The 115,094-nt window shown below is 31.8% G+C and overlaps 5 protein-coding genes across 8 annotated transcripts; 3 read left to right on the top strand and 2 right to left on the bottom strand.

Moving 5' to 3' along the window:
* The first annotated feature begins 482 nt into the window (after positions 1–482).
* On the top strand, positions 483–39,443 carry LOC126737373 (H2.0-like homeobox protein). Of its 3 annotated transcripts, none has more exons than XM_050442252.1 (5): positions 483–633; positions 17,552–17,762; positions 17,827–17,963; positions 39,023–39,208; positions 39,263–39,443. In XM_050442252.1, exons 2-5 carry the CDS (start codon positions 17,554–17,556, stop codon positions 39,415–39,417), a joined length of 687 nt encoding a protein of 228 aa, XP_050298209.1. In that variant the 5' UTR covers positions 483–633; positions 17,552–17,553; the 3' UTR covers positions 39,418–39,443. The 3 variants fall into 3 exon arrangements, with proteins under 3 accessions (XP_050298209.1, XP_050298211.1, XP_050298210.1); XM_050442254.1 differs by having other exon boundaries at positions 497–605; XM_050442253.1 differs by lacking the exon at positions 483–633 and adding an exon at positions 15,455–15,935.
* Positions 39,444–39,527: 84 nt separating this feature from the next.
* LOC126737908 (voltage-dependent calcium channel subunit alpha-2/delta-3-like) lies at positions 39,528–60,471 on the bottom strand. 2 transcript variants are annotated; one of them, XM_050442995.1, is made up of 25 exons: positions 60,293–60,471; positions 55,042–55,123; positions 54,868–54,978; positions 54,647–54,808; positions 54,334–54,598; positions 54,148–54,279; positions 49,846–50,108; positions 49,666–49,795; positions 49,437–49,616; positions 49,090–49,379; positions 48,959–49,042; positions 48,830–48,901; positions 48,703–48,777; positions 48,550–48,648; positions 48,420–48,491; positions 48,181–48,365; positions 48,047–48,123; positions 47,664–47,742; positions 46,035–46,252; positions 45,844–45,983; positions 45,618–45,793; positions 45,426–45,561; positions 45,129–45,370; positions 44,854–45,073; positions 39,528–39,687 (listed from the first exon to the last, which is right to left on the bottom strand). In XM_050442995.1, exons 1-25 carry the CDS (start codon positions 60,412–60,414, stop codon positions 39,631–39,633), a joined length of 3,669 nt encoding a protein of 1,222 aa, XP_050298952.1. In that variant the 5' UTR covers positions 60,415–60,471; the 3' UTR covers positions 39,528–39,630. The 2 variants fall into 2 exon arrangements, with proteins under 2 accessions (XP_050298952.1, XP_050298951.1); XM_050442994.1 differs by having other exon boundaries at positions 39,529–39,687; positions 48,544–48,648.
* Positions 60,472–66,825: 6,354 nt separating this feature from the next.
* On the top strand, positions 66,826–71,406 carry LOC126737905 (proteasome subunit alpha type-3). The gene is made up of 5 exons (XM_050442992.1): positions 66,826–66,986; positions 67,124–67,330; positions 69,493–69,738; positions 70,862–70,974; positions 71,027–71,406. Exons 1-5 carry the CDS (start codon positions 66,966–66,968, stop codon positions 71,202–71,204), a joined length of 765 nt encoding a protein of 254 aa, XP_050298949.1. The 5' UTR covers positions 66,826–66,965; the 3' UTR covers positions 71,205–71,406.
* A 12,089-nt stretch (positions 71,407–83,495) lies between these two features.
* On the bottom strand, positions 83,496–113,714 carry LOC126737283 (cleavage and polyadenylation specificity factor subunit 6). Its single transcript, XM_050442111.1, has 8 exons — positions 113,556–113,714; positions 113,183–113,368; positions 104,591–104,987; positions 104,077–104,261; positions 100,756–101,217; positions 96,991–97,286; positions 91,233–91,418; positions 83,496–84,089 (listed from the first exon to the last, which is right to left on the bottom strand). Exons 1-8 carry the CDS (start codon positions 113,667–113,669, stop codon positions 83,876–83,878), a joined length of 2,040 nt encoding a protein of 679 aa, XP_050298068.1. The 5' UTR covers positions 113,670–113,714; the 3' UTR covers positions 83,496–83,875.
* Positions 106,732–109,428, top strand: LOC126737284 (uncharacterized). Its single transcript, XM_050442112.1, has 2 exons — positions 106,732–107,196; positions 107,290–109,428. The coding sequence occupies exons 1-2, from the start codon at positions 107,185–107,187 to the stop codon at positions 108,289–108,291; spliced, it is 1,014 nt and encodes a 337-aa protein (XP_050298069.1). The 5' UTR covers positions 106,732–107,184; the 3' UTR covers positions 108,292–109,428.
* Positions 113,715–115,094: the final 1,380 nt, after the last annotated feature.

Here is a 115,094-nt window from a genome sequence, read left to right as displayed (position 1 = left end):
CGAAGGCCTATATAAGGTTAATAAATATGTCTTGTATTTGACAATATGCACACAACATAGTTCAATTTCACCCTGAAGGTAATTGCATTAAGACACCGTTTAAAAGAAATATTTTTATTTATTCAAATGAAAAAATGGAGTCATTATAGTGTTACAGTTTTTTCGGCGCAAGGCAAATGCTGGCAGAAAATTGAAGATTCTTAAAGACCGGTACCGTTGATTGAATAATACTATTATTCAATCAACGCCGGTACTCTTGACTAGCTAGACAAAGTACATCTCTATAGAGCTTTCATGACTCTATTCCAGTCACGAAAACCTACAGCTCGTTAATTTAATTTGTTATTGACAAAACATTCATAAATAAAAGGTTAAAAGTATGACTTTTTGTCTTGAACATAACCTATTCGGTTAGCCTTCATACTCCCACTCAAAGTTTTAGTAGATTGAGGCGCTGCAGGTTCAACGTCAACTGTCAACGAGCAGTTTTACGTAAAGATGACATCCATCGTAAACGTCAAACTTTAAACCATTTTTTAAGGTACAAAATGTAAGAAAACACATATTTTACATGGCAAATTCTAAAGTTTGAAACCTTAATAATGGTATGTTAGCCAGTCTATACCCATCTAAGTAAGTTTTGTGCTTTTTTATAATGTAAATGTAAATCAATGTCGAAACAAATATGACCGTCTTTATAGACAAAAGAGGATACTTTCCACCCACGTTTTGGAAACTGTCGTGTCAACCCAACAAAAGTTTTATTTTTTAAAATATTGTGTAATTATTAATATACATACATATTTCTTTATCTGGAACCGCCTATGAAACGGCCCGACGACGTGTGCTAGGGTACGTAGTGAAAGGTAGCAAACTCGGGGACGGTGCTGCGCTGATTAATATCCCAACATAACAGTCACATGCTAATGCGATCATGTTATTAGTATGTAATAAAGTATATAGTTATTCATTTGGGCAGTAATTCTCGCCGCGGGGAAGCTCGGATCGCCCGCTGTTAAACCTCACCTTTAATGGTAATATTTATTCCGTGGTCAGGGTCTCCCAGCCAGATGCCCATATATTGTTGTCTTCTGCTCTTGCGTGAGCAACTTATGGGTACGCATCCATTTGCCACGATGAAAACAGATTTTATCCCTTTTTTTCCTTCTTATTTAATTCTTAGATATATATCGTTTCTCACGTTGATTTAATTGATTTTCTGCTCAACTGGTAACAGAAATATGAATTTTTATTATTTATGGTTTATTTAATATGCTTTGGTAAATGGTATAATAAGAAGGAGATGAGAAATATTTAAACTTTCTACATGCCAATTGAATCAAAATATATACGGATAAGAGATATGAAAGAAGAAATAATAAATCAGGAGGAGTAAACAAGACAAGAAAAACTACAGAAAACGTGAAAAGAGTATCGCACTATAAATAGATAAGAGCTAAAAGGAGCGATAGTATAGCGGGAACAAAATCCAATAGCCCAAGTTAAATAAAGACTATTAATAGGAGACTATTGAGGAAATTCTGGGAAGGGGGATCAGACGAGCAGAAACTGGTTTATTTAATATTAGTCGGAAGCATTTGGCTACTTAATTTTTTTTATTTGAGTTTTTTATTATCCTGTCTGAAAATCAAGAAAGATATACCATTAAGGATGGCCAAATTGTTAATTTCATTTAACACTCCCCTGTACTGAGAAAAATCCAAGCAGAGAGTTCTTTCTTAGACTGTTTGGCTAAGGTAAAAAAAAATCTAATAACTTTAATAAGAAAAGTTATTAGTGTGGTAATGAAACTACTTTCCAGTGTCCGTAAAATTTACTTTCTATAAGCTCTTTGCAAAAATTATAAGATTCTTTCTTATGATAGAAAGCATTTTTTCTATAACAGAAATTTGTTGTTTTGTTAAACATTAATTTTTTAACCCATAAGCAAATTTCTGTGGCATAAATAACTTCCTTCCTATGACTGCTAAAATTTTAATGAAATTTTTGCTACAAGAATAGCAAAGTTTTTTCTGAAATAGAGCAGATACATCTTGGCTTAAAAGATGTTTATATTATCGGCTGTTTATATAACGGCTTTAGTTTGACCAATAAGGTATCACCAATTTGAAAAGGAATGATGTAATTGGATGAATGCAAGGACAAAAATAGTAAGTTGTAAGTATGTACATACGTAGTAAGTCGTATTACACGGTGATTCTTATTTCGCAATGGACAGTGCGGTTACTATAATTACAAATTACTAATAACTAATTTATATTATTAGCGGTTTGCACGGTATCTATTGTACGGAATAAGGATAGTGCGTTGGTGGTAAAAGTTCACCACCAGTGTATACCAGAAAGGCAATTTTAAAAAACAGTTAGCAACTTGAAGAAGCTTGCCTAGAAAAGTATATCGAAAAAACGATTAAAAAGTTGTATTGGTTTTGAAGATTTAATAAGTTCTTTAATCAATAGTTTAATGCATTTAAATTTGCTTAAATTTCAACAAATTAATCTGAAACATGAGCTACGTTAACATTTTTAAAATGATGCCTCCTTTATTAAATATTTATAGCAAATGATTCCATATGCATTATACTTTAAGAGACAATAACTTTCATTATTACTTAAAAATAAAATTTTCAATATCTTAAGATAATTCCAAGAAATAGTCCATCCAAGTCATAGGTCTCAAATTTATTAAAATAAAAGTCAAAGGATTACATCAAATCCACTTGTCTATTCTCTAATAAAAAGAAAAAAAGAAGCAGAGGACAATACTACATGATACTAGTCAAGGGTAGAAATTTAGTTAAAATTGGCAAAGTCGGACGGAGACTAGTTACTACATATTAAAATTATATAAACTTAAGATAATGTTTTGTGACATTTTTAGATCTATTAGCATAAGCAATACTTTGGCTATACTATGTTTTAAATGCAGTTACAAATTAAAAAGCAAGAAAAGGAAATTTACGGAGGCCTAGCAGAGTAGAGGTGCAAACAACTTTTTTTTAACGTAAATAACTTAACGAATTAATGTTGTATTTGCTAGTTTCATCTATTTTGTTTTTATAGAATGCACGCGAATTAGAGACCGGATTAGCCAGAAGAAGGGAGAAGCTGGAAAGTTATAGAGAATCATTTTGGGAAATTTGAAAGATCCTAAATACCTTTTGTTGTTAAAGAGACTCTGTTATAAGAGAATTGGAACTCTTATTTAAACTTTTTCATGCATTGCATATCGCATACCCTTTGGAATCCCAGCATTTCTGGTACTTTGTAGAGGAGCTGTTATTTAATATACATACATATAATACTGTTAACTGCAATAACTTTGTTGATATGTTTCAGTGATTTTCACAAATCTTTTTCAGTAGTTTCACAAATTAGACATCTTGGCCAATTTGTTTTTAGGTTTTTACAACATTTTTTATGTATAATAACCCTTACATCAATATAAATAAAGTTAATATTTATCATAATATATTGTGTTATTTATATTTTCCTCTTCTTATTTTATAATCAGAACTTATGTCGTTTCAGCAACTATTGTTTAGAGTATTAGGTATTTTGACGAAACACCTAACTATCGACTATTGACTATCCACATATTAGTATCTTAAGTTTTCGTAGGAACTTTTTTTAAATAATTAATATATACCGCGTGGACTGGTTGAGATATGTATATAGGGTGTAATTTTAGTAAGTAATTATTTAAGCTGGTTATTTTTATTGTAAGCAAGTATAAATATTGTCTGTTTTTGAAGTTATAAATATTGTATTATACTATTACACACAAACTTCATATGCATACTCATTAATATTACACCCAGTATGTTTAGAAGTAAAATCACAATCAGTATAAAAAAATCGTTTTTGAAAAAGCAGTAGTATTAATATTAGTTATATTGGTCCAAATTGCTTTAAGAAAAAATTTATTTTTCCCCATTTAATAAAGCTCTTTTAAATATCATAATCTTTTCTATATAACTTGTAGAAAAAAAATATTGTAAATTAGTAATCTACATTGTAGTTGAAGAATAAAGGCATGCCAAACATTGAGTCCACTAGTTTGAAAAAGTAATTATTTAAAAGAGCTGGTTTGGCTTCCTAAAAGAAAAAAATAACGTTTCAATACCACTAAAGTACTTTGCCGTATCTGCTAATTTTGTTGCTAAGTTTGTAAGCTACTCTTCTAGTTTAGTGAAGATACTTTATAAAAAGAAACTACTATACTACTACAGTTAAGAGATATTAGTAAATTGAACCTTACTGCCATAGTAAAGATCTCTTTTAGCCTCTAGAATATAATAGATGTTTTATTATGCTGAAATAGCCAAAAACTTGCAGGGAGGATAAAAAATTTTGATCAGTGTATCTTCTTTGTAGCAAATTTTGATCAAAAAGTGACTCCAGTGACTAACCTTAGAGCCTTGTATTATATTCGGTAAAGCGCACTCAATTGACTATTTGTCCCGGAACCATAACTGATTGATCCGAAATCTAGTATAGATCTAGTGTAGTCTTTATAAAAGTTAAGAGCGATCTTAGGGTCGGACCCCAGGGACGGATCTTGTGGCTTTTGTCGGATTTTCTCACTACTGAATGTATATGATCATTCCAGGTTAATTTCTAATATACAAAAATGCCTAAACGGAAATAAACGGTGTCTCGTATAAAGAATTATTTTGAATCTTTTAATTTTGCCCCGATTAAATAGAAACAGAAATCATCTGCAGTTGGAGTATGTTATGCATGTATGGCAAACTATGTATATCCAGGATATTTATTACAAATTTTAAATAATAGAGGACTTAAAACAGATACCTGCGGCAGACCTAAGTCGAGGGTCCTAGAGCCAATTAACAAATTTTTAAGGTTAATAAAAACTTTCCTATCCAACTACAATTTAACTAAGTTTGTTGCAAATTCCTATGGAATGTTGATTTTTACCATTTTATTTACTAATAGTTGAAGCACCACGTTGTCATAGGCTTTGGAAATATCTAGATACACTGCAGTTAAATAGCTTTTATCACAAAAAGTATAATATATATCAGTGACACAGTCGATTACGCCAACACCTCTTCGGAAGCCAAATGAGCTTTAAGGGATTATGTTCTAGCTATCATTCAAGGCAATTTTTAAGAATCCTCTCCAAAGTTTTAAAATTGCAAGATACCTAATAGTGAGATTGGGCGGAATTTATTCGGTTCACGAGCAGAAAATGATAATAAACAAATTATAAAAAGATCCCGAATAGAATAAAAAAAATAAGTTTTATTGCTAGTTCTAAGTTAAGTCAATTCAGTTCTTATTGAATTTTCCTGAATCCACGTCTATTGCTATCGGCCGAAGACCAGAAGTAAGTTTGTAAGCTACTCTTCTAGTTTAGTGAAGATACTTTATAAAAAGAAACTACTATACTACTACAGTTAAGAGATATTAGTAAATTGAACCTTACTGCCATAGTAAAGATCTCTTTTAGCCTCTAGAATATAATAGATGTTTTATTATGCTGAAATAGCCAAAAACTTGCAGGGAGGATAAAAAATTTTGATCAGTGTATCTTCTTTGTAGCAAATTTTGATCAAAAAGTGACTCCAGTGACTAACCTTAGAGCCTTGTATTATATTCGGTAAAGCGCACTCAATTGACTATTTGTCCCGGAACCATAACTGATTGATCCGAAATCTAGTATAGATCTAGTGTAGTCTTTATAAAAGTTAAGAGCGATCTTAGGGTCGGACCCCAGGGACGGATCTTGTGGCTTTTGTCGGATTTTCTCACTACTGAATGTATATGATCATTCCAGGTTAATTTCTAATATACAAAAATGCCTAAACGGAAATAAACGGTGTCTCGTATAAAGAATTATTTTGAATCTTTTAATTTTGCCCCGATTAAATAGAAACAGAAATCATCTGCAGTTGGAGTATGTTATGCATGTATGGCAAACTATGTATATCCAGGATATTTATTACAAATTTTAAATAATAGAGGACTTAAAACAGATACCTGCGGCAGACCTAAGTCGAGGGTCCTAGAGCCAATTAACAAATTTTTAAGGTTAATAAAAACTTTCCTATCCAACTACAATTTAACTAAGTTTGTTGCAAATTCCTATGGAATGTTGATTTTTACCATTTTATTTACTAATAGTTGAAGCACCACGTTGTCATAGGCTTTGGAAATATCTAGATACACTGCAGTTAAATAGCTTTTATCACAAAAAGTATAATATATATCAGTGACACAGTCGATTACGCCAACACCTCTTCGGAAGCCAAATGAGCTTTAAGGGATTATGTTCTAGCTATCATTCAAGGCAATTTTTAAGAATCCTCTCCAAAGTTTTAAAATTGCAAGATACCTAATAGTGAGATTGGGCGGAATTTATTCGGTTCACGAGCAGAAAATGATAATAAACAAATTATAAAAAGATCCCGAATAGAATAAAAAAAATAAGTTTTATTGCTAGTTCTAAGTTAAGTCAATTCAGTTCTTATTGAATTTTCCTGAATCCACGTCTATTGCTATCGGCCGAAGACCAGAAGGAAATCCAATAAGAAAAGTCCCTTGAACGGTTGATCGTAAAATCGATTGCAAGGGAATTAGCAGCCATAATGAAACCGGTAATAAAGCGTAAAGTGATATTTTTCATTGTTTATGACGGTGCGCCTCACGTGGGCCGTTCATATAAGGACCGTATGTCACATTTTAAGATTGTTATCGATTGGCAGGAGGCCTATCGAGTACGCATATTAACGATTAAGTATTTATGGGTTTTTTAACTTTATCGCCTGGCTTTATGAATATTTTTAAAAAATCTGTCGAAAGCAAGAAATCGTGTGCTGCTTTTGAGGCGGTCGAGGCAATGGTATGAATTGCACTCAAAAAATTAATAGACTATGGAAATTATGTATTTCTAGGCAATTTTTAAATAAGACAAAAAATTAATTTAATTTCGCGTTCACTTAAAATATTTGCTTAGGAAACGTTATTAATAAACAAATTTGAAATTGTGACAATTTCTTTATTATTTACAATTTGTGACTTTTCCTTTCCTTAAAGTCATCTTTAAAAAATCCTTTTTGAAATACTACAAATATTTTTCTCAAAAATCACAAAAAAAAACATCTAAATTATTTAAAGTGAAGATTTATAATTTAAATTAGAATGTCTTAAGATTCACAATTATTATAGCACTTTTTTAAATTTTCCTCATGACTTTTCTTCATATTTATTATTTTTGAACTTTTCCTTGGTTTGGATATTTTCTTTATTTAAAAATACCCAACACATCTAAAATTGACTTTTTTAAATTATATTAATTACTGGATTTTAAAGTATTCTTTTAATATATTTTTTTAACTTTTTATTCTTGTAGAATTTTTCTTTTATTTCAAATAAAATAAAAAAAAGAGTGCCATAAAATAACTGTTCAACAAGCTTTAGACAATCTTCTTTCAAACAACTTTCACCACTTAGCAACAATTTGCGATATTAGGGTTAGTGATAGGATTGAAAGGTTGGATTATAGTACAACTTATTTTGATTTTAAAAATGCTGATTTTGTAAGTTTGAATGATTATTTTTCTTTAGTGGACTGGATTAGTATTTTTGATGATTCAGACATCGATATTATAATTCAGTGAATAACTTTTATGAAGTAGTTTTATATGCAATCTCACTCTATGTACCAAAAAAATATATATAAACCTTCCAGGTTTCCTCGTTGGTTTTCCCCAGAATTAAGGAATCTTATTCTATCAAAAAAGACTGCTCATGCTAAATTCGAAAGTACTAACTTAGCTATAGATTATATCCTGTTTGCTAACCTATACGTACTCAATGTAAAGTTCATACTGAGCAATGCTATAGATCTTACATTGCTACCTTAAATGAGTCAATTCAATCTGATACCACACAATTTTGGAATCATATTAACTCCCTTAATAAAAGTCATGGTATCCCAAATGCTATGTATTTAAATGATATTTCAGCAGATTCGGGGGAGGATATTGCAAACTTATTTTCTACCTATTTTCTAGCGTTTATCACCCTGATGAGGTTGATCTCAGTAACTTAAATTTTCCAGTAGCAAATGTCGACATGCCTTTTATCCATTTCACCCTGTCTGAGATTTTTGAATCTATATTTGGTCTTAAGGACAAACTGAGTTATGGTCCTGATAATGTTCCTACCTATTTCCTAAAAAGATGTGTTTATAGTTTGTCTAGACATTTGTGTACATTATTTAATTTGTCTTTAAAATTACAAACTTTCTGTGAGAAATGGCGTGACAGCTTTATAACTCCTGTATTCAAAAATGGGGACAGGGATGATATAAAAAATTACAGGCTTATTGTTATATTATCTGCTATCCCTAAGCTTTTTGAACTTGTCCTGAACAAATACCTTACTTGGCATTGTAGAGGTCTCTTGATCAACGAGCAACATGGGTTTAGGCAGGGTAAATCTACTTCTATAAACCTTGTATTATATCATGAGTTCATTGTCAGGGCTTTCGAGAAGGGTCATCAGGTCGACTCCATCTATACTGATTTCTCAAAGGCCTTTGACACAGTCATCCACTCATTGCTTATTTTTAAATTAAGATGCTATGGTTTCCCTAAATCGTTTCTTTCTTGGCTAAATAGTTACCTACATAAAATGATACAATTTGTTAATGTAAGGGGTTCACTATAATTGGTCTGTCTCTAATGGCTTACATCTTAATAAGGATAAGTGTTTTATCATTTCTTTTACTAAATCTAGAAAAGTTGTCCTATTTGACTACCACATAAATGATAATATACTTTCAAAAGTATCGCTAATTAAAGATTTGGGGGTGTTGTTTGACAGTTCCCTGACTTGCATACCCCATATAGATAGTTTGTCTAGTAAAGCCCTTCGTACTCTTAGTTTTATAACTAGAAATACTCAAGACTTTTCAGTAGCTGCCTTCGGAGTTTTATATCTTACACTTATTCGTAGTGTCAGGTCTTATTCTTCCATAATCCATAGTCTGAACCCCTTATTATGCTAACCATATTTACAGTCTTGATAAGGTCCAAAATAAATTTCTCAGCACTTGTGCCTGGCGATTAAATGTACGAGATGAGTCTTTATTGGAACTTAAGTCAAGGCTAAATATAACTTCTTTTGAGGACTATCGAACTAGGTGTGATATGATATTTCTTCACAAGTTGCTTAATAATGCTATTGATTGCCCTGAATTGTTATCGCGGATAAACTTTAGATGCAATACCAGAGTCCTTAGAGAGACGTCCCTTTTTCTGGTTGAGTATCACCATACAAACTATGGTAAATTTTCTCCAATTAATCGACTCCACATGTTGGGAAATAGATTTAATCAGGCTTTTGACTTAGTGGATTTAAAGCCTTCAAAACTTAAAAGGTGTCTGAGTGAGTTTACTCGTTGAGTACGTGTGTTAAGTATAATAAATTTGATTGCTTTTACTTTTCTTATTTTGATTATTTTAATGGTATGTTTTTAGTTGCTTTATATTTTTTTTGGAAGTTTTTGGTTAAGTTATTGGAAGTTTTATCTTATTTGTATATCTTGGGCTGCTACATATTTATATACATTTAGATAGATATTATAGAATATTTGGTTACTTAATAGATTAAGTTCATTATACAATATCTTATTAATATATTTGTTGATGGCCGAATAATTATATACATTTAGGGTTAGGATATAATTTATTTTGTAATTTTGTTAGAATGGGGACATCCCGTAAATAAATATTAAAAAATTAATTTATAATTTAAATGAAAATTTCTAAAAATCCTCATTTTTAATTATTTTTTTGATTTTTACATATTTTACTTCATTACGCAATTTTAATTAAGATCTTTTCGTTAAAATATTTTAATTATTTGATTTTAAAATATTTCAATTTAATCTTTTGATTTTTGATTACTTTGGCATTTTTCAAAACTGTTTAATAATTTTTCTAATCAAATGTCAATAACAAAATATTAAAAGATAAAATAACACAAAAAAAAATTACTCTAAAAATTAAAATTGCTAAAAAAGCTTGGAATTGCATTAAGATTATTTCAGATTTATATTTTTAAATAGTTTCTCCTTTTGACTTGTGACAATAATTTTTTTAATTTAATATTTTAATTCTTATTATTTTTTCTTTTCATTTTATTATATAAAATTCTATTTTATTAAAGGTTTTTTTTTAATAAAACTCAAAATAATCTTAAATAAGAAATAATATAAACGCGACGTTTTATTCGTGTTTGTAAAAAGTAAATTAAACCTTTATTATATCTTTATTGATTAAATATTTTGTGTGTCACGTTCTATTGATTCTGTTGTGGGGATTTTCTTTTTTTAACTGGTAAAGCTGAACGAAATAATATGGGTGATGGTGCAAGCAAAATGATAATATTTTAAGCTGTATAATTTGTAGTCACGAAGATAATTTTTCAACAAAAGTATGTTTGACCATAAAAATGTACATTATTGTTCCAAAAAAAAATTTTCCTTACTGATCCCAGAAACACTGAAAATCTATTTAGTATAAATTTAATGTTTGTTGCAGCTTAATAGGAAGCCAAATAATAGTGTATTTTATGATGGTACTTTGACCGGAAGGAGATATGTTGACATATTATCTGGAGCGCTGAAAAATTATTTGGATAATGTTAACTTGGAGAAATGGCAACAAATTTATTTAATTATATAATAATAATTTAGAATATAAAGACTGTGTAAGGAATAATGGATTGCGATACATAGCCCGTTTCGCTGGCCACCTAGCTCACCAGACTTAACCCCTCTTGACTTTAATTTTTGAGTTACATACAATATTAAGTGTATAAGAAATACAGAACAGTTGATGAACTTCAAACACATATTAGGCAAATAATTGAAAGACCTGAGATTGCTGGAAGACCAATCTTAAAAGATACAAGACGCGTGCTGAAGTATGCTTCAAAATGTATTGAACAAGATGGCGATACTTTTGCTCATTTATGTAAGTTAGGTAGGTTAACTTGATGTTATTTTTATATTCCAAAGCCAGCATGCCTACATTTTAAAATTATTAATATCGCTATAACATATTGTTATTTTAAAGTTAAGGCTATTAGTGTAGATAAACTTTTTTATTAAGAAAATTATTACCTTCTGATTTCATTTAACAACAGTACAATTATCACATTTTCTCGAAAACGCAATGTTTAATTTTTTTCTGTTTTTACTATTTTAATCAGCAGACAAAATCCTTCTCAAATTATTAAATATTGATAAAGATAACGTCTTAATCAGAGGCACCAAGTTGCAATTCGACTTAAATATTGCACTAGTTCTGTTAATACCTTGGGATATCTGAACAACAAAAATAACATTGTGTGATTAGCAACTAATTCGAAAGCTAAGTTTTTACTATTGAGTCAAACTCACGTAACGCCTGAAATTGAATCATCCATTTAACTTACTTATCTTAAAATTAACGACCATTATATCAATTACTACATAAAAGAGAACAGACCTTAAGATATCAAAGATGTTTTAAAAATTATAATTGTGATAACCATTAAGAGGACTGCTTATAATGAATTGGAATAAAAATTGTACATACAACTTACTAGCTAATAGTTTCGTTGCGGATATTCAAAAAAATTTTTGCAGTATAATATGCCCAATTATTTTTAAATTAATTGAAAATTGCTCCAAAGCAAAAATGCGTAATTAAGTAATGGATAATACCTGATATAAGGATACAAATGTAACAAAGGGATCCACTTTACAAAAAGGCTGTCATGGAAAAAAGTGTGAAATCATGTAACGAATATAAAAATCTAAGAAATAATATTTTAAACAAAATGAGAGTGGAGAAGGAAAGGTCTTAGGTGCAATGCATAGGTTCAAATAAAACTAGTAAAAAGAACTCTGCAGAAATGTGAAGACTCTTTTCTCGAAAAGAACCAAAATATGCCAAATGAAATAATTTTAGTTGGTATTACTTGCACACAGGAAGCTAACATTGTACAGAGAGATTCACTAAATATTTTGTGAATAGTATTGAACGTATTCCTCAAGCGGCTAATAAGCCAACTGATTTCACAAGAAAACCTCTGGGTTAAATAGTTTAATGACTAAATTTAATAAAATTTCCATTGCAAGAATGAAAAAATTGAAGACTGGTTCTGGTATCTTAGTAGAGTCCTGGACATTGTCTGTACTATTGTTCCTGTTCACAAAATACAAAACACCAAATGTAGTAATGAATTCCGATCTATTAATACCGTTCCAGTCTATGAGAATAAGTATAATAAGATATTCTTTAGATGCAGCAGGCCATAAACATTAAATTGAATAATTTATTCTCTAAGCTCTGCGACAATAAATTAAGTTTAAATTTAAAGAAATAAAAATTTAATATTTTTGGCAAAAAGTCTAGAGTAGATTTGGTAAATTTTGGCGATTGGATTACTATAAATGGGGAAAGCATTTCGTATGAAAGCGAATAATTAAATACTTGGGCACAATTTTAGATGCCAACTTAGACTTTCATGCGAATGCAGATTATATAAAAACTGTAAAAGTTTCAAGAAGAAGTTAAGGCTTTTTGACAAGAATCGGTAAAAGTTTGTCGCTGCGCACAACATTTTTACTGTATAATGCCAACGCTTTTCCCCACCTACAGTACCGCTCTACTTTGGTGATAACTCGTCAGTATACAGGACTGATCGACTTGAAAAAATACAGAATAGACTAATGAGACCGGTCTTAAGTTGTAATCATTTTACACTTGTTTTATCTATGATAGGCGTCCTAGGTATGATGTCTGTAAGCGAAAAAATGAAAGTATAATGTCTTAATATAATTTGTTTATTTTTAAACTGAAACATGAAATGCTGCGTGATGTATTATACAAAAAATCGTATAGATTTTATCCTGGCCAGCAAATGTAATAGGGCCAAAATGCATATCTCAATTCTTAACACTGTGATAATATTAACCAATTTAAAAGGGTCTGAAAGAATTGATTTTAAATTAATGAGTGTTCTACTATATTGTTAATGTAAAGTATGGTGTGTCGCAGGGAACGGTCTTGGGCCCCTTGCTATTTTTATTGTATGTCAACGATCTGGTGGAGGTAGTGGGGAGGTGTAATGTGGTGTTGTTTGCGGACGATACAATGTTATATGTAAAAAAAAAATTGTGATATGAATTTGATGAGACCGTGACTTTGTGTTTTTACCTTTGTTTTGTTTTCGTTTGGTCTCTTAGAGAAAAAATGGATGATACGTTTCTACTCAATGTTATATGTGGTGGATAAGACATTCATCACCTGCAACAGGTCATGAACGTTGAGCTTTGTAGAAATAAACTAAGTTTAAATGCAAGTAAATCAAAGTTTTGTATATTTGGCAAGAAATCTAGATTAAGTTCTATAGACATGGGCAATATACAGATTTCTGTGAATGGGGAAATTATTTTGTATGCCAAAGAAATTAAACATTTGGGAACAATTTTTGATACCAATCTGAATCTCCATGCTCATGCAGATTATGTAATGAGAAAATTTTCAAAAAAAGTTGGATTTATCACAAGAATAGAAAAAAATTTGTCAATGTACATCAAATTAAAACTTTACAACGCCATTGCTCTTGCTCATTTACAGTTCTGTTCAACATTATTGTTTAACTTGCCACAGTATAGAATTGAGACTGATTCTAAATTGTAATCGTTACACGCCTGTTGTCTCTATGTTGGGTGTCCTAGATATGTTGTCTGTACATCAAAGAATTTTGTATAACGTTTATTTGTTTATTTTTAAATTAAAACATCAGATGCTCCCCGATTATATTTGTAATAAATTAAGAGTTTTTGGAGATATACATAACTATAATACGAGAAATCGTATAGACTTCATACTAGTCGACAGATGTAACACAACCCAAATGCATAATTCAGTTCTATACAAAGGTTTAATTCTATTTAACAACTTGCCTGCGAACATCAAAAATTGTATTACTTTGAATCAATTCAGAGGGCTCTTGAGAAAATTTATTATGAATAAGTAAAATTGTGTTTGTTATTTCATTATGTTATTTTAATTATGTAGTTTATTAAGTTTTATAGTATGCATTGTTTCCGCTCCAATCATCATCTCGATTTTGAATTTATCTGTTGACTGGGTATTTTTGGGCCAACCGGGATACTGGTTATAGCTTCTTGGAACTACCGAAGCATTTCTAAGTGTTACACGGAGGGACCAATGTCTCTGGTCAGCAAGGTCAACCAAGTTCCAAATGTGTGTCATCGGCTGCTTGCAACCGAACCGACTCGATCAACCAGAGTCGACATTATTTTTATTATTATAAGGCAAACAACAATTAACTGTGCTTTTAATAAGTGGGGCAAGGAAATAATGTTTAGGTTAAGTCCAGTTTTAATTTATGGTCTACCTCTGACAGGATATTTCTGGAACCGAGATGCTGTTTCTGGATTACCGAAACCATCCATGGACAAACCGGAGTGTCCTGATACAGTTATAGCCAACTTACACTTTTAGTTTATTTTTCATTTATGTTTTTATTGAATGTAGCTTCTTGCTAAATAAAGATATTATTTATTTATTTATTTACTTAAGTAGTTGTTGGGTAATATTTTGAATTATAATTTTTTGTTACTAGTCTTGCTCCACATTTGGATAGCGACCTAACTCCTTCACGAAGTATTTCTGAAAAACTGAAGGCTGAGATTGTTCATACAATATTGGAATGGTATCTTATGTCTTCCTGGAAACTAACAGGAATTCCTTGTTTAGCCTGTGTCAACATAGACGGGCTAAAAAGTATGTGTAGAATGCTCGAAAAATTAACACGAGCCGACCAGGCGATACAACCTCAGCAGTACCATCGATTGTTGGTATTTAGCAAATAAAGTGGAACACAACGTTTAAAAATTTAATTGTGTTGTGTATATTTAATTAATTTTATATATTTATTTAATATACATTTTTACTAAATAAATATACATTATTATACTATTATTAAAAATTTCGATAGGTAAAACTTAAAACTGATAATAAAATATGATTAAGTAAAAAATCTTAAGAAATTAGCAATTGTATTTATTATTAGATTTTTGTTTTAAAATTCTATTTTATAAATAACATTTATAATTTTTTAACGTATTATCTTATTTATTTTACAAGAATCTTCCAAAAAAAAAGTTCAAAAATTCAATTTTTTTTTAATTTATTCCCTGACGTAAAAGATCATTTTTTATTAAACTTATCATATTTCATTTTTTTTAACAATGTTTTCTTTTTTACACTAAGAAGTCTTTCGAATATTTGTAATTTTTAATTATCTTAATTCTGTGTTAAGAAATTTCAAATATAAAATAATATACTCTATATGTTAATTGTAATTAGGGTGAATTTACAAAAAATAAGAAAAATAAACTCATTCCAGTACAGCTCAGCTAATAGCCCCAATAATTCAATTAAATGTATCAAAACACCAGATTTAAAAACGTAAAGCAATCGAAATAAATCCTGCAATCATTAGGGTCTCCTTCTTGTTAAAAATAAATCAATTTGGCGCGGACATAAGCGCGGTCGCCGCCTTAAACTTTATCCGTTTTCCGACCAATCACGCGTCAACTAAACGGTAGCTAAGTACGCCTCCCAGCATCCGAGACTTTCGAGATCATCCTATGGACCTCCTATCAAGATACGGCACGGTACTTTTATAATTAGTATCACTTTAGTTAGCGGCGGCCCTTGGTGTGAAAATATCTTTTTAGAATGTGCCCAAGTGCTTTAAAAGTGATTTGTGCATGTGTGATTTATTAAGTGAGGAACCTTAAACTGGTTTAGTACCATCTGGGTGTAGTTTTTTAAAGGATATTTTGCATATGTAGGTACCACTTTTAAGATTATTTTGTAGTTTAGTAAAGATGTATTTTTTTTATTTTAAGTATGGATACATTTTCTGATCAAGGGGCTCCAGAACTAGTTTAAGCATTTGAGGATTTTTTTATAATTCTTAGTAACTAAGTTTATTTCTCCTTCCTTCCAAGTAGTTCTGGTTTATTTTTTCCCAATTCCAGGCAATTAAAACTGAGTCTTTTATTTAGCTCAGGCCATTGGAGTAATTTCTAATGGGTTTCATGCATTTAAAGTCGTTTCCAGGCATTTGAAGATGTTTTTGATTTTTGTGAAGAGTTTGACTTTTTTTACGATGATTTAGTACTATTTATTTATATTTTAAATATTTGATTAATCTCCACAACTCATAATCAAAATCCTATGCTCCTAGGATGATTAAATATACTATTTATTAATATACGAACCAAACTTGGAAGAAATTATCAGCCCCGATGTACTTCTTTGAATCAATCTCTATCATTTCTCAATTTCTCTCATTTCTCAATTGAATCATATGAATCTCTATCATGAATTCATCAAACATTTACTAAATTAAAAATATTTGTTTGAGAATTGAACCTAAGGACATCATAGTTATTTAGCTCATATTTATCCCTGATCCAGGACGTAAAAGGGATGGATTAATGTCTGGAAAAATGTTCTATATTTGGTTTATGCACACAAAAATATTATTGCTTCTTCTTAGCAGTCGAAATCGTTTTCCTTTTCTTTTAAATTATTATTTTGGCCTATTTTTAAAAGCAGTTAACGTCGTTTAATTTCTTTTTCCAGGCGTATTTAAGTCAATTGAAGATCGGTGCTATTCTTAAAATCTTCCAGTCACCAAAAGCTTCTAGTCCAATTAAAGAAATGTCAATTTAACCTTAATTCACTTTGTTTTATTTAATTTCCAAAAGCTTATCTTTAAAACCAGAAACTAGGTCTGCAATTACCTGCTTATGTAGTAAGCAATGATATTCTTTAGATTTCCTGAACACATCAAGAATGTCTTTGGAGAGGATTCAACATAATAATGTCTGCTTTTGTCAATATAGATCGTCAATCATTCCTAGTATGGTATCTGAAGAAAATTCAGCTTGATGCTGTTATTGCAGGCTTCAGTCGTTAGTTTTAATGCAATTAAATAATGTCCATTTTAATACAATTTTAGATTTTGGTCAACCATTGTTGATATCTGAAGAGTAATTAGAATCTTCGATTTATTGGTTTTAGTTTTATTTTGATGTTTTTTTAGATATTTCACATCGTTTGTTATTAATCTAGTGTATCTTCTCTAGACAGTTAGTTTTAGCAATTAGTCGATGTTTTAGTTCGTTTCTCTTATCTGCCGCGTAGCTATTGATATCCTGCAGTTCATTGGAGACGGTTCTAATTTTTTTAAAGTATTTTAAGATGTTTTTTCTTTATTACTTTTAATTTTTTTTTCTGGTCCTGATATACATTAGACAATTAAATAAATTTTCAATGTCTTCCAAAGGTTTCAAGATTTGTCTTCAGTTTTAAAATCATTTTCTTAGTTCTTATCAATTTAGTTTACTTCTCTTTTCTTCACTCCAAGTTATTATTTATCCATTTACTGTACAGAAATGTTCATAACGATGGAAATCCGTCCAGCATCCACCACCACGAGATTAGAAAAAGACAAGCCCAAATTAAAATTCGGTATGGACAGACTGCTTTCCAGTGAGGAAAATAACACGTCAACCCATATAGCAAATGGCTCCATTGCCAAACCTTTACCACAGATAGCAGTTCCATGTTCTGATTGTGTTTCTTCCTTATTCAGATGCTGCAGGTAAGACCTTGAAACTAGACAATTGAATTTTTTTTTTAAATTATCGTTTTCATTCTTTTTAAAGGCTCAGCCCTTCCGGAGAGTGTCAATCAGAGCTTTTACCTGGACTATCTGGTTTATTTAATGGTCACACCTACACGATTCCTCGCAGTGAAATGGTTTATAGTGGACAACCTATTAAACCGTTTGCCACAAGACCAGGTAAGGAGTTTTAGTTTTAAATTGAACAGTATGAGAGGAGCGTGGTTGGTGTTTTAGTTTTTCTTCAATATTTTTGAAAGTAGAAATTTTAAGTTTTGTTGTACCAAAAATGTGATTAAGTGGCAGTTTTATGAGGATATTAAAAGATTTTTTTCTTTTTTCCTTGACTTTCAGAAACCATTTCTTTTTATAGTAAAATCTTTTCATAACACACATTAATTTTCTTAAGAAGTATAGCATATATTTAAAACAACAAACAATTAAAAATAAAGATATTGTCATCTCATATAAAAAAGTGACAAGGAGAACAAATTTAATTTTATTTAATATTTATTTCTATTTACCAACATTTTAGTTGAATGAAATTGGAATTAAAATGGCACTTTGCGGCTAATTTTTACGGCACAGTGTATTTGACAGAGACCAACATACATACGGCAAAAGTCGTATATCAAACGGAGATGTGTATAGAATGGTGACAAATGTGTCATTGTCATATATTATATTATTTAATAGAATGTCATAAAAACCCAGGGACGTATTTTAAAATACAAAGTTAATCTTCTAGAAATATTAAAAATTGTGGGATGCTAAGGAAACTTATCAGAATATATTTATTACATGGGAGATATTGAGTAGTGAAAAACTATTCAATATCCCCACAATATTATGTTTATTTATGCTTGTATTTACAAGGAACCTTGTAAATACCTTCAAGCCGAAAAAACTCATTAGCTTTCATATGAGACTAAGATAAACAAAAATGTTGTATGATTTTTTAGAAATATTTAGATTTTTGTGAAGCATCTCAGAGTATCATTTTTTTTTCATTTAATTGAAAAATGACCAGAAACTCATTAGCTTTCACATGAAACTAAAGTCAAAAAAATCATTTCGTGAGTTTTAAAATATATAGATTCTTGTTAAGCCTTCAGAATCAAGATTTTTTTTAGTTCATTGAAAGTCTACTGATTATCTTCACAACGACTGTATTTATAAGTATACTTGTAATGGCCTTGATGGTAAAGAAACTTATTAGATTTCATGTTAATGTTATTATTATCTCTCTCAATAACCTACCCCTTAATAAAGCTGAAATAAAGGAATATAATTTTAGAAAGGCTAACTTTCCGCTTTTGTATCAGCTGCTACTAGATACTGATTGGTCGCCTGTCATGGTGCAGCAGGACGTCAACTCTGCATGTGATGTTTTTTATGGTATACTGAACAACACTTTCGCTAGAGCGGTACCCTTCAAGGTAAAACGTAAAAGACGTTTCCCTCCCTGGTTTTCGGGGGACATAATTCGTAATATATATAAAAAGGAAAGAGCATTTCGTGATTTTAAGATTTCCAAGTCTAATCATCATCTAGAGATATTTAGATCTCTGCGCAAGACAATTAAAGCTCTAACTGCACAAGCCTACAAAATGTACATCCATAGTATTGAGAACAAAATAACCTCCGATCCGAGTGAATTTTGGTCTTTTATTCGAAGCAAACGTAATCAGTCTCAAATCCCCGGCTCATTGAAGCTTTCTAACCAATCATACAATACGCTTGACAGCATTGTGTCCGCTTTTGGAGATTACTTCAGGAGTGTATACACGAACTCACTTCCCAGCGATCATCCTGTCGTCTCTGAACCTCCCTTAACTTGCATAGACGTCGTCGCGCTCGCGGCTACCGACATTATAATGGCGAGCAAGTGTCTGAAAAGCAAAATGACCTCTGGCCTAGATCTAATTCCTAGTTTTTTAGCTAAGGACTGCTCTGTTGCACTGACAGACCCTCTGCTCCATATTTTTAATCTGATCCTTAACATAGGTATTTTTCCCAATATCTGGAAGCAAGCCAAAGTTTGCCCTATCTTTAAAAAGGGCGATGCTGGAACAATTGAGAATTACCGCCCTATATCCATTCTGTGCAATTTCTCAAAGTTATTCGAGTTGGCTCTTTATAAAATAATTTTTCCCAAGGTTAAGTCCATGCTGGCCAACGATCAACATGGCTTTGTTTCTGGCCGCTCATGTACTACAAACCTAGCATTCTTCTCTCAGTTTGTGTGCGAAGCACTTAATGATAGAGGTCAAATCGATGTTATCTACACAGACTGTCACAAACTTTCAAAAGGCTTTTGACCAGATTGACCACTTCATCCTATTAAATTAGCTTGAACGCCAGTTTGGATTCTCCGATCGCTTGATAAAGCTCCTTAACTCCTATTTAGTTGACCGCTCTTAGTTTGTAGTGGTCGAAGGCTTTAGATCTGCTTGTTTTTCACCCACCTCTGGAGTTCCTTAGGGCTATAACTTGGGCCCCCTTCTCTTTAACGTTTTCGCTAATGATTTAATTTCCACCCTTAATTGCTCTCGGTTAGCATATGCTGATGACCTAAAGCTTTTCCATAGGATTGATTCTATAGCAGATTGTGGTCAACTGCAAGAGAACATCAATACTGTACACCATTGGTGCACTTTGAACCGGCTTAACCTTAATGTTTCCAAGTGTAATGTGGCCAGCTACTTTCGAATCAAAAGTTCACTTGTCTTTAATTACTCAGTTAATGGAGAGTCTCTGGCAAGGTCTACCTGTTTTAAGGATCTTGGAGTCACCTTTGACCAAACATTTTCTTTTATCACTCTGTTTCTAGAGCTACTTACATGCTGGGCTATATTATCAGAAATTGCAAACTTTTTTCGAATACTGCCACTGCCAAAACTCTCTACTATGCATTTGTTAGATCCAGGCTGGACTACAGCTCCCTCATTTGGTCTCCCATTTACAACCAGCACATTCACCTATTAGAATCAGTCCAACGGCGATTCCTTAAATGTTTGGCATTTAAGGATGGTGGAGTCTATCCTCCAAGGGGTTTTGACCATAACCTAGAGAGCAGCCTAGATATACTGACCGGTCACTTGCGAAGAGGAGAGAAATGCATTCGGTGAAATTCTTGTTTAATTTACTTAAACATAAAATTGACTGCCCATCCCTTTTGCAAAAGATTTGCTTTCATATACCACGCCCAGGATCTGGACAGTGTCCAGCTTTTAACTTGGACACAGCCAGGTCCAACATTCTGTACCAGAGTCCTATTCACTTTATGTGTCAAAACTTTAACACTATTGCTGATTCTTGTGACATTCACCATGACAATTTGGCACTTATTTTGAGTCACCTGCGTATGGTCGGTGGGGAAGGCTAGGTTATTTAGTTTTTAGTTATTTAGTTTTTAGTTTGAATACATTTGTATACTCATTTTTTTTCTGCTCTTTTGATTTAAATTAATTCTTGATTCTTATCCTAATTTAGTGTTCATTTTTTATTATTTATTTTCTCAAACTCACTACTTTTTTTTTATTATATAGCAATTCTTTTATAATTTAGTCGCATGAATCTAATACAGTTCATGCATTCGTACTTGTACATTTACATATTTAATTGATTTTCCTATAACTGGGTATATGTAACCTGTTGGAAATAAAGCTTATTATTATTATTATTATTATTATGTTAAACTAAAATCAATAAAATCGTTACATGATTTCTTAAAATATATAGATTTTTGTTATGCCTTTGACAATATCAAGCTTTTTTTCAATCTATTCAAAAACTACTTTATTGCTTAAAAAACTTCTCAGTTTTAATAAAAAACTAAAACTAATAAAAAAGTTAAATTTTTTTAAATATTTAGATTTTTGTAAAGCATTTGATACTATAATTTTTTATCATTTAGTTGAAACACTACTTAGTAATTCTATAACGGCTCTATTTAAAAGAGAACTTGTTGTGGTCTTAATGATTAAGAAACTCATTAGTTTTGATATGCGACTCAAATTAATGAAATCGTTACATGAGTGTTTAAAATATATAGAATTTGGAAAACTTTTGACAGAATTAAGATTTTTTTAAATTAACTGAAAAACTATTCATCATTGTCATACCGGCTGTGTTTATAAGTATACTTGTAATGGCTTTAATGGTAAAGATATTCATTAGCCTTCATATGAAAATAAAATCACTAAAATCGTTTTATGATTTTTTTTTTAATATTTAGATTTTTGTAATGCCTTTGATCTTTGACAATATCAAGATTTTATTGAATCCATTAAAAAACTAGTCAATAGCTCCAAGACGGTTGTATTCACAAGAAAACTTCTAACGACTTTATTAGTCAAGAAACTTATCAGCTATATGAAAATTAGATGAACAAAACCGTTACATAATTTTTTTGAAATATTTGAATTTATGTAAAGACTCTGACAAAATCAAGATTTTTTAAAAAACTAGTCATTAACTGCACAACAGCTGTATTTACAAGTATACTACTTGTAAGTTGTGAAGAAATTCATTGGTTTTCTTTTGAAAGTAAAACTACTAAAACCGTTAGATATTTTTTTTAAATATTTGGATTTTTGTAAGGTGTTTGGCAGTATCAAGTCTTTCAAATTAATTGAAAAACGATTTAATAACTGTACAATGGCTATATTTACAAGGAAATTTGTGATGACTTTATTGGTACAACAACTTATCAAGTTTAATATTGAATTTAAGTCAACATAATCGTTACATGATTTTCGTTAATGGTGAGAAAATTCATAAGCTTTCATATGAAAGTAAAATAAATAAAATAGTTATATGATTCTTTTAAATATTTAGATTTTCGTAATGCTTTTGACAGTATAAAGAAAATTTCAATGCAGTGAAAAACTGGTCATATCACAACGGCTTTTTTTACACGTATGCTTGAAATGGCTTTAATAGTAAAAAAAATTGTTAGCTTTCATATGAAAGTAAAACCGTTATATAATTTTTAAAAATATTAAGATTTTTGTAATTTGGGTTTAACGATATCAAGATTTTTTTAATCCATTGAAAAACTACTCAATAAATCGACTACAGCTGTATTTACAACAAAATTTCTAATCACTTTTTTAGTAAAGAAACTCATCAGCTTTTATAGGAAATTAAAATCGGTGCCTGACTTTTTAAAATACTTTGATTTTTGTGAAGCATTTGACAGTATCAAACGTTTTCCAATTAAATTAAAAACAACTTAGTAATTTTACAATGGCTGTATTTACAGAGAGTAACAGAGAGGCTGTAATTACAAGTTTATTATTAAATTTAAGTCAACAATATTCGTCGTTACGTGATTTTCGTTATTGTTGAAAAACTTATTAGCTTTCATAGGAAAGTAAAATAAGTAAAATAGCTATATGATTCTTTTAAGTATTTAGATTTTTGTAAAGATTTTGACACTATAAAGAAAATTTTAATACAATAATTCGACTACAGCTGTATTTACAACAAATTTTATAATCAGTTTTTTAGTAAAGAAACTCATAAGCTTTTATATAAAATTAAAATCAAATAAATCGAAGCATGACTTTTTAAAATACTTTGTGAAGTATTTGATAGTATCAAACGTTTTCCAATTAAATTAAAAACAACCTTAGAGCCATGATACAGCCATTGTAAATAACTTTACAGTCACTTTACAATGGCTGTATTTACAAGATAAGATAAGATAGAAAAGATAAGAAACCACTAATAAAAATAAACTTAATCGTAAAGAAACTTATTAGCTTACTCATGAAACTATAATTAATGAATCTAGATTTTTATGAAGCATTTGATACTGTCAAATGTTTTCCATTATTTTAAAAACAACTTAGTAACTTTGCAATGGGTGTATTTACAAAGATACCATTAATGAAATTAATTGGTGAAAAAACTCATTAGCTCTCATATGAAACTTTAATTAATGAAATCATTTCATCAGTTTCTAAAATCTTTTGATTTTTGTAAGGCCTTTCATCAAGATCACTCTACAACTGCTCTATTTACAAAGATGCTTGTAATATCATTAATGGTAAAGACATTTATTAGCTTTTATGTTAAGTTAAAAATGAATAAAATTATTACATGACTTTTTATTATATTTAGGTTTTTGTAAAGCATTTTTTCAAACATTGAAAAATAAATAACAGCTAATGAAAAACTACTAAATAACACCATTACGGCTATAGTTACAATAAAAACTGGATTTACCTTTTTGGTAAAAAAATCATCATATTTTATATGAAACTAAAATCCATAATATCGTTGCATGACATAATAATACAGTAGAGCGCCTATTATCCGAAACAATTGGTGCAGCGGGTGTTCGGTTAATCGATATTTCGGATAAACGAACATTTGCGAAATTCCAGTTCTTTGTTAAGGGTAGGGTAATAAAACACGTCATTGGATTAGGAATAAATATTATGTATGTAATGCTTTTTAATGATACACTAGAGTACAGTACATATTATGAATAGACACATACACATTAAAGTAGGGATTGCACACATAAATACATATGTCTAAACATTTTTTAGTTAAGTGACTTTGATGTGATAATAGTACAAAACTAATCTAAAAAAAAGTCGAAAGTATTTGTTTGTTTAAGTTTTGGGACTCGTATTTTTGCCGCCAAATCTTTTAGGCGTTTTAAAGACAGCAACTGCACAGAATCGCATTCGTATTGGTGTTCTAACCATTTAATAGCAGTCTCAGTGCATTTAAAGGCTTCTTCATTGGACGGACATTTTTGAGCTGAGACGATGTCATCACTAATTTCGTCTTCATCGTCGTCATCTTCAGGAACTTGAACCTGTGTTATTATATCGTCGTCTGTCAACAATTCGAAGCCAGGATCATCCTCGTCAAATTCTAGCTATTCATGCACGTTTTCTTGGTCAAATTCTTCAAATCCTGAAGCCTCTTTCATCAGCTGAACCAATTGTGAAACAAAGTTTTCATTTGTTGGTTCTTCAGATGTAGGGCTAGCTTCGGATTCAACTGCTGGACAAAGCTTATTCCAGGATTTCTTTAGAGTAGTTGCTTTGACATTAGCCCATGCTTCTACTGGTATATAAAGAGCATCCTTCAACTTAATACCTTTCTAGATTTCAAGAATTATTTTATCCTCCTGGCCGTTTCGGATACTACGAAGCAACGCTTTTCTGTAGTAACGTTTGAAAGCTTCGATCACCCCCTGGTCCATAGGTTGAGGGACTGAGATTGGGTGGCAAGAAAATCACCCTAAATTTTCCATCTTCTCTCGCAAGTGAAAGGTTTTAGCAATGACTTCGAGCATTAACAATCACACTCTGGAATGAATCCAGCATCATACCACTCGATAAATACTTGAGTGTCCATCCAAGAGTTTTTTTGGTTTTCTAAATAAGCGGCAGTTTTTTTATTCCTTTGAAGCATCTTGGATTCTTAGATTTTCCTATGATCAGCAAAGGTAGTCTATTTGTGCCCGTATTGTTTCCACATACCGTGGCTGTTATGCGGGATTTGCTTGCTTTAAATCCAGGCGCTGCCATTTCTTTTTTAGAGACAAGGGATTTGGTCGGCATTCTCTTCCAGTATAACTCACTTTCGTCTGCATTATAGACGTTACTGTCCTTATAACACTGCTTTACAAGCAAACTCTTAAAACTTTCTTTGAACTTTTCAGCAGCTTCAATGTCAGCTGACAGCTTTTCCCCTTGAATATCTAGCTCTCTAATTCCGTGCCTAGACATGAATCTTTTGAGCCAACCAGTAGATGCTTTAAAATCATTATTACCCCCAAGCTTTCTGTTCATTTCTAATGCCTTTTCGCAAATCAAAGGACCATCTTTTGGTTGACCTTAAGCACGTATCGGCATGAACCATGAATAAACTGCAGTGTCTAGGTTTTTTCTGCCATTTTCATTGTTTTTCTATGCAAGCTTCCATCGTCACTGTCCGGCACGCAAGCAAACTTTGTGATAGATTCACTGTTTTTTTAATGTCAGTTATCGTTGAATTCCCAACACCAAACTCTCGAGCTAAACTTGATCCACTTGCACCTTTTTTTAATCCTTCCAAAATTTTAAGTATGTCAGAAAGACTAAGCACAACTCGATTACGTTTCGGCATTGCTAGGAGTCACACAGCACAAAAAAACAGCACGGACCGTTAAAACAACACTGAAGTCAACGTCAATAGAGAAACAAACTGATTAGACGGATCCGTCATGTTTCCTTTCGGTTAACCGACGTTTCGGATGACCGGCTTTCAGATAATCAACGCTCTACTGTATTTAGATTTTTGTAACGTTTTACACAGTATCAAGTTATTTTCAATTTTATTGAACAACTGCTTAATAACTCCAAAATGGCTATATTTACAAAAAAAACTTCTAAAAATTCTTCTTTTTATTCGTTGTATTGTTTTTCAAACTAATTACGGTTTTGAAAAGTATTGGTCTATGGTTTTGTAAACTCTATCAAAATATTTTTTTTAATGCATTAATAAACCGCTCAAATTTGGGACACTCTGTACATGAAATAGTGTTTTTAAGTGAAAGACATACATATACGAATGTTTGGTTTAAAAGCCGATCTACTTACTAATGTTCTATGAAAAGTGTGTTACTTTTGCCTCTAACGTGGCGAACCAATTGGTATGTTTACACGAGCCAGAAGCTGTTAAATGTCAGTCTCAATCTAAAGGCATATACAAACATCTTGAGCTTCTTCTCGTTGATTTTTATGGTTTGTTTATTAACTTTACAACGGGGAAAAATATCCCGTTGAAAACATTATTAGATGTTTCGATTTAAACGGTTCTCGGCTTCTAATACACAAATTTTCGCGTATATGTGCTGTCATTTATTACGCGGCATGATTTCAACAAATCGCCTGAATATATAAACGTCCGTGGGCCGAGGAGCGATTTTTCTTCAAATAAACACCACCGGGACCCCAGTTGAATTTTCTAATTAATTTTCAAATGGAAATTAAATATTTAAAAACAGTTTCGGGCGTTGATGGTTATTAGCCAGATTTAATGCCGTACGGTTATCAACAAGTTTTTCGAGTCGTTTTTATCGACATATTTTATGAGTTATTACAGAGGGATTTTAAGTGAATTATATCCTTTATAACCGGCTGGGTATAATTAGGTTTTTTTAAAAAGCTTTTTGATGATTTATTAATATTTTGGTTATTTTAGAGCTGATATTTGAGAGTCTTTTATTTATTTATTTATTTATTTACATTGTAAAGACTCACATCGGTGGAAGCTCGGTAGAACTTAAATGGTCACATCTCATAAACGCTTCTTATATCTTCCGATATCTTCATTTGTGTTCGGTTTAGAGCTTATATAATTTTTGCTAACATTTTAGATCAAACAATTCTTAAACAAATTAAGTTTATTTTACGATACTAGCTTACGTAGATCAAAAGTTACCAATGAAAAACTTCGAGGTAGACTCAGCAAGGACATGTAACAAAATTTAAATAGTTATATTTTTTAAATGGTTGATCCAATAGAAACAATTATGAAACGTAATGACAAACATTAATTTTGTAACTTTCATTATCGAGCTGTTACAAAAAAGTTATAATTGCCAACATCCGACACGGATAGGTACCTAAAAAAAGCGGCAGGTATTTTTTTAAACACTTGTCTGTTCTTAGAATGTCCATGGTTTTTTATCATTATCTAAAACTTTCTACATGAAACTCGTTATTTAATTATTAAAATGTATATAATCTTATCTCGTCTAATCTACCAAAAACATTTTTAATGAATCTACGACACTAAATCTTCGATTTTTTTAATTCGATAAATTAGGAAGAAAACATTCGCTATCTCTTCTGTAGAACTTCTATGGTTTCCGTTGTATGTCTAATATTTACTTTTAATGTTTAAAATCCAGTAGGCCTTCAAAAATCGCTGTTTATATGTATATTAGAACGAGATTAGTACAGAAATAGTTCATACTTGCAGTGGAGTCGTAGGTTAAGGTTAAATGAAAATACTGCAGTCTCCCTCCACTTATTTATTAAACATTTAGTTATTCTAATAAAATTCTCTACATGTTTCGGACACAGTGGTGTCCATTATCGAGGGATACTAAAAGGAAATAGTTCCGAACAAAAGACAAACAGACACAGAAAAAAACATTTAAAATTGGTATTGGATATACATATACTTATATTTACACTCACTTTAATGCACATCAACCAAAGTTGTTTGTTAGAATATTGATGGTATCCCATTGTTAAAAAAAAACAAATGTTTTAACTGTGACCTCTTGGTTTTCTAATTTTAATATGATCATTTACAAACTTGTTTATTTGTTAGAAGGTCGATGGTTGCCTTATAATCTTGTGACGTTGTTTTACATCGACATACTAAATCTTGGCTATTTTAAATGTCTAAAAATTAAAATAAAAAATCGGTGCTCATTTGCTAGAACGAAATAAAAACATATCTGTCTTCATTTTAGAAGATTCACAGTTTTTTACTATTTATATTGACTTTTCTATCACTTACGCCCTAATAAACCCTTAAAGCTTTCCAATAGTATTCTTACATGGCATTTTCTTTCTCCTATCGACTTACTGACCATACGATAGTTCCACTCACTTTTATGAACATCAACCAAAATTGATTATTTATTAGAATATTGATTAAAGGTTTTGGTCATATATTATATATTAATGGTTCGCTCTTAACTGTAGAACAAGTAACGGAGGTATAGGCGATTTTTATATCGTATAACTCCATCTTATGTTCTTTAACTATTTGTGTAAAAGTGTATAGGTTTGATTGATACTAACTTAGTCTTTAACTTTGATTATGATGTTCATAACCATAGATCAATAAGCAAAGAAGTACACTACCGTTCAAAAGTATTTGTCCACATAATATGACTGTTTTAAAGTTATAACTAAAAATAATAAACCCATCAGTTATTCTTATGAAACGGTTTATTTATAACAAAATGAATATAAGCAATACATTTTTCAGTTAATTAAATTTAAGAAAATCAAATTTTGGATTCATCTACATATCCGCCTCGATATTTAATAACAGCTTCACAGAGTTTCGGTAGTCTTCTAATTAATTTGTTCAAAGTTTCCTGAGGTATCTTGTGCCACTCTTCTTGGATGATCTTCCACAAGTCTTGTTTTGATGTCGGGCATGATTTTCGCACTTGTCTATCCAGTTCATCCCACAGTAATTCGATAGGACTGAGGTCCGGTGATTGTGGGGGCCATACCATAACTTTCAGAAGATGTTGCCTTTGTAATTGACCTAAATATTGCTTGCACAATTTCGGCGTGTGCTTGGGGCCATTGTCATGTTGAAAGATAAAGTTTTCCCCAATTATTCGAGTACCAGAAGGAAGTACATTGTCACTTAAAATTGTTTTGTAACCCTTTTTTCGAAGAATTCCCTCTATTCTAATTAGATCGCCCACTGCAGATCCTTCGAAACAACCCCACACCATCACCGAACCACCAGCGTGTTTAATTGAGGCCACCGTACAGTTCTCAGCGACGCTTTCATTGGCATAACGGCGAACAAAAACTTGCCTCTTGGTTCCAAAAACCTGGAATTTCGACCCGTCACTCCAGAGAACTTTCTTCCAGTCATCAATGGTCCATTCTTTGTGTGATTGGGCCCACTCAAGTCTCTTCATTTTATTAACATCCTTCAGTAGCAGTTTTGATACAGCTAAACGTCCTTTAAGACCAGTATTATAAAGTCGCCGTTTTACTGACCGCTTTTTTACGCTCCTTGTTGATTTTTGCTATGATTTCAGGGGCGGTAAGGCGTCTATTGCGTTTGTTTGTAATTATAATATTTAAATCCTCCTTTAAACTTGTTGCCTTTGGCCTTCCCGATCGAGGTTTGTTGCTAATATCCCTTCTCTGGTGAATTTCCTAACATTATAATCAACAGTCCGCCTTGGAATTCCCAAATCCGTCGAAATTTGACGGTTAGTCTTTCCAGCCTTATGAAGTCCAATGATAATACCTTTTGTTTCTACCGATAACCCTTTTGCTTTAGCCATTTTAAAGAATATTGAAAAACCAGCAAAGAAACGGTGACAATCGTCAATAAGCAAGCGAAATTATTTACCAATGTTACACAAAATCAATTCTTGAAGACTAAACACTTTTAAATGTTTCAAATTTTATCGGGAACGAGCTGTAAACAGATTAGTTTTTTAGAAAAAGTGCATATTTTCACTACATTATTTGTTATTTGCAAGACTATTTTTAAATACTCAGTGTTTTTCAACGAACCATAGTCGAGAGGTATGCTGTTTAATTATATATGCAATTTTCAAAAGAGATACAATCTCAATATAGGTATATAGCGATAAGATTTTTGTATCTAATTTAAAATATTAAAAAAAATACATTGTGTGCAAATACTTTTGAGCGGTAGTATATTTGTATTGGGTTTAAAGCTTTCTTAGTTATTATTAACATTTTATATCAGACAATTTTTATTCAAATTAAGTTTATTTGATGAGTCTAGCTTACGTAGATGAAAAGTAATCAACCAAAAACTATAAACTAGACCTAGCGAGGGTCTACTGACGTGTAGCAAAACACATATTATTAAATATATATAATTATGATATCTAATTGATAACTACTTACTCTTTAACTAGCATTATTTCGTTCTTAACTGTGGAACAACAAGCAAAAGAGATATAGGGACTTTTGCCTATCCTTTTTCCGAAAAAAAATCCTGAGTTCCCAAAAAAAAAAGGGTCCATGGTCTAAGATATACAAGTGAAAAGGCTGGTAAGATCATATTCAGTATAATTTTTATCATATTTTTATAAAAAAATCGGTCGATTTGTGAAAAGAGAGGTCGTCCGCCAAAATCAATTTGGACCCAAATAGTATTATCTAGTTTAGTACACATCAAATACACTAATAAACTATCCTATTTATCTATTGGTTCTCCTAGAAATTTTAATGCCCTTAAGTGTTTATGCATATTATCTAATAATTCCCTTAAAGCTATATAGGACTTCCTATTTATAGGCATAATTTTAAAAAAGAGACTTAACGTGGTTATATATAATTAACCTTTTGTTATTAAGCCTATTCTGCAATCATTTCCCAGCTACATAATAATTGCTGAGGTAGTCTCTAAACAAGATATCACCTGCCCAGCATCGCCCTTAAGTGAATTTCTTAAATAATGAAAGCGTTCAATGTTTGATAGACAGGGGCCCTTCAGTCACGGTATAGGGAGATAAGGGAAATAACGTGGGTAATTTGCACCCAAAGTAGTTCAATTAGCAGGATTTCTTCAGGGCCTTAGAGTGAACCTAATTTGGACACATTTCTATCAAAAGTAGCTTCAGAAAAAAAAATATATTTAGCTACTGGCTAAAGATATTTTCTATATATTTATAATAAAATATTAAGAGAACATTGAACTATGCTACTTCTGTAAAATTTGAACATTATAGTTTAATTAATACAATTTTTCCAGGACCCTGGAGCAAATTAGACCTAATTTAAACACTGTCCTATCAAAAGTAGCTTTGGAAAAATATTATTATCTGCCCACTGACTAAAGATATCTTGGATCCCTTTGCTTTATACTATTAAAAGAGCATTGAGCTACTTTACAATAAAATTTGAACATTGTAGTTTTATTAACAAACATTTCCCAGGCTTTTAAATTGAGCTTAATTTGAACACTTTCCTTTCTAAAGTGGTTGAGCAAAAACATTAATAATTGGCCACTGACTAAAGATATATTAGGTGTGATTGTTTTATAGTATTAAGATAACATTAAGCTATTTTACAATAAAATTTAAATATTGTAGCTTAATTAATAGAGCTTTTACAGGTTTCTAAAGCGAACCTAATTTGCACACTTTCCTGTCAAAAGTGGCAGTGGAAAAACTGTAATATTTGGCCTTTGACTTAGGATATTTTAAACGTGTTTATCTTAAAGTATTCTGGCAAAAGTCATTTTTAATTTTAAACTATCTGATATCCAAAATTTAATGAGAAAGGGCAAGAACAAGGGTATCATCGAGTTTAGGACTCCAGAAGCAGCCAACCAATTTGTCAGCAGGAATTTAGAGGAGAACAAAATAATATAAATAACAAATTCGCCTGCACCAATATATAAAATTAAGAGATTTAATAAAAGGGCTAATGAAGACATTGGTGTAAAATATGTCAAAACTGGAACATGCCTTCTCACCTTTAAGGGTAAGATCCTTTCAAAGTTAGTGAGCATATATGGATCAGAAGTCTATGTGAAATCATGTATATTACCGGTGAGCCAATGTTATTGTTTGTACTATGGGCATACAAAAGTGTAATGCAGGGGCAAAAAATGATGCCAAAAATGCACAAGGCAAATTCACTTAGAGGATGAATGTAGAGAAGACATCAAATGTCTAAACTGTGATAGCACATATCACAAATCAACAAACAAGAGCTGCTCTGAGTATACCAGACAACAACAGATTCGATCAGATATGGAGCTCCAGTGAACCTCTTCCGAGACCCAGGAAACTGAATAGTAGCAATGTGGGCAACTACGGTGCTCTGAAAGATTTCCCAGCTCTTAAAAAAAAAAAAGGCCAAGACTAAGTTTTCCGGTAATGAACACAGAAGAAATAAAAAGAGGTCAAATTTCAGAATCTTCAAGACCAAGTCCTTCGAGCCACTGCTCAAATTTAGTCGCACCCAGGTAATAAGCCCGGCCACGATAATTATAGCAGGCTCTAATGAGACGGAGCCATCCATGCAGCTAGATATGACTCTGGACCCACTTAGACCAACAAACTTGAAAGATATAATTAAAAGATGTGCAAACATCAATATAGAAGATTTAGCATCCCTTAAATTATATGTGCTAATAAGAACTCTCTTTGTACATATAAATGATATATAGGTATATATAATACATCGTTTTAATTTGGCACTCTCATCATTGTAGAAGAAAAAATCAAGAAATCTTAAAGGCTCTCATCGCAGAGGAAAAGCCAGAGAAAATAATGTTAAAGGAGACATGGTAACAGTTTATGGAAACATTTTAGTAACAGCATAATATTAAACTTCATCAATATCAGACATTGGGAAAAGACAGAATGAACGAAAAATGGGAAATAGCATTCTTTGTCGAGGAAAACCTTTAATATGTAGCTGTCCCTTTCCACATAATGTACAAGCTCAAGCAATAAGAATAATTCAACCCAATTTGACAGTTTTGAAAATTTATATCCCTTTAGAAGTAAGAGTGAATACACCGGACATAACAAGTCTTCTAATTCAACTACCTGATAGCGGGGGTTTTAAATGCCCAACACCCGAAATGGGAAAGTAACAAAGCTTATAGGAATGACAGATTGACTGTAGATATCCTAAGTGACACAGATCTCATAGTTTTAAGTAATGGAAAACCTACAAGACTGACTCCACCGAATCAGAATATATTAGCCTTCACCTCAAGTAGCCAATTGGAGGATACATGTGATAGCGGCCATTTTCCCATTAGCACAGATATAAATGAAAGATATCAGATACAAATAACAAAATATAGACAAGCACGAAACTTCAAGAAAGCCAAGTGGGATATCTATCAGGGCAAAATCATTCTAATGAATAAAACACACTATTTGTATTCAGCATACGTTTAGTACATTCAGTACTACGTACTCTGTACTTAAGAAACCATAGGCAATAAGTTGGAATCCGTTTTTTTTCGAATAGTGTCTTTGCTTTGATAATGTCTTAAGCCCTGATGATGGCCTACGGCCGAAAGCGCTAGGCAGCAATTTTTATTTTATTATATACGCTGAATACAAATAGTGCGTTTTATTTATTAATCAAACGTAAATTTATTTAAAAAAAGCGTACAACTGATACACTGCTCATTAAAATCATTCTAAGCTACATGGAGAACAGGATTACAAACTATGAGGAACTGGAAGGGAAAATCATGGATGCTGCAAGCTCTGCAATACCTATTAAGAAACCATATAAAGGGAAAAGGATAAACCCATTGCTCTATGGTGAAACGAAGAGTGTTCCTTATTGATAAATGAACGAAAATAGGGCATAAATGATTTGAAGACGGATTTTATGCAGTTAAAAAGTTATTATTTAATTTTTAACTTGTCAATTTTTAACATTGTCCTATTTACCTCAAAGTAATTCATTTTCGAAGAACCAAAAATTGTTGAGGAAAAGCCAATCGGACAAATACAAATGAAACATGCTCCAAGTGAATGAAAAAATTAGCACCAGGTATCGACAATATACATTATCAAATGATTAAAAAACTTGCCCGTATGGTAAAGGAATCCCTATTGGACATATACATTTAACCAAATTTAAGCGCAGAACTAATTACTAACCACAGACCTATTGCACTACTGCATGGGAAAGAAATAATCAAACATTGTTTGGCATATGAGATATAAAAATAAAAAAATGCTACCTAATACTCCAATTATCTTTAGAAAGGCACAAGGATGCACGGAGGCATTAGCATGGGTAACTATGAGAGTCCAACAACACTGACTGATTTTTTCTGCTTTTAACAACAGGATGGAAGTGTTTCTGGACATCAAATCTGCATATGACTTTGTAAATATTTTTAAATTACCTAAAATACTAGACTAAACCCGCGGCCTCATCTGCGTGGTACTTGATTATAGTGGCATGTCAGTCTTGGAAGGAATAGGAGAAGCTGAGTAAACTTAATCGTATGCTCACATTCAACTATAGCTAGTCTCCCGGGAGTTAAAACAAATTCCCATGCAAATATTTACGTCAATCCTTGCCGCGGGTGAAATGAACCCAAACGAATGGACATTTTTATATATATATAGATTAAGACAATTGGGGGTTAGTATAGAAATATCTAATCTTATTTTTAACTCCTTTTGCTCCTGAATATGGAAGTATATGTTATAGACAGTAAGGACAACATAATAGGACCAATAAATCTAACAACCGGATTATCTACACAGCACAACAAACTCCCTAAAGATACTTAATTAACTTATACAATTTGCTGATTATTTCTACCTAAACGTGGACGGGATAGGAATAGGCGAATGCCTTCGAACATTAAATAGAGAGCACTAATGATTTTAGAAATCCGATTTAGGGAGCTGAACTTAACAATATCACCTGGTAAGTCGGCTGCTATGATATTGATGTATAGTGGGCACAAAATTGAATGGGTCTCCTTTTATGAATACCTAGAAATAATTCTAACAGATATACTAAGTTGGAAACAGGTGCATAATATGTCAAATACAGTCCTGAAAGGAATAAATACAATTAAAGCGGTCGCTAAGGTGTGGTGAGGAGGAAACCCCCAAATTCTTATGAATATGTATAGGGGCGCATTTGGATTATTGAGCTATCTGTTAAGCCCTGCAACCATAGAAATAAAAAACAAACTTGATAGAACCCAATTTCAAGATCTAAAGATAGTATTGGGCTGCATGATGTCCACCCCGACAAATCTTCCTCTAACAGAAAGTAGGGAAATGTCTCTTGAATTTAGGAGAGAATGCCTCGCAGAAAAACTGGTAGTAAAGAAGTATAAGAATACATAACAACCCCTAAATATTCAAATAATTAAAAGAGTAGGGAGTCATCCTACTTCGTAAAAGCATATCACAAAATAAAACCATCTGAGGATAATATTGAGAAGCATAAGTTGGTCAGATGCTTTCAATATGATCGCATTGATAGAAAAACAGGAAGGGTAGGTTTTAGTGTATATTGCCCGCGTAAAGACCACAGATGTCGTCTAGACTACTAGACAATACCCAGATTTGTACTGCCGAAGTAGTAGCCTTCCATAGTGCAACGATATACTGCCTTGAAAATGGTATCCCTGCAGCCATAATATTCAGCGACTCATAAAATGATCTAAAAAAAATAGCATCGAATAAGTCAAAAGCAGTACAAATAACCTACTTGACAAAAAAAATTATATTGGCAGCTAAGGATAACAATTTTGACATTAAAATAGCCTGGATACCTAAACATGCCAAAATAGAGGGAAATGACGTGGCTGACTCATTAGCCAGTATAGGAAGAGGACTAAGAGTACCATACCCAATACACATAGACATAAAAAATATACTGCCATCTATGAGAAACTTAAAATTTATAAAATGGAATGAGAGTTGGACCAAATCCTTAGAAACAAATAGCAGACATTACATAAATGCCGATGTAGAATTAAGAAAAAATTCTAGTTCTTAAGATAAGAGAACATTCCAAGGGATTAACAGCATTTACAAGACTTAGGACGAGATACTGTCTAAGCCCCTCAACAGTGATATAAAATGAAAATTCAAGATAATTAATTGTGCTCGTGTAGTAAGTTTGGTAGCATTGGTAGCATAGAACAAGTATTGTTTGAATGTATTAATGATACCTCTTCTCTTTATGATACATTGATCGATTAAAATGTGGCAACTCCCATTTCTTTGACAGCAATCCTACATAATCCTACTTCTAAACTCCTGTCAATAGTGATAAAATTTCCCAATAAAAACAACATAAAGTTGTAAATAATAATATCTTTTCGAAATCCTTCTAGTTCTGTCTCTCCAAAATGTATTAACTCTTAACTCGATCAAACTTTCAAACCCGTAAAAAATACATAAACCCAAAGTCAAATAACCAAAATCAAATGCAGGATATAAACACAATTAATATCTGGATCAACACTAATAACTGGGTATATTGCCCCGTTGCAAAGCCCAATATCGAAAGGAGAGAGAGAAAGAGTGACTTACTCTTTAACTTTTATTATTTTGCTCTGGACTGTAGATCAAGAAAAAGTAATAAAAAAATTTTTCGGTCAAAAACTATTTGTATGATTAGTGCCAATTTTTAGCCAATTAAGTTTATTTTATGGTACTAACTTACCTAGATCAAAAGTTATTAATAAAAAATCCGAGCTACAGCCAGCGAGATTCGGCTGACCTGTAGCAAAATTTACATTATATCTCTTAAAAAGTTGCCCCAAGAAAAACAATTTAATTGAAATCTAACTGACAATTACTCACTCTTCAATTTTCATTATTTCGCTCTTAACTGTAGAACAACAAAGAAATGAGATATAGGCAATTTTTAGGTGATCACTTGTGAAAATAGCTATTTGTGTAATAGTAAGTATGTACATCTCTACTTGTATTAGAGGAGCTTTTTTGTCAACCTTTTGATCCTGCATTATTCAGTTAAATAGAGTTTATTTTATCGTTTATATTCACTGTTAAATCCAGCAAAAGCCTTCTAACCTGAAGCCAAATAAAAACGATCATATCTCGTCAACTAATTATATAATTATTCTAATTTTAATAACATGGTAGGCAATTTCTTAGTATTCAATTTTGCGTATGACACTCGTGGCAGTAGCTTAATAACCAAAGAAGTTATAAATGGTTTTTTCGTATCGTAACTACTTGAAATATCTCCCTTTAATTATAAATTATTTTTTTGTTTTATTAGGACGTTTCTTGTATTATTTTTGTAATCGTTTCTATTATTTCATTAAAATATTGATTGAGGATGCTGCTAAATTAATTTTTAGGCAACTTTTTGTTAGTTTTTCAATAATTTCTTTTTGAAATTTGTAACTTTTTAAATATTTTGAAAAAAATTAATTTCTTTATTTCGGTTCCTCGAAACCATCATCATACCCAGTATCTTAAACGATATAAAACTGATTTCCAGGTTAGGTATACATACATACACATTCAGAAAATCCAATCCAGAATAAATCTTCCGGCTCTCCGAGAAATAATAAACGCACTTACGTACTTTCCAATAATCGTTAAAATCACCTAAATAAACAACAGGGGGCTTACGTCTCTACCCAAATCGTAATTATTTATACCGGCCGTTTCACGATAGTTTGTTATTTCAGGTAAATGTTTTATCACTTGTGTAACAATAAAATCTATTAATTTACGCAAATGGGTAAACATATGCCACTTTTGCCTAATTCTGTTCTCGATTACCGAAATTCCACGATGGCCAATATGTATCCAGAGCCAAAAGAACAACCAGAGGCTAATGAGGATGATCAACTAGGAAGCCTTCGTAATTTATCTTAAGCTGATAGTGGCGATGAACTAACTAGCATTACATAATAACATAGCATAAACATAATAGCATAAACAATAATTTTTTCTGGATATATCATAAGAGTTCTTAAATAAGTAGCTTAAGCGGGCAGGAATATATTCGTTGAGATGGACAATAGGAACCAAAAGCAATCTGAAAGATAATGAACTGAATAAAATCATCTTTATTCAACAAGAAGTATACCACTACAAATATACCTATCAGAAGAAACTGAAAAAATTCATATTAGTTTAATCAAAGATCTCTTCTAGATGAGTTTAACTACTATAGAATCTTGTGACAATAGAATTTAATAAAAGTGACTAAATTAATATAAGCCTATACCCACCTAAATTCTTACTGATTATCCCCAAGCAATGTCACAAGAGCGGAAGTGTCTATTCACATACCGACGGTATTAGAAGAGTTTAATTAGTAAGGACTCATAAAACTTAAAACAGACTATAATGGTTTACAAATATACATGTTAAAAACCGTTGATGGGTTCCAAATTTCAAACTCAACATAAACAGATCCGGCTCTATTACTATTATCACGTAAACAAGTCAGACGGGTACGTTTACAATTTAGTTTTAAGTATTTTCACATTCGTGTAAACAGATTCAGCGCGTTATACGAGTTTATATAGAGAATCTTCAGTTATGAACGAGTGTTTTAAGTGCCTTCGGCCACATTTGGTGCAATAAACGCATTATGTGGCTGATTTAACGACTCTCATTATAGATCGGGTTTATTTTCATTTATTAAACTTTTTTTTATTGAATCTTATATGAAAGTATTCCAAATAAACACGTATTACATCGTTTATCTGCTTCCTATTGTTTTTCTTCCTGTTTATTTTGTTCTTTTGTCATAACTTTTTCTTGATTGATTTTACCAGTTCCACTACTAAATGTTTCATTCTTTATATGGTTCTCATTATTGTTCTTCCATGTTTCTTTTGATCTCTTGTCTGAACTTTCTCTTCATCTATTTTACCGCAACTAAATTGTTGTGCTTCGCTTTGTTTATCTTTCAATTTATTTTTAAATTCCTCTTGATCTGTTTCTTTTTCAGCTCCACGGCTAAATATTCCAGCAGGATCCACGTCTCCCCCATCAACAATGGGCACGAATACTAAGAGAAAACGATCGTGGTCTCGTGCGGTGTTCAGTAATTTGCAAAGAAAAGGACTGGAAAGACGGTTTCAGCTTCAAAAGTACATCACTAAACCCGATAGGAGGCAACTGGCTGCCACATTGGGTAAGTTTCTTTAAGAAATTAATGTTAAGTATATTTTTTTATTGCCTTTTGTAGGTTTAACGGATGCTCAAGTAAAAGTTTGGTTTCAAAACCGAAGGATGAAGTGGCGACATTCAAAAGAGATTTCTAAACTAGGAGACAGCGCGGTAGATTCGACGCAAGAAGAAATTCATATTGATGTTGATACTATTGATGAAGATGTTGACTGATTTATTAAATGTTGTTTTTTTGTTTTTCTGTGTGTTTTAGTAAGTAATATGAAAGGGGCTAAAGAAAGACGAAAATTTACTGTTTTGGTAAATTTTTGATTGTTCATCACAAACAAATAAATTATTCATAAAAGGCACCAATTTAACGCTCAATAAATTACATATTTAGCAATATAATACTAATTAGAATTGAGTTATTTAGATGACAGCCATTTAGTTCCAGACGTGTCCGCAGTAGCTTCGATTATCTGCTGTAATTAGTCGATCTTCCTGGAAAATTTAAACAAAATAAGTCTATTATAAAATAAAGTTAATTTTATGAGTCTACCCTATTCAGTTTAAAAGTTATCAGTTAACAATTCGGAGACTAACCTAATAACTTTCTGCTTATGTAAGGTACATTTTAAACGATTATATCTTATAAAAGGTTAATTCAATAATTATAATCTTGACAGAATCTGCTAGATATTAGCTTATTTTCAAATTTAATAATAATGCTTATGACTGCAAAATAATGACCAAAGCAGTAATAAGAGATTTTTGATTTATGATACCTGTGAAACTGACCATGAATCTAATATCTTCAATCGCATAAGGTTCAGAGCTTTAATAGTTATCAATCCTCTCGAATTGACTATTACTTATCCTTAAAGCTTGTTTTCTAATTCTAGCTTAAGTAAAACAAAAGTAATCGACCAAAAAAAAATGGATTTGCACTAGTAAGGCTTTGCTAACGTAAAGTAAATTTTAAATGGCCATATCTTGTAAAAATTCATTCCAATAGTAATAATTTTGATGCAATCTTCTAGATAATGTCGTATATTGCAAGTTTGCTAGAAATCTAATATCGTCGATATGTTCAATAACATTAGGTGCACAGCCTTAATAATCATAGCCGATTTTCAGCGTGGAATGATGCTTACGCTTAGTATTTACGTTGATTAAATATTTGCCCATATTCTCAATCAACGGTATTCACCAATGCATTTCTGCTACTCTGGTTTTAACCAAAGTAGGGGAAAACGTGACGTCACGAATCAGCTGATTGGCATTTGGTATTTACCAGTTATTACTATTGTAGCCTGTCCAAGCGTTAGTCTGGTAAGAACCAACGGTTACTGTCAAATGACGTCACGGTTAAGGCTATCGCTTAGATGGGGATGTTTTAATATTGCGGTCGATCGGTTATTTGTTTACATGTATATTCTGTGGCGCTGTATTGTGTATATGAACGTTGTTCTTAAAACTTCATTATTCTTTTGGATAGAGTTTGAACAAAACCCACTTGTGGTTTTACAGTTCTTAAAAAATATTGGGTCTAATACATTTTTGTATATTTTGGCAAATATATATAATATTATAGTAGTTTTTGTTTGTTTATACAATCCGTTTTCGATTTTTTTCGATTTGTCAGCTGTCAACCGCTATAACTTTCCTCCTAAGGCCCGCTTGTACAAGCAGTGGTTCAACTTAAGTTCTAGTAAACTACAGTTTTTCGTTGAACGTAGTTCAGAGGTTCGTGTGTTGTTCCAGTACAAGTTTAGTTAAACTAGGTTCTATTTAAAGTCTGCAGTGGCCACATAAAAAAGAAGTTTCCTATTCATTAAAATTAATTTATTTGTTTTTTGTCTGTTGCCGATTATAAGTATTTTTTGAACACAAAAAATACCGTAAATTTCGAAGTGTTGTTTGTTTAAAAGTGTTTTATGCTGCCTTGCTGTTTGCCAAACCGTTTGTAACCGTATATCAATAACTGCAAGCGAGAGTGATATCTATGAAATATTAAGGGGCCAACTTACAGGACTAACATCATCGTGACATTGATGCTACTGCAGGTTTTTTTAACTTGTTTTAAATCATTTATAATCTTAAATATTGTAAAATTTTTAGAATCAATTGTCATTCAGATTGAAAGCAAAAATGCTGACGATATTCTATCTAAAAGTATTTTTAAAGTCTATAAATAGTGTAATTGAACTAATACAAATCATCATACTTGTCCGTAACAGATGAAATTTGTTCAGAAATTCTATCAGCTTGCTTTTCCAACCTAAATTTAGCCTTAAATTCTTTATCATCCCCAATGTTCAAATGATCCGGTCTATCCCTGTACACCTGTGATGACCTAGGGTGTACAATTTTATTTACTAATTCCAGAAAATTTGCGTCATCCGTAATATCTTCCCAAATAGGATCCATTTTTATATTTATGGTTTGTAAACTAAACCTAGGGTACCTAATAACTAATAAATTAGCACCTCACCAAACATAATAATTATTGAAAGGCGGCTGTATTTACATAAATAAAAAATATCAAAATGATATACTAAATATTAATTTAATCTCAAAAATTTGCTTTGAATGCTCCAAATTGGACGTTCCGGGCCTTAGCAGAGTTACTGGCGGTTAAACCGATGACGTCATTTGATGTCTCTCGGTAAATACCAAATAGCGCTTGTATGAGGCGGTATTTACTTTTGGTTTTAACCACCACTCGCTTAGACAGGCTAATTGCCTCTCTAACAAAAACTACTATAATATTTAGCCTGTCCAAGCGTTATTCTGGTAAGAGCCAACGGTTACTGTCAAAAATGTCAAATGACGTCACGGTTAAGGCTATCGCTTAGATGGGACGTTTTTATATTGCGGTGGATCGGTTATTTGTTTACATACAGTGACCGCCTAAAGTTCCGCATAAATTCGATAAAAATTAGAGACATGATTTTTTGAGAAAACACTTGGACCCGTCGATTTTCGTTTTAAGTTGCGCATTATTTCACATAAATTTTTGTATACAGGGTGGAACAAAAAAAAAAGATATGACGTCATCGGTAATTTTTTTAAATAGAATGCTTTATCTTTTATTGCATTATTGAAATATAGGCGAAATTCCAAGTAAGTTTGGTATAACACACCTTATCTCAAAACTCAACTGTTTCAGAAATATTTATAAAAATATTTCTTAATAATAATAATAGATAAAATGGAGGATAAAATGTTATAAACTGTGAAAACTCTTATTAATGTATCAAGTGTTCAAACTGATCCCCTTTTACTTCTTGGCAGAAAGCAAGACGGTTTACAAACTCAGTTAAAACATTATCAATTATTTCGGGTGATATACGTTAAATTTCATACCTAATTCTATTTTTCAAATCTTCTACGGTGTTTGGCTTCTCAATATAAACTTTACTTTTCAGGTACCCCCATAGAAAATAGTCGCAGAGATTTAGGTCTGGCGACCTGGCCGGCCACTCTATTGGCCCTCTTCGCCCTATCCAACTTCCTGGGAATACTGTATCCAAGTAATTACGGACATCTCGAAAGAAATGTGGCGGTGCGCCGTCTTGCTGAAACCACAAATTATCTGTCGGGACAGCAGGGTCTTGTTCGTCTGGGTATAGGGCAGCCAAAGCAGGGATAAGATCTTCTTGAAGAAAATTCAAATAGCGTTGTCCTGTTAAGTTTTCTTCGAAAAAGTATGGCCCTATTACTTTATTTTCCACGATACCAGCCCAAACATTAATAGATTTACGGTACTGTGTATGAGCCTCAGTTGCCCAGTGTGGATTTGACACTGACCAGTACCGACAATTTTGCCGATTTACGACACCGTTTAAACAAAAAGTTGATTCATCCGAAAACAAAACTCGTAACACAAACTGACGGTTATTATTGCAAATATTCATCATTTGCTCGCAAAATTGGTTTCTTCGATCAGGATCATCCTCATTTAATTCGTGTATTACTTTAATTTTATAAGGGTGGTATTCATTAACTTTTAAGATGCGTCTTACTGACGTTCCGGCTATATTATTATCAACTGAAATTTGTGAAGTTGCATTGTTTGGATTTTTTTCGACGGAGAGCAAAACTAAACGTTTAATTTTGTTTCTTCAGAAATTTTCGATTCGACGACCTGATCTTGGCAAATCCCTAACATGATCTGAAGTTATGAATTTGTGCTCTATTCTACCAACTGTTGACTGAGAAATAGGATGATTTGGGTAATTGGCATTAAACAGTTCACAGTGTTTATAACATTATTTTTATCCTCGATTTTACCTTAATTTGTAAATAGACGTAGTTATTTGTTTTCTTGTTATTTAAATGTAAATATTTCGGAAACAGTTGAGTTTTGAGATAAGGTGTGTTATACGAAACTTGCTTGGAATTTCGCCTATATTTCATAAATGCAATAAAAAATATAGCATTCCATTTAAAAAATGACCGATGACGTCATATCTTTTTTTTGTTCCACCCTGTCTACAAAAATTTATGTGAAATAATGCGCAACTTAAAATAAAAATCGACGGGTCCAAGTGTTATAACTTTCGTCCTAAGCAGGGTTACTGGCGGTTAAACACCAAATGTCGCTTGTATGAAGCGGTATTTACTTTTAGTTTTAACCACCCTTCACTTGGACAGGCTAATTATATATATTTGCGAAAATATACAAAAATGTATTAGGCCCAATATTTTTGTAAAACCGTAAAACCGCAAGTGGGTTTTGTTCAAACTCCATCCAAAAGAATAATGAAGTTTTAAGAACAACATCCATGTACACAAGACAGCGCCACAGAATATACTTTTACCAAACTAACGCTTGGACAGGCTATATATTGGGTTATTCTTTCGGTTATACAGAATTCCAGACGGTTATGTTTAGATTGTTAAAAATTTATTGAGGATTGTGGTGTGGTTTGCGACTTTTATAAATTGAAAAGATAAAATACCAATTAGCCTAAAAATTATTACGGCGAAGAGGTATTAGTTGAGCTTAAGGACATTAAAATGACTAAGATAATAAAGTAAAGAAAAGTTTATTATTGTTATCTTTATCTATTTTTTTAATTCTGACAATAAGGAGTTTATTAGTTCACCCAAATTTACGTATAGCATTATTTAGTTTGCATCCAATAAAAGCACAATAGTTCCTTAGGTGAAAAAGGGTAGCTCAAGCTCTGGAGGATGAAAAAATTCGACTTAATTTTTTCGTCAAGTAGAAAAGAGAAAAAACAAACATCAACTCTTTAATTGCTAATAACGAATTCATTTCAGCGACTGTTTGCTTAGATCATAATTTTGAAGTGATGAGAAAACAATATGTCACACTTTCATGTCAAAGTTGTCAACCAAAAGACTAACCGTGGTTCTTACCAATTCTGGGCTGAAAACCGGCTTATTATTAATCCTTTTGAGTTGACTATGACTTATATAATAAAGTTTATTTTATGATCTTTTAACTTAATTAGATCAAAAGTTCTCTTAAGAACCTCCAGCAAGGATCTGATGCTGAAGATTGAAGCGATTGTATCTCATAAAGAAACAATTTGAATCTTGTAGGCATTCAATAACTCTACCAATTTTATAATACATGTGACTGTAAATTATCTACCAAAGAAGATGTAGAGGATGTTTTTCTTCGATTCTTACCCTTCTATCCCTTTTATAGCATTTCATATAAGCCTCCCTAGTATAGTTGTTCATAGTAGCGATATAACAAGGCAAAGAAACAGTTTTGTTCCTTTGATAATATAAAATCGGGGTCGGTTCTGGTGAATTCAAGTATGAGTTCGAGGTGGTCATCGGACATTTTACAAAAAGTGCCAGAAATAACAAATTTGTTTTCGGTATTTTCTTAACCACGTAGGGCCTTAAAAAATATGTACTCTATATCAACGCTTACAAATTACTCGGATATGACTTACCAATTACAATCAAATTTAGTTTCAGTATTTTCATAAAAAGTGGATCTGAATTGATCTTTAAGTGTGAATAGCCACATTTCCCGATCACATGGAGTAGGTACGGTTTTGTTCACCTTAAGTCTTGCAAATGTTATAGTTTCTTCTTTGACTATTTGATCAGGTGATAGTGATAAAGCGTAATCATAGCTTAGATATATAAGATTCATTAGCCATCTAACTAGCTTAAGAATATTTTGCAATATCTAGAAATAGTTAAAATATATACACTATAGGCAAAACTATTAAAACAAAAACTACCAGTTTATAGAAATTGGGATGTCTTGGAGAACCAGATCGAAACTTTTCAGCGGTTTTATTGACAAAGCATCTCATATCTGTTGGATCTGGAGCTTCTGGTGGCTCAAACTGGCAAGTCGCTTGGTAATCAAACATTCTAACCCAATAAACTTAATATTAATTTATGATAATAAAAAATAATAACTGACTGACCGTGTTGGCTCAAATACCTTCTCCTTGACCAAATAATACATAATATCTGGACGTATAGCACCAATGAACCGACCAGTATATTCAATTTCGTCACTAAGTAATATGTATGCATTATTATCCAATATGAAGCAATTCAAGTAATCCGATTCACAAGTGATCTTGTTTTTCCCCATTGACTAAAACAGCATTTATCACATTAAAGCTCAATTTAAAAAAAAAAACTTACTTTAGTAGTAATTTGGTTGTACAACCTGTACATAGCTTGATGATTAAACTCTAAACCAACAACTGCCACAGGAAACTTCATATTGTCCCTTTCAACAAAGATCGCTCTCGTTCCTCTTATCATTGTATTATTTTCATATACTAAAACAATTATTTCAATACATGATTAAACCATTTTAAAGTCATTTATACCAGATATCTCAAACGGAACTGAATATATGAACATATCTTCATTTTTTAAATTTTCCTCTACAGCCCTTTGATACCAGTCTTCATCGATTGATCGGTTGCTCGCAAACTCAGGTTGGCCATTGGGACTTTGGAACATTCCATTATTGAATGTTTTCCATCTAGTCAAACCAGAGCTGGTAGAAAGGAACACTTGATGTACCAAGTATTTACTTATTAAGCTGGGAAATGGAAGAATATTAGTTTCAAGTAAAAATTTGACTGTAATAATTATGGTATTTATATAAAATAAATAAATGTTAAAGAGAAGTATGGAGTAGGATCTGTATCTGTATCTTTAGCTGCAACGAGGGCGATAATGTCACCAAGATATGAATGGTATTAATTAGAGAGCAGGTCAGTCGGAAAGTTTGCACTCTTTAGTATTCATGGTTGCATGCCCTACATAATAAACTCCTGCTTAGTTTCCCCGCTCTCCTGTTTAGTGGTGACCACTAAAAAATGCCTGTTTTAAGACGTAGTTTCCCCTTAATCAGCGACAATTTGCGGATTTCCTCCAGTTTGTATAGGCAAGTAAGAAAGTGTTAAAATTTTTGATTGTAGTTGTTGAAGAGGGATACAGAAAGGAAAACTCCTTCTTGGAGAACATTTCTTGGTCCTTATTATAAAGTAGCCAAAAAAGATTTTGATGGAGAAGGAGTAAACTACTATGAATTAATTAGCTCGGTAAACTTTTTGTCTTCATTCTTCTGCATTTTCTTCGAGTTTAAACTCGTTGGTCATCCGACAAGAGCTTTTAACTTCATGGATCATGAATATGTAAATGTTATAAAAAAGGAGTATATAGAGGGATATTCCCTAAAAAAGTTTTTTCAGAAGATAACGGGAGGGATGGAAGGTAAAAAGAAGGAGTTTTTAGCTAAAAAATTAAGTTAATCTAATCTGAGACAAAGGAATCTAAATAATATCTCTCAGAGATGTCAGGGAACTAAATTTCAAGAATTTAACGAAAAAATTATTACGACTATTTGACTAATACAGTCAACTAGTCGTAACAAAAACAAATGTGATAAGCTGTTGAAAGCATTTTACTATATTAATTAATATATTCATATAGAATATACAAATTTAAAGAAAAACTTTTTCGTTTTATTAGAGGAGTAAGCCACCGATGAAAGCTGGCTTGATGTAGTAATTTATTTAATTGCTTGTGCTGCGCATCCTGTAGAAAATGTCCCGAAAGACTCCTTTCCGATGGGTTCCTTGAAGAGCCATGGAATTTTCCTTCGTAAATCCAAATTGACCTAGTGGAATAACTGAGACTCTTTTAAAGATTTCAGATTCTTTAAAAAACCAAAGTGCTTGGATCTTTTTGGCTTCATTATTTTTGAAATGTGCTTAATATTGTTATTGAAATCCCGGCGGAAAAAATTAAAACCGTGGTTAAAAGTGGCTTTTATGCATGTTGAAGTTGAAGTTCTAAGATCATACATAGCATTAGTCGAAATGAACTATTCTTTATGTAGTGTATATTATTGCGGGTTGCTTGGACTCCTTTATGTTAGCTTTATTATTGCCTTTCGTTACATATGAATAAATATTTGTACGTATATGGGGCTTTTAAAATTTTACCTTTGACTGATATCAGAAGTATCATCGAACCATGCAGTTTTTTCTAAGTCATGAAGAAGATCATCGTAGAGCGGTGTCCCTAAAAATTATTTAATTAGCTTTATTTCTACAATTCTACTTCAAAAAAGACAAAAACGGCTACAATCTCTTTTAATTTTTAGATATTTTCTTAAGCTCGGGTAACCTTCGTTCTACATCGTCTGCCTTTCGACTTCGAGGGGACGTCACTACGAGGAAACCCAAGTAACTTCGGGACTGTTAAGTTTTTTTGGAGGTTATGTTTTGAAACTTATTCTTATTATACAGTTTTAAATTAGCAAGATACTACTGATAGGTCGTTCTAAATTAAATATACTTAAATGCGATTTTTGTTTACTACTTACGAAGTTTTTCATTGTAATACGCATGCGCTAATTTGTCCAGAGGCTCTTTTTTGTTCTTACACTTCTTGCAATAAATCCTAAGAAAATGGACCTTTCAGAATATAGGGCATAAAAAGTAAGGAACAATGATTTACCAATCAGGATGAATAGTCCAATCCTTAGGTTCCACTATATAATCAGTTTCCAGATCCTTTTGGGATGCTTTTGTGGCCGACCTATTCACTTTTACGTGCCCATAAACATCAGGTAGAACGATACATAGAGTAAAAGGGCCAATTTCCGTAAAATAATAATGACGAGTGGTTCGGATTATTCTTTTCTGGTAATTAACCATTTATATTATGCTTACCATATCATGTCATACTTAACTTACCATATCATCTAACGTATATTTCATTTTTAAGGTAACCTTCTTCTCAGTTTTCTTCAGCATGTGGTCTCTTAGCTAAAAACTCACTCTTAAAATCTAAAAATTTCAAAATATCTCTTCACCCTACACTAACAATATCGTCTCCAAATATTCTCGGTTCATTATTGTCGTCCAGTATTTCCGTTTCCAGAATATCCACCCGGTTGAATGTCGGTTTTAAAATATACTCAAACTTCATGAAATGATTAAAAATGGTCCTTATAAACTACGTCCAAGTGGGGCTTACCTCAGTGATATGCTCCGGATGCATTAAAATATATCCATTATTAGTTATTATAAAGGCATAACCATTTACTCCAATCTAAAAGAGTTTTTATCTCAATAAGTTGAAAAATTATAAGTGAGGAGCTTACTTTATCATGAGGAATTCTTGCTCTAAATAGTTTTATCGGCACGTCAATACCGGCTACACCAGTCAAGTTATACTATAAAAAAAGCACAACTTAATGAGTCAATTTAGAAAAAATTGCATGACTAATCACCTCATTCTGCCTTCTGCCATATACCGGTAAAGAGACAGTAGTCATATAATCATACACTTTATTTATTTCATAGTCTTCATATTCCTTAGAAAAGAATGTTATAAAGATACTTTTTGTATTTTTCTACTTACGTGGTGCTCTTGGAGGAGCATATGATTCAAACTGGTGTATTTTTGCTGTAACCTCTCGATTCTACGTTTCACGTGGTCAAGAAAAACGTCTCTTTGCCTAATTCCTTCATCTTTCGTCCACAACCAATTGGACAATCTACGGTCAGCCAAGTCAACATATAAGTAACTCCATATGGGAGATTGCCTTTCTTGTCTTTGATAGTTGTAGTTAATAGGGCGTGACATTACTCTGAGATATTGCAAGATTTTTTCCCTTATGTCACCTTGCTGAGTGATATTTACGTAATAACCTGAAAAGAGATTTAAATCTTGAAAGCTTAAACCATCAAATTCATTACCAACATTACCCATATTTGTACAAGCAATAAACTCCAAATGCTTTTCATCCTCTTTTTCATTACTTAAGGAATAAGTGAAAATCCTGACTGGAAAATCCTTGGACCTATTAGTGTCATTAAACAATTCTAAGCTATACGGATAATCCAATCCTTCTGTTATAAGCATTATAGCCTGATTACAATTGGCACCTAAAAAAGATCTAAAAAACAAATTCCACAAAAATCCAAGAAATCTTACTGAGCTTTTTTTGCCTAAAAAAGTACAATATTTGAAAAGCTTTTTCGAGTCCGGCAGTTATATTGGCAGCATATTCTATATCATATACAGGCAAATATTCCCGAAACAGTCTCAAGTTTTCTTCGTTAGCCTACAAATTTAATTTTTTGGAAAACATATACGAAAAAATCAAAAAAGTACCTGAACAAGGGTGTCGTTGAAACAATCAACCAGCGGTGACGTAACGTTGTTAAAAGTGTAAATATTAACAAAATCGTTATCGTTTAGTGTGTCAAGTATATCGTTAACAATGTGGTGCGTGAGTTTCTTTTTCATTCCTTTCATGGAACCAGATCTGTCTATTAAGATAATGATATCCTTTGGGGATGTCATCGCTTCAGTGTACCAGGATCTGGTTCTGAAGTCATAAGTTTGGTCATACTGTTCGTGGGACCATTTTACAGCTAAAACAGTTTAAAGTTTTGGAATTCATCATCCATCGGGCGTATTTGTCAGTAGTTAAGCCTTAAATGCCTTATATTAATACCCTAACTGTTAAATATACAATTTTCTCTAGTCCAAGAAATTATTTGGAGGTCAGGGATACATTAAAAAAATAACAACTCCACAGGATGGGTCTTTAAGGATCCTTTTAGTAATTGCCAAAAAATACACTAAAGGCTTTCGCAGATGTTATAAATGATTCTTTGAGAACAAATATATTTCCTGGCTGTCTTAAAAGAGCAGCACTTAAGGTGTTGTGCTTAATACCTTTTCACAAAGGTATTAAAAACGACCAATGATCTTTCTGTCTAAAATAGGATCTCGTAATCTCTTGATATCAAACAAATATAAAATTTTAATATTTTGTTTGTTATATATCTTACAGAATGCAGGATTTATATTAAAAAAATTATAAAAACAAAATTATAAGAGACAATCTTTTTGGTACTAGGCTCACTTATAGTTCCAGATTGCGCATACCACACAGTGAGCAAATAAAAAATCATTTATTTATATGGGTAAGAAAATCTTTAACCACCTTCTTTTTGAAATTAGATCAATAGACTGTCCTGTTAGATTTAAGAAAGCTTTAAAGAAAATGTTGGTTTCAAAATCTTGTTACACCCTGGACTAGCATTTGAATGTATCTATCTGGAATGTATAGCCTAGATCTCTTTTATATAATAATTTTGTGTCTAATAATTGATAAATTAAATTTTTTATGTCTTTAAAGTCTCAAGAACGACTTTCTTTACTCTGTGATACTTGTATTTCATCAGGATTATTTTAGCTCATAGCAAAGTTTTGTTAACAACTGTAGTAATAAAGCTACTTTTTTAAATGTTACTTTCAATGTTAACATTAATGTCTCTGGATATCCCATATATGTTCCATAAATATTTATTATATGATTCAGATATTTTTTGATAATTCTTGCATATATATTTTTTTAAGTTTCTTACATCCAGTATTAAAAAAAAGTAAAATAAAGCCATTCAAAGAACTTAAAAGAATTGTCAACAAAACATTAAATTTAATTTGAGGTATTTATTTAAATATCAATTGTTTTTGAATTAAAAGAAAAAAAGTAAGATGAAGCCAATTTAAATAATTCAAAAATATGTATTTATTTTAACTATTCCGCTCTTAATTATGAATATTTTAATAATAATAATTTTAATTTTAGTAATTAGGTGATTTTACTGGAAATTAAATCTTCATCTTTCCGGACCATCTTCAATGAAGGTTGCCGATCATATTAGCACATAGGTGTCTATCTTGTGCGATTCTAAGGACTTGCTTGAAGTTAAGGCCTTTCCAGTTTTTGGATTTTTGGATCCAGGACAGTCCCTTTTTCCAAACTGCTTTTTCCTTTCAACTTTCCCTCAATGATTAGTTGGAGTAACTTGTATTTTTCATGCTTAGATAGGTAGGCTAATTATGCTGTTTTCCTTACTTTTATGATATGCAGTAGCTTTCGTTCACCACCTATTCTCTGAAGTACTTCATCGTTCGTAATTCTCTCCGTCCAAGAAATCCTTATCATACGTCTACGTAGCACCAGAGCTAAAACGCCTTCAGTCTATTCCTCATGCCCGCTTTCAACCTCATACAACATGATTGACCAGACGTTACCAGACAAACACCTCACCAGTCTCAGACGCAGGCTCTTACTGAATTATGAATTGGAGAAAGGGGTCGTTTATATCGTATAAATCCTTGGCGTGTTTAATTCTAGTTCTTATTTCTTGTTTCTTCTTGTTATGTTCTTTTCTTGTTTCTAATTCTTTATTCTAGTTCTTATTTCATTATCGGGGTTTATGTCTCTTTCAATCCAGAATTTTTAAAATGATTTACCATTTCTAGGACTTCGCCGTCAATTTCAATAATCCGGAGTTTCTGCTAATTGCCACTGTCTTCCTTTTCTTCATTCTATCAGTTCTTTATTCTATCTTGATCTTCATTCTATGGTGTGGGCATAATTTTTAGACGCTCTAAATAATATTCCAAGGCCGAACGTCTGAGTCGCCGATTAGTACCGTATCATCAGCATATATTATGCTTTTGACGGTTTCTCCATTTACTTTGATTTTATCTGAAATGTTCTCTAATACGGACTTAAAATACTTTTCCGAGAAAAGATTAAAAAGGACCGATGACGATATGCATCCCTGTCGCACTCCTTTACAAATCTCTATTTCCGATGTAGTATTGTCTGTTCTTATTTTTGCTATTTGATGCTAATAAAGATTTCTTATTAATTGGATATCCCTTCCATCGATTCCCACGCAGACAAGGGAGTTTAGGGGTACGTGAAACTCTGTCAAATGCTTTTTCGAAGTCAGCAAAGCATATGTACTCTTTTGCTAGTTCATGCATTTCTGAGCCAGAATTTGTAGGCTAAATAGTGCTTCACGAGTGCTCACGCCTCTCCTGAATTCAAACTGTACTCTCGAGATCACATATTTGCATCTCTCTCGGATTCGATTGTGGATAATTGTGAGAAGCTTCTTTAGAGCGTTGCTCATCAGAATAACGATTGACGAAGATTCGGCTTTTTGAGAATTTCTAGGTTTAATATGGACTTTAGGCATTCTATAATTTTACTAGAGTTATATATTTGGTTTAGTGGCTTTAGTAAAAAAGTCAAGTTTTCGTCATCAATTAACTTAATAACTTCTGGATAAATATTGTCTGGTCCTGGGTTCTTATTGTTCTTCAGTCAGTTAATAGCACTTTTAAGTTCATATTTAATTATGGTGGTTATTATTGCTAGTAGATGGCACTTGTCGTTGTAAATTGGTAAATAAATCTGGGATGCAATTTTCCCATATTACTATTTCCTTGAAGATGTCTTTTGCTTGTTGGTGATTATCATCAAACAGTCTATATGGTGCCTATCGCATATTTGTTTTATCATGTTTTTCCAGTTCCTCACACCTTTCCCTCATCCATTCCTCTTTTTCTTAGCTCCAGAGCTGATAGACCTCCAGAATTTATCTGGTCATTTATTATTTCTTTTTCTTAATCTCTAATTTAAGGTATTTAGTTGTCACTACTAGTTATTTCAGTTAAGCTCTCAGTTGTCAAAATATAATAAAGACTAAAATAATTAATTAAAAGAACACTTAACAAAATAGTGATCACTGCTTGATACTGAGTAGAACAGAGATAAACTTATTATGTTAATAATGTGATAGATAGAGATGGGTACAACATTATTTTAAATGAATAATTATTGCTATAGGCACCTATTTTTATTTAATAATTAAAAAAAAAACTCAAACGCCTAAAATAATAAAATAATTGAACTGCCCGAGAATGAGTAGGACAAAGACAAACTTATCATATTAATTGAGTGTGTAAGATAGAGACATAATTATTTTAATTATGTCTGGTTATTCCAATTAAAAAAATAGATATTTTAACTGCTTGGAATAAGAAAATTGAAATCACTCAACTGCCTACTAATAAGTAGGACAGAGCCGAACTTATGTTATCAATAATGTATTAAAAAGAAATAAGTATGGCATTATTTTACTTGAGTAACTTTTATAGGGTATATAAAAATTAAAATAAGAATAATAAAGTCACTAAACTGCCTGGTAATGAGTAGGAGAGAAATAATGATGTGTCCAACATAGATGGACATACAATTATTTTAATTGTTTTTTATAGAAATATTTTCCGAATTATTTTTAATAAATGTTAACTGTTTCGAATAAGCTAAATCAAATCACTCAACTGTTTCACAATGACTAGAACAGAGGCAAGCTGTATGAGTTTTTCATTTTAATAATTTAATTTTTTTCAATTATTTTAAATTAAAATAAGAAAAATGTTAACTAAGTACTCAAACATTACAAGAATATGGCTTTTGACCACAATAGTTTTTTTCAAAAGACAGAAATGTCCTAGAACATCAAAAGACATTAAATAATAATAATTAGTGTCTAATATTGAAATATTCCTGATATATTATTTTATGAAGAACTTTACCGGGATAATGCCTCATAAACCCATTAGGGCTGGCAAAATATTGCCAAGTGAGCTCAGAATCGTTTATAAGATTTTTCTTAAAAACCAGATCCAATGGTTCAGACCAGCGGATGCCTTCCAGAACAGACATATCTGAAAATATCACAATTTAAGCAAAAATACTAAATTAAGCTCTTCCAAGGTTACCTCTCTCCCATATATTAGTAGCAACTTTAACCACGCTCGTATTAAAATTAACTTTTACATTAAAATGTGGATCGTCTGCCAAAGGCAATTCCAAATAGCTATCGTTTGTGCGCAAGGCATCCTTGAGATTATCACAGTCACAAGACATTTCTTCATTTTCGTAAGTTTCGCGTTTATGAAATAATTCCTTAAGCTTATCTGGAGTAAAAATATTATCACTTAGGGCTGGTAAGTGTTTTTGGGTACACCACCAATGGCATTCCAACTAAAAAAAAAAATTTTTTTTGTGAAAATTACACAATTTGTTACTTACAGTAAACACATCCTCTGAAATTTCCATTGATCTTGCAATGTTCTCGTCAGTGTATTGCAAATTATCCGTGTCAAAGTAAAAATATTTATATCGCGTCTCGTTTTTGTACTCTGCATCATCTATTCGATGATAGGACAAAAATTCTGCGTATTCTGCTATTCTCTTAAAATAAATATTCTTATGCAAAAGGCTGTTTATTAGCTGACTAATTTAGATCTTACTTGTACTGCTTCCACTTTCAGTTGCATGAAACTTGTAATGTCTCTGGCAATGTCTTCTACCATCAAACTCCCATCTATTTTGTAAAGGTGCTTGTGCAAATGTCTAAAACTCTTCAGAAAAAAAATGGTTTATAAGACAGGTTTCATGGTTGTATAAAAGTTTATTATTTTCACCTCTTTAACTCTGTCTGGTCTAGTCATTGTCATGCTTAATTCAGTGAGTTTCTCGCCTATTTCGTTAGACCACATGTCGACTCTAAAAAAAGTAACTTTTTATAATGACAGGGATCGACTTTAAAATGGTTAAATTATCGTATGCAAGTCGAGGACTAATGACTGAACAAAAAGAACATTTTGAAAAAGTTTAAATTTAAAGAGTTAAAAATTTCAAATCATTTAGTATTGTAATTTACTATTTTAGACTAAATAAATTAAATAAATGTTTAATACAAACTTATTATTTTATAAGTTATTAAGCTAAAGAAAATTTGAGCAGTTATAATGCTTAAGGAATTTGATTTAAACTTAATAAAGATTAACTTTTATAAGACGGACCAAATCAACCTGGGTAGATTACCATCCAGAGAAGAAGCAGCTCGGGCCATCAAAAACCTAGAGAATAATAAAGCAGCAGAAAGAGTTAGTTTATTTATATAATTGTGGGATGACTTTTCCACAGAATAACTAAAGAAGAATATCTAAGGAGGGTAGGCAGAGACTAGCAGATACCATAAAATCGGGTCAGATAGAAACGGGAATAGGAAACGATTTCAAGTAACTTGAGAGAAGAAAGTTATTATATCAATACATAAGGAGGGAAATAGAATGTTATGCAACAACTATAGAAGTATCACACTCTTTAACACGCCATATAAAGTTCTGACCAACATTATTGGGAACTGAATAACACCGTATGCAGAAGAAATAATTGGAGAATACTAAAGTGGATTTAGAAGGAAACAATCAACAACAGATGAGTCATTTACGTTAAGACATTTGCTAGAAAACGCAAAAAATCGGGTAGAGATTAATATAATCTATTTTAAGATTTAAACAGGCTTATCTTCAGAGCAAGATATGGTCAGCACTTGGAGACCTCATTAAACACATAAGAATGATTACAATTAAACTAGAAGGTTAAATATAACAACTGGACTTGAACAAGGAAATGCACTGTCACCAGCTTTATTTCACCTAGTCTTAGAGAAGGTGATAAGACGAATCCAGTAGCGTTGAGCATCTTCGTCAATAGCGGATCCAGAATGATTCTAGCATAGGTATGCAGATCTAGATGTTATGGGAAAAAGCAACCTATAGCAATTATTTTGATCAAGAATCCTGACCAGTTGTAATTTATGCGAGCAAAACATGCACCATGGCCGTCCAATACACGTTACTACTGAATCGTTTTGAAAGGAAGATTCTTAAAAAAATATTTGGAGCAGACTGGGATCAACAAACATTCCGGTATAGGATGCGCATGATCGACGAGGTATACAGTGTGCCCAAATTGGGTCTACATGTATGGGTATCTTCGAAACTATAAGAATGGAAAGTTGGTTAAATGGGGGAACGTTGCAGGGCATTTAGTTACCAATTATGTGCCGATTTCAGAACGATTTTATCTTTTTCCGATTTTGAAATATTTGAAAAAAATCAAAAAGTTGCATTTTTGAAAAAGGGCTGTATTTTTTTTATTTCAATGTATTTTTAAAAGTTCATTTTTCGCGGAGTTGGCCATGAATGCGGAGGCCGTTACTATGGAGGCAATTTGTCGTATAAACAGTTATTATGGTTAAATGACTTAGGGTCATTTACTGACAATTCTGCAAAATATTATTTATTTGATTTAACTTTTTATCTTGTTCATTTCTTGTTCTTGTTAGTGTTAAATAGTTTTTTCATATCTAGTTGTTTTCGTTTGTATTTAGTGAGTTTTGTTTAAAATTGTATTTTCCAAAAATCGCCATGATATACCAGTGAAGAAAAATTTGACATATTGGAATGTTATATTACATGTAATAGGAATGGAAATCTTGCAAGACCAATCTTTTAGACCATTTTAGTGCAAACCCGAAAATATCGACTTGAAAAGCTGCAACTGATATAAAAACCTATACTAAGGACTACCATTCAAAGAGTCCTTAAAAAAATATCGTCCATAAAAGCCTACTTTTGTTCAAGGACACAGACTACCCAAGACGATTAGAATTTTTAAACTGGTTTATAAGGCAATGTCAAGAAATACCTAATTTCAGAAGGAAAATTATTTGGACCAACGAGACGTTTTTAAGCAAATGCGGAGTATTCAACAAACATAATCATTATTTTTGGGCTACTGAGAATCCTCATGAAGTGGCTGAACGTAGGTTACAAGTAAGATTTGGATTTAATGTATGGTGTGGTATGTACGGTAAGTTAATTCCCACTCCACAAAATTATTTTGAAGTAAAATGCTATAATTGTTTTTAGATAATCACCTTATTGGACCCTTTATTTATAACCAAACACTGATAAGTCAAAGATATTTAAATCTTTTGGAAGAGCAGATATTACCTACCGTGAGAGCTATAATAACTGAAGAACAAATACGGAGTGATGTATGGTTTCAACAGGATGGGGTGTTCTCATCAAGTAGATCACGAAAATACCGGGTTATAAGAGAATCCGAGCAGAACTAAGAAATCGAGTATTTTTTCGACCTCGTTTTTGAGGCCAAAAATGGGTATCAAAAATGCCATATCTCGGCTATCATAAAAGCTACGACCTTGCAGATGGTCTCGTTGGTTTCAGATAGACGAAACTAAGACCAAACCGTTGGAATTTTCCCGATAGCTCCCATAGAAGCCGAGATATCGGCCTTCAAAATTTGGGTTTTTTCATTTTTCGGGTATACCCCCCGTTTGGATTTTTTTCAGAAATTTTTTTTTTTCGAATTCGAACTAACTATACCAGCGGATTGTTCTCATTAAGTAGATCACGAAAATACCGGGTTATAAGGAAATCCGAGCAGAACTAAGAAATCGAGTATTTTTTCGACCTCGTTTTTGAGGCCAAAAATGGGTATCAAAAATGCCATATCTCGGCTATTATTAAAGCTACGACCTTGCAGATGGTCTCATAGAAGCCAAGATATCGGCCTTCAAAGTTTGGGTTTTTTCATTTTTCGGGTATACCCCGCCGTTTGGATTTTTTTCAGTAAATTTTTTTTTTCGAATTCGAACTAACTATACCAGCAAAGCCTTTCAATGTTCTAAGGTTTTAACAATAAACTTGTCGCGAACCACGGTGCTGTAAATTGGCCAGCTTGGTCTCCAGATATTACACCCCTGGAATCTTTGGGGATATGTTAAAAATAAAGTTTACGAGTTTAAACCTCCTGCGGCTCTCGAACAACTAGAGGACAGGATTCAGAATGTCTTAAGTAATATAAATAAAAACACCCTGCGCAAGGTTACTAGAATTGTTTTAAAGAAATGTGAAAAATGTTTTAACAAAAATGGCTGTCAAAGGGGACAAAAAAGATCTTTTTAATTTAGCAAAAAAACAAAATGGCCGTCATATGAAAAAAAGAAGTTGAGAATAAAATCTCAGAACCGAAACGTCGAAAACAGAAACTGAATTCAGATATGCGTTTTCCTTAAAAAGTTGTCCTAATAATGTTTTTACAGATTTTATTTTATTTTATTGCGTTGAAATAAAAAAAATACAGCCCTTTTTCAAAAATGCAACTTTTTGATTTTTCCCAAATATTTCAAAATCGGAAAAAGATAAAATAAAAAACAACTTTCCCCATTTAACCAATTTTCTATCTCTTATAGTTTCCAAGATACATGTACACCCAAGTTGGGCCACACTGTATAAACTGTATGTATAATAGCCCAAGTATAGTACAAGAAATCAAGTAAAACAGTATATCCAGAGGAATCCCAATAGCTCAAGGTTAATTAAAACGGCCTGAGAAGATACTTGGGCGTCCAAAACTTCGATGGCAGGATAATATCAGCAAGGACCTTCAAACCCTGAGGGTGCTCAACTGGGAAGAAGATGGACATTTTCGGAGTACTCTTTTATACTTTCTGGGTATTTGACTTTTTTTCGACACAAGAATCTTTCACAATAAATTTTAAGACATTTTTATAGTAGTGCCCGAAAGAAACTGAAAAATTTACATTTACTGATAAAAATTTAGAAAAACTCATCCTTAAAGGAGTGAAATAGTAATGTTTACTGTGAGTGCCTGAATATTTTAAAAAGTATATTTATTAATTTTAAAAATTCCAGAAATTTTAAGAAATAGCTTCACTTTTAACATAAATTCATGACTTTACAGCAATAATGAATAGCTTCCTTAGCAATAAAATTTAAAAGTAATTTACAAGTAGGAAAATAAAGCAAACAACACTTTTGTTTTTTTAACAAACGTTGGAAACAATTATCTATTAAAAGACGTCAATTTTAAAAAGTGTCTTTGAACTATTAAAATGAAATATTTAATTAAAAGATATATAAAAAATAAATTCTTAAAACATTAGTAATTAGAAATAAAATATTTAAGGGATAAAATTTAATTAAAAACAGTTTTAAATTCAAAAAAATTAAACAATAATACAATAACTTATTTATTATTGTTAGAAACATTAATTAATTTTTTAAGTTATGGTGCGATAATGATCAAAACTTATATTTTAATGAGTTTATTTTTTCTAATAATTTTTTTACCAAAATACCTAAAATTTAAAAAAAGATGCCTTTAATAGAATATAAGAAGGATAAAGTTGATGATAGTCGCTCCCAAGAACAAAACGTCCCATTTTAGGCATTTTAAAAATGAATTAGAAAAAGTTACAAATGAGTAACATAAAAAAAAATATTTTTTTAAGGTTTTCTATTGTATGAATCGATCAGTCTTTATGTAATATATAAATATTAAACTAAAAGAATGTTAAAGCAACTAGCAAGAGTAATTTCTTCTTAATTCTCCCTAATTTTCCTAGATACATAAAGTTGCCCTAAATAAAATTATCTCGCTGGGATGTAACAACGAAAATCAATAGGTTTGAGACGATCTGGCGCCGTCTTCTCCTTCCAGCAGCCAAAATTTTTGGGCACATTTCGAGTAAACAAAAAAAAGTTCGGATTTTACGAAGTAATTTCGTATATTTATTTGATAAACATGCTTAATTCAATAGGTATTATAAAATATATGATTTTTTGATAATAAAAGTCAAAAACGAATTCGAAAAAATCGATTAAAATATCGCAGAAAGATAGTTCTTAGACAATTTAGCAAAAAAAGAAAAATAATAAAGATTTTACTTATGTGTCATATTGTGGTGTGAATCATATAAAAACTTAAAAAGAAAACTATAAGTAAATCTCCTTTTTATTTTTTAAAAACAAAAATTTCTTATTTGGTACTTACAGCTCAACAGTTTCGCCATGCAAACTTCTAATAGTGTTATCAATTTTTTTCGGATCCGCACCAAAACCATCAACACGATTAATTACAAAAATTAACGCTAAAACTAAAAATTTCTTCATCATTCCATTTAAAGTCGGATAATCGAGATGCGAATTAGGAGCGTTTCTAAAGATGCGAACTATGGGAAACGGCAACGAATTTTGTGAGCGAAGTCACGCAGGTCCAAAAATTGTGTTTATGCATGTCCATTGGTTTTTGGCAGAGGAACAAATTTTATATTTTATTTGATATCAGGGTTTAAAGGGAATTAAACTATTTTTTCTGATTATGGTTTTTTTTATTAAAAATATACATTTTTTTTGCTTAAAATAAAGTTATAATGTAATATATAGGATACAGGGTATTTTCAAAATTGAGTAATTTATATTAACACCTTGTAGAACTCGTCAAAAGAAGTTAATATACCAAATATTACCTTAATAAAAGTTTCATAATAAGAGACTCACTTTACCTTACTGAAAATATCAATCAATCAATCAAAAAATGCTTTATTGTATATAGATCTAAACGCTCTTATTTACAAAGCTTAAAAAAAAAGTAAAAAGTATATATAAAGTAATGTGTAATAATAATAAGCATTTATTTCCAACAGGCAACCTGCCCAATAACAGGAAACAGTTGCAAAACAATAAAAAATATAGTTTAAAAAAACACAAAACAAACCTAAAAGAATGAAAAGAAAAGAAAAAAAGTAAACTCACAATCTCAAAAGTTATCCAAAAAATTAGAACAAATAACTATTAATATGATATAAAAACCCAATTATAAAAGTTTAACAAGATAATCACATATTCAACAAAATTAAATTAAATTAACTGCAATATACCTATTAACTATAACTCAAACATATGGGTCTTAATCCCAAGAGTAATGATCCACCAAGATATCGACAACCACATGAACTAGAGAGAAATTTATATCGCACATGTGACAGATCCGATTAAATATAGCGCATATTGTATATAGTGGCGATTTCAACAGGATGTTAGTATGAGGCCTTGGCAGAAAGAATGTTAGGGAGTGTCTAGCATTAAGCCTAGGCACCATGAAACGTACACCAGAAAGAAGTACAGGACGATCAATTAATCCATTCAGTAACCCATACAGGAATTTTACAGAGAAGATCATGCTTCTGAGATGTAATGGATATAGAATGAAGCGTTCCAGTAGTTACCGATGATCAAATCCTCTAACTGGATATATTCCATCCTGCCTGAAGGCCAAAAACTTAGCAAACCTACGCTGAACAGATTCAAGGAGACCAACATGATAGAGCGGGTTCCATACAATGCAGCCAAACTCCAGGTTTGATCTCACAAAGCAACAGAAAAGCAGTCTTAATGTAGATTCCAAAGTAAAACTCTGAGAACTTCTAATTATGAACCCAAGTCTTCTCAGGGCTGAAATGACTATGTTGTTGAAGTGTAGAACGAATGTAAATTCAGAGTCAAAGGTGATACCAAGATCAGTAACTTGCTCTAATCTACTCAAAATAGTATCATTAATAAAGTAATCAAAATTTAAGGATGTTTTTGATCTAGAGTAACTACACTACATTTAGCCGCATTCAAGCCTAACGTGTTAACAGCGCACCATACCTCTAATGTATTTAGGCAGTTCTGAAGAACAACACAGTCCTCCAAACCATATACATTTAAATATAGCCTCAAATCATCGGCAAAAGCCAGCCTATGACAAGTGAGTGACTCAGTCAAGTCATATATAAAAAAACTAAACAGGAGCGGACCCAGGTTCGAGCCCTGTGGCACACCCGACGTTACGTTAAAAAGTTTCGATTTAAAGCCCTCATATTCAACACATTATTTATATTGAGATCTACCAATCAAGTAGCAATGTAATTAAATAAATAATCTCCCTGAAAAACCATACTGAGTTAATTTATGCATCAAAATATAGTGATCTATCCGATCAAAGGCTTTTTGGAAGTCGGTATAAATAACATCGACTTGAGTATTAACATCAAGTGATTCACAGATGTGACTAGACAGGCAGGATAAGTTAGTAACACAAGATCGCCCGCTAAAAAATCCATGCTGGTCTACAGAGATGAGTTCTTTTGCGTGACTAAATAGCTACCGATTCAGGATAATTTCGAAAATTTTTGAGAAGTTACAGAGTAATGAGATTGGCCTGTAGTTCACGATTTGATCAGAGTCCCCAGCTTATAAAATAGATATTATTTTAGCAGTCTTCCAAATTTCAGGAATCTGTTCTGTTGACAGTATTAAGTTGAAAATGTAGGTCAGCGGATCAGCCAGGATACCAATGCAATCTTTAACCAAGAAGCTAGGTACACCGTCTACACCAGATGTTAACTTATTTTTGAGTTTTTTACTAGCCAAAATAATCTGGGAAGCATCAACGTTGAAAAGGTCAAAGTGGGGCACATTATCAGACGTCGACGAATGGTTAATGAAATTTGTTTGTATAAATGCCTCACCAAAGAACAGTGCAAAAGTATCAACCTTGTCTTGTGGGTCTTTAATTACCACGTCATCGGGTAGCCTCATCATACCAGGAATCCTGGTGCCAGCCTTCTTAGAACCAATAAAATTCCAAAAGCTAGATGGGTCCAAAGAAATATTCCTTTCAGTGTTTGATATAAACAACTTATATTCATTGCGTATTTGTAGTTTGATAAGGCGTCTAAGAGAATGGAATTTATTTTGAAAGAATGGAGAATTGAAAAAGTCCTTGAAAGCCTTTTCTTTCCTATAAATGTTCTTAATCAATTCTCGAGAATAATAATTTGGAAATTTTCTTTTACGTTGCTGCTTAAAAGGAATCTGTGCGGCAAATATGCTGTTCAATATATCATATAGGGCTCCACATGCATCATTAACGTTAGAGGATAAATACACAGTAGACCAGAAAATCAGCTTCAAGGATCAAGTCATAAAGGAGATGGAAGTTATATGATGGAAGTGTAATAGTGTAAATAAAGAAAACAAAAACATTGTTCCAAACAGGTTACAAACATCCAAAATGTAAATAATCCTTAATAACTTGCAACATTGTAGATATTAAAATACTCATCATAGATACATTACACAATACTAAAAGTGCTTACAGATTAAATAAAACCAGATGAAAAGACGAAAACTCTAAACTTAAAAGAAATTAAAAATAATAGGTACATTCGTGGGAGTCTTAACTAGAAGACATCATTCTCAGTATAAAATTCATCTAAGCACTAGAATGCTTTGGTCAATAAATTTTTTTTAACACTACGTGTAAATTACGTATTGTTCTCTATACTTTCGCATTCAAGAGGCAAGCAATTATATATTTTTTACTCTCAAATATTATAGAATATTTTGTAAGAGATGATTTTGGAATGCATAGACCCAAATTCTCACTATTGAACCAGTCTGGTCCTATAAGCATTGTGACTATGGTCATAAGATCCCTTGTATTTCTTGTGGACCAACTCGACTGTCATCAAAATAAATAGGTAAACAAGCCAAAGTGAGAATCCTCTCCCCGACAAACAGAGGCCGACAATGATTCCTCAAGCCTGCGCCACACAAATATGTCACCGCTTTCTTCGGCAGTACAAAAAGGGATTGTAGGAGCTGAAGGCTTGCATAACTCCAAAATTGAATTCCGTAGCGTAGTTGAAACTCCACCAGGGCAAAATAAATATTTTTTGCTGTCTTTTTGTCGAGTTCACAGTGGATCAACTTAATAGCATAGCAGGCGGCCAATCTCCTTCACAACATGCAAACACGTATTTCAAATTTCAGTTTTGAATCAATAAAAATGCCTAAAAACTTAGAGCAGTCTATTTTACTTATGGATTCTCCACTTAGTGACAGGTTTGGAGTATCTCCCTTGAATGTTATGAGATTGGTTTTGCTTATATTAAAAGTAAGCTTGTTGGCATCACGCCATTTTTTTACTGTTTGAATATCTGTAATTATTGACTTATTGTCTGTTCCAGATCTGGGTTGCTTCTTCTCAGCCCAAGTATTGTGGTGTAATCCGCAAATATCGTGAAAGATCTGTTAATGCCGATGGAAACAAGATCATTAATGTAGATAAGAAAGAGTAGTGGGTCAAGTACCAATCCTTGGAATTCAACACTCTATGGTTTGAGCTGATGATACAGCACCATCCATACTAACCACCTGCCTCCTATTTGCCAGGTACGACTCAAGCCAAGTCAAAGCACAACCTTTGAACCTATAGCAAGACAGCTTTTGCAGCAGTATTCTAATAATTTAAAAAAAAAATTATTTCACTCTGTCAAATAATAATACATGATATAACTCTTTCAAATAGTGTCCTATCCATCTATTCAAACTCATTATTTAGATGCTCATGAGCTTCTCGTCTATAATATAGTGGAGCTCCATCTGTTAATAATTGTGGCAGATTGTGTCGAGAAAATGTAAATAAATTAATTTTACCGGTCCGTTGAGGTGGAAAAAAGTAAGGTCCAATAAGCATGCTAATTACCATGCTAGCCTAAACATTTCATGAAAATATATGTTAAAAATTAACTGCTCAAACATGATTTTTAAGGAAATTTTGCAATTTATCTCGTGTGTACCGAACTGTTCTTTCTGTCGAACTGTTCTAAATACCACTGGCAAAATACAACTGTTCTAGGATGATCTTCAGATTGTACCGCTTGTCCGTGTTGATAATGATAATACTATTCTTGTCGTATAGTCTTCCACATTTTACTATGAGAAACCTTAATTTGAGCTGGTTTTAATACTCAAAGATGGGTCGTTTTCGACCATTTCTAAAATGGCTCTCTCAATTTCAGATTGAGCAGCTCTTCCAGCATGCCATCCTCGTTATTCTATTAAATATCTTATAAATCACGAAGACTAATAACTAAAATTCTAAACATACGTGGGGCCGGATGATTTTTGAAAGGAAACGTTGCCGCATACAACTCTTCATGGATCCATTAGTTCATTGCTTTTATAAACATTTGTACCAAATAATCAGACAAATGAAATATGCACTATTAAGAGACTGATACAACTTATCAAACAAAAAATTCGTACTGAAAACCATACAATAGCACAAATTTTGATAAACAAAAAACGGTACGAATTTACACGGCGTTCACTAAAAATATCAAACAAATCTGTTTATTATGATTATAATTTTTTCAAATTTAATATTTTATTCTCTTTTTTAATACGCAACTTTTACATAGGTGATTTTAGTATATCAACTCCATTTGACGAATCACAAGCAGTTAAAATAAATGACTCAACTTTGAAATTACCCTGTAAATTTCTTTAGAAAATGTTTGGGTCGAATTTATATGGTAATTGAAAAATGGACACATTTGAACCTCTAATATCCAAAAAAAATTTCATAGGGACCAATACAATTATTACAATATTGTTAATAATATTTTTGTAAATCTTTCCAAAATTTAGTTTTTCAAATTTTCTACAATTTTTTCATTGAAAAGAGTGGCGCTTGTAGTACTGGGCCTCTGTTTTCAAATACTCATTAGGAGTCAATCTTTTTTTTTATTTTTCTTTTATATCGAGATTTTTTATCCTAAAAATTGCGAAAATTAGAGTTTCCTCGTAATAAATGTGTGTCGCTTTATAAAAGAAAAATTCCTATCTTGGCAGAATACAGCCTTCCAAATACGAGTTTAGTGTAGTGGTCTAGTTAAAGAATGCCTAATAAGTGCATCTCCCAATATTAAACTTTGAAATCTAGAGGCTTATTAAATATTAATGCTGATTTCAAAAAAATCCCGTTTTTATTAATTTTCTTGCTGCAAAAGTATAAATATCAACGAACAACACAGTAAACTGCAACCGGAAAACGCCGAAATTGCATGTAACCACGCTTTTAAAATGAATTAATTCGAGCTTTTATTCCGCTGCGCCAATTGTTCATTTATAAACTGTATTCTCAGTATTATTAGCTGATTTTAATAAAATGTAATTTCTGTAGTTATTCATTTTCTTCCTAAAAAAAAGTATAGTTATTTATAAAAAAAAAACAGTAAACTGTAAGAATAACAACATTGTAACTGCATATAAAAGCCCCTTTAAAATAAGTTAACCCGTGCTCTTATTCCGCTACGAAAATTATTAGCTTACTTATGAACGGCATTTTCATAATTAGGGTTGATTACAATAAAATTATAAAAGTGTTTTTCTACATTTAGAAAAATTATATTTATGTTTTTATTTATTTCTGGCTAAAAAAGTGATACAGTAAACGTCATAATCGCATGTAAAGGCCCCTTTAATGTAAGTTAACCAGAGCTTTTATTCCGTTGCATATATTTTGGATTCATTTATAAACGCTGATTTTGAATTTTTTTTAATATAATGCACAACTAGTTTTTGTATAATTAGCCAAACTTCTTAATTGGTTATGCTACAGTCCGTTTAGAAAAAAATTCCGCATTGTTGCAGTAGTTCAGTCTTTACTTCAGTATAAACGCAGCTTACCCTGAAAACTGACAACTAATCTCTGACGTTTGTGTAAATACCTATAACCTCAAAACTTACGGCAAACAAGCTTTGTCATCTTTACTTTGAAATTTTCGAATTAACTTTTTGTTGGAGGCAACTCAGAGTATTTTTTAACAAAAATGAGTTCGATTGGTACAGGCGTAAGTATTTTATTACCAAATAAGTAATTATAATTTAAGAGAAAGTATATCTTATCCTTCAACATAACAAGGATCAACCAACCCTCCTGAATATTACAGAATAACTTCCTTTATCACTTTATAATATTTTATTTTAGTATGATTTATCGGCTTCTCAATTCTCACCGGATGGAAGAGTATTCCAGGTCGAATATGCTATGAAAGCTGTAGAGAACAGTGGAACTATTATTGGCCTAAAAGGGAAAGATGGCATTGTTCTGGCTGCAGAGAAACTGGTTCTATCCAAACTGCATGAACCAGGCACCAATCAACGAATTTTCAATATTGATAAACATATTGGCATGGTAGGTAATTTACTCATTTAGGTCCAAATTACGGACCAGCTGGTAAAGATCCTGAGTGTTATCAGGCAGATAAATTCTATCCTCTCGGTAAACCTACCAATAGTTGTAGGAGGAATTATGAACGAAATTTTAACCTGTTGTTAACTAGCAGAAGGTTTACAGTTTGGCAACAACATAATTGTTGTGGCCGGTATAATAATCTTAAGAAAAAAAGAAAGATTAGGGTTATGAATATCCGGTCCTGAGAAAATAAACAAAAATAATGGAAGTGTTTGGTTTTTAATATGTGATAATAGTTATAGGTACTTGTATACTTGTTTTGTGCCAAATCTGATATTCTTTCTGTTAGTACTAGCATTAATACCTATTTGCCTTTTTGGCTAATTGTTTGTGAGTATCCCACCAGACATTTGCCAGTGAATCACAGTACACAGCTTTTTAGAAACTGTATACTGTGCAGTGAATTTGGTAGAATTTTAATCAATTCTTTTTACATTATTTCTGTAGAGGATGTCTCAATAATCTGATAAAAAAAGAGGTCGGTAAACTTTTCTGAAAAAAAAGTTATTTTGCTCTGTAATTTAGTAAGTCAATATGCGGGTACAATTGAATAAAAAAAAACTGATGCAAAAAGATCAGGCCTGGGAAAAATTTACAGGAGAGTTTAATGTAAAAAACCCTATGTCAGGGGTGCTTCGAACCCTAAATAATCTTTAAACAAACTATGAGGGTATAAAAAAAGATCTATGAAAAAAAGTAGCCAAAAACAAACAAGAAATATTTAAAACTGGTGGCGGTAGTGCAACCATAACACCTCTTACTACCTATGAGGAAATAATTTATAATGTAATAATACTGAGTGTTGAGGGGCTGCCTTTAAGATACAAGGATCATAGTAAGTGACAGAATATTGTGGATCAAATTTGATGTTCGTATATGGGATTTCTTAGATGTATGTTTTCTTTTCATTTCTCAGTCACACAACAGTGGCATAGCCAGCAAAGAGGGGCAGGTGAGGGAAGGGTGTAACCTTAAGTTGGGCATTATCATGTTAAATAAACAGACATTTAGCCAGATGAAAAATAACAAAATACTCAGATTAAGAACAAAATTTAGAATATTATACACAAACTTGTTGCAAAATTATGCAAGCTCCAACTCTTTAAAAAAAATTGAGGTTATAAATTTCCTGGTAAACCTTTTATATGCTGCTTTTGCTTGTTGTTAACTTATTCTACTGGTAAGCAAGAATTATCCTGCTGGTAAGACAAACAAGAAGTTCATAATTCAATTTTTAATGTTACCAGCAGGATAACTTTTCCAGACACTTTACCAGCCAGTCAATAATTTGGCCCTTATAGTAGGAAAGTAAAATTAAATGTTAAGGTCACTCTTGTGGCAGTTTTTTATGTGTTTAATTAAATATTCATATATTTTCATATAGGGGTGCACTCAAGCAATCCTCTTTTTAATATTAATTCCAATTAATTGGTATAAAATCATAAATATTGTAAATGTTATTTCCTAGTTTCTAAGTGGTTTTTCTGCATTTTAATGTTGCAAGTATTGCAAGAGATTAAGTTAAAAAAAAAGTACAATTTCATTGGAATATGTCTGATATTCATCAACAAATATTATAAAGTTACAGTTTTTTTTGATATTATCTGTTGTGTCCAAGATTATACTAGTGAACCCAAGATTTGTTCCTTAATATCCTGTTATATGGGTGACCAACCATTGTAATCTTTCTTAAGGACCTCACTTAATAAAAAAATACATTTTAATAATATCTCTGAGGTAAAAGTGTCACCTATAGTAAAAAAATGTATTTGTTTGCCAACAAAAGCACCTACCACTTGATATATTATCATTACAAAAGATGGATCTGGTTGTTTCCAGTGGATATTGCCATTTTGGACATTTTGGAAAATCATAAACATACCATAATTGAAATATATAATACAATAACTATTGAAATGGTAAATGCACTAACTACTAATCCTCTCATAAAAAAATCCTTTTTAAACCTAAGTAGTTAAGTTAAAAATCCATCAGAAAAAATATTACTGCTCAAAGGGCTAATCATCAAGATACAAATGAAAATGAAATGCAATTAAATAGTGAAGAACTAGCCAGATTCAAGAATGTAATTTATTTTTTAGGCTTTCTCAGGTCTTATAGCAGATGCCAGACAAATTGTCCAAATTGCCAGAAGGGAAGCAGCTGAATACAGGCAACAATATGGAGTAAGCATTCCTTTAAAATACCTTAACGACAGAGTTAGTATGTATATGCATGCTTACACATTGTACAGTGCCATCAGACCTTATGGCTGCAGTGTTATATTGGCCAGTTATGAAAATGGTGAACCTGTAATGTATACTATTGATCCATCAGGAATCAGTTATGTAAGTATTATATTTATTTATTTAATTGAACATTTTACAAACAATAATTAACTTGCACATTAATTTACAAAATTTTTGGAGAGTACCAACTTCATGGAATATTAAACTTATATGGTTTATTAATATACAGTGTTTATACTGAAGAATATTGTAAAATATATAAGTGATGGTATGCATTATTCTTTCAAATATAAAGATATTATAAAGATTCTTTTTTTTAACTTTCTGCATTTGATTAATATGCACATGTCCATATTTGTACAAATTTAAATATTAAATATAAGATCTGATTTAAAAGTACATACATTATTCATGCAAGCAAGAACAGGACTCTTTTCAGCTCTTGTTATTTCCATTTTCTCCAAGAGGTCAATCTTTTTTACCCTTAGGGAAAGCATGGAGTATTTGGATATCAACATTTGACAAAAAATAATGAGAGGCAGATAGCAAGTGATTTACAAAAGCTGCACTAGTTTCTGTGATATTACTGTTTTTGTACTTATCAACAAAGGCCATGTATGCTTTTATTCTTGTTTTTTCCCTGATTAGCCAATATATTACCAAAAGATTACATTGATCTAAAAAATTATGTACTGCTTTATTGATATAACAAGGAATGAGATTATTTGTTAGTTTGTATTTATTTAAAATATAAATTGTTAATAAGAAACGAGGAAGACAATTGTTGAAGGCAATGTGCTTGATAATACTAAGTTCCATAAAACTGGTTTTATTGAAAAGAGAAATGTTTAATAATCTATAGAAAAGAGAATTAAAAGAAGTAAATTTTGAATTTTCCTTTTTTATGGCATACCTCAGATAAGGCCTTACTACTTACTTACTTACTTACTTACTATGATTGATCTTCTCATTCAATAGAGTAGTCTATAATTACATTCACCTTGTATGTCAAAACTGAACACTTAGCATTTATGGATATTTTGTATGAGTCAACTTTTGAAAATATAACTTATTTATTTGTAAAAAAAATAAACTGCAAGGGATCCAAGACCCTGTGTAAAAGAGGGAAAGAATATTGGGAGAGTAACATAACATTGCTCAATTTTAACTATTTTCCTTAGTCACATAATTAAGGGTTTTTGTTATAATAATAAATATTTAGGGCAACCTTGGCTGCGCCAGTGGGAAAGCGAAGCAGTCAGCAAAAACTGAAATAGAAAAATTGAAATTGGGCAACTTGTCTTGCAAAGATTTGACCAAAGAAGCTGCCAAGATGTAAGAATTTGGATAAAATTGAAAAACCATTTGAAAATATTGTATTTTATAGCATTTACTTGGTACATGACGAACTGAAAGACAAAAACTTCGAGCTTGAATTGTCTTGGGTGTGCAAGGAAAGCGACGGGTGCCACAAACGCGTTCCCGAAGATGTTTTCCAGGACGCAGAGCGGGCCGCCAAACAAGCCATGGAAGCAGATTCCGAATCCGATACAGAAGATATGTAGATTTAGATTAAAAGTTTTTATTCTTGTATTCGTTTTGTAATTAATAAATATCTTTCTATTGGATAATTTGACAGGTAAATTAACTCACATATTCAGAAAGTTCTTTACTTACCTTAAAAATTGCTCCGACTATTACGGAAATAACATAAAAACCAACTTTCTTTACTATTTGTTTTTGAATAAAATAAATTATTAAAAAAGATACATCAAGTTATTTCTGGTTTAATAATAAATCAACTATTACATCCATTAGCATACTCGGTCTTATTAATTCATTTTACAAAGTTTTGTGAATCGAAATAATTAAAGTTTTATTTGAATTGGGTCCTTTAAAAAGTAAAAGTTTAAAGTAACAAGTATAAATCATGCTGACAAATGAAATAATGCCTTGCATAAGGAAATGATTAAATAGATGGAAAAATCTTCTATGGTAATCTTCTAACAACTTAAATAAAGGCTATAAAACTAAAAAAATAGGAGGTATCTAAATATAAAACTGTTATAAAAAGCACAGATGCTCTTAAAACATAATAAAATTAAGGTCTTTTCCGATATAACTCAGGGCTCCCATACAAAGCCTATTTTATTCGTTTTATTAATGACCTTTGTTGTGTTATTCGTCACTCAGAATTTTAATTACTTGCAGAAGACCTAAAATTGTACAAGGTGATAAGATCCGCAACTTTTATATCTTGATAGCGTTTTCTCATGGTCAGTAAAAAATGGTTTGGTGCGTAATATTAAAAAATGCTTGAGCATATCATTTGGTCGTTCTGTGAGATTAACTGCAAATCATTACACAATATATGGCTTAGTTCTCGGATCTGTGAGAGACTTGGGTGTTTTATTGGACAGCAAATTAACATTTGTGCCTCAATAAAGTTTTCAATAAGGATATGTGTAATCCCATCGAGGTTTTGTTGCACGTAACTCTGGTCAATTGACTCTTTTGTTTCAAGATGCTCTACTTTTTAATTGTTCGTTCCAGGCTTGAATATATAAGGCGCCTGTATTGTCTTTTTTATTCTAACCATGTGGAAGCAATTCAAGCTTTTTTCCCTAGTTTTAAGCAAAAGGCATTTTTCCCTAGCTTTCTGGAAAATTACCAGAATTTTCATATTAATTATAAGATAATAAAAGTTATATTTAATACCGGTAATCTTAAAATGAGGAGGACTAGTTCGGATTTATTAATATTTTATAAAATATTAAATAGAATTTATTATTGCACTGATATTTTGGAAAATGTACCTGTAAATATCAAAAATAGATGTCAGAAACCTGCAGTTTTTCTTTTTATCATGCGAATTATGTGCCAGTAAGTTCTTTAATTTTTTTAAAGTGCTTTCTGGTACTAATGGTTCTTTGAGCGCATTGAGAATTTGTTGTATGCAAAAAAAGGCTGTACGAATTATCATGCACTTGTGGCCATTAGACTCATGTCGTAACTCTTTCACCTATTGGGAGCAATGGGATTACCTTCAGTATTAATTTTTTATAAATTCTTAGAGATTCTTGCAAATCAGCCAAATTACACGACTAGTTCATCACTCAACTCATATTATTTATATAGCGTTAACATATTTATTATGTCACCTGTTTGTATATTATATGTCGTATAAGGTTTTATATTTATATTTTTTTGTTTTTACTTTTGACATGCTACAAATAGTTTTCGTACCGTAGTTAAATAAATAAACCTATGCCCTTATATAGTCTTTTTGGGAACTCCTATATTTTGATAGGAAATCCATCATATTTTTTTAGCAACATCTATATATAATCGTATATAAGAACAACAATAGAGTACATTAACCTTCATTATAGGCCACTTGCGCTTTGATAGACTACAGTATTATTTAATCGTATTATGTATACAATTTTATCTAAATACAACTAATAATACATATCGCACTATAAGCTAAATCTTTGGAATCAAATATTCAACAATAAAATCAAATATCTAACATCCTTTATAGATAATTATCACCTTGAAAAACTGCTCAGATTTCTTTTTTTTTTATTGTTCAGCCTTATCTAACTTATTAGCATTCTTTACAGGTAACTAGCATTATAAAAAAACCGGTGAGATTGGTAGAGCAGATTTAGGTAAAATAATAAAATAATATAGTAGGCTCGCGTTAATGTGAACTCAAAAAATTTCGACTTAGTTCGCATTACTGAAATGTTCACATTATGGAGATTATATTAAAAATAGCTAAAATTAAAATAAAAAGGAACTACATTGTACTTTATTTATGTTCGTATTTATTTATAAATTTATTTATTACAGTTTTAAGCATTATACAAAAGTTTTATTAAAAAAAAAGAGGTCATTTTTGTTTGCACTTTTTTTGCGACAGGTTTAAGGCTACAGCCTTTTCTTCTAAACCTTTTAGTGTATTGATGTCCTTTATGTCGACATAGTTTTGTTTGGCCCATTGTGTGACAATTTTCAAGGCTGCAAGAGCTCCACTGCGTCTGTATTCCATTCCTCAATGTCTTTGGGATTATAATCAATCTAAAAACATATCATATCTCAATGAAATTCTAAAACTATTACAGACTTTCTTCTTTTAATTTCGAAAAATCGAAAATTAAAAGGATTAACTAAATAATACCTGTTCAATTGTTTGAAGCAATGTAATGGTTTCATTAACTGCAGCTGCTCTAACATCATTTTCCCACATCTCTTTGAGTCGAGCTAAAGGTAGGTCATCCTCCTCCAAATTTTTTCCCAAAATATTATTCCAACATTTTGAAATTACTGAAAGCTCTGTTTTTTTGCCAGTCCATATGCAATTGCATCTCTTAAAGTTATAACTTTTAGGGCCTCAGCTACTCCTTGACCCTTTGATACAATTGCACTTAATAGGCCTTTTCTGTAAAATAGTTTGGTTATTCGCAAAACATTTTGGTCTAATGGTGTAACATTTGGGGGCATGTAGACAACAAAAATGTGTCCACCAGGTTTTTAATTCTTCTGCCGGTGGATGCGAAGGGGCATTGTCTAAGAGGAGAACGGCTTTTAAAGGAAGGTTTTTGCTTTGTAAAAATGATTTAACCTAAACTAAAAGGTTTTATCTGGCAATAACTTCTAATATAAACTCGTCTCATCTGCATTATAAATTTGATCTTCACTAAGATTAAGCTGCTTCATCTTTTTTCTTAAGCCTTCAATAAAGGGATTTACAAGGTAAGGCTGCGAGGACAACTTTTCACCTGCAATTTTAAGCAGCCTTATACCATATCGCCATTTAAATTTTTGAACCCATCCATCGCTTGCATTAAATTTATCGTTGAGTTTTAATTTTCTATGTAAATCTAGAGCCTTTTCTTTAAGCATACCACCCGTAACTGGCAAATTTCGTTCACGCTGTTTGGTAAATCATTTATACAGCAAAGTTTCTATCTTGGGGTTTTCTGCTTTTTAAAGTGCATTTTTTTATTTTATTAGGTCTTAAACTCTCTCCAACAACTTTTAGAATTTTTTCTTCTTTATTTTTAATTGCACAAATAGTTGATTTTGCTTTTTGATATTTCTTTGCTAGTGCAGTAACACTCATACCATTTTGTGCTCTTCCAAATTTTTTTATTTCTCATAAAGAGTTAAACACTTCTTATTAATTTTAACCATTTTAAAAGGCCACTGCGCAAGATGCGACACTCTCTCTTATCTAATAAACATCAACTAAATGACCAAACAACGTTTCAAATGCGTAAACCCAATATCCACTAACAAGCCTAGACAAGTACACAGGATTACTAAAGATTTCTTAAAATTCACATTATCGAAATATGGGTTTGTTCACACTATAGAATTAACATGGAAAAATATTGGTGTTCACATTAATGAGTTGTTCATAAAATCGTAAGTTCACGTTACCGCGAGTATACTGTATTTCAATAACAATAGTTTTACAATAAATTGGCTGCATAATTGATTTTAAAACTCAGTGTGTGCAAACCAGAAAATAAATACAGTTAAAACTAAATAATAAGGCATCTATAATAAAATATTTGTTTTATATTACAATTATATACTCAACTCAACAAACTATTAATTCAACTCAGACATGCACCATTCATACATAACTTTACAAATTTTCCAGATTTATGTTGTTATCTATAATCCATTTATTTTTTAGTCTTTTTATTATTATGTAGGGTTTTAATTTAAACGTTAGAGGCAACCTATTGTTAAGCTTAGGACCCAAAAAACATATATGTCGTAATAAAATTGTTAGTTTCACCTGTGCTAAGGTTATATTTTGATTAGTAACATTTCTGGTTCCAAACTTGTGTTGGGTATTACATCTGAAATGCTTAGATTTAAACATATATAATAGATTTCAAAAATAACTGTTCTACAGTAAGAAATTAAGATTCATTAAAAAGATTACTAGGATACATTCTTGCTTTGAAATATTTTATTTTAATGGTATATTTTTGGGATTAATAATAAAAGTTCATAGCAGACTAAAATATTGGATTCCATGTTGACATTCCTTACAAGAGACCAGCACTTTAGAAGATCAACTTATTAGGAAGTCCTACATATTTTGCCAGAATAAGCCCCTATATATTTAGTTAACTGCATATAAATATGAAATAGCTATGGGACTAGAAGCAGCTTATTAACATTCTTTACGAGTCTCCAGCACAATGAGACACCAGGGAGTTGAATCGTAATGCTTTTAATTAGCCAATTAAAGTATTCAATGTACTATAGATAACAAATTGACGTCACTTACATATAACCAGCACTAGTTTTTTAAACCAAAATTAGAAAAAAAATTGTCTCTCTAGAAATTTTTTTCTGCATCTGCAATAAAATCCAACTAACATTGTTTACAGAAATCTTTTCGCCAATCATCAGAGTGATGAGAGCATTTAATGAACTTAATCTTGACACCCGCATATATCTTTGTTAATCGGTCTGCGAATATGCAGCTGTAATTGGTGGTGAAATTGCGGGAGACGATAATATTATAAGCAGATGCTTTTAATTCCTATTTCAGCACAATTGGAAAAATTATGGCGGGTAAAATTAAAAATCCAAGACAGGCCAGCTTAAACCCAAAAAATAATCCAAAAAATAACTATAACGGAAAATAAATTAATTCAATTAATAAGCACTTTTAGGACTGATGTAGCATCCGGGGCTAACGAAATACCTGCACTATTTTTGAAAAAGTATCATAAATACCTTATTAAACCAATTCTACATCTTGTAAATTTAATATATGAGACTGGTATTTTTCCCTGAATTTTCAAAAATGCCACTATAACCCCGTTACATAAATCGGGAGATAAAAAAATTATTAGTAATTATAGACCCATAGCTTTAACCAGTAATCTTTCAAAAATCATAGAGAAATGCCTGAAACTTAGACTTAACCAGTTTTTAGAAAAAAATGATTTTTTGTCAAAATTTCAATTTGGATTTAAACAAAATAAAAGTACAGAAGATGCGGTGAATTGTATTACAGAACAGATAGGAAAGTGTTTCGAATGTGACGAGAGGTGCATGGCCATATTTCTGGACCTCAGCAAAGCATTCGACACTGTGATACATGATATTCCGCTAAAACTGGACACATGATATTCTGCAAAAAAACTGGAAAATATTATGATTCGAGGGATCCCTTACAGCCTGTTTGAAAGTTACATTAACCAAAGAACCCAAAGCACTAAAATAAATGGATGTATCAGTTTGCCTAGGTTGGTAGAATATGGTGTGCCACAGGGAACTGTCCTTGGACCGGTATTGTACTCTATATATGTTAATGAGTTGTTGCAGTTGGCATGGTGTGTTTTGCAGATGATACCGCAATAATGATTAAGGAAAAGTCTTGGAAGGATGTAAAGACTGTTGCGGAGTCTTCCATGAAAAAAATCAAAACTTGGCTTGGTTTAAATTATTTAGCACTAAACTCAGAAAAGTCAAGCTTTCTATGCTTTTCTGTAGATTCAAGAACATCTAGCACATTAAAAGAGATCACATTACACGAAAAGGACTGTGGCAACTTAATGTTCTTGCACCCAGCAAATAAAAAGGTAGACCAAGGTTAAATATTTAGGTGTTTATTTGGAGGAAAATCTAAAGTGACACCACCATGTTGAGTATATTTTCACTCGAGTTCAAAAACTTATTTATAAATTTCGTAAGACAATTTATGCAAACAAAGACCCTTACGACCATTTATCAAGCTCTGGTTGAATCAATTATAAACTATTGCATAACAGCATGGGGCGGAACAAGTAAGACTATCCTGAAACCTCTTATGATTACCCAAAAATATGTTCTGAAGGTAATGTTTAACAAACCAAAATTGTATTCCTCGGAAATTTTATTTAGAGAAGCTAGATTGTTGCAAGTAAATCAAATTTACTTGAAAGCAGTGGTTAGGCTTCTGTGTAAGAATCCACACTACTAAATTTCATATCTCACAATCAGAACACTAGACAAGCTTTAAATAAGAATGTAACTATCCCAAAGAGCACAAAAACTTAATGTAAAAAAACTTTAACATATACCTCAGCAAAAATCTATAATCAACTTCCCGTAGAACGCAGAAATAAACCCTATAACAAAATTAAAAGTCGAATCCACGACTGGATATTAGATGATAACGTCATTTGATTAGTATGATACACATAGTACTGTTTATTTTTCTTCCTGTTTTTTCCCTTTCTTTCCCCTAATTTAATTTTATTTTAAATTTAATTCTTTTTTATTTTTTGAATTACTTTTGTTTATATATTATTTTCTTAAAAATTGTTTTTATTTTAATTAATTAATTTGGATAGACAGGAAATGTACGCACAGTATTTTTAAAATACCATTGGGTATTCTTAGCGGTTAAGCGCTTGTTATTTTGTAATGTATGAATGTATTATCTGCTGAATATATATTATTATTATAATTGTAAACTACTGTTAAAGTAAATTCCGTAAGTTAAAACTCACGTTACGAACTAAAATATTGAAATTGTCTGTAAAGTTGTGTTTTTGTATTTTTGCTATAATTTTGTTTACTTCCATATCATTGATTATTTAATATATTCTTTATAGTTGCTCATTATTCTATAGGGTGTCCGGAAGCTAGATGCAATCCTTTAAGGGGGTGATAGCTGACTTAATTTCAAACATTTTAAGCTAAATATGTGTAGGTCGAAATTTGTTTATACATTTTTATGGCAATTTTTGCATTTTTCTCAAGAAATACCAAAATTTCACACTTAAACGGTAATAGAGCGCAAGTTACAATTAGTATCGGAGTTTCAAAGTTTATTTTGTTTTGTCTAATGTGTATTAATAAAAATACGATCAATTCCAAGCTTCTGTGTAAACTTATAGAAAAAATAGAGACATTGAAACGCCCTTTATTTTTAGATATCACTCATGCCGATGCCTAGCCAATTCTCAGAATTATGGCCTCTTTTGTGCGGCAGGTCATGTAAACAAAAATTATTAGACTGAGACCTCTCATAAGCCTACTAAGCATTAGAGCCCCGATTGTGGGGTTATTTTAGGTTTTAATGTTAAATAAAACACAATTTTGATTAAACTATTTATTGTTCATGTTCAAAATGCGATCCATTATTTCTAATACAGGTACGAGCCCTTTTTGTTACTTCGGTGGTGGTTACTCTTATGGTCATATTATGTCTTCTTTCATCCTGTCAAATGCTTCATTTATTTTGCGAATCAACTCTTCTCTTGTTCTTATTTCGGTGGTGTATACAAGCTCCTTTGCCCGTCCCCATATGAAAAAATCCAACGGAGTTAGGTCAGGCGATCGAGGAGGCCAAGGAAAGGTTCCGCCTCTACCGATCCAACAGTCGTCTAAGTAATTCCTGACAGCCAAGGACCAATGCGCTGGACAACCATCTTGCTGAAAGATTACTGATCTTTCTCGTTCCAATAATCCAGCTTCGTCTAGAAGAACGGGGATATCATTTTGTAGAAAATCTAAATAGTTGGCACCATTTAAATTCTCTGGTAGAAAATGTGGCCCAATAATAGTCCTGTCTATTACTCCGGCCCAGACATTGACCGAAAATCTGTTCTGAAATAATATTTGTATTTTCCAGTGCGGATTTGCATCTTTGGCAGCCCATTCGTGGAGGTTGTGAAAGTTGGTAATACCCTCCCTGGAAAAATTGGACTCGTCTGTCCACAAGATACTTCTTAAGAATAGCGGGTCCTCGATGTCCATGTTCAATAAAAAGCGGCAGAACTGAATTCGTCTTACAGGGTCTTCTTCTTGTAAGCCCTGCACCCCCGTAAGATGAAAGGGATACTGTCCATCTTTCTTCATGGTCGTCCACACCTTCCATCTAGACTAGAAAGGCCAAGGTATTCAGCTACTTTTCTGACGCTTGCAGTAGGGTTTGCGGTAAAAGCTTCCAGTATTTGCTCCTCAATCTCTACATTATTATGGCCAGGGTTGACTCCACGTGCCGGATTATTCTCAATGCCAACTTCAGTAAGGCGGCGAAAGGTGTTTTGAAACACCCTGAAGTTTGGCAACCTCCGATCTGGATAAGGTTCCTGGTACAAGCGTCGTGCTAAAGCTTCATTACCGTTAGCGCGTCCATATGTGAAGACAATGTCAGCGTACTCTTGGTTGGTAAATTCTTTAGAACATTGAAAGGCCTTTCAATGTTCTAAGGTAAATTCCATTTTACAATACTGTTTAATAAAACGGGCAGAAACTCGATTTAAAAAACAGTGGATGCAGTCAGTACGAAGTTGATAATCTTACAAAATTAGAGGCGAGAGTGAAACTAAACAACAAGAGGCTAAAATCACACGTTTTTATTTATTAAGCGAGTACCTAACTTGTAACCCCACCCCAAAGTACCTACTAGCGTTGATTGAAAAGGGAATCGCCTCTTCAATCAACGCTACTAGGGACCCCTTACCCTACAGTATCTACGATTAGGTACCTCTGCTTAATTTTGTTTTTATTACTTTTTATTTACCTGAACTGTTCCATAATAGAAAACCAATCCAGTAAGGTTTGTTTACATGACCTGCCGCACAAAAGAGGCCATAATTCTGAGAATTGGCCAGGCATCGGCATGAGTGATATCTTAAAATAAAGGGCAGAAGCTAGGCATATTTTAGGCTTGAACGACGAAAGCATTTTCATAACAATTATTTAAACATAAAACAAAGCATTTTTATTTTAACTCCATATTTATTTTTTACGTTTCAATATCTATTTTTTCTAATAAGTTTACACAGAACCTTGAAATTGATCGTATTTTTATTAATACACATTAGACAAAACAAAATAAACTTTGAAACTCCGATACTAATTGTAACTTGCGCTCTATTACCGTTTAAGTGTGAAATTTTGGTATTTCTTGAGAAAAATACAAAAATTGCCATAAAAAATTTATAAACAAATTTCGACCTACACATATTTAGCTTAAAATGTTGGAAATTAAGTCAGCTATCACCCCCTTAAAGGATTGCATCTAGCTTCCGGACACCCTGTATATGTCGATACTTATATTTCATTGAAAATTGGCTCCCTAGCTGAAATAAATAAGAAAAGGAAGCCAATAAAAAGAACTATTTCTGAACAGCTTATTAGCTTCCCTCCACCTCATAGGGACAGAAGCTAAAAACCAACCAACAACTCTAGGGTGCAAGATAAAAATAATTGCTCATAATTATTATAATTAATAAATATCTATCAACTGGGTGCTTCGGGAGCTAATTTAAATCGTATATTAAGCAAGTTTTTTACTTACCTTGAAAAAACGTTACCGTTTTTACGAAGATTACATAAAAAGCCAATTTTCTTTGAAAAATTTATTATTTTTGAGTTATACATCTATGAATAAAATAAATTATTATAAAAAGATACATCAAGGTAATTCTGGTTAAAAAAATAAACCAATTATCACAACCATTAGTTACCTTCTTTTGTGTTGCATGAGATGTGCATATTCAGTCTTATTCATTACACCGAAGTTTTATGGGTAAAAACGATTAATTAAGGCTTTGTTTTATGAATGTTTTACTACAGTACAGGGTATTATTTGAATTAACAAAAATATATGAAAGTTCTGATAAATGAAGTACTTTAATATATTTGTTAATTATAGAATAAGGAAATCGTAAGATTTCTAGGGACAAAAAGGGTGGGGAAAAATAACATTTTTTATGGCGTACTTTAGAATGAAATCCTTAAATATGTAGATTTAAATTTGGTTCCATTTAATTCTTTGGCAAAAATACACTATATTGGAGAAATAACATTTGTCTTATTAGAATTCGCTTTTTTCTACCTAATAATTTGGTAAAAAAAGTGTACTCAATGCAATTACTAAGGAACAAGCGCAGTTAAGTAATTTTTTATTTATTATTCTTCCGAAAATCATTTCCCATTTTAATTCTCAAATGAAAGAAAAATAATTAAGAGTTGACTATTCAATATACACTACCGGCCAAAAGTGAAGAAACATTTACAAATTTAACAATAACATCTTAACATACAAGATATTATTTTACATTTTTAGTAGAAAATATTTAGCTCTATTATCGCAGCATAAAAACACATCCTTCTTGTTTGTATTTACCTTATCAGTTGATCAAAAAATTATTTATGCTATTTTATGCGGACAAAAGTGAATAAACATTCTAAACAAATCTTATTTGGTATTTAAAGTGATTATTTATCATTAGTTTGATCTTAACGTTGAGTGTTAAACTGTTATATACGATTTGTGCAAAATGCCTCGCGGAATAGATCTGAGTATTGATCTCCGAAAATTGTTTCAAAATTTCAAGCTGGTGTAAAACAAAGTGAAATTGCTAGGCAAATTAATGGTAATAGATCCGTAGTTTCAAAAACTATTGGTGCTTTAAAAAAATATAATACCTGTCCAAAGTATGGACGACCAAGGAAAACGAATAAAGTTATTGAGAGAAAAATAAAAATGTTGGCAACAGAACATCCCTTTATGCCCGCCACAGAAATTTATAATGAAATACCTGGGGTTTCGGTATCTGTGCGTACTATTCGTCGTCGTTTGACTAAAATTGGACTTTATAGCCGTCGTCCAGCCAAAAAACAATTTATTTCTAAAAAGAATAGATCGGCCAATTTGCACAGGAACATCTTGATTGGACAACCCAAAAGTGGAAAACGGTTTTATTTTCTGATAAAAGTAAGTTCTGCCTATTCGGATCTGACGGAATGAAATGGGTTCGTCGTCCTGCCAATACTAGACTTAATTCAAAGTACACCAGGGCAACTGTGAAACATGGAGGAGGCAATATCATGGTTTGGGGTTGCTTTCCCGGATCAGGAGTAGGACCATTAAAAAAAGTTGAAGGAAAAATGGACAGATTTCAATTTTTAAGAATTCTTCCGGATCATATGCTTCCATACGCAGAAGAAAATATGCCGCTTCGATGGTCGTTTCAGCAGGATAACGATCCGAAGCATACCGCAAAAGTAGTAAAGAAATGGTTTGAAGACAACAATGTGCCCCTTATGAAATGGCCCGCACAAAGTCCGGATCTAAACCCGATAGAAAACCTATGGGACCATTTAGATAGGAAAATCAGACAAAAAAATAAAGATAAATTTAGAAACCAGGATGATTTGTTCACAGCTCTTCAAGAGTGGAATTCCATTTCAGCAGATTATATTGACAGCCTAATGAACTCTATGCGAAGTCGGTGTGCTGAAGTTATAAAAAATAAGGGTTTTGCTACACATTATTAGTCTTTTGTATGTACAACTAATAGATTGTGTATAAAAAATAAATAAAAATAGTGTTTCTCCACTTTTGTCCCCTGTAAAAACAAGAATAATATATATTAGTTGGCACTTGTTTTTTTTTTTTTTTTTATTGAGGTACTGAAGACTAGAAACAAAATTATATTTAAAAAAAATAAAAAATTAATGATCAAATACACTAATATAAAAATAAATACAAAAGACACTTTGTTTCTACACTTTTGCCCGGTAGTGTACATATAATGTACCGGAAAATATATTTTTAGTTTAAGGTCAAAGCATGGTAAACCGTTTAATAAAAAGTACAAATTACTATAAATATTCGATTATTACTCATTATATAAAAATTATTACACTTTAAACTCTACTTCAGTCAAATATATGTACTATTAGACTGTTAAGTACAATAATCTTTTAAAACCAACACTAAGTAAAAATTAACTTACACTTAACATAAAAAATTAAAAGAAAAAACTAAACTAAAAAGAGGAACCAGGTGATTTAAACACATAAAACGGTATTTTGCAATAATTTTTAATCCGTAACATACATTCTTCTTTCAATCTTCTTTCTTCATGGGGAATCCAATCTGCTTTCCGAGTTGCTAAAATTTTTAGGTGAACGGTTTCAACTAAAATCTAATGTTAAAATGCATATTTGTTGCACTCTGATTTAAAAGACTACTACAAGTTACACCAGTAAGTTTAAACTCGAACATAAATGAAAAACTTTAAAACACCAATGGTGCACAACCATTCTTACTGGATTAGATACATAATAAGCATAATTATTATATAAATTCTTAATTACTGCATAACTATTGATAGTTAAATGAAAAAAAAATGAAAAGAAAATAATTGAATGAAAAAGAACGAGACGAGAGATGTTTTTTTTAGTGCTAGTGTCTGGAACGGTGAGATTCCTCGCGTCTGTCTCTCTCCCGTTCTCTGTCTCTATCGTTTTCGCGGGTCCGGCCGGATTCTCGTTCTCTTTCCCTCTCGCGGTCCCTGTAAGAGCGCTCCTCATAGTAGCGGGATTTCGAGGAAGCCGCGTCCCCGCTGGCTTCCGGCGCCTCCACTGGAGATTTGTTCCTTGGCCTCGACGCACGCACCCTAGAGATAGTTTATCATGGTTTTTAAATTTTTTATTTATCAACGCTAATTACAAAAAATGTGTTTTTTTTTTAAATTTATTATATCTTTGGAAAATACTTCCTCTTATCATGATGTTACTAACAACAAGGAAATAGGATAAATTTAAACAGTTTAAATATTTTGTAAATTCTACCATATTACAAACTTCGCATCTATAAATCCATATACAGGGTGTCCCGGTTTATGTGGGAAATCTCGCGGATCCAAGTAGAACATCGAAAAATAATAACGAACGTTCCTATAAAAAAAAATCCTACACGCCTTCTTTACGAAGATACAGCCTCCTAAAGGACGCTGCTGGAAATTGGTTTTTCATAAATTACTTTTAAACTACCCGGTAGAATTTAATTAAAATTTTAGGTGAACACTATTAGGGATCTCTTAAAATGACATCCTTAAAATACATTTACCTTGTTTACTTTACCAGGGGCGGACTCGGTTGTACACTTTAATGCGTATATTTTTAACACCCTGTATGTTAAAGTCGAAAAAAAATAAATTTGGATACCTTGAACCCTAGTCTAAAAAAAAGGTACTCTTATTCATTATCGATAAAATGAACCGTTTTGGAGAAAAAAAATAATAAACGAGCCAATGTTTTTTTAAAATTTTTTTTTTAATGAGATAAGTACGCTAGTTATTTAAAGAACAGAGAAATTTCGATGTAAGTCATTTAATTTAAAATAATACATGTTCCTAAAAACACGGTGGTGTCCTAAAAAACACTTTTACAAAATAATTTTAAAAAAACCTATGATGAGTGTATGTTTTTAAACTAGAAAAAACAAATGCCAAAAACCAAATATGTAAACAAAAGTTAAATTCTTCAATACGAGCAATAAAGAATTAATTATTAAAAACTTCATAAGTAGGTTCGACGTGGGCTCCGTGAACTCTAACACATTCGCGGGCACGACGAATCGAGGACTGCTGCACTCGCCACAATAACCCAAGATTGTTTTTTATATTATCACGATGAAATGTAATTCTTTGGAGCAGTTTTTCCCGAGTATCGACTGGGGTGGAATACACCAAGGTTTTGAGGTGACCCCATAGATAAAAATCTAATGGCTATAGTTAGATCGGGAGACCGAGGAGGCCAAGCAACAGGTCCTCCTCTACCTATCCAACGGTTTTCAAAAGTATTATTCAGGTGGTGTCTTACAGCAAGGCTAAAATGGGGTGGGGCTCCATCATGCATAAAATACATATCTCGGCGGGTTGTAAGGGGCAAATCTTCTAAAAAATCTGGAAGATTGTTCTGGAGGAACTCCAAATAAGGTTCTCCGTTTAAACGTGGTGGCAGTTCAAATGGCCCAATCAAAAAATTGCCAATAATGCCTGCCCAGATATTTATTGATTGGAATTGATGTTGATGATGAGAAATAATAGTATCACGGGGATTTTCATCAGCCCATACATGCGAGTTATGTAAGTTTTCAATTAACCCCTGCTTCATCCGTAAAAAGAATCGTGCTGATAAAGTTAGGGTTATTTCGCTGCTGATCTAACAGCCAGTTTGTGAAGTGTATTCTAGGAGCAAAATCTCTGGGCAGTAGTTCATGCACTTTTTGTAAGTGATATGGGTACAACAGTTGTTCTTGAAGTACCATATGTACAATTGTTTTGGACGAATGAAGCTGAGCGGCTAATTTTCGAGTACTCGTTGTAGCAGTGTCAGCTACAGCGTCTAAAATATTTTCTTCCAATTGCACTGTACGTGCTGTTCTCCTCCGACCACCATAATTCTTTTTTTTTTCAAAACATCCTAAAATTGCATTAAGGAAATTTAATAGTATTACCTCATTAAGTGGAAAACGGAAACCTACCAGTTTCCCTTAGATGTTAATCAACACGTTGAAATGTTTTCTGATCCGGAATAATGCGATTGGGAAATCTTTCTTCATACAATCTTTTTGCTTCCAATGCATTGCAAGACGCCAGACCATACATAAGATGCATATCTGCATACTCAATAAAAGTAAACTCCATATTTTGATGTAATTTAAATTAAAATTTACCAAAAAATACAAAAATTAAAAAAATATTATCAAATAAAGGATGAATATGTTGACAAAGATTGATATGATAGATATTTGCTAAATTTGGAGTATAGCAACGTTTGTAACAATAATACGTTCAAAAATGCAAAAAATCCGATAAATAAGTCAGGTACAATACAATTGGTTTACATTATTTTTTTAGTTTTTTTTATGTTTAGTTTTTATCTTAAGAATAACAAAAAAGAAATAAATGCATAATAAATAAGAAATATTTTGTAAAAGTATTTTTTAGGACACTACTGTATTTTTAGGAACATGTATTTTTTTTAATTAAATGGCTTACATTGAAATTTTCTGGTCTTTGAATAACTGGCGTACTAATCTCATAAAAAAAAATTAAAAAAAAAAAACATTGGCTCGTTTATTATGTTTTTTCTCCAAAACGGTTCATTTTATCGATAATGAATAAGAGTACCTTTTTTTTAGCCTAGGGTTCAAGGTATCCAAATTTATTTTTTTTAGACTTTAACATACAGGGTGTTAAAAATATACGCATTAAAGTGTACAACCGAGTCCGCCCCTGGTAAAGTAAACAAGGTAAATGTATTTTAAGGATGTCATTTTAAGAGGTCCCTACTAGTGTTCATCACCTAAAAGTTTTTATTAAATTCTACCTGGTAGTTTAAAAGTAATTTATGAACAACCAATTTCCAGCAGCGTCCTTTAGGAGGCTGTATCTTCTTAAAGAAGGCCTGTAGGAATTTTTTTATAGGAACGTTCGGTATTATTTTTCGATGTTCTACCTGGATCCGAGAGATTTCCCACATGAACCGGGACACCCTGTATACAGGGTGTGGAAGGGGCTGATGGAGCAACTCATAAGCACCCAGAAAAACATAAAATGACCTTCGTAAAAAATCGATATTTTTCGAGATATTGGCGCTTTAGTGGAAATCACCAAAATCCTACTCTTAGATCAGATTTTCGATAGTCGCACCTTAAAAATAGATATTTTTTATAGCTTTGTGACAGTGAATTGCCATTTTACTGATCAAAGACAAACGTTAAACTAAACAGTAAAAACATAATAGGACATCTATTCTAAAATGTAGTATTACTTATTTTTATTTCTAATACCTCAACTTTGACCCCTCATACTGGACCAAAAAATTATAATCTGGTTAATACCTTATAAAGTAAGCTCATTTAATCTACTTTTAAAATTACCCAATATCTTTTAAAAAACGGATTACTGTTGTTAGGATAGAATGAAAGATAAACCTAAACAAATTTTTAAGTTATGTAAAATGTATTTCTTTAACTTAAAAATTGAAACATCAAGAGCAAAGGTTTTCTTACCATAGTAATAAACAACAAACGTTTTTGGAATTTAGTTTGTTTACCGTATTCCGTGAACTAAGTACTTTTTTGCTTGTATCCTAACGTTTCTGTTACCTTTTCTTTTTGAGTTCATTTATTATGCCCTTGCCGTATACCGCCAATGCAAACATGCATCTTATTTATGGTGAATGCAGAGGAAATGCTCTAGCAGCATCTAGCCTTTATCAACAAAGATATCCAAATTTGGCCTGATATCCTGATTATCGTGTATCTATTAATGTTCACCGCTGATATTTCCAAGGCAGGATGCCTTATGCTCCTCATGTTCGAGAGGGAAGACGTCTTATTGATTATGTTGACCAAATTTTAGAAGAAATTGAAAATTCGGCACGAGCAATCGAAAGAACAGGGATACCGAAATCGGTAGTAAACGACATCACTAGGCGATTTCAATATCACCCACATCATGTTAACGGGTGCAAAGAGAGTGCCTCGAGACTTAAAAAAATCAAGAGGATCCGAATTTTTTAGATAATATACTGTGGTCGGATGAGAGTACATTCAAAAAGGTTGGCTTTATGAACATGCACAATTGGTTGGAAAATCCCCACTCTATTCGGGAAGAAAGTACTGATCGCAGTACCGATTTAAAGTAAACTTGTGGACCGGTATTCTGAACGAACGTTTAATTGGCCCATTCGAATTACCAGAAAATTTGAACTGGCAGGCTTATTTAGGTTTTTGTCAAAACAATCTACCAATTCTTTTAGAAGTTCCTTTTCCAGTCGCCGAATATTGTGGCTCCAAAATGATGGTTGCCCGGCACATTATGACCCTGAAGTTCTTCGATATTTAAATCAAACTTACCCCAACAGATGGATCGGCCAACTTGGTCCAATTTTACGGCCTCCCAGGTCTCCAGACCTAAACCTCCTCGATTTTTTTAACTGGGGTTGCATAAAAGAAAAAGTTTATGCAAGACCAATAAATAATATTGCTGAATTACGGCAGCGAATAAATGACGCAGTCCCAGATCTTAACGCTGCCAGGTCACGATGCATTCGCGTTGGTGTTAGACAGTTCCATTATATTATTGGATTTTTTAATTTTTTTCTTAGTTAAATAAAAATATTTTTTGAACATAACACAATTGTGAATTTGTTTTCTTTTTTTCATATAGTAGATTAGATTTATCTTTCACTCTATCACAATAACAGTAACCGTTTTTTTTTTAATAAATTGTATAATTTTGAAAGTAGATTATATAAGCCAACTTTATAAGCTATTAGCCAGGTTGCCATACTTTGGTCCAGTATGAGGGGTCAAAGTTATTAAAAATAAAAATAAGTAATACTTCTTTTAGAATAGATGTCCTATTAAATGTTTTGAATGTTTAGTTTAATGTTTGTCTTTGATCAGTAAAATGACTATACAGTGTTGCAAACATTAAAAAAAAAACTAAAAAATATCTATTTTTTACGCGTGACAATCGAAAATCTGATCCAAGACTAGGATTTTGGTGACTTCCATTAAAGTGCCAATATCTCGAAAATCATCGATTTTTTACTAAGGTCATTTTATATTTTTCTGGGTGCTTATGAGTTACTCCATCAGCCCCTTCAGTATTGTCGTTGACTTTCCGGACACCCTATCCTGTACCCATCATACTATACCCAACAAAAAAAAAATAAAAAATATACATCCATAACATTTTAATATTCTCCATCTATTAATTTTCAGCTAAACAACTATGTAAATAACATTTTTGAATTTTGGAAATTTCATAAATGGTTTAATTCCTGTGGGTAATTTGTTATACTCTTTTGAAGCCTGATGTCTGGGATTATAAAGTTCTTTGTTGCTAAATTCCTGATAAATAGTATTTAGTAGTAGTAAATTGATTATGAATATTTCATTATTTTTGATTTTTACTTATTATATATTATTATACATATCTGTCTCAAACTCATATACAAGATTTCTGTAGGTGTTAACTGATAATAGTTAAATAAGACCTACAATATTTTTTTACTACCTAAGTACCTAAATTCCTTGAAATTCTATCTCACCATAGGAACCCCATACTGGAATCAACTATCGAAGATGTGATATAAAATAAACAATTTAAATATTTAATTTGTTTTCATAGGATAAATAATTAAATTTTTTAAATCTAAATAATTTCTACGTCTATATACAGCTGATTCGTCAGCTTTTCAGGTGTCTTGTCTCGCGACGTCGACGTTAGAAATATTTATGTTGAGCCCCCAGATATGGGAAACCTCAGTGATGAAGATTCACACAATTCAACACGGCGAGGAGGATGGGGGAGGATTCATCGACAATCTGTCTAGAAAACAGCTGGAAGCAATTGTTGAGGTGCAAATGTATGGCGAAGAAGCAGACAAGGTGGAGGATGACGACATCGAAGAAGATGCAGTTCAGACGATGGATATTTCCCAGGAAAGCAGCGGAAGTTTTATCCCACAACTCTACCTCTCGAGTGAAGAAAATGGATCCCTATGAGTCCCTGAATTGGATAACGGTCGACAATCCCGCCAGTTTTCCAGAACAAAATTACGAACCATTCAATACGTTGACACCTGTCGAGATGTTCGAATTATTTTTCGACGAGGATATAAATAGATACATTCTAAACCACTAATGCACTACAGAAGAACTTTCCCGAACCACAAATATCCGCAGGAGAAGTGGAAAATCCTACTGGCTGGTCATATCCATCGTCCATAATCCCAAAACAAGGATTATTGATCGTTCAAGCTTTAGCCAATCAACGATAAGAACTTTTTATAATGCGCAGATCGCCCAAATCCACTACAAAATATATTGCCCTCATTTTTCTTCCGGAATATAAGGCAGTAACTAGGCGTATTTTTAAAAATGCTTGAAGGATGAAAGCAATTTTATTTAGACATCAAAGTATTTTATTTCAACTCTACATATATTTTTCACGTTTCAATGTCTCTATTTTTTCTCTCAGTTAACACAGAAGCTTGGAATTCATGGTATTTAATTAAATTAACGTTAGGCAAAACAAAATAAACTTTGAAACTTAGATATCAATTCTAACTTGAGCTGAATTACTGATTAAGGGCGAAATATGGGTATTTATTGGAAAAAATGCAAATATAGCAATGAAAATTGAAAACCGGATTTCGCCCTATACCTCTTTGGCTTAAAATGTTCGGAGTTAGAACAAATATCATCTCCGTCAAGGATTGCACCTACCTTCCGAATACCCTGTATAATAGTAGAGAGCCGTAGAGTGGAAAAAACAAAAACCAATGAATATAATATAAACATTCAAGTAACAGTTACATTAAAAACATAAAAGTTGAAGAATATTTGCAGCGATTTTCGTAGATGGCTCGTTCGTGGCCAAAGTTTCAGCATTTATTTAGATCATCAACAAAACTATTTGTTTATAAAAGTAGCTTATTTCAAGAATACCCTTTTTTAAGTATCCATGAAAATTTCTAATTAATTAACTGAATTTTAGCAAACGAAAATGTAATAAAAAACCCAGTTATATAGTTATTTTCGTATATAGGTATTTGAAATTTTTGGTAATCACGTGTGAGACATCATTCAAGGTAATTGATGATTTTTGTGACAAAATCCGTTTAAATATACACGGCAGCTAGTTATTATAACTTAACCGGGCAAAGTTAGACCCAAGTTGCACAATAAGTATTCTAGAAAGAAATAAATAAAACATTTAATAACTTTTACTCACTCCTCGGTCTCGCGATCTCTATAATCCCGTTCGCGTTCCCTATCCACTCTTTCTCTTTCGCCGCGGCTCCGGGACCTCTCCCTTTCTCTATCTCTCTCCCTGTAACTGTCTGAATAGTATCGGTCCCTTTCGCGTTCCCTCTCCCGATCTCTGTCACGTTCACGTTCCCTACTTCTTTCACGATATCTGAAACAAAATTTAGATAAATACTTTTTAACGTTGTAAAATTACTAGTCGAGTCGCCGATCATAGATAACATGAGGAGTGACATCGATTTGATGTTGTTTGCAGTTTATGACTCATGAATGACAGCTAAAACATTTTTCCTGGTTATAACGATAGTTATTGGTATGAAATTAAAAGTCACACAGATCTGTATAAGGTGTAGGAAGTAGAAACACTAAATCAATTTTTTTTTTGAGTAATCAATCTCTTCTGTAACAAAGTACTATCGTACCGAAAAAAAACTGGGACAGCAAGATCGCCTAAATCTCTTGGTCTATTAGAATAATATATTTTGATGTTGTCAAAGTTAATTTAATTTTGTGACAGCCACGTCAACAAAACCCTTTTTTCAAAATGCCTGCATTATCTATAATAATATACACTCGTCTGAAGAAGAAGAGTTCCTATAAAAAGAATCGCAGAAGAATTGGGCATTAGTAAAAATACAGTTTCCTTAGCTAAGGCAAAATTGCAGCATATGGAGCTATTTTAAGAAATCCAGGTTCTGGTCGACCAAAAATTTCAAACGACATTTAAGATAGAGAGTTAGTTGGCTTTCTAAGAAACAATCCGTTTGAAACAGCAATAAAGGCGAAAGAAGACACGCATTTTCCTGGTTCTGCTAATACAGCTCGTAGTAGGATAAGAAATTCGGAAATTAAAAGTTGCTGTGCAACAAATAAAATATTTTTGTCTGAAGCAAACAAACAGAGAAGATTAGAATTTGCCCATCAATATGCACACCAAAACAACATATGGGAAACGGTAATATTTTCAAATGAAAAAAGCTTTCAATCGTGCAATCGTGCAAAAAAATGGCAAAATCCGCGTTTACAGGTCTTCTAATACCAGATGTGATGAAATATATGCACATAAGACCAATCAAAGTAGACGTTTTAGTATAAACGTTTGGGCCTGGATTAGTTTTAGAGGACCAGGCGTTTATCAAATAGTGCAAGAAAAGCTTAATGCCTTAGGATATTGCAATATCCTGAACAATGGTATGATGCCATCGGTTGGTGTAGTCTATGAGCAAGATTTTATCTTCCAACATGATAATGCTCCTATACATACAGCCCGTACAGTTCAAAACTATCTAGACGAAAGACGAATTCAAGTTTTACCGTGGCCCTCGAAAAGCCCTGATATCAACCCAATTGGAAACGTTTGGGGTAAAATGTCAAAATATATGTATAAAAAATGAATTACGCCTAAAGATAGATGATGCATGCGACCAAATAACCGACGAATATACCAGAAACTTAATTTTAAGTATGCCACGACGTTTGCAAGCTTTAATTGATAACGACGGTGCGCTTACTAAGTATAATTTTTTACTCCATATTATCAAAAAAGGTATTAGTTAGTTTTGGTTTATTTATAAAATGTGTTCCAAATAAAAATAAATATAGAAAAATAAAAATGTTTTGTATCAATATTATTATTTAAATATGTAATTATTAAGACTCCGAAAATTCATAATGCGTAAATACACATACCATACCCAAGGAATGCGATTTACTATAATAGACTAGGAGACAATTCCCTACCTAAATTTTAATGTCCCAGTTTTTTTTCTGCACGATGGTATATAAATCATGATTTCTTTCAGTACAGCAGAGGGATTCTAAAATCACGACTCGATCTCGATACGATCACGACTTCGACCGTGATTCAGTCGCAACGAGAATGGTGATTCCAAGTATTCGATTTGTTTTAAGTTTGCTGGAATATATTTGGAATTTTCCCTAATATTTGACAGATGGAATATATATTATTCTATGATAAACAACACATACAAATAATACTTAGGTTTTGATACATAAACAGTTACTTACGTAATAAATAAGGAAAAACATATCGTCTCTTGTAGACGATATACTCGAGCGTGTCGTTCAGGAATCGTCAAAAACTAGGCAATCCGCAATACACTCACGATTGAAAATTTTATTTAGAATCAGTCATATCGTGTAATCGTGTCGAGTAGTGATTTTAGAATCCCTGTGCAAGTTTCAGGAAAAAATGTGTTCCTACGGACCTTAATAATTTATCAAGTAATCTTGACAAAGGTCATATAAGCCATATTTTAGCGAGTAAGCGGCTATAAGCGTCTTTAAGACATCTCATTCTAGCGATCAAGTCATGACGTCACCGTATAAGCCGCTTTAAGCGTTTGTTTGCGGTCTCCCGAGATTGCTAATAAACTCTATATGTCAAAGTCAAAGGGAAGCTATACAAATAATAAATATTGATATCAATTTTTTGATATTTTTTTAGAGTTGAGAAGCATTATATTTCTTATTATTAGTTTAGTATAGACAGTTAAGACATCCAAACCAAATAAAAATGCAGAAAAGAATAAATTATTAGAAGAGCGAATAGATTTGCAAAAAATACAGTGAAGAACGTAAAGGTGAGGTTGCACGGATATTTTTTTAAATTGATTTTTGATTAGTTTGTGTTTATTTCTGTGGAAAAAAATATGAGTGAGGTTGTGTTTACGCCAGTAACTTTTTTGTTTATTGTATTTCCTCTTGGGCAAATGTCTGCTCTTTATAAATGTTTTCAGGGCGAAATTAATTTGTATTTTGTTACAATCTAGATCTGATCCTAAAAATGTATGAGATCGGATTTAGATTAAAAACGTTTTGAAGACTTAGATGAATGGGTGTTTTCATGGTTTAGGTCAGTCTTCAAAACGAATGCAATACCGATATAAGGTATAGCTAATATTTACTAATATTTAGACTCTGACAACTGTTAGACATGACGTTATTCGAGCGCAACTATACGATGACATAACGCTTAAGATATCGTAAGGCAACCGAGTAAGGCGCTTACTCGCTAAAATATGGCTATAATTATAGCTGTCTTTATCGATTTATATAAGACTTTTTATGTTGTCAGTCATGGTGTGTTTAAAGCCATATTTGCAAGATTGGCAGCATTATACAGGGTGTCAACCAACTTCTATATTTCTGCCCCTGTATAAAATTTAAAAATTTCCAAAAACACGTCAAATTTATTTTTGAGGGAGACATTTTTCAGGTTAATTTACAATCAAATTAAAGCTAAAGGCTTTGGCAGGGGCGGACAGAACCTCTAAAGTCGAGTGATACCTCATACCTTCACAAAACTCAAACGAAAGGTTAATGCTTACTTAATGGCAAAGGCCTTTTATTCAATTGAGGACTACTTCCAAAGTGACTTCTTAGACTTAGTGTGCTAATATCTGTATTAATGTCTAGATGTAAGATATAGTGTGATTTTGTATGCATATTTAACATATCATAGATCTCTTTTGTGAATCATGTGAAAACTGTATAAAAATGAATTTTAAATAAATTTTATTTTATTTTAGCTATATCTGATTTGTAGACGTGTATACACATTTTTTATGTATTGATACCAATAAATATTTGAATTTGAGACATTCTTACCTGGCGTGACACACAAGTGATGTAGAGGGCTCTGCATTAAAGATGCCTAAAACGTCCAGTTGTGCAACTTCATCCAAAACACGACAATTTACTTAATTTTTTTGTTTGCAACCGAACCAGTTTCCATAAACTCAGCAATTAATTTTAAAACATATCTATGATTTAATTGACTATTAGGATATCTTTCGTTAAACAATGCTGCCGGTTTTCTTGCACATCTTTGACTTTCCTTTTCTTTAAAATAAGATTCTCTCTTTCTTTTAAATAAGAATAATTTCCGCTCTTTGCTCAACATTAAACACCATTTTTTAAAAAATACTTAGGAGCGCGCAACGCTCGACTTTTGTGAGTTTTTTTGACTAATTTGTCAAACGTTATTAAAGTGATTACCACGCAAGTACTAGTTGAGGAAATCTATCATGTTTGCTTGATTTTTGGTAAACTTTTCAATATAAGGGTCGACTATGTGGCATTTTTGAAAACGTAATTAAAAGGCCTTTAAAATGAGGTATCACTCAACCCCCCTTTTCATTCAAGATTTTAGAGGTTATGTCCGCCCTCGCCAGGAGGCTGCTGCAATTTGATTGCAAACAAACCTAAAGAGTGTCCCCTTAAAAATAAATCTGACGTGTTTTTGGAAATTTTCAAATTGACACCCTGTATGTATAAAGATGAATAGTGAGACAAGCCTGACCGACTAAATAACTGTGGACTACCTCGAGGGTCGCTCCAGGGGTTACTCGTATGTGCTTTGTTTGTATTGAGCTTAAAATTTTCAGGTCTATTAGAGCAGTATAACTTTGAGGATGATACAGTGTTGGTTGACGCAAATAGTGATCTTGGTAGGCTGGCTAATTTAGTAAATATCGATTCTGAGTGTAAAAATTGTAGTGCGGGTATCTGCCCCCGCTTCCCCTTTATGAGTAAGTAATTCTATTACGCAAAAATGAAAAATGAACTTATAATAAAAAATGTCTATGATTTTTTAACTTACAGTGACAGCGGACTACTTGAAAACAACGGACATGAAAGACAAAACGAAGGGAAAAAACTGAAATAACGGATTTTGTTTAACAAAAAAATCGCATCAAAAAAAGGGTTTGTAGGTTAAAAAATCCATGCAGGCGTTGTTCTTTGTCGGTCGTTGAGGATCTATAAGGAAAACTTCAAAACAAAAATGTAGAAGAGGAACAATTTGATTTTGCGACCAAACTAGAAATGCTAACAGAACAATATATGGAACAGGCCTCGTGCATCTAGGCTGGCTATTGATCCATATAACACAGAAATAACCAGTGTACTGTATCGCATTATTATTGAAATAGGAAATAAAATACCTATAATGTAGTGTACCTACTGGCATGTTCTTTGAGTTTACGTACTCTATAACAGGGAAATAGAGGGTATCAAAATTACCAAAATAAGTAGTTTTTTGAAATAGAACTGACAATAAAATTTGTTTCTGTCAACTTCAGCAACCTACAGCTTTGGCAAATTTAATTGACAGCTTTTGTTCATCTAATATAAACGAATATGCATTTATTTCAGTATTAGTTTCTATTTCCTGTAAAACTAAAAAGCAAAAAGTTTGCCGTCACTAAACGGATGTGAATTAAAACGTTACTTTTTCAAGTCAATTTTATGATTAGCGTATCATCGTGATATGCAGCAAACTAGCGTCAAGGCTTTCAGGAGAGTTCTATATGATAGAAGGGCACATTTTGAAAATAAATGCATTATATCTCAGTAAATCGTAGAAAAATAATGTATACATGAATGGCAAAAAAACAAGTTTTGGTGAGTTTGCCCTTATCTAACTTTGTCCCAGTTGATTGTACATCTTGTTCTCAGAAGGTAAATTGTAAAGAATTTAATTACCTTAATTTTCCGTTCCATACATTTTCTTGTACAACTAATAAATAAAATTCAGTTCACAAAAAACAACAAGGGAGAGAGCTATACATTTTTTTTAAACTTGCCTCATAGACCACGAACAATGACCCAGATTGACATGTACTATGTACTCTTCATGTATTATATAATATGACTGTACTATGTACATTCATATATACTCAACATGTTTTCTGAAATACCTGGACGAAGATCTGTCGCGTCTTCCTCTCCTGTGCGCCCTGTCCCTGGACCTGGACCGATCCCTACGGGAAGAACTGTAACTCTTGTCCTCTACCCCCCTTAAGGTGTCCTGTAATGAGCTGATCAAGATCTTGCATCTGTCATCGTTCGCAACCTTTGACTGTTTAATCAGCGAAATGGCGGTGACCAAAGTTTCGATGGCGCTCGCGTATTCGCCGGCCGCTGCGTCAGATACAGCACGCGCGATCGCCGATGACGATACAGTCCTGTTTCTTGACATAATATCCTCGAATTCCTGAAAAAGTCATATGATATAAGCAATGAAGGAACTATGAAATCTAAATAATAATATAAATCGACTTTTATTAATTCAAATATGTATTAACAAAAATTCATTGTTGGGTCAAATGTTGATATTTTGTATGTTGGATGTAAATTGTTAAATCCTCTAAAAATAAAAGCCTTTTAAATAAGTCACAAAAATTAAAAAACACACAAAGTTTTATTAAAGAATTTTAAATGAAAGTTATAATTATAAGACAATATGTAACAAATATATATAACAAACATTTATTTGTTTTAAAATAATAAACTTTGTACAATATACTATGCATATTATTTGTATAAGAAAAATATGGATTTTACTGTTTCTTTTTTGCCTGTTTAATTTGTTGTAGATATAAGCAATATCTATTTTTTTATTAATTATTTATATTTTGAGAGAAATAAAGAGCAAAAGATATATGTGGAACACATATGTGTGTCTGCTTATCAGTGCTAAAATTTTATATTTGTTTTGAATTAATAATTTTTTTATTCTTTTAATAATATAAAAATACAATGAATGTACTAAATATTAAATAAGGGCAAAGATTAGCTTTTCCGCTTAATCGTTAGCAATTATAAAAAACAAGCATTAAAAAACTATAAATTGATACAACATTCATTATTAAATACACTCTGTAATAATTATTAGATTACCCACCTAATATAAATTAATAAAACTATAAAAATGTAGGCGTTAGGTTAGGGGTTGGCAACATGCGGCCCTTTGCAACTTTTTGTGCCACCAAAGCACCACTATAATTTTAGGAAAATTGAATGAACTGATAGTGTGAGCCTGTCGAAATGTGGCTGGTTAATATATAACGATATATTAGAAGTTTTATATATTAGAAGAAGTTTTAGAAGCCAGAAAGTTAAAATTTTCAAGAATGGAATATTAATTCCGATCAAATCGTAGCTGTTACAGATAATGGGGCGAACATGGTAAAAGCATGCCAGGATTTTTTGGGGAAAAGTAAACATGTTTTGCTCATACTGTTAACCTTGTATGTGGACATTTCATTAAAAATACTGAAAACTTAGTTGAACATATTGAAAAAGTTTGGACACTTGTTTTTTGGTTCAAATGGAGTATTCATGCAAGTAATGAACTTCGAAAAGCACAAAAAAATAAAGGAGTTCTGGAAAGTAATACTTTAAAACTGATTTTAGGTGTTAGAACTAGATGGAACTCAACAAACTGTATGCTCGAAATAATTTTGGAGCTAGATCCTCTTATGGGAAATAGTATTTTATTCAATGTGAATGCTCCAAATATGTTGAATGCTGCTGAACTTGAAAAAGTTAAACAAATTTGTCAGTGTCTATTATCCTTGGAGCAGACTACAAAAGAAATAAGTGAACAAACATAATACTTTGACATAGACACATACTTAGACAAACATCATATCGAACAAACTCCAGTATTGCCGAGAAATTAAAAGCTGCCATTTTAAAGGAATTTGAAAAAAGATTTGGGTCAACAGAAAAATGTTTTTTTTGCCCGCAACATCTACAATTTTAGATCCTAAGACCCAATTGCTTTGGCAAACGTTTTAGATATTTGAAGCATGAAATTTGAACCTATTTCAGACCAAAAGAAAAATGATTCGTAATTTTCTTCTTCGGACCTTTCAGATAAACGAGATAGATTTGATCAAGCATTTGATTTGGGGGCTCCCCACAAAAATATAGCCCATTCAAACAAAAAAAAAGCGAGGGGACAAAACTGACAAGCCGTATTTGACAATGCCAGTAAGGCATCTAAAAGAAAATCCATTAGAAGTTGGAATGAAATAAAATTAGTCTACTCATAACTTACAACAAAAGTATCTATGTGTATTAGCAACTTCTGTTCCTAGTGAAAGGTTATTAAAAGCGGGGTTGATTGGACGAAAAATCGAAGTCAAAACTTTTATTTTTGGAATCATTTTGTTTAAAATGATACTATGACCATAAACTGTTATGAAAAAAAACTTATTATAATAATTATTACATAATACTAGGATTAATTAATATTCAAATTTTTCTGTTTAAAACATTTTGTATTTCCACTGCCTTTACAAATATATATCAAAAACGATATATTTTTGTAACAATATTACGATTTCGATGTATCCATTGAACCGACATATCGATATATTAAAATATTTCCGTATACATTGGTAGGCAAAAATGCGCGACAACAGCAGCTTAGTGGAAAATCTATTTTACTGCGGAAATTTAATCCCCACTCCCCAGTGAATGCGACGGCTATCTTAGCAAGTGTAGCATTTTTTCATTTAGCCAGATTGCTATTGTGCTAAATGTGAATTGTGCACATAAACACGTTCAAATTAAAAACCTTCGTTTCACTACAATACGTAATGAAAAATACCTGTTATTTTTAATTTATTGGTAAAATCATTCATATTTTATCTTAGATAATATGAATAAAATAATGAAGAAAAGAAAAATTAAGGAGAAAAATCGCGAATTTAAAACAAAAGTGGATTTTATATATTTTCTTATTAATAATTATAATAAAGCACTGTGCTTAATTTGCAAAGAATCTATAAGCGTATCCAAAGAAATTTAATTTGCGTCGTCACTACGGTACGAAACACAAAAGTGAATATGAAAGAAAGAAAATGTACTATATTACGTAAGACAAAACAAGATCTTGTGTACAAGCATCCTAAAAATTAAAAAATTCCAAATTCACTTTAAATTTCAAATTTCAAACAAACATAACATCAAAAACACTTTACCATAAAATTTACACACATTACCAAAATTAATAAATAAGTAAAGCTATCAATAAAACAGAATTTAGAGGAAGTAAATTAAATTATTTAATAGGAAACAAAACTAAAACACTAAAATGATGTCAGAGCGCAGGTCAAAAGGTATCATTAAAAAAATCGTCAAGGCTATAATATGCCCTGGATAATAAAAGTGTTTTGAATTTCTTAATTTCTAAAATTTGTCTGATACATAGAGGAACATGGTTGTAAATTTTTTGGCTAAGGTATATAAGTGAGTTCTTGGTGAGCGAGGATGTAGGGATTGGTAAGGGAAAATCGTTAACCTGGCGAGTCATATGACCAGTGTTAGAGGGAGGTTTAGGACATTTATGAATAAGAATAGCTGTTTCTAAGATAAAAAGAGAAAAAAGAGTTAGTATTTTTTGAGTAATTTACATCGGTTATGATAAATATAATTCTCAATTCAGATTAAATTAAATTAATTCTTTACAAAACAGACATTCGATAGATAGCGATCAATTGTGCTATAACAAGCACAACAATCCGTTATTAAAAAATGTAAGGAACAAAGTTCAGCATTAGTTAAAACGTCCTTACATATTTCGAAATTAATAGATGAACTTAACAAACCATTTACGGATAGAGAATTCATTAAAAAATGTATTTTGGCATATAAAATGTATTTTTACTTACTTGTTCACTGATAGGAGGTATGTCAGGTCTATGATCCGGCGGCGGCCCACCATAAGGAGGCTGCGACATATTCGATGGCGGGCCGTAGCCGTGAGGGCCGTGGGGCGGTGGTTGTTGCGGTCCCATCGGTGGCCCATGGGGTGGTCCGTGCGGCGGTCCTTGTTGCATCACCGGCCCCGGCCCGGGTCCGCCCATTTGCATCGGCGGAGGGCCACCGGTCGGCGGGAAGAAGGCAGGATTGACGTGGGGCGCGGGTCCCTGCGGTGGACCAGGCGGAGGAACCACTCCAGGAGGTCCCTGCATCGGAGGTGGTCCTCGAGGAGGGCCTTGCATCGGGGGTGGCCCTTGGGGGAACCCTTGTTGCATAGGCGGCCGGTTCCAGTCCGGACGCATTCCGGGCGGACCTTGTGGTGGTCCTTGTTGGGGCATTCGAGGCGGTTGTCCTTGGGGAGGTCCTTGAAACTATAATTACATTATAAAATCATCTTGGATAATTAACGGACTAAAGGATGTAAGTATATAAGTAGTTCCCCAAGCTCTTTTGTAGATTAATTTCGCATTTCCACAACATAAATGCTTTTCTTTTTTGATTTATTGTAATGTTTAAGTTATATTCAATTATTTCAGAATACACCAATAATTTGATTTAAAATTAGTGTTACGAGATAGTTTTACCACAAACCGAAACTCTCTTCGTTTCGACACGTGTTTCGCTAACGATGTTAGCATCTTCAGGAAAAGATTAAAACTTGAAATGTGGAGTTCTTAAGATTAACTTTAAACCTATCGTCATAACCACTGACCCGAGTAATTCTTTTAATTGTTGCTTTTTCTTTATTAAATAATTTATTACTTAGAGGAAATTAGACCAAACAATGTACCAAGAAATGCCTGCTAGCCATTTATGTTGAAAACAAGAGTACCTAAGAATGAAAGTTGGTTATCTGTTTCTTGTTCTAAGGTAAATTTAATAGATGGAAAACAGATATTGAGTTGTTCTATAATTTGATATTTATAGAAAAGAAAGTTTATATTAACAGCTTTACAAACAAAAGTATACATATCATATTTTCTGTGATTTTTCATATTCAGGATCATATTATTATTTAGGTAAGAAGAAATATGATTTCTAAAAGAAACTTGGTATGAGAAGCACATACACCAGTTCTGAAGCTTTTGTATTGAATAGGCACAATTTTTGCAGTGAATCAGAGTAAAGAATATCGCACTAGTCAAACAGGGATAGCACAAGTGTGTTGCATGAATAAAATTTTATCTAAAAAGCTAAACAATTTTTCATCACAAAGTATTCTTAGATGCATGTAGGCAATTTTGTCAAATTTTGTCAAACACAATCAAGGTATTATATAATCAATACGGTACATCAAGTTTTTGACCTCTTAAATTGGAAGAAATTTTATGAGCGTTCCTCCCGCTACCTATGAAAATAACCGATGATCTAGATGTTTTTAACTTTCTCCTGAAAACCTCTGTATATTTTGGATCTTGATAGAATTGCTCCTCTTTTACAAAAATGTTTTGATGTGAAAATGAGGTATAACATTGCGAATCATTAGCTTATTGATGTAACATTGAATGTTGTAAAGTTTTTTATGCAAGATTTCATATCAAGCAACATATAAAGAAAATAACAATGGCCTCAAAATAGAACTCTGAGGAACACCGGTAAGAAAAGGAATATAATTTTATTTTCTGGATTGAATAACCTTAAAGGTTTTACTGGGGAAGGAGCCTTATTAATAACTGTTTTAAGTATATATTTGAAATTGCTTGATAATATTTAAAGCTAAGTTGAGATGCAGGTTTTGAAAAACTTTTCTATGTTTTAAAAATATGTGACACAAGTGTGCAGCAAAAAAAAGACCAGTGAAATGACGCCGTACGGTGATGGGAAATTAAAACATTTTGATGAAAACGAATATTATGGATATGTGTAGCATGTTGCAGAAGACTCTCCAAATAACCAGATAATTAATAATATGATATAAAATAAAATTATACATGTGATACTTTGTACTATCTCTATAATTTATGATAAACGAAATGTCTTCTTAAATCTTAAGCAGTTTTTTTGCAGTTATTCTCTTAGTATTTGATAGTAAAGAATTCAAATAATGTATATAAAAAATGACAAAATTAAATTATTACACAATAAATATTTTTATTTAGAAAGAAGATATGTATTTCTTAATATATATATATTAGATTAACAAAAACTAAAGAGATTAACAAAAAAAAAGAGAACTATCTATAATAAGACCAAGATTCTTTGCTTGCCTCGACAATACTTATGTTTTTGTTTCCTCATACTATGATTTGTTTTTTGAAGAGTTTAATTTTATGTTATGATTTAATCCAAAGATCTTTAATATTTTTTAGATCCTATATTAGAAAATTTTGATTTGAATACTCATTGGTGTATAGAGTTGCGAATCATCGGCATATTATTGTAGTTTGGCATGTTTAACCACCTGGTACATATCAGAAACATAATATATGTTTCTGATAATGAAAATGAAATTTCTGAAAACAATAGGTTGGAAATCATTGAGCCTTGAGGAACGGCATAGAAAATTTGTTGAATTTCTGAGTGGGTAATACCTTCTTCTCTGTTTACAGCCACCTTATGCTCGTCTGACAAAATAGCATTGGAAAAACTTTAGCAGCATTAACTGTCAGCATTAACTGATAAGCCAAAATATTGCAGCTTTCCTAATAATAAGCCTTTAATTCCAACAGGCAACCTGCCCAATAACAGGAAACAGTTGCAAAACAATGAAAAATATAGAAAAAAAAAACAAACCTAAAAGAATGAAAAAAATGAAAATAATAGATTATTATATTAGATAAGAATAGATTATGGTTTATAGTGTTCAATATCTTTGTAAAATCAAGCAATGCCATACAAGTGCAACATTTACATTACACATTACATTGAACTTCATAAGCCTTATGAGTCTTTATTTCATTTCTCAATCGACTGCATACAAGTTTTCTTCGGATTTTACGAAAAATCTTGTTTCAAGGTAAGTTTCATTCATTGCCAAATAATGTGGGTTTTATGATTTTATATATTATGATTTACTTTGAAAAGTTTTGTACTTCCAGGTAGCTTTTTGGATAAAATTACTAATAAAATCTTCAGGATTATATAAAATTGTTAAAAAAAAAAATCAATATGCCATTTTATCTACAAATATGCACCCATAATTAAGATATAAATAAAAAATTAACCATCCAGTGAACATGTTAAATTATAATGCTAGGAACTTTAAATTTCAATTTTAATAGCCTGCTTACCATCGGTCGTGGTGGTCCTTGAGGCCCAGGTGGAGGTCCACCAGGTCTCATTGGACCCATGTTGGGTCCTGGTCCATTTGGTCTTGGAGGGCCATTCCACTGGGGTTGTCCCTGGAACCTGGGTGGTGCTTGTTGCATATTTGGGGGACCATTGTAGCCAGGTGGGCCTTGCATTCTTGGACCTCCTAATAAAAATAATAAATGAAATATAAAATAAAAGTTGAAGTGATTGCAATATTACTATAATAATCTTATTAATAAGAAATAGTAAAGTACTTAGAAATAAGAAAAGTATTGCAGCAAAATAGTGTATATTGAGTATTGAATTAATATGATAATGGTATAATAATTACCAACTTGGATAATTATTAGTCATTGTTTTCTCTTCTGTTTTTGTTCTTTATTCTTATGTATAATTTTATATTTACATATAGAAATGTAATCTGTAGGAATCTGGTTCCTGCATCTGTAATTGGTTGTAAACCTATGTTCATCAAATTAATAAATAAATTACCGGGCATGCCAGGTGGACCCATAGGTGGTCCTCTCATAGGACCTTGATTCATGGGCATTCTGTTTTGAAAATTTTGCATCGGACCCTGATGGTTCTGGTTGCCAGGATGAGGAGGCCGTGAATTTTGGTTATTGGTAGGCGATGGGCGCGTTTTTGATTGGGCCTCAAAGTTGGATAAAGCCTGTTTGGTGGTGGGTGTAACATGTGGGTTTTGTCCATTAAGCTCTTTCTTGGGCAAAAGTTCCAGGCATTTTCGCATACTAGTTTCAGAGCCCAGAGAAATGACGCAAAACCCTTTGGATTGTCCATTGGGTCTGTGCTCGAAAAATTTAACTTCATGGAAGTCATTGACCCCAATGCTATGCACAGCATTTGCAATATCTTGATCTGTAGTCCACTAAAAATGTACTGTTTATTAAACAAATTATCATAATTGGTGCTATTTGTTTATAATTTTATTAATACAATTGGGTCATTTTGTTCTCTTTATGGGGGAAATATGGTTCTTACATAGAACTTGAAATAGTGAAAGCATTTCATTTTATTTTATTGACAATTTGTAATTTGTTCTGTTTTGGTAGCAAAAGAAATTGTAAATTATAATGTGAGAATAAGATGATAGATGCTTTCAGGTATTGCATATTATAGATCTTATTTTTAAGATAAATTATGATTTAGATCTTTAACAAGAAAAATATCGTTAATAGCTAATGTGTGTTAAAGAATAGAACCAAAGTGGTGGTATAAGGAAAAAATCTATATTTTTAACAGGTTTTTGTTCATTATTTTTTCTTGAACAAAAATGACTTCAAAATTTAAGTAAGTGGATTATGCAGCAAACCATTGACAAAGTAAGTCTTCTCTGTCAAAATGTTCTTATCAATATATCTTATAATTCAAAAAGAAATAATGCATCATCTGACTTCAAATTTTAGTCTTAGTGGATAGAATAAAACAATATTTTATTTAAAAAAATAGGCGGTGATTTAAATCTTTTAATTAACCAGGGTTAGAAAAAATTATATTTTTTTTAGAAATATAAAAAATATATTTTTTTTTATTTTTTTCTTACAATACAGTACTTTTATGGAAATTCAGTTTGATTTTTTTCTTAATGTTGATTTCAAACTTGATTTTGAGCACAACCTTTAAATCAGGTTTGAAATCAAGAATAGACAAGAACTCAAGTCAAAAAAATATGAATCACAGTTCCTCTTTTTTACCTATTTCCTGTAATTAAGCTTATTAGTCATAAGCCATAGCTTCTTAATTTATTAATATTATTTCTAAAAACACTGAAAAGGAGTGGTCCATGGTGTGAACCCTGGGGAACCCCAGATGGGACATAAATTACCCTAGAGAAAAAATTTGATTGAAAAATTTATTTGATTTTTTTTTTAATTCCAATGTTCTAGTATTTGTGCATGATGTTAAACTTTTTAGAAGTATTAAGTCTTTCAATCATGCTGCTCTTCTACAAGAGAATCTTCAATCATTTTTCAATTGGTGTTTTTTTAAGACAAAGAAAACCTATATGTTGTATTTACTCCATAAATACTATTCCAATTGGCCCTAAAATAGAACTTTTGGACTTATCTGGATAGACTCAAAATTATCCACAGCCACATCAATCATGTAACAAATCAGACAATAAAGGTGCTTGGTTTCATTAAGAGGCCAAGTGTTGGCATGTCTATGTTTATTCAGAATGCTTTATTAATAACTTGCTACACCAATTTTGGGGCATGGATCAGTTGTTTGGTTCCACATTTCTGAGAATTGCTTCATTTAAAAATAGATATCACACAGATGATTATAACTATTAGTGGTAGGTTAGTCTACACAATAGAGTCAAGAAGAATTTGTCTACATTTATCTTTTCTACATGAAGTAATAAATGCTGGTAGACTGTCCTCAATTCAATTCCTTCTTGAAATATCAGACAATCTGAAACCTTTGTAATTTCACCACATTAACTATGGCTTAAAGATGGCTAGGACTAAATCTGTTTGATCGCTTTACTAAATGTAACTTGTTTTATAATTACAATGTAAATGGATTTTGTTAAAAAATAAATAAATAAATATCTTAGAGAAGTGGGTATATATTGTAGCCACCTGAGAACCACTCACCAGGACAGTGAAATCCATATGAGTAAGGGAGGTTTACTTGGTAGATCTACAAGATCTAAATCCAAATTGTTGTTGGGCATCTCTCTCTCAATCATTTCGAGCGACTTCGGTACAGTAAACACGTAAAATGTTGTGCTCCGTAAAACACAAAAATTTAAGTGGTCAAACTAAACTTAAGTATTTTTGATTGGTGTTACTGGATATTGAATGAAGTGTTTTAAGAGAAGTGACGGATTAGATGTTCATTGAAGGCATACCGTAGCTAAAAACATAAAAAGCTTTATAATAAACAATAATTTATCTGGTGTTGCTGGACTAAGTCACTGAATTCCGCAGGAAAAAAACTGCGATTCTAACGTGGCCAGATACATACGTTGTCGAGGCTGTGCAGGAAACAGAATTGTACTATGATTTGTACAATTAGCGAATTTGGTTATTTGAGATATTACAAATAGCAGTAAGATGGAGTGCACTGTTTGCCTGGAGGTGGGCGGAAGAAGGAACCCCCTTTTTTCATGTGATATATGCAAGAAAAAATACTGTAAACAATGCAGTCATCTATCACAGGCTGAAACTTCGATTCTAGAATTAAAAGAACATCGAATATTGAGATTTTATTGTGAAAAATGTCTACAATTCGAGACGCACACTCTACTTCAAAACTCAATAGAAGACAAAATAAAAATTATTGAATCCAAAGATGAAATAATAACGTTACTTAAACAAAAACTAACGGAGTCCGAATCATCACGTATACCAATAACAACATCATCATATAGTCAAATAGCACAAACTGAAATAAAAAAATCACCAAAAATAAACATAAATCTTCCCGGAATCATTATTAAACCAAAGCAAAAACAAACTGCCGAAAAAACTGAAAAGGATATAAAGGAAGCTATAGCTCCAAAAGATCTTCGAATTGCCGTAAAAAATACTAAAAAAATAAAAGATAGTAGTATTCTTATTCAATGCTGCAATAAGGAACATGTTGACATTCTAAAAAAAGAAGCAGAATCCAAATTAAAGAACTATGAAGTACAAGTAACAAAATTAAGGCTACCGAGGTTCAAAATAATAGGATGTACCACCAATCTTAGCGAAAAGGAGATAGAGAACTCTATAAGAAAGCAAAACAATTTTATCACCGAGCAAAATAAACTTAAAATAACATATAATAAAAAAGCTAGAAATGACAAAGGTAAATCCATAGTTTTTGGTGAATGTGACCCCATTTTATTTAGTAAACTGATATATGAAAAGAAAATTTTCTTTGGTTGGCAAAGGTATCCAGTATACGAGGATTTGAGTATACAGCGATGTTTTAAGTGTCAACAATTTTACCACAAAATTGAAAATTGTCCTAATGAAGCTGTATGTGAATTTTGCTCCAACAAACATGATGTATCTGAATGTCCGAAATTACAAAAAAAATGCGTCAACTGCATTTCAGCAAACATGAAATACAAAAGTAATTACAACACAGTTCATGAAGCAAACAACCCAGAATGTCCATCTTATCAGTACCAGTTGAATCTTCTGCGAACGAAAATAGATTATCATGGGTAATCTTAATGGTATGTGAACAACCTGAAATAGTACTATTACAAAACCTAGAAGTTCTGGATAATGTATTGCATCAGGAGACTGTCGACAGTGAATCAATTACAAGTAAAATTAATCTCAATAATATTTTTTTTAATATTTTACATTTTAATATTAGATCTATACATAAGAATTTTAATGAACTAGTAGCATACTTGCAAGCTTATGAGTTAAATTTTAGCGATATAATTGTTTTGGGAGAATCTTTTGAAAGTTATGACAATCAATATAATATTGACGGCTATAAGATGTTTTATAATGGAGCAAAATATAATAGAAATGATGGTGTTGTCATTTTTGTAAAATCCGATATAACTTTTGATATTAATCACGTTTTACTTAAAAATTCAAATGTTACACTGAGTCAGATCAATCTAAAAAAAGATGCCACTACTATCAGCGTGATTTGCACTTACAGAACCCCTAATACAGATAAACGCCTTTTTTTGAATGACCTTGGAATTTATTTACAAGAATGTAAAAAAAGTGAATTTAATATTTTTTTGGGTGATATTAACATAAATATTTTAAACAAGGATGATGACTGCGTAAACTCATATCTTTCCCTTTTAAATCACTTCGGCTTTTTATCATGTGTAAACTCTCCGACAAGAATTACCCCAGAAACAAGTACATGTCTTGATCACATTTTCTTTAACAAAAAAAATAATAATACGATGCAGGTCAACTCATATTTACTACATGCTGATGTGACAGATCACTATCCCGTTATGTTAAACATATCTAAAAAAAATTTTAATTGCAATAAAAATAAACATATAATTAAAAAAATAAATAGACTAAATGAACAAATTTTCTATAATCTTTTACAAGAAGAAAGCTGGAACACTGTCCTATCTGAAACGGATTCAGCCAGAGCAACAGATAGTTTTTATAAAATTTTAGTAACCTATCGCGACCAGGCCAGTTACACAAAGACGATTCACATAAAAGAATATGAAAAACGTAAACCTTGGATAACCAATGGTATAATAACCAGTATAAAGAATCAATCAATCAATCAATCAATGCTTTATTATCATAAAATTTAAAATTTTGTTGACAAAGCTATTATTTAAATAAATCATACAAACAAAATATACACAAAGACAAAACAAAAAATACAAATATATAAAAATAAAAAATACAACAAAACATACAAAAAACTTAACAATTTTATAAATTGTTTAGGTCACATTTCCTTAAAATCTATAAAATATATATACATTCACTTGTATACAAAGTCGGCAAAAGGCAGTTGTTTACAAAAACATTATTAGCAAACTACTAATTTGTTTATATAATATACATAGAAAAGTTATATGTTTATATAATATATATAGAAAAGAGACAAAATGAAAAAACTACTTTTGCAAACTTTTAATGAAAATGATAATCTGATTTACAAAAATTATAGAAATAACCTAAATAAACTAATAAATAAAACTAAACACACATATTATAAAACGGAAATTGAAAATGCTGGCAGTAATCTTAAAAGAGTTTACAAATTAATAACAGAAGCGACTAATGGTCAGTCAAAAATTAAAAAAAACATACTTCCCATTGTAAATAATAAAACTAACATCCCCTTTACGAATATCAAGAGTTTGGCCGATTATTGTAACAATTACTTTACTAACATTGGACTGGAAATGTATAACAAAATTAAAACTAGCCAGAATGAAATAGATGTAAATACAGCCTTGTTGAATTCATTTTATTTAAGTCCAGTTGATAATAATGATATAATTAAACAGATTAACAATCTTAAGAACAATAGCTCTCCAGGGATAGATAACTTTACCTCTTCTTTAATAAAAAAGACACATTTATTTTTAGTTCGCCCCCTCGCCCATATTATTAATTTAATATTCACTACGGGAAAAGTCCCAGAACAATTTTAAATTTCAATTGTGTCACCTATTTTTAAATCCGGAGAAAAAAGTAATATAAATAATTATCGACCAATCAGTGTAATAAATAATTTTGCTAAAGTTTTTGAGAAGTGCCTGAAAGATAGGTTAATGACATTTTTGCAAAGTAAAGACTTAATATCGAAACGACAATACGGTTTTCTTAGTGGGTCAAGTACAACAGATGCCCTATATCAACTTACTAAACAAATAACAGATAAACTGGAAAAGAACAAGAAATGTATTACAGTATTCCTGGATTTGGCAAAGGCCTTTGATACTGTGCCCTATGATCTTCTCTTGGATGTTTTATCTTCAAATGGAGTTAGGGGCCCAGTATTGGAGGTTTTTCAAAGTTATTTAACTGGAAGGCAGCAATATTTAAAAATTGAGGATACATTAAGTGAACCATTAGAAATAAAAATAGGAATACCTCAGGGAACCGTGTTAGGACCTTTACTGTTCATTACATATATTAACTCACTAACAGAATTAAAAATTAAAGATGGTGCTGTTATATCATACGCAGATGATACGGCAATAATTTTCTCTGGAACAACATGGGAAAATGTGAAAGACAGTGCAATAATCGGAATATGTAAGATAAAAGACTAGCTAGACACTTTTAAATTATCACTTAACATATCAAAAACTCACTATATTGCATTTTCATTAACTGAAGCAAACCGCCCATCATTTAATTCTCTTGATATAGAAAACAATACAGAACAGGATAATATTATTAAAGAAGTTTACTTCACTAAATATTTGGGTGTTACTATTGATAAGCATCTAAAATGGAATCACCACATTTTAAATCTAACCAAAAATATTCGAAAACTCTTACACAAATTTTACATTCTAAAACAAATCTTAAGCCGGAAATTGTTGGTTGCAGTTTATAGGGCATTGGTTGAGTCATTGATTAGATACGGTATTGTTGCATGGGGTGGACTGTACCAAACTTCTTTGAAACCCTTAAATGTGGTACAAAATTATATTTTAAAAATCATGTTTGGGAAAAATAAACTATATTCAACCAATTTATTGTACTCATGTGATATATTTGATGTCCGATCACTTTATGTTTTGGAAGTTTGTTGCTTTGTTCATAAAAATCCTGAACTGAATATTGCTGTAACACATACCTTTAATACTCGCAATAAGATGAATGAACACTTAAAAACTCCCAAAAGTAATACAAATTTAAATAAGCGTTTTATAAATTATTTTGCACCAAAAATATTTAATTTAGTTCCAAAAGATATAAGAAAAATAGCGAATAAAAAAAAATTTAAGAAATCTTGCAGACATTATATTTATACAAATAATAAAAAAGTTAAAGAACTATTTAACAGCAGTTAAAATTATAAATTGGAATTTATATAGGTTAGGTTTAAGTAACCGAATATGTAGTTTAGGTCTTAAGTGAATATAAATTAGCATCAGATGGATTTATTGATATTTTGTAATATAAAAAATCTTGTTAACAGGCTCATTCAGGTTTTAAGTTACCTAGGTGCCTATGAGTATGTTCCTACATTCCTACATTCATGTAATTTATATTATTATGTATTGATGTATGAATAAATTAAATAAAAATTAAATTAAATTAAAATCTTTGCCAGTCTCTGGTTGCATCCGACAAGGTACTGGATTAACCAGGATTTGAAGGTGGAATCTTGGTCAAATAGATTCTTCCTAGAATTTCTAACCTGATTTTGTATTTTTTGCATCTTAGTTTTTGTAAATTTGTTGTTGCTCAATTTGCATTTTGATTTTTTGCAGATGTTTTAATTTCGTAAGTTTATTTTTATGGTCAAGTGGGAATAGTAAAAGGATAACATAAAACTTTAATACAAATTTTTTTTAAATTTCGTTTGTTTATAGGTACCAACTATAAAAGCCACAAACTGATTGCAACAAAAATTGAGACCCTTACAATGATTTTTAGTTTTCTTAAAACATCAAAATAGTGGCCACCTTTTTAGCATTTTCCATAGTTGGTCTGATTTGCTTTGAACAATTTAAAAATATAAACATAAACACAAATTGATATTAAAACTGCCAACTGTCAACCAAATTCTAAGAAAATTGTCAGAAGCTTTTCTGAATGTTTAAGTAACCAAATGGCAACCTGAGATCTACCTAAAAATTTTTGATTAACCGGTGAATTAATGGTGAATTCTGAAAAGTGCCTGTCATCTCTACACCATAGGTGTTGCAGAAAACCTGGAATGCAGATGATATTGGGAGGAGAATGAAACTGAACCAAAGTAAATGACTGAAATATTGCCTTATAGACAAATACCTAATTAAAAAGTCCACAATGCTGATCTTTTGCATAATTTTTTTAATATTTATTTAATATGCTATAATTTACTGACCATAATAAGACCACACCTACAGAGCATATTTAAAAACTAATCTACTATATGTAAATAGAAGAGGATGAGAAATGTAAGAAAAATATTGTGAGTATTTTTCAATAAAGCCAAATGCAGTAAGAAGTAACACATAAGACATAAGCTCCATGGGTAAGGATCATGTGAATTCATAATATAAAAACATTGTGAACATTGATGATCACTTATGATTCTGTAACAAGTATGATGCAAGAAATAAAATTGAACCATTTCATGAGTCTTACTTCTTTCTGCAAAATATGAATAGCTCCATTTCAATTTATTTATTTATTAGTAAAATTAATAAATTAGTAGTTTATTTTCCTTGCATCATACATGTTACTTCTTATGAATTTATGAACCAGGCTTAAGGCTTTTATTATTTCCCATGAAAATGATTGTCAAAAAGTAGTCCTTGAAATCTTTAGTCTCAAATGACACATTGTCAAGTGAATAATTTGATTTAGATGTTGCTTTTGCATTGCACTGATCAAAAAAAAAAACTATACTAAATAATGCAAACTTAACACTTACCCAAGTAAGATTTCCAACATATAACTGATGCCTCCTCCCTGAAGTATTATGAGTTACAGTAGGCACTACAGTACCATTTGTACTTTCAGAAGCATCAAATTTTGTATCATTACTCTCAGAATTGTTTCCAGTGGCTGTGGCGATAACGTCATCATACAAATCCACATTTTCTCCCGTATATTCATCCTTGAATTAAACAGCATTTTTTTAATCAATAAACACAAGAGATCATTCCATGTTGTGTGGACGCCGTTATAAACCGGCATGTTTTAGATTGAAAAAAACTGATGTAGGAGTATTAATTTATAACGCGTATATAAAGAGGGGTTTAGGATAATGTATCAACTCTTTTTAATGAGTATATTGTACTTACTTGAGCAAAATCTTGATCAATATCATCAGCGTAAAGATCTATATCGTTTTCCGCCATTTTTACACTGTTAGACCCGATACTCGATAGTAGCGGCGCGACGGTTGTAATACGCATGCGTTAGCGGAATAACTGAGTTGACAGCTGGAAAATCCGCTACGCCATAGATAAGGGTTTATATAAAGTTATGCGCTACGCTTTAGGCCTAAATAGCGGAACGACGCAACTCTCTCTTTATTCTATTATCTTATTTTTTTTTAATATTTCTTAATAAAATGTTTATTTATTTATTGCATTTAATATTTTTTTAATGTTTAAACTTGTCACTAGCTACAAATTTTCTCACAAGGTTATACACGTCATACTTCCTTAGGCGCTTACTCACGCCCGCAAGTGGTATAATTCTACACCGTATGTTTTTATTGTTGTCCTGGTCACTTTGTTATCTGTCATTAGGGAAACGGAAATGCTTTAATAAAAGAGGGAAATTTGAATACTAAACGTGGCGGAAATTTGAGTTTAATGTGTCTATATTGCGTATATACAAAATGTCGGTGTTAAGCATAGTCAAAATTCTTTACATACATATCCAAATTATAAAATCGTCATTGCATTCAGAAAAAATTATCTGTTACAACATAACATAGCAACGGACTGGAAAATCTCTATTTAAAGTCCTATTTTTAAAACTGGAAATAAGCAACAAGTAGACCTGCTATATCCGTAAATAAATAAGAATTTTGCAAACATTTTCGAAAAATGCATAAATCAAAGATTAGTTAGTGTTTTAAATACTTACCATTTACTTTATGAGAAACAAAATGGCTTCGGAAGCCAAAGGAATACAGAGTATGCAATTTTGGAACTAGTAAATAACATTACTTTCAATTATTAAAATAAATAAAACAATTTTTTATAGAACTGCAGTTTTAAAATAGACCTCTGAATTTAATAAAAAACTATCGAAAAAAATAGAAATTAGGCTGGAAAAATGAAACAATAAAAAGTACATTTAAAACAATATAGAATGTGGTATAACATATAATATAAGATAAGGTGCTGGGGCCCATATCCTTTCTACCTTTCTGCTCTAAACAATAATACAATGTATAAGTAATACTGGTAGCGTTTGTTAAAACTATAGTACTCGTACGCATAAACTTGGGAAGAAAGTTATCAGAGAGATAGGTCTTATTAGCGTTTACAGTCAGTCGGAAAAAAAATCATAATATATAATGTCTGATCAACCCTACAACGACCATAATCAAATTCATTTGAAGAATTGCGGTAATGTACGTGACTGTATATGACTCCAAAGAAATATTTCGTAATAATACCGCTTAATACTTTGGCTTGAATAAACATATAAATTGGGACGAATACGTTAATTTTAAATAAGTGAATTAAATAAGAAAATTATAAATCTATTTTATAAATTTTTTCATCAAATACGTAAAATTCCCAAATAATTTTATACAGATCCTTGGTGAGATATTGTATTATTATTTTAGGCAGATTATATAATTCTAATCCAAGAAAACT

Source organism: Anthonomus grandis, chromosome 6 (assembly GCF_022605725.1).
Source record: "Anthonomus grandis grandis chromosome 6, icAntGran1.3, whole genome shotgun sequence".
Taxonomy (NCBI): Eukaryota; Metazoa; Arthropoda; class Insecta; order Coleoptera; family Curculionidae; genus Anthonomus; species Anthonomus grandis.
The sequence above is the reverse complement of the archived record's forward strand: the minus strand, read 5'-3'. Positions and strand labels throughout refer to the sequence as shown.

Bases quoted from the DNA above. Each gene is read 5' to 3' on its own strand.
- LOC126737373 (XM_050442252.1), top strand. From the start codon at position 17,554: ATGTTCATAACGATGGAAATCCGTCCAGCATCCACCACCACGAGATTA. The intron at 17,964-39,022 runs GTAAGGAGTTTT...TTTCTTTTTCAG, and splicing joins ACCGTTTGCCACAAGACCAG to CTCCACGGCTAAATATTCCA. The intron at 39,209-39,262 runs GTAAGTTTCTTT...TGCCTTTTGTAG, and splicing joins GCAACTGGCTGCCACATTGG to GTTTAACGGATGCTCAAGTA.
- LOC126737908 (XM_050442994.1), bottom strand. From the start codon at position 60,414: ATGATGAAGAAATTTTTAGTTTTAGCGTTAATTTTTGTAATTAATCGT. The intron at 49,043-49,089 runs GTAAGTAGAAAA...TTCTTTTCTAAG, and splicing joins TGCTCCTCCAAGAGCACCAC to GAATATGAAGACTATGAAAT. The intron at 48,902-48,958 runs GTGATTAGTCAT...CTTTTTTTATAG, and splicing joins ATGGCAGAAGGCAGAATGAG to TATAACTTGACTGGTGTAGC.
- LOC126737905 (XM_050442992.1), top strand. From the start codon at position 66,966: ATGAGTTCGATTGGTACAGGC. The intron at 66,987-67,123 runs GTAAGTATTTTA...ATTTTATTTTAG, and splicing joins TGAGTTCGATTGGTACAGGC to TATGATTTATCGGCTTCTCA. The intron at 67,331-69,492 runs GTAGGTAATTTA...TTTATTTTTTAG, and splicing joins TTGATAAACATATTGGCATG to GCTTTCTCAGGTCTTATAGC.
- LOC126737283 (XM_050442111.1), bottom strand. From the start codon at position 113,669: ATGCGTATTACAACCGTCGCGCCGCTACTATCGAGTATCGGGTCTAAC. The intron at 113,369-113,555 runs GTAAGTACAATA...GTTTAATTCAAG, and splicing joins TTGATCAAGATTTTGCTCAA to GATGAATATACGGGAGAAAA. The intron at 84,090-91,232 runs GTGAGTAAAAGT...AACTATCTCTAG, and splicing joins AGAGATCGCGAGACCGAGGA to GGTGCGTGCGTCGAGGCCAA.